This window comes from Zalophus californianus, chromosome 7 (assembly GCF_009762305.2).
Source record: "Zalophus californianus isolate mZalCal1 chromosome 7, mZalCal1.pri.v2, whole genome shotgun sequence".
Classification (NCBI taxonomy): domain Eukaryota; kingdom Metazoa; phylum Chordata; class Mammalia; order Carnivora; family Otariidae; genus Zalophus; species Zalophus californianus.
Window position 1 is genome coordinate 63,337,161 of NC_045601.1, and position 144,179 is coordinate 63,481,339.

Here is a 144,179-nt window from a genome sequence, read left to right on the forward strand (position 1 = left end):
CATGCCGGTTGACCCAGCTCTTCCATACACAGAAAGCTGCCAATTAGCTTTTTAAACCTATTATCTTTAATAATAGAGATTTTTGGCCAGCAAAAATCTCTAGGCATAAGAGTAAAATCCCCCCGGGGAACCTGGGTGGCTCAGTTGGTTAGGCGACTGCCTTCGGCTCGGGTCATGATCCTGGAGTCCCGGGATCGAGTCCTGCATCGGGCTCCCTGCTCGGCAGGGAGTCTGCTTCTCCCTCTGACCCTCTTCCCTCTCGTGCTCTCTATCTCTCATTCTCTCTCTCTCAAATAAATAAATAAAAATCTTTAAAAAAAAGAGTAAAATCCCCCAAATGAAAGCGAGGCAAAATAAACATTCGGAAAAAATACCCAGAGGAAATGGAAACAATGTAGAAGTCAGAATTAACCTCTCCCGATAAAATTTCATGACTCTGATATTTTAAGATGAGCAAGAATATGTTACAACTATCCAAAAGAAAGAGAAAGAAAGAAAAAGAAAGAACTACTTTTAAAAGTACTTAAAAAAAAATCAATTCAATCCAATAGATTTTTTTAAAAACCAGGTGCATGTATTGGTCTAATAAAAACATTTGTAAGCACAGTAACAGAAAGATGATTCTGGAGAAGTAGACAGGAGTCTACTCTTGCCTATCATAGCAGTTTTCAGGTTACTGTGATCAGAATGGTGTTTTGGAGATGACTCCTACAGTAAAACGGAGAATTAGAGCCAAAGGGGCAAGAAACGGTAGCTCTACTAAACAACGAAGAAAGAGGCTTGTATATAATTGGGTGAGAAATGAAGATTAAGCCAAGGCTCTTGCAGAGAGGCTCAGGTCAAGTCATATCAGAGAGAGCTAGAACTGACAGAGCTGTGTTATCAACCACGAGAAGAGAGTGGGGCCAGGGAAGAGCTGGTACAACAGGTGGTGGGTCCCTGTCTCTGGAGTCCTTCTGTCTCAGCCTGTCACTCCACGTTTGATCGGGCAAGCTTCTGTAATGGCGCTGCGCTTCACCTTCCTCCTCTGTACAATGGGTATAATAATAGCATCCTTCTCACAGCTGCGGTGAACATGACATGCAAGAGCACATATGAGGAACTCAGCAGACTGCTCAGTGCAGACTAAGCGCTGAATCAATGGTAACTGCTGTCATTCCTGGAGTTGATACATCCGTGGAGAGAAGCACAGAGGGGAGGCTCAGAGCACGGAGTGGGAGGACCTTAAACTCTCTTCTGGAATGTGGGGTTTGAGCTATCCAAGTGACTTGTCCAGTTAAGAGGATTTGTGGGAGAGGAATTAGGATCACATAGGAGTTACTGGGATCCAGGTGGAATCTGAAGCTCTGGGAGAAATTAGTTCTACATCTAAGAGCGAGGAGCAGGGAAGATAACAGGAACCCCAAGATTGAAGGGAAAGGGAGGCTTCAAAGACATTAAGAATGAGAAAGTGGAGATTTGCTCAGAGGACTAGGGGAACAACGGGAAATAATTTCAGGGAGTGCTTCAGCATTCTACAACATGACGAGGCTGTTAGACATGTCCGCTGGCTTAACACCTACTGTACTGGTGCCAGCCTCCCTCGGTGGTCCAAGGAGCAAGGAGCCCCAGGGAAGAGAGCACAGGTGCTGCAAACACGAGAAAAGCAACTGAAGCCCCCAGTCGGGGGCTCTTCTCTCTAGAAGGCTGTCTGGGAATGAGGGAACCGGGAGAGATTTGAGAATGCTTACACACAAAAGTAAGATTTCAGAAAGAGAGAGAGAGAAAAGAGGAGAAAGACTGCACATGAGTGAACGGGTCCCTGAGGATCTGTTCTCTTCTGATTTTTCTATTTTGCCTTCTTAGATAAGTGAGATTTGTAAATCCCAAAAAGATGAATTATTGTTCTTGGCACTTACTTACATAAGAGCTGTTTTAAAGCCCTCACGGGAGAGTGTGTTTTTCCTATTATACATCCTTTCTCTGTATGTTTTCTTAAAATAAATAACAACATATGCAAAGGAACACTGGGAAAAGACTCAATCCGAAATGACATCACATGTCTAGGGATTATTCTCTGTGCCCAAACAGAAATAGCTCTTTTTGACAGCTTTTCCTATGAACATGCCACCTCTAGGAAGAATAGGCAAGTGCTGTGCCCCACAGTCAGAAAACTGTTTTCTATTTCACCTTCTCCAGAAAAGTAATTGAGTGATTTCACCTGATTATAAAGGAAGGTAGTAGGTGTCTGTCTGTGTGTGTGTGTGTGTGTGTATGTGTGTGTGTGTTTCAAAGAGACTTGGGAGTTGAAATAGAACTCTTAATGTAATTAAAGAAATATTTTTTAAAACTTTCAACAAGAAAAATGACGAATAGAATGAAATGTGTATGATCTGAGGGTGTGACAAAGGCATTTCTGCTAACAGGCAGTAAATGGGTGCAGCCTCTGGAAGGCAACTTCTGCCGCTCTTTTTTGGGGCCACCGTACACAGGAATAGTGCACATAGGAGAACAGATAAGCTTTTCTGCATCAGCATCTGATTGACCCCGGAAATGCACTGCTGTTAAAATTGAGGACAAGTACTGGATGGTTATTTTTAAACTATTTTGAATAGGTTTTCAATGCATATGCTGCTTGACTTGTAAGGAAGAGGTTATTTACATTTATCATTTTGAGAGAGCTGATGAAAGCTCGATGAGAAATGGCCTCGTGATTACCAAGCACATGTCCTTCTAGGCAAAAATACTGTGATTTATATTCCTCTTGTGAGTTCTGATTTTTTGCCAGGCAACTGTGCTACACATTTTAAAAGCATTTAAAAATTTTAATAATTACAATTCTATGCCATAAATACTAGTAGCACCCAATTTAGCAGAGGATGAATTTGAGACTCAAAAGACTTTCTTATATTTTGAGATTTGGTATGTGAGATTTAAAGCTATTAGGAGGGAGGCCAGTCTTCCTAGCAGTGATATTCTGAGGCACAACAGCTAAGATACGAAGAAAATATCCTCATTTAGGGGCACGAGCCATTTGTCAAAAGGGGGTCCTTATGTCTAGGAAATTTTTGTCTTACCTGAAAAACTCAGCAAAGTTCTGCTATTCTGACTGGTTATTTTCAGTCCTATGTTCATATATGTTAGATGACTAAGATCTATTGTTATTTTCAGGGTTCCTCATTTTGTGGAATTGATATTCTCCTCAAAAATTGTGGTCCAGTAATTGTTTTCCTCCCGCCCTCCCTTCCTCTCTCCCTCCCTCCCTCCTCGTCCTCTCTCTCTCTCTCTCTCTAAATGTCTACAGCTCAATTTGAAAGGGGTCCTGCTGCGAACACTGGGTAAAGAACAGTTTTATATTATTAAAAAGTATAAATGATGATTTTCCAAATAAGCACACTTGTCTTTAACTAACTGCACAAATGGGGATCTGAATGCTTCAAAACATGTAGCTAAGATATGGACTCCTTGTAAACTGGGTGCCATAGCACATGGTGGCCACTTAGAGATGGAGCCACTCTCTGCCAAGGGGACTGAGACACCTTGGGCCTAGGATTCCTTATAGTAATCTCATGTCCCTTCTTGCTAGGGTTATCTATTCCGTCTGTTACCGTGGTTCCAAATCTGTTACATTTTTGTAAGTTTCCTATAGGCTCCTAAGAAAGTGTTACTGTGTGCTCCTTTATTTCTTGCTTGTTATTTTTATGTTATAAAATATAAAATAAAACAGCATATTGCTCTAGACTTCTAGCAATGTGAGACGAAAAATACCAAGAACTATGCACACACCCTTACCCAGCCACACCACTTGCTTACACTTTGCCCTACTTGCTCTGTCATTTTCTTTCACTTGTTCTAAGTGTTTATTTTATTTTATTTTTTCTGAAACACTTGAGAATAAGTCTTAGACATCATGCCCCATTGTCCTATGACTTCATTGTGTATTTACCAGGAACAAAAGCTATTTTCTTATATAACTTGCATAAATACAATTGTAAAATCACAAAACCTAATACTGATACATCACTATTATGCAATCCATGGTCCATATTCAAATTTTATCAACTGTCCCAATAATGTTCTTTATAGTTATTTTTTTCCCCCAGTCTAAGGCCCAACCCAGGATCATGCATTGATTTTGTTGTCATGCCTCTTTATTCTGGAACTTTCTTTCTTTCTTCTTTCTTTCTTTCTTTTTCTTTTTCTTTCTTTCTTTCTTTCTTTCTTTCTTTCTTTCTTTCTTTCTAAGAATGCAAATGATTATTATTTTTTTAAAGATTTTATTTATTTATTTGAGAGGGAGAAAGAGAGCATGAGAGACAGAGAGATAGAGAGAGAGAGAGAGAGCACAAGCAGTGGGGAGGGGTAGAGGGAGAAGCAGGCTCCCTGTCGAGCAGGGAGCCCTATGTGGGGTTTGATCCCAGGACCCTGACATCATGACCTGAGCCGAAATCAAGAGTCAGATGCTCAACTGACTGAGCCACCCAGATGCCCCATATTTCTTCTGTCTTTCTTTGTCATTCATGATCTTGACATTTTAAAAAGGTAGATGCTAGTTATTTGATGGAATGTCCCTCAGTTTGGGTGTGTTTGATATTAACTCATAATTAGACAGTAGATCATGTGTCATTAGTGCGGATACAAAGAAATGATATGGTATCCTTCTTGGTGCTTCCTAGCAGAGTAGCACAAGACTCACTTACTTCCATTACTAGTGATCCTAACTTTCACCACCTAGTTTAGGTGCTGTCTACCAAGTATTTTCTCTATAAAGTAACAGTTTTTCTCTTTGTAATTCACAAACACCTTAAGGGGCACTCACTGATGATTCTTACCTGAATCAGTTATTACCATGATGTTGCAAGATTGTCCTTTTCTAACACCTTCTATAGCAAGGAACGTTTTCCTCCACTATTATGTGTTTATTCACATATTTATTTATATCAATTTGGACTTGTGGATTTTTATTTGATTCAAAGGGCACAATATTTTATTATCATTTTGTGAGGTGATGGATGTGTTAATTAAGTTGACAGGGGAAACGCCTTCACAATTTATGCATATGTCAAATCATCATATACACTTTAGATATCTTACAATTTTATTTGTCAGTGACACATCAATAAAGCCGGAAAAATACATTCTCAGAGCATGGAATTTGACTCTACTTAATATATACAAAATCAACAATTAATGATTTTAAAGACTGGTAGTTTTTGTTTTAATTGGTATGCAACTTCTTAAACAATCTACTAATACTACTAATATTTCTTTTTTAAAAAAAACTAGTATGGTATGAAGTTCACCACCATCAGTTGCATGATTTTCTCTTTCAGATTTTAGGTGCTGGTACATTCACATTAGTCAAACCTTCTGTAAGATTTTCCTGCTTTCTCTACTTGGGCATCCTCTTAACCTCAAAGAACAGAGGTCAGGAATGGATCAAAATATATGTTAATAATAAAGAGTTGCTCCTAATTATTATGGATTCATTTCTTCTGTGTAGCTTAATCCAGTAAGCATTATTCATTTGGGCTTTTAGTAGGTCTGTTTTATTTGGGATATCTTCGGGTCAGTCTCTCTTTCAAGATCTTACATTGTAGTATTTTCAAAATTGGACCTTATTTGCCTGTTTAGAAATCTACAGACTTACACCCCAAAGTAGAACTGTGGGCATAAACTTAAGTGTGAACGTATTGCTTCTCCTATTGTCATTGAACAAGGGAAACATGGAAAGATTTCATTGGTTTTGTACCCACAAAACTCTGTATACTTGTTTCAAAGGCTAAAGAACAAGGAATCTATTAATTGTGAAACTTCCTGGAGGAAAATTTGTTTGGAAAGACTTCAAATCTAGATCAGAAGTGTGGAAAACATACGCATAGTGCCTTTTTGACCCAGCCTCTTCTTGGACTTAGGAAAACAGGTGGGGCTATTTGGAGTGAAGGAAGGGCTTTACCGGGACAGAGGCATTGAAATAAGGCTAACACATACGTTCAGCCCATTATTTAGGGCTTGAGCTAGTTTTGTGCCTAACCCAAATAAGGCATTCTGTTGGTGGGGAAGTATTTTCTGTAAGATACTCTAAGTCCTTATTATGTTCTATGGTATTTTTAGAAAACAGCCTTGACTCTCTGTTAGAGAGAGGTTTACTTGAGTATTCAAGTTGTTATTTTACAAGGTGAAAGCCACACTGATGTAGCACTTCACTCTAAATATGGTCTTAAGTAGTACCTACTCTTAATCATATTTAGATTCTTCTCTTGGGAAAAGAGTTTCTGTTTGCACTTAATTTTAGGGGAGTGCTATTTGTTTAACCATGGCTTCACTCCAGCCTATCATCTGAAATGTTGTCGGTGCAGAAAACACAGCACGCTATAGTAGATTCACATTTATTTGCCAGAATCACTGATAAAAAAGTTAAATATCTCTATGCTGCCTATAGTAGTATAGAGAAAATGAGGTCAGACGACCTCTATCTATGTCCAGATGTTACGGCTTCTATTCTTCCCACACTGATTCAAACAGCCTATAAAAAATAAGTCCAATTGCAGAAACGGAATGCAGCCACTCTAGTCATTTCCCTTTCAGCCCCGAAAAGCTGGCTACAGCTCCGTGATTGCTCATCAGCTCCGCAGCAGAGAGCTTCAGTATGATGACAATGAATCCGCCCGAATTCAACAGCATATTGCTCGCACTCATTTTAATGAGAGGGCCTTTGCCTCTATAGTACTGCCGTAATCCGTCTTTCTTACAAGACTAGAACTATTTATTCACAATCATGTAGTCAGTTAGGTCGGGGACTGTTTTTATATTTTAGACTAATTTTTATGACCAGTTGATGACTAGTTTCCAGTTAGAAGCCAATGTTGATTGATGATAATACTTATTAAATGCTTGCAAGTACTAGCGGCAGCATAAAACGTTTGCAAGCCATGTTTCCTGTCATCTAACGGCTCATTATCTAAGACGGTAAGATAGTCATATATTCACCCTTCTGCCTTACTTATCCATTAGATCCAAAGGAGAGTGGCAATTAGTCTGTGAGTGAAACAATACCTTCTCTAGACATTCTTAATGAAGTCAGCTGTTTGTTCAATAGAAGATGTTTGAGAATGTTTTGGGGAGGGGTAATTGATTACAAGTGGGCCCAAAGGAAGTTTTTGGATGATGGAAATGTCCCACGTTGATTGTGTTTGTGGCTACATGTATGAATACATTTGTCAAAACACATCAAACTACATATTCAAAGTGGATGGATTTTAATGTATTTAAATCATACCTTGCTTCTAGTTTATAAAGCAATCCTAGATGTTAATGTAAAACCTACCTAACTGATAGAATGTTCTTTAAAGTATATGAGAACTCAGTTCACAGAAAAGGAAATACAATGGAAAGATATATACTAATGCTACACTCCTCTCAAAGTAATGGAAAAACACATTAAAACAATGTCAAATACTCTTTCACCTGTAACTTTGGGGGAAATGACTGATAGCAAACACGTTGTGTAGAAAAATAGATACTCTCATACTTAACTGGTTGAAGTGTAAATTGGTACATTCCTTTGGAGGGTAGTTTGACAATAACTAACAAAATTACAGCTGCATATATCTTTTGAACTAGTAATTCCATTTTGGGGGAGCGTGTCCAACAGATATAATTGCATGCATGCAAAATAACGTATGGATCATGTATTACTTGTAGAATTGTTAATAATTGCAGATAATTGTTCAAATGTTCCAAAATAGGGGACTGGTTAAGTGAGTTATGGTTCATCCATGCAGTGAAATACGGTGTAGCTGTAACAATGAGACAGTCTTTATAAGTTCTGGTACAGTTAGCTCTTGATAATTAAGTGAAATGACAAGGTACACTTTCTAGGAAGATAGAGTGGATCTAATTTTCCCTATTCCTTACTCTAAGTACAAATAAAAATTGTGGACATTATATGTGTAAACAAAGAAACAAAACCACAAGAAGACTCTGAAAGATGGAGAGAAGGCACAATTGGTCAGGTGGGCATCTCAGGCCCAAGAGCCCATGGTGGTGAGTGCCTTGGCTTTTCCTGCTGCCCCATGTATCCACACTTACTGCTGAAAAAGCTGGCAACTTGGAAATGCCAATGGGAGAAGACAAAAATGCCTCAATCAAAGCTTGCTCTCTCTAGCCAAAAGACCGGGAAATGGAAAGGCTAGTAGAACAGAAAACTTGCAGAGAGTAACTACACCAGCCAAGTACCACAGAAGAACTCGGGCCTGGTCCCCAGGCCTACAAGCAGTGTCTGAGTAGGGGGATGAGATTTCCATCCCCTTTGGTCAGGGTGGTGTCAGACAATGTGTACTAGGTGGGGAGCCCGAACTTGCATCTATGCTGGGGATACATTAGACTTCAGACATCAATTAAATTGGTTTGTGAATGACACTGTTAGAGGATGAAAAGATAAACCTCGATTGGGAGAAAATATTTGCAAACTACATAACAAAGGACTCCTAAGTAAAATATATGAAGAACTCTTAACTCTAACAGTAAAGAAAATCCAACTATAAAACAGGCAAAACATGAAACATTTTACTGAAGAGGATTATACAGATGGCAAATAAACACATCAAAAATATGTTCAATGTCATTAGCCCCCAGGAAGATGCAAATTAAAGCCATGATGAGATGTTATTGCACACCTTTCAAAATGGCCAAAATAAAAACTGGTGACAACACCAAATGCTGGTGAGGATGTGGAGAAACTGGATCAGTTATTTATTGCTGGAGGGAATGTTAAATAGTACAACCACTCTGGAAAATAGCTTGATAGTCTCTCATTAAACTAAACATGCAATTACCTTCTGACCCCCAAGTTTTACTCCTGGGAATTTATCCCAGAGAAATACAAACTTATATTCACACAACAATCTGTACATGAATGCTTATATTGGTTTAATTTGTAATGGGCAAAAGTTAGAAATTTCTCAGTGAGTGAACACTTGAAGAAACTGTGGTATATCTCTACCATGAGATAGTACTGAGCAAAAAAAAAAAAAAAAAGAAAGAAAGAAAAAAGAGAAGGAATGAACTACTGACATATGCAACAACCTGAAAGAATCTTTAGAGAATTGTGTTGTGTGAAGAAAGCAAGTCCCTAGAGGTTACATACCACATGATATCATTTATATAATCTTCTTGAAATGACACAATCATAGACATGAGGAACTGATTTGTGGTTGCCAGGATGAAAGAGGGAGTGGGAGTTGGTAAGGAAGTGGGTGTGGCTACCCAAAGGGCAGCATACAGGATCTTTGTGGTGACAAAACTGTTCTGTATCCAGACTGTATCAATCTCGGTATCCCAATTGTGATATTGTACTATAGTTTTGCAAGATGTTACCATTTGGGGAAACTGGGTAAAGGATACATAGGCTCACTGGGCATTATTTCTTCTATGAGAATCTACAGTTATCTCGAAAAGTGTAATTTAAAAAAGTCAGTGTGCAGAATAATATGTATGATATGCTACTTTCTCTGTAAAAATTGTGAGACATAATCTGTAATTTTTTGTTGTAAATGAATAATGGAATGCTAGAAAGACCCACTAAGAAACTTAAAAATCTTGTCACCAGTTGAGGGAGGGGTGGAGGGGAAATGGGGACAAGAATAGAAAGGAGACTTTTCATTTATACTCTAAACTTTCTCTTTGTGTATGTTTCTATTTTAGATGATAAACTCTGATAGGTATATATACATATATATATATTCTTTTGAAACACACCTGCAGTTCTCCATGCAATTAGTTTTCTTTTTTTAAATTATCTTTTTTTTAAATTCAGTTAATTAGCATGTAGTATATTTGTTTCTGAGGTAGAGTTCAGTGATTCATCAGTTGCATATAACACCCAGTGCTCATTATATCACGTGCCCTCCTTAATGCCCATCACCCAGTAGCCCCCATCCCTCAACCTCCTTTCCCTCCAGCAGCCCTCAGTTTGTTTCCTATAGTTAAAAGCTCTTAACGGGGCGCCTGGGTGGCTCAGTTGGTTAAGTGGCTGCCTTTGGCTCAGGTCATGATCCCAGGGTCCTGGGATCAAGCACCACATCGGGGCTCCTTGCTCAGCGGGGAGCCTGCTTCTCCCTCTCCCTCTGCCTGCCACTCCCCCTGCTTGTGCTTGCTCTCTGCCTCTCTCTCTGTGTGTGTCAAATAAATAAATAAAATCTTTAAAAAAAGTACCTTATGGTTTGTCTCTTCTCTGATTTCGTCTTATTTTGTTTTTCCTTCCCTTCCCCTACGGTCCTCTGTTTTATGTCTTAAATTCACATGTGAGTGAAATCAGATGATAATTATCTTTCTCTGACTGACTTATTTCGCTTAGCATAATACCCTCTAGTTCTGTCCACGTCGTTGCAAATGGTAAGATTTCATTTTTTTTGATGGCTGAGTAGTATTCCATTGTATGTATATACCACATCTTCTTTATCCATTCATCTGTTGATGGACATCTGGGCTCTTTCCATAGTTTGGCTATTGTGGACATTGCTGCTATAAACATTGGGGTGCAGGTGCCCCTTCAGATCACTACATTTGTATCTTTGGGGTAAATACCTAGTAGTTCAATTGCTAAGTCGTAGGGTAGCTCTATTTTCAACTTTTTTTTTTATTTTCAACTTTTTGAGGAAGCTCCATACTGTTTTCCAGAGTGCCTGTATCAGCTTGCATTCCCACCAATAGTGTAGGAGGGTTCCCCTTTTTCTGCATCCTTGCCAACATTTATTGTTTCCTGACCTGTTAATTTTAGCCGTTCTGACTGGTGTGAGGTGGTATCTCATTGTGGTTTTGATTTGTATTTCCCTGATGCCGAGTGATATGTAGCATTTTTTCATGTCTGTTGGCCATTTGGATGTCTTCTTTGGAGAAATGTCTGTTCATGTCTTCTGCCCATTTTTTGACTGGATTATTTGTTCTTTGGGTGTTAAGTTTGCTAAGTTCCTTATAGATTTTGGATACTTGCCCTTTATCTGATAAGATATTTGCAAATATCTTCTCCCATTCTGTAGGTTGTCTTTTGGTTTTGTCGACTGTTTGCTTTGCAAACATTTTTTTTTATTTGTTTGCTAACTGGTTTATAAATGTGAGTTAGAAGATTTGTTTTGCCAAGAGGATGAATCTAGTTGAACAAAAACTCTGAACATGGAGAATGGATTAAATAAAGCTGGAAGTTGAGTGGTAATATAGAATGTAGTAAGAAATATGAGAAATAAACATACATGTGACCTCTTTTCAAATTTATCTTTTCCATCCTCTTTTTCTTCATTTGATATTAACTCATCATTCTGGAAACTCTTTTGTTGACTCTGTCTGTTGGGTAACTAAACTTCCTAACTCTTGGATCAGTGTCCATTTCATCTACCTGCTTCATTGACTCATTTTTTTTTTAAAAGATTTTATTTATTTTCTATTTATTTATTTATTTATTTCTGAGAAAGAGCACCCACATAAGCAGGTGGAAGAGCAGACATGGGGGAGAGGGACAAGCAGACTCTGCACTGAGCATGGAGCCTGATGTGGGGCTCAATCTTATGACCCTGAGATCCTGAGCCGAAATCAAGAGTAGGCTGCTCAACAGAGAGAGCCTCCCAGGCGCCCCTCATTGACTCAACTTTATCTCTTGTTACTGTGTGTGTGTGTGTGTGTGTGTGTGTGTGTGTGTGTGTTAGGTGGAAGGGGAGTAAGGAAGAAGGAGAAATGGCATATCCTACAGTTTAGTCTTTGGGTTTCTAGTCATTTCTCAATTCACTTTCTATCCCCAAAGCCCACACATGTTAAACAATTACATGCCAGGCACCTTGTAAGTACTTTATATATTAGTTAACTTAATCCTTGGAACAATGCTATGAAGAAAGTGTTATTATTATCCTACCCATTTTATAGATAAAGAAAATAAAGCTAGGTGAGGTAAACAACTTTCCCAATGTCACCTAACTAGTAAGGGATGGAACAAAGATTTAAATGTAGGTGTTTCTGACACCAAAGTATATGCTCTTTGCTGCTTCGCTTATCCAGCTAAGGAATTATTGCATGAGCTTTAGGAGAACAGAGGTGATGTCTCCATGAACTACACGTAACACATCTCCAGATTTCATGGGGAGAGAGGTAAGAAATGGGTAATACATTGACCAGGTTACAGTAATCTGTATATGAAGTGCCTGAGTTATCATCAATGCTTAGGTCATCGTGAAGGAAATGCATTCTTTATAGAAAGAAGGAAAACCAATTTGTAAAACAATTGAATGTGGGAGAAAAGAACAAAGGTTTGGGGTTTGGTATTGGGGAGAAAGACATGGTTTTGACTCTTACCAGGGATAACTGGTAGTGGAGTTACGTTGGTTAATAGAGAGAGAGAGAGAGAGAGAGAGAGAGACTGCTTCTATTGCCTGATTCTGCTAGATGTGTCAGGGTATTGTCCAGACAGAGAATGAGGAAGAGAACTGGCTACTTGACAGAAGGGGAAAGTTGGTGATGTGCAGTATATCTGGCAGTGGTGACTTAGGACGATTAGAATGGCTAAACTTGTTTAGATAGTATACTTGGAAAGAAAAGGACAGTGCCAGAACAAAAATTAAGAAAACCAGACTCCTACAGAAAAAAGAGGAGGGAAGAGAGAGTTGACCACGAATCAGTTCAATGATAGATGGATAAATTTGGAATAGGTCTCTGAAAGAAACTATCAGATACATTTTGTGCAACTGTTTAAGATTCCCTGTGCTGAATTACATTAGTGCATGATTTTCAGTTAATTTTAGGCTGATAGAAATATCACTTTCATGTAGCCTGCTATATCTCACGTCTCCTCACGTTTGGCTTTCTGCCACTGAAAGTGCACTCAGACACCACAGCCATAGCAAAGTGCCAGGCCCAATTCCAACTCTAAATTGGCCCTTATGGCCCTTTGGGAAGCGCAAAGATAGTCTTCAGTTGTAAATTGTCACCTTTCCTTTCTGTACCTCTTCACTTTTGTGAAGCCAGAATTGATGCCTGGCTCTCCCAGATAAATGTTGGGTGACTGCCAGTCCTGCCTGGGACAATGGTTTAGGAAAAGCCTTTCATTGATCTCAGGAAATTTGCACACAGCATGGGAGAAATACTGCTTTTGCTGTGGCCCACATCTCAGAGACTTCATGGACTAAGGAACTAACTGCACACAGGAAAGCCCTGCCTGGGGAGACAGCCTCCTTGTTAGTCCTGTGTCTTCAAGAGAGAAAGTCTAAGCCCAAAGAGCTGTTGTCAAGGTCATTTCCTTGTTGAGAGTCCTTCCTCCAAAGTCAGCTCCCCTCCATTGCACTGTCCAGTTGCAATGAAGGTCTCTCAGCTTCAAAATTATCACCGAATCCACAGTTTGGGGGACGTACTGTAGACTTCTGTGATTTATTAAATCACTGTGTTCCAGGATCTAATGCACCATTTGCTACTGACGTTTAACCCAGAAGAAACATTTTTTTCTTTTCTCAAAGGAAATGGTTACTAAGGAGATTACAACTATTTAACAAGAATCAAACATAGTCTAAAGTTTAAACGAAGTAGTAGGGGAAAATAAGGTAAACTTTGGTGCTGTAGTGAGGACTTTTATGGTCTTCCTGGTTAAAATTTATCTGACAAAACATTTTCTGAAAATAAAAGTTTGATTCCTTGATGCTAACATACACTCCTCAGGGCCAGGGCACCCAATAATGAATGGGATCTAGATAAAATGGGTTCTAAAAATGTAATTATTAATTAGTACCATATAATGATTATGTTCTCTTAGAAAGAGTCCTTTTCTTTTAGAGAGTCATCCTAAAATTCTTACAGATAAAATAATATATTATGTCTGGGATTTGCAAGGGAGGAGGTAGAGGTACAGATAAGAGATTGACAGGGAGTTAATAATTATTGAATTTGGGTGATTGGTACAGGAGTGTTCATTGCCTCACTCATTCTACTTTTGCATATTTTTTTCCATCGTAAAAAGAAAAAGAAAATACCACATGATGGTCACCCTTAGGGGCATTTAGTTCTTGTAAACATCATTATTCTCCTGAAAGACAGATCATCCAAAAGTTCATAGCGACTGTACATCATACTTACTACTTACCTCTGTCCCCCAGGTCTTCATTTAGTGAGCAATGTTGACAAAAAGTATTAATGACTTTTCGAAGAGAAGCTCCAGGGAATTCAGCTTGATAAGCCAAGTGGGGAAGAATCTATTCCACACCCACCTGTACTTCTAAGGAAAGTCTCCCCCTGGGTCAAGGGACCTACATGTTCAATGCCAGACAAAAAGTGAGGTTTTAAAAAAAGAGGATAGAATGTGGACAGAACTCAATTTTTATTAGTCATTATGAGCTCTGGAGTCAAACCCCTGTCAACAAGTGTTTATACGATTTACATAATTAGAATTTTCTTGAAAATTCCAGTAAGTCCATTTCAAATGCTCTTATTTTGCAAAATACCAGAGATTACTGAGTTCAGTTACAATCTCATCTAGAAAAAGAGCACTCCCAAATATACTGATTTTTTTTTTTTTAGTTGGCCTTTGCCATAGCACAGTTCCCAGAAATAGTATGCTAATTTTCCAAACAGGTCAGCAATTATGGCTTAAATAACAATGTAAGGAGCCATAATTGTTAGTGCAGGTATAATTTTAGATATGGGTAGAAAAATAGAGATGGTTATAATTTATTCACTAATCAACTATTTATGAGGGAATTATGACATGTTATATGCTCAGATTCTAGAACCAGACTGCGAGGTCACATCTCATCTTTCCCTCTGCCTGTGTGGCCTTGGGCAAGTTGTGAAACTTTTCTGTGTTTCACGTCCCCCCAGCTCTGTCATAGTTTTGTGGATTGACTAAGTTAATATTCATGAAGGATCTAGAACAGAATTAGCTCTTGCACTCATGGAGTATGTTGTTAGACACCAATTCTAGAATTTGATGCTGGAAAAAAGCAATGTTTAGTCCTATCCTCTTATTTTATATGAGGAGGCTTTGAAAAATACCGATGGCCAGTCTCCACCATCAGAGACTTGGGGTCTGGGCTAGGGTCCTCGGGTGACTCTACCATGCAACAGGAATGAGGGCTGTAGCCTGAAAGTTAGAGAAAACCATCCTACTGGAGGCTTTTCTGCTTAACTTTAGTATCTGACACGCGGATGGAACATTCTATGTGGGATCCCAGACCTTCTCCCAAATGTCTGTGCATCTGTTCGTACTATGTTAAAGCAGAGCAACACAAACATATAATTAGCATGCTCATACCTAATATTTATTACTGTGAAAGCCTCTGATTTTTCCCGGCTTAAAAATAGTTGTTTTCTTTAAAATGCCATGTGAAAAGGCCAGCATGGCTAGGAGTAGAGGGGAAAGCATTTGTGTAAATCTGAAACTAAAAGAGCTGGGATTAAGCTAGTAAAGTTGCTTTGGACAGTAACAATTTTCTGCCATCTAGTGGATAATTCAAAGAATAAACCATGTCTTTATTTTAAGACTCAACATTATCACAGAACTATGATTTCCAGGCCTGCTGCCGGAAGGGAATGTTTTTGTGTTAACAAAACAAATAGTTTTCCACAAATTGTGCCTCAAATCTATTCTCACATTTTTATTGATCTGTTGGTTAATTTTTTTAATGTAAAAAAAATTCATTACGTCTTATGACTTCTCTTAATGTTGCTAAAAAAAAATTGTGGACACTCAATAAGATAGAAATCCAAATACAATAGTCCCCCTTATCCACAGTTTTGCTTGCTGCGGTTTCAGTGGCCCGGGAGTCAACTGCAATCTGGAGGCAGATGATCCTCCTTTTGACCCTATCAGAAGAAAACAGTAGCCTAATGCTATGTCATTCACCTCGCTTCATCTCAATCTGTGATGAGATTGAATCTCACATCATCGCAAAAAGAAGGGTGCTTGCAGTACAGTAAGATATTTTGAGAGAGGGATCACATCCACATAAGTTTTATTACAGTATATTGTCACAATTGTTCTATTGTATTATTAGTTATTGTTGTTAACCTCTTACTGGGCCTAATTTATAGATTAAACTTTATCATCAGTATGTATGTATAGGAAAAAACATAGTATATATATATATATATATATATATATAGGGCTCGGTATTATCTATGATCTTAGGCATCTACTGGGAGTCTTGGATGTATCCTCCGAGGGTGGGGGGGCTACGATATGCTCAATTTCTAACTGGTTGAATACTTATAGGCCTGTGGCATAGACAAATGTGTCTATATTTGGCTCTTTTAAAAAATTCTCCTTTCTCCAATGTTGGAAGAGGCAGTGGTATCCAAGTTTAAAAGCATGGGCTCTAAAGTCAGATTTAAAGTTGGGGATCTCCCTTGTGCTAACTTTGGGAATTTGAAGAATTTAATCTGTTTGTTCTCCAGTTTCCATTGGTAATGATAGTACCTGCCTCATAAGGCTACTGGAGGGATTAAATCCATGCAAAGCACTTCGTGTTCAATGTCATTACTATTTTTACCATTATTATTTGTTTACGTGTGTACCGGTATTTACTAATTATGAGGAAGAAGTTCAGAATTGGCTTGTACCCAGACTCAGTTCAATTTAAATAATCAAAAAACCTTTATTTAAGCTGATTTTATATTCAATATTATGGGGGATACAAAGCTGAATAAGACATTGCCCCATTCTTGAGTCAATGTTCCCATAAAGTACTAGGGGAGAATTAACTATAATTCAAAGCAAATATAATGAGTGTGAGCCCAGAGTTATCATAAACAAATTATGGAGGAGGAGAAGGATGTTTCCAGTGGGAGAAGTTGACTTACGACTTATAACTTAAACAATAGGTAAATTTTAATGGAAATTCAATCATGTAAGTGGAGATGGTAGAGAAGACTCCCAAGGTAGGAGACTATCTTAAGCAAAGGAATCAAGTTGGAAAAAAATTAAGATTTATTTATTTCGGGAGCAATGAGTAATAAGATCTGGCTGAGCCACAAGCTTTCTTCATTCTTATTTGAGCACTTACTCTGTCAGACTCTGTTCTAGATGGTATGTATACGTTGGTGAACGGAATATACAAAGACTCCATCCTCAAAGATTTGTATTCCAGTGTGGAAGAAATACTGGGAGAGAAACCTAAGGAGAGAGGATGGGGCTAGATTTTGGAGAGGATCTAATGGAGAGCCAACAAAGGCTGCTAAGCAAGATGGAGCCATGATCAGGCATTACTTACGACATAAGTATCTGGTGGAGGAAGTATAAGGGATAGACAAAAGAATGAGGCCCTGGAGCCATGGAAACATATTTCAATAGGAGGCAATTTAAAGAGTCCAGGTGAGATGTAATGACGCCTTGCACCACTGGAAGTGAAAAGGACAAAGGAGATAGATAGCCAACACGTGGAAGATTGGCACTCGCAGGGAGTGAGCATGAGGAGAAGGATGTGAAATGAGGGTTCTAGGTTCACTGCAGAGAGAGGAGGCATAGTGTATCCAGAGTATCATTTGCATAGCTGACAGCATAGATTCCGGAGTCAGGCCCGCCTATATTGTAATGAGTCAGGGCAGTCATTTTATCTCTCTAAACCTCAGTGTCCTCATCTGTCCAAGGGGAATTATTGGATGTGCCATTTTATCAGACTTTTATGGAAAATGAGGACAACTTCTTCCACATTACTGGGGATATGGTGACACTCCACCCTGGAGTCTGTAATGAGGGGAGTAAAGAGGTAACACAGAGTCGCCTACACCTGCCTGCATTTGGCATCAGAGATATTTGAAGGGGAATTTGCTCTCATCTTGAGATTACAATTATTCACACAAAAAAGATAATTAGCTGAGAATTTTTCAACAATGATCCCACATTAGAAAATTAACCACAAATCAAAGGATCTTATTTTGCATTTGGGAATCAAAATCATTGTGAATTTTGATATTATTCTGCTCACCAACTGGGCTCATTTCAGTATCTGGAGACATACTTCTGATGAGGGCTAAAGAGTGATTTCATGAGAAACCCACGAATGAGAATTAGACTGCAGTTTCAATCCCCTGAGTGTTTTATTTCCCCAAATCTCAGGACCCATCTCTGAACAGTTGCTGGCTGCAGACCTCTATTCTCCTATCCTTAGAAGCTACACACAAAGCTTCATATATAGAAGCATCAGACAGCAGGAATGTGCGTGCTGGTTAAGGACCAGGCAATACAGATCCAAAAAGGGCCTAGATGTTTATTTTCCAGAATTCTACCCAAAGTAATTCTGTGAATAGTTGGAATCTAAGTCTGGAGGGAATTAATGCACATTAAGAGAAAGAAAACACGGAAACAGGAGACTTGAAACTGTCAAGAAAAGGGGAAGCTCAATAAGGAGGAACGAGAGCAATGCTGTACCCTGGGAGGACTGCGATAAGGGACTTGAAGATGCCCAGAGCTGCACATACTCAGCAATAGCTTAAAGTAAAATCCTCTGCACTTTTGAGAGACACAAAGAATGCATTTTGCCATTTAAGCAAAGTAAGTGAAATTACATTTCTACCTGTCTGTGAGTACATGATACAAAACTTGGTGGACAGATTGACTCCAAAGCTGGCAGGCATGGGATGGTCTGGCTTCACATAAAGCTATGCGGTGTAGGCAGAATCTGCTTTCGAGGACTTTGAGGAAAACCTCAGAAACAGCCAGTTCTTCTCCCGAACACCTGAAAAGTAAGTGTCTCAGGACACTGCTGGCTGAGAGGCACACTCTACAGATCAGTATAGACAGAGGAAACACTGACATCAGCTTGAAAAATCAAAGCAGATGCCTGAAATTGCAGTTGCTGATTTTGCAATCCGGCTGCTTCTTACATGGGCCATTCCCCATAACATGATCAAGGTGAGTAGCAAAAAGGATTTACATATTCAATCATGGTAATGGACAATCAACATAGGGAGAATACTATTATAGAAATAATAATATTTTCACAACTAGAATTTAGTTCATTTAGTATTTATTGGTTGTTTGTCAAGTGCCAGACATTTTGCTAAGCACTGGGTTTATGAAAGATGAATAAACGCACAATCTAGGGGTGGACTGGGGGTCGGAAGGAAGGTGAAGATAATTGATATTTAATAAAAAAATAATTACTGAGTTAAATATATGCCAGGTAGACGTGAAGCAGTTTGCATGTATTTATTTCACTTAATATGAACCGCAACTTTTTGAAGTTCATATTATAGATCCCCAATTAAAAATTGGAAAACCAAGGTCCAGACAGTTCAGTAACTTTCCAGAATGTCACACACCGAGGAAGTGGCAGAGCTGAGATCTGATCACAGTTTTTCTGGCTCCAAAGACCGTCTTCTTTTAATTAGATTGCCTCCCGTTCCTAACTTGTAATTTAAATCAAGTTGTTCCAAGTTCTCACAGAATTGTAAAAGTTGAAGAATGATGATTACATTTTTCTAAGGGATGTTTGTAAAGATTTTAAATAAGAGGTAACTTTGATCTGGGCTTTAGAGGCTGATTAAAATTTTGACAGGCAGGTTAGAGGAGGAGGAGCCTCCTCGGCACAGAAAAATTAAAGGGAAGAGTATTTTGGTGAAACAAAAGCTTGCAAGGAAAAATTAAAACGTTGTAGCTTTTCTTGCAGGATTCAGAAGTAAGGCACTGGGAAGAAAAAGAGTCAAGAGAGATTTAAAAAAAAAACAGCTTTGTTGAGCTATTTTACACGGTATCATTCAATTCACTCATTCCAAATATATAATACAATGATTTTTTAGTAATTTTACCAAGTGGTGCAGCCACCACCATAAATGAGTTTTAGAATATTTTCAACCCCCTTAATAAAGGTCCCTCATTCCCACTTAGAATTAATTCCCATTCTCATTCCCATCTATTCTCTGTCTAGAGATGTGCCTTTTCTGGATATTATATATAGACAGAATCAAAGAATCTGTGGCCTTTTTTGTCTGGCTTCTTTAACTTAGCATCATGTTTTCAAATGTAATGGCATGTACCTGAACTTCATTCCTTTATTCCTTTATTTGTTTATTTTTAAAGATTTTATCTATTTATTTGACAGAGACCCAGCGAGAGAGGGAACACGAGTAGGGGGAGTGGGAGAGGGAGAAGCAGACTCCCTGCTGAGCAGGGAGCCCGATGCGGGGCTCGATCCCAGGACCCTGGGATCATGACCTGAGCTGAAGTCAGACGCTTAACCAACTGAGCCACCCAGGCGCCCCCTGAACTTCATTCCTTTTGATAATGGAATAATATTCCAGTCTATGCCTATACTATATTTTGCTGATCTACTCATCATTTGAGTACTTGAGTTGTTCTACTTTTTGGCTATTATGAATAATGATGCTGTGAACATTTGTGTGAACGTTATGTTTTCACATCTCTTGGGTAGATACCTAGAAGTAGAATTGCTGGGTTTGATGGTAGGCTTTATATTTAACTTTTTGAGAAGCTGCCAAAATATTTTCCAAAGTGGCTGTACCATTTTACATACTTGCCAACTGTTTGAGGATTCCTGTTTCTTTACATCTCAACAGCGCTTGTTACTGTCGTATATATCATAATCATTCTAGTCTGTGTGAAGTGGTATCTCGTGGTTTTCATTTGTATTTTTCTTAATGACTAATGCTGTTGAGCATCTTTTCATATGCCCAAATCATAAATTATAAAGGCTGTCTTTGGATAATGCATTAATTGAGATGCAGGCCATAGGAAGACAAGTGGAATTTGCAGGAAGGGTAATAGAGCTGCAGTGAACTGTTCGCACAACACTGAGTTGCATTTGTCCAGAAGGCAGCGAAAAACCTGAGACTGTACCTCAGAATTTTTTTTTAAAGATTTTATTTATTTATTTGAGAGAGAGAGAATGAGAGAGAGAGAAAGCACATGAGATGGGGGGAGGGTCAGAGGGAGAAGCAGATTCTCTGCTCAGCAGGGAGCCCGATGTGGGACTCGATCCGGGAACTCCAGGATCATGACCTGAGCCAAAGGCAGTTGCTTAACCAACTGAAACACCCAGGCGCCCCTGTACCTCAGAATTTAAGGCAGAGGATGTAAGCTTGGGACACAGCTACACAGAAAAGGCAGTTAAAATCATGAAACTAGAGGAGCTCATTAACATAGAAAGTATAGAGCAAGAACCTTGAGGAGAGGATATTTAGAAATACCTGTTTGTAAGAAATAGATGATTGCTTTATTTTTATTTTATAGAATTCTTAAAAAAATCTAGTGAAACATTACATTAAAAACCTAAAATAAAACAAAATAAATCATAAAAGAAATAGATGAATTGTGTACAAAGTTTTAGGAGACTTAGGAGAGACTGATATCATGGATGCCATTGGAAGAAACTTTTGTTGTTGTTGTTGTTAATGTTAAAATTCTATTGTACTTCTTTGTAGACTTTTCCTTCACACATAAATAGCAACATTGAATCATATCATACATGTTATTTTATAACATTCTATTTCGACTTAACCTTGCATCATGAACATATTTCCATGTCATTAAGTAGTCTCAAAGTTATGTTTTTTTAAAGATTTTATTTATTTATTTATTTATTTATTTATTTATTTATTTATTTATAGTGTGATGAAGGGAGAGGGAGAAAGAATCTCCAGCGGACTCCCTGCTGCACATGGAGGCTGGTGCGGGGCTTGATCTTATGACCCAGAGATCATGACCATGACCTGAGCCAAAATCAAGAGTCAGAGGCGTAACCAACTGAGCCACACAGATGCCCTTTAAAGTTATGTTTTAATGGCTATTTTAAAAGTATTTCATTGCAGTTAGGTACCATAATTAATTTTTCCCTTTTGTTTTATATATATATACACACACACACATATACATATACATATATATGTAAGTATATCCACATAATGTATATAATTATATATATAATTACACATAAATATACATATATATATAGAAGTTCCCTTTTATTTGGAGGTTTAGGTTGATTTTTTTGTTGGGGGCTGTTTTAACAACACTGCAATAAACATTCTAGTGTAAAAATATTTGTGTGGCTCTTCAGTGACTTCCCCAGTATAAGTTCTTAGGTATTGGAATATCTTGGCCAGAGATTATGAAAACAATTTAAAGACTCTTTTTATATGTATTGCCAAATTGTCATGAGAAATGTTTTTCTCTCCCCAGCAATGATTTAAAGTAATATGACAAATGTATTGAACATGAAAAATGTCTCATAAATGTAAGGAAAATATTTAATATCATTACTATTTTAGAGGATCTGTTTCCAAGACTGCTATAAGCATCTACTAATGGGACTGCCTCTGAGCATTTGTGGGGTTTTTTTTAAGCTTTTGAAATTATTTTAAATTTTTATTTTATTTATTTATTTTTAAAGATTTTATGTATTTATTTGACACAGAGAGAGATCATAAGTAGGCAGACAGGCAGACAGAGGAAGATGGAGAAGCAGACTCCCTGCTGAGCAGGGAGGCCAATGTGGGGCTCCATCCTAGGACCGTGGGATCATGACCTGAGCCGAAGGCAGACACCTAACTGACTGAGCCACTCAGGCGCCCCAATTATTTTAATTTTTTAAAAATAAATTGTGTATATTTAAGATGTACATCATGATCATTTGTCATACAGATACATAGTGATTATTATGATCAGATTTTAAAAAACAAGGAGAGGCCAACAATACCTCACAACAGCAGAGAACACTGAAGATTACTGACATTGGCAACTACCTAACCATTGGTGGCATCTGAGAGAGGACTTTCCTTTGCTGGGAGGAGGCAGATAACCATATTGTAGTTCTCAAGTACAAAATTTTATTGCAAATTTTTTAGTCCATTTAGTTTGTTTCCTGCTAATGCCTTGTAGTTTTGGAAATTTTTTATTATATAGGGAAAAAGTTTAAAAATTCAATTTAATTTTCTATTTTTTTTCAGGAATATCCATTTTTATCACCACTCTTTTTTCTCCATTTGTCCTTTATCCATACATACTTCCTCATTCATTTTCTGTTTGAGGGCTTGGATTGGGGTTTTCTGATAAACAGCTTCAGATGCGATGCTGTAGAGACAAACCAGGGGTAGGCTGTCATTTGTATAAAGAAAGAACAGGCCTTTGGGATTCAGTGTGTGGACTTCCATAAATATCAAACTTGATTTTTGTTTTTGCGTGTGATGAGAATAGCATTTAATGTCACTGTTTGAGTCATTGAATGGATGTCTGTTGAGCTCATTACTGTTTCTCGTTCAGAGAACCCTTTATGGGCATCCACTCCATAAATTTATTACCATTCATGGGAAAATATTTGACCCAAATACTCTCTGCTCCTCTGTGACATGGATCATAATTCTATCACAGTGAGCTGTTTCCTTTTCAACCACAGAGATATACAATCCAGTCATTCCAGATACACACAAATCCTGTTATTTCTTTTATATAGACTCAAACTTGAGCATGAATCTCTTGTTTCTTTTCCTTCCTTTCTGGTTCCCAGTTTGTGAAATCTCTTTCTCACCTTCACATTCAATGAGGTAGTTGGTCCTAAAGCTGGTCATTTAGGAAAATTCAGAATAGCCAGAATTCTGAAAAAGAATTTCTCTAATTCACTCTGGATGATGCATATTTAGTGCCATCTAGGAAGCCATACAGATGTCCCAGTGGATGGACTCATTTCTGATTTCTCTCTACCTGTCCCTAAAAAGAGGTCCACTTTGTAGGACCTTTACAGTTCTTTACAGTTACCCCCAGCTAACTCTTAAAATGTTTCTGGTTGAATAAAAGAGATCTAAAAGTCTGACACTTCCTGGGGGAGAGGTTTAGGATAAAAGTAATATCCTAGCAATTATAATTTCTAGTGACATTCTGACTCTTTTGTTGAAGAAACACTATTCCAAGGCATAAAGTTTTTGGTTACCCATTCAAATTTCATTATATTTCAAAGGAATGTGATTTTAAAAAATGAACTAGAAATGTTTGGTAAGAGATGTTTTTCCAAATGTTTCTTTGTGGGACACATCTGGACATTAAATGAACTCATAATCTATAACATTACTCTGAAGAGAACCTAACTAATGCTTATAGTGTGAGTTAGCTAGTTTCTTAAAGGCTTGTGTTGCAGACACAAAATTCTCTTTAGATAAAATAAATAAGAGTTAAAAATCACTGTGATTTCTTTTGAGGTATAATTGACATATAACCTTATATTAGCTTCAGGTGTATAACCTAATGATTCAGTATTTGTATATATTGCAAAATGATCACCCACAAGTCACCATACTAGTTACAATTTTTCTTCTTGTGATGAGACTTTTAAGATCTACTCTTAGCAACGTTCAGATATGCAATACAGTATTATTTACTATAGTCACCACGCTCTACATGCCATGACTTCTTTTATAACTGGAAGTTTGTACCTTTGGACTCCATTCACCAATTTTACCCTCCCCCACTCCCTGTTTTTGGCAACCACCAATCTGTTTTTTGTACTCAAGAGCTTTATTTTTTTCTTTTCAAAATTTTTATTTAAATTCCAGTTAGTTAACATACAGTGTAATATTTGTTTCACGTGTAGGATTTAGTGATTCGTCACTTACATACAACACCCAGTGCTCATCACAAATGCCCTCCCTAATCCCCATCACTGATTTAACCCATCCGCCTGCCCAGCCCCCGTCCAGTAACCCTTAGTTTGTTCTTTATAGTTAAGAGTCTGTTTCTTGGCTTGCCTCTCTTTTTCCCGCCATGTTCATTTGTTTTGTTTCTTAAATTCCATATGTATGAGTGAAATCATATGGTGTTTGTCTTTATCTGACTTATTACACTTAGCATAATACTCTCTAACTCCATCCATGTCTTTGCAAATGGTAAGAGTACATTCTTTTTTATAGTCAAGTAATATTCCATTATATATATACACACACATACCACACCTCTTTATGCATTCATCAGTTCACGGACATTTGGGCTCTTTCCATAATTTGGCTACTGTAGATAATGCTGCTATAAACATCAGGTGCCTGTGTTTATATCCCTTCGAATCAGTATTTTTGTATCCTTTGTGTACCCACAAGCTTTAAAATCACTAAGAATTCCAGCAATTCCTCCAATACAGAAATAGTAAGAAATTAGCTAAAGACTATCTCAGTCAAAATAGGATAATCAAATTAAAATGGGCCTTTTCTGATAGGATATTTTTAGAATCACAGAAATGACAGAAATAAAATAACTCCTAGTTTAGAATATTTAAAAATTTGATCACTGTAAGAAAGATCGCAGATGTGTTTCTCTTAGTTTAACCAGAGAGCCATTACTATTGGGGTCAGACAGGATTCAGTTATGCTGTTTTTTATATTAATACTCTGAAATGGCATCTGAACATACAGTTAATTACTGTAAAAATGGATGGGACAAGAAGGAAAAAGTCATCATGCTGCCTTATGTAATAGAAGTAGAAACACCACAAAGCTATTCCATACTGGCACAGTTAATGTAAAAAATAAATCTCCAAAAACAATTTGAGGAATTTGTACTATGCAAATTTATTCGGCATAAGAAACTTCTGAAAATAACAATTTGTAAAACAAGTAAAAACTATGTTATTATAATAGTAAATATCTATCTAAATGTGTTTGAGAATAATTTATGTGCTCACTTAAATATATCTAAAACATACCGTCACAATCATTTTATTTAAAATATGAATTACTATCAATATGCAAGTAGATTAAAAAATACCTTTTTTCTTAAATTAAAAAATGTTGTTAGTAACATCAGATATATGTTTTTAGGTTGAATTTTTATTTGTGGCTCTATATTTCACAACAATTTTTAACCAACACCATTTGTGACAACGTTACGCATTTTCAAAATGGTTGACCAACCTTTCATTCCGGTGTATAACTTAATGTTTCTTTTTTTTAAGTTATAGTGACTGTGTAAGTTTTGAATCCATGATGGTACCCTATCGTACTTCACTTAACCCATGAACCTAGATTGTTCCAGTATAACATGTTTTGATCTTGTTAAGTGAAAATTGAAACCTTGCGTACCCTACCTATTATTATGGAAATAGAAATTCTTTTCTGCATTTTTCTTTGTCGTATTTGATCCTAACATGATAACATAAAATATTTTGATTTGTTGACTTGTATTCTCATCGATAGCTCTTGGCCTGCATTACCCATTGCTCCTTCTTTCTTTTCTGTAGCCACTCACCAAACGTGATACTGCATTAAGAGACTTAGCCTTTGAAATCCTGCCCTCTTCAGTTCTAGGCCATACAGACTCATTAGCATAATGCTCCTCAAACACAGGCGTAATGCTTTTCTCCTCTGTTTAAGAGCAGTTAGTAATTTTCTAGTGCCTGTTATATCAAATATAAAGCTTTTATCCTGAGTTAATATTCTGTCTTCATCTGACCTTTTCTCTTTTAGCTATGTCATTTCTTTTTGCTCTTTGGCACAGTCTCTTGGCTACTTCCAAACCATCTGGTTGTTATTAGCACACAGGATCGGCTTCTAACTGCTTTCCTGCTTGTGCAGATGTCACTCCTTGAATCACCGGGTGCCACTGCTTCCTGAGACAGTCTATTCCATCTTTCATCTTTGGATAGGTCAGTTTGAGAGCTTTTCTCTTTACTGACCCGAAGTCAATTATAGGATACAGTATAGGATTTTTTACTTGTATCTTTGTGTGTATGGCAGTCTAATGAGGGCTTCTTTCTTCATTGTTTTGCATATGTGTATTACATCCACAGTGGCACTGTTTATCAGCTACTGGGAAGATCTCTGTACGTGGCAATCTCGCATTTCCGTACCCTGATCTCCCACCACCCCAGAACCACAACAGTTTGAACTCTAACTCTGTGCACGGTACATACATATCTGATAATGAAGCTATATTCTAAATATGGAATTATTTATATGTGAAAATATATATACTTAAGCATATGTATCAAAGGATAAAAGAATCTCTATTTCAGAAATTATTGTGAATTTTGATTGTACAGATAGAATGCAAGCCTGATCATGTGCATACTCACCCCATACACAAGGAAAAATGCTTGAACATTACTAATTGTTTAACTCAGAAAACATTACATTTTGCCTGTTTTTCTATAATTGGTTAACTGTGGCAATATTACATATTGTATATTTATCCAGACCTAGAAGGGCTTGGTTTTCTAAATATATAATGCACTATTATGTTCTGGATCATAGAACAATTGGCATATTTAGTTCTATACATGCAATTTCAAACAATGCAGGAAAAATATTGATAGTTTTACCTACATTTTATACTGTGAATGTGAAAAATTATCTTGGTGGTGTTAGTACCAAAAAAAAAAAGATAGTTATATCTTTCAAATAGCCTTTGTAGCCTGACCTTTTATTAGCAGTTCTAAATTGTTAGCATCTCCAAACGTCCTTGCATTTTGAACTATCTCAAAAATTGTGTTTCCATAACAATTTACATTGCATCTCCTGTGATACTATTTTAATCATTGTAATCAGCTACATCATATAATTAGATTTCAATCAGAACCTTTACTGGTATGCGGTAATCTGAGAGTAGACACTTTAAAAATGTTATGTCTGCATGTGTTTCTTCTCCTGACCTCCCTCTACTCCAGCTAAGTGACACTATAACAAGGACAATAATTAACCATGGAGAAAAGAGGTTGCCTTTCATTTGTCCCTCATAATATGGAAAATATTGCCCAGGAGCAGCTAGGTAGAGCCATCGTCAGTTGATGTCTGATAGAAAGATACACATATGGTAACAAACTTTTCACTAAAGGCTGTTACTTCTCTGGTGACCAATAAACACTGACTTATTTGTAAAATGGCTGCTCAGGGTTGGGAGTGCACCTCTGGGCCATGCAGGAGATTGGAATTCTTGGGACATGGTTGGCATGGGGTGAGGTGGGTGGCACAGGTATGGAGCAACAGTGGGGGGGGGTGGCTCATCCACAGCCCACATTGCTGTATTGTACTGCTTTGCAGGCCCTGAATTATCAGCAGTGAATTATTCTTTCTCACTTCTTATTATTACTAGATTTCGTTAAAGCCCAATTTTATGTCTTCCCATTAATCATCTATGTAATTTTAGAAGGCAAAATGCATGAAGCTCAGAGTTAATTATGCATTCTATTATGCCTTTAGATATCTGGATGAAAGTCATGTTCCATCACTCAATCCCTTCCCTAAAACTCATTTCCACAAGTGATGACTTAATGATCTATTTACTTTAAAGGTTTGCCTTTGGGGACAATGATTACCCTGGTTAGCTGATTTGAAGCAAGAGACTTCTCTTTCATGGAATCTGTTAAGTATTTAGAAAAATCACTGTGGGCTTTGAAAATGCATTTGATATAACATGTGTTGAAACCTAGCCTGGGACTATCCCTAGGTAGAGAGGACCCCTTTATACCCATGCAGAGTATGAGAGCCATAGTGTCCAAATTCTTGTTTCCATTTGTTAAACATGGAATCAACCAGCTGTGAAAGCAGTGTAGATGAGGGTAAATTGCAGCTTTGTTTTGCAACTCCAAAGTCAGTATGTGTGAATAAAAGAATGATAAAGTGACAGAATTCTCAAATAGGATGATTACTAATCAGTTTTCCCTGATAGGTTTTGTTCTTCTACCATGAATAGCCAATCTATCACATTATATATCACTAGCTAGCTAGGAATGCAAACATTAGCTTCACGTGTGCCTGTTAATTTAATCTCTTAATTTCCTTTTTTACTCTGCAGTTTTGAAAAACATCACTCTTCGATAATATCATCCATGACTTCTAGGTATAGGTCATGTGTTTGATTACCATAAGGAGATATTTTCCTTTGTTTTTAACAGCAGAGTGCAGTGTTTTGCAAGGAGAGATGCCTTTGTGAGGCTATATTCATTCCTGTTCCACTGTGCTTTTTCTGAGCTCTTATGATATAGTTCAATCAGAATGTGTGCAAAATTCCTTCTGCTATAAACTCTACATTAATATTTGCTAAAATGTAAGTCAGAAATACTACTTCAAGCACATTCTGGATTTAGTGAGAACACAAGCAAGGTGGACTTCAGGTGAAGAAAGATTGCCGCCGTCTAGATGTCAGTGTCCAATCCAGAGCCACATTTGTGGCAGAAGATTTCCTTGTTCTGGGTCAGGAAGCCTTCCCCCACCAAGGAGACCGAGCACTTCCCACAGTTAAAGCATTCACTGTGCCACTGGCGGTCTTGAAAACAGATGAACTTGGCACCTCTGAGACCTGGAAAGGAATTGGGGGAAAAGAATGAATAGATTAAGCATTCCATCAGGTACTCTCCTAGGAACTGCAGAGAACAGCAATGACCAAGAAGACTGCAGAGAGGCAAATAAAGCGGCCTTCCATGCCCCTGTGTCCACCTGGAAATGTCACCCGAGGCAATTTCCTCTGATGAGATCCAGGCTGATTCCCAGTCAACCTTTTTCATAATCTTCAAAAGTAGGTAGAATCTGAATATACAAAACGGGTATTTTTGGAAACAGAGAAAGATCGCCTAAGAAAGATAAGGAAGTACAGTAAAATGCTGTGGGAAGGGGAGATAGATTTCAAAGTCAGAGATATCTAGGTATGAATATGTTCTTTCTCTCTACATGATCCTCTTTTCTTAGAAGCAAAATTAAGGTACAGTAAAGTAAATGTATACCTCCTAGCCTCGTGTCTGATGTTTTAATGACTTTGAGTTCTCTTTCCTCTATTTCTATGTTTAGTTTTACTTAAGATATAAGTTCCATGGTGATAACTGTGGTTTGGGACACAATCTCCAAAAGCCCCCAATAGAAGATTTCATCCTGACCATCGTGTAGCTAGCCTAACATGACAACCTGATTACCTTGCTCAGAGACAACTTCAGCCCAGGCTTGCAACAAAGATCTGTGAGTCTGATCACTCTGGCCACTAAGGCCATCCTATCCAGTAATTAGCCTCTAAGAAGTGCCTTGTCAGCCCCCACCACCTCCACCTGGGCTTCACGTGAGTCATAATGTTTCTAAGAAAGGTAATAGAATTTGAGTCTTCAGTGAGAATCTCTTTCTATATCCCTAATATGGATCCAGACTACAGTTTAAGGAATTGATTTTGAGGAGTTGAAAGGGAGAAAAGGTATAGCGGTTGGGAAGGGTTTGGGATGCTTTGGGTGTTTATTTGCCAAGTTTTTTTCCAAGTGATCATAGTGGTACAAACTTCCCATGATTTGCTCATTACTCACAGAGTGTGGCTAACATAGTCATGTGTTGATTCACATATAATTTCCAAATATTCCATTTGGGGAAGAAAAAAAGGTGAATAAGCATTCTACTTCAGATAAACTCTCCTTAAATATGATAATGAACTTTTATTTCCATACTAGAAATGTTATTTGATGTCTTTACATGAAATTTACTAGATTATAAATAAATGCACATCAAATTCTTTACCTTCTTTGATTAATTGTATAGCTTGCTTATTTATGATGCTATCATCATTACTTGCTAATAAGAGTAAATCAGTAATGAACCAATTAATTCCCTGAATGTTATTCAAAACAGTAATAAGCTGACTGCAAGAATCATATGCTATATATGCATGAATCATCTCTGTTCATAAAACTAATTATTACACATCTTGCATTTTGATGCTCATGAGCTTTTCTTGATTTTATTAGTAAGCCTGTACAAGTGGTAAATATAAAAATAATTCTTCCAGAATTTTACAAAGAAAAGAGAAATAGAAGCATCTGGTAGTAGGAATTTAAGAAAGGCGGACTCAACATGTGAGATGTTTATAAATTATTTCAATTTTGAATACATTTACTCCCTCAGGTCAGAGGGTCATTTGTATTAATAAAGTCCCCCAGGAAACTGGTCTCTGGCACCTGTTTTATTTGACTTCATTTATTACTGAAAATTCAGTAGAATGAGAGCTAGCGTTTGTTGAGCCCTTGAAAATGAGTCAGTCACTATTCTAAGCCCTTCACATGTACTGCTTCACATAGCTCTCACTTTACCATCAACTCTGCTTTGCAGACAAAATGGATGAACAGAGAGGTTCAACCACTTGCCCAAATCAGCCAGCTGGTATGTGACACATCTGGGATTCAATCCTAGGCCATCTGGCTTCAGAACCTGTGCTCTTAACTTCCCCAAATTCAGTCTGTATTTATCTTTTGTAAAGACCATAACCAGGAACATTAGCATTCCTTTCAGAAGAAATAACATTTGAAACTCCTTTTACTCAAAATAAACAGAAATGGCAGAAAGCAAAGATGTGATCCTATTCAACTCCTCATTTGCAAGCAAGGCAAATGAGGACCTCTGTGGTGGTGAGTTCTTTACCCATGGTCCCACAGTCCTCAGGGGCAGAGCCAAGGCCAAGGTCTTTTACTCGCTAGTCCAGAGCGCGTCCCTACATCAAGCTTCTTCATTTATCCCAGAAAATTTGAAAGGTTAATCCTATCTTAGAGGAGAAAAAAAGTATAGTTCTACCTTGAGTTTGTTCAAATGAATCAAATTTATTCTGATGGGATTGAAAAAAATCACACCTGAGACTCATAGATAGATTTAGTTAATATAAAAAAGTATTTTGAAAACACCCTAACATAGTTTCTTAGATTGACACATTGTTTGCATGAGTGTGCAACTTTCAGAAGATAAATATATGGCAGCATAAGAATTCCCTGTGGTACATTAATTCAAAGAGTTCAATTTTAAAGAAACACTACTGCAAAGCATATATATATATATTCAGATAAAAAATATATATCAGATAAAAAAATAGTGAAGCACGTTGGAAGTTTCTGCAGGCATTTTAGTCTCAAGTGTCTCTCATCAGAGCCAAAATAAGATTATGATAATTATCAAAAAGCTGATTATTCTAAGTTAAATACATAATCCTGTATTTGGATTACTTTTGGGTCAAATCTGTGGTTCTTGATCATCCTTATATTACCTGCAGGACAATGTGTTTTTTCTCTCTCAACCTGAAAGACCTGGGCTCAGTGATTAACAAGAAACAACCCAACAGAAAAAAGTCACTTAGCTACATGAATCTGTGATGGATGAGAATTGAAACTCCTCAAGTTCAGGGCTCACATAGGCTCTTTGCAGGTCAGTATTAGCTATTTGGGTACCCAGGAAGTGTTTAAACCCATTTTGACTTGTTTAATTTTCTCATCTCCTCATGGAAGCCCCCCTTTCTTTTTCTGGCTAGTTCAAGAAAAGTGTTCTAGAATAAATCAACTGCATGCATTGGGCTGTAATTGCAGATTTTACCAAGGAGACTTATGAGCTCCCAGAACTGATGCATTTCTGGAAGTCCCATTTTCTAACTAAAACTGGTAGCGACAGTGGCTCATTACCCTGACTGTAGGAGCTGTGAGATGTGTAGAGGCAGGGGAGTGGAGTGGTGAAGAGCCTAAGCTTTGGAGCCCCGTAGTCTGGGATTGCCAACGGAATCCAGTGCAAGGGTTGGGAAGGTAACAGAGCTGAGGGATGGAGACGAGTTGTGGGGAACAGAGCACTGGGGCAGCTGCTGAGCCTGGGACAGAGACCCAGCTGGGGAACGCGAGGGCGGTCTGCTCACCCCGGCAGGTTCTTCATGTACTTTTGGCTGCAGAGATGGGTTTTGCGCTAGTTGTTTCCAAACACGTGCAGGCCAAACAAAACACACCTGCCAGCCAGCTGTAGCCCTGGACTGGGGTGAGATGCTGAAAAATATGGTGCCCTGTGCAGAAAACTGGGACCTTGTCTGTTTGTCTGGGTAAATCTCTCCCTCCCCTTGCAAGTCAGTGAAAACCTGCCAAGCTGGGTTTGCCGTGAAACTCTTTTCTTTCTTTGAAGATTTAATAAGATTCAACTTTTATTTTGTGATGTATTTGAAGATGGAGGAGGAGGAAGAGGATAAAATAATCTTTTAATTCCGTTTACATAAACTAAACTAAAAGAAATGAAATATGATCTAAGAATCCTAGGAATGGGAACTAGAAGTACAGTTCTACCTAGAAGAATAGCTGCTGGGATTCTCATGTCATGCCAGCTTCATTTTTTTTTTTTAACTATAGCATTAGCATTTTGGAAATACTTCTGGGGAAAATATAATGCATCATTTTACCTTGAAAATCTTTTTAACATGGATCAATTTACCATTTGTGATATTTTCAAATCACGTCACATGTATTTTGTTCGTTCAACAAAATGCCGTCTTGTTTTATTTTATCTATTCATAATTAAAATGTATTGCAAGTGGATTGAGAGAAATGAGAATGATACACTTGTTAGAAGCATCTTAAAATGAAGTTTAATTAATTCCTGACCTATGCCACCCTAATTATTACAGCTTCAGATTTTTGTACAATACTTGCATTTAATTAAAACCTTTTCTATTTTAGGGCCCTTTGCCCTTGTTTGGAATCAAGAAGGATTTTTATTTATACGTATCCCTTTCTCCCACTCAAATCATTAAATGGCAGGCCTCCTCATGAGGTTCTCTGACCTCTCAGCTCATCCTGTTCTCCTCTTTCCCTGAATGATTACTTAAGTCATTACCATTAGGTTTAGTATTAATTCCCCTCTACAGAACATGGCAACCCTAATTATGCTCTCCACTTGCCTTGAGGGGGTCTGTGTAATATTTGTATTTATGCGTGGGTACCCCTGTGTGTGTATCTCAGAAGATTATCATTTTTTACTCGTGTTTCCCAAATTAACTATATAGCAAATCTACGCCATCGTAGGACCATAGTAAACTGAAGAACTCACCAGTAATGGGTTTGGTGCAGGCTGCACACTTTTTAGCATAAAGATGGTTGTAGCAGTCCAAACAGAATGGATAATCATCTCTGGACATAAACTCTTCTTCACAGAGCTCTTTCCTACAGCCACTGCACAGAAAACACTCTCTATGCCACGGTTGGTCACGAAACGTTATCCCACCTGAAGTTATCACCTGCCAAAGGATCACAAAAAGGCAGTGACCATGGAAGCTAGTACAATTCGGACCTGTCACGGTCTTCTTCTGTGTCCACAAGTGGTAGTTTCGGCTACTCTATCACCTTGTGTCAGGATGTCCTTTCCCTGTGATTTTTTTGAATCAATGAGAAGCAAAAGGCTATAGGGATTAAATAGAACTGGCCAGACATATCCTAATTTTTCTCTTACAGTGGAATAGAGAAGAAGCAGGGCCATCATGGACTCAGGAAAATGAAAAAGAATAGATCCTTGATTCCTTTTCTCATCTTTCTCTTTCTTGTTGGGCTTCAAAGATCTGCCATCAGAACTAAGGTATTTTCTACACCAGGTTCTTATTTCCATGTCTAACTTTTAAGGATGCTGAAAAAAGCTACTTTTCCCTGAAAGCTTTATTCCAGCAGTAGCAATGCTGAATGGCATTGTTAAGGACCATCGTCCACTAATCATGACTAATATTTCTGAAGTGAGCTTTCAGTCCTCAGCCCTGTGCTAAGGGATGACCTCTTCTTGGTTGTTCTTAACGTCTGACACAGCCAAGACTATGATCTTTCCCCCTTTAAGAGATGAGAAACTACTGAGTATTAGAGTGGTCAGGTCCCTCGCCAGGTCACACAGAACTAGTATGCAAACCTACACAGTCTGACTCCTGAGCCTGTGTGCTTAGCCAGTAAAACAACACTGAGGCAAGGTTACTTTTCGCTCACGAACAGTTGATAAGTCCTTGTCGAATGAAGGAACAAACACCGAGGGGAAAAACATTTGGACAGCAATTCTCGTATTGTATCTGGCACAAATGGGGTGCTGTGCCAACTGCATGGGTTTTCAGCTTTAGAACTTCTAAGTGATGATGAGCACAGCTTGTATGTTGAACCTTAATGTGTGATGTGCGAGGGTTTTGTCAGAGATGATGATTATTCCTCCATAACATATATTTTTTTTTCTGAACAAGTTTAATCCATGGATTGTACTTTTTAAAAGGCTGAGACATCTTTATTTAGAATCAGATGGGTAAATATTGGACAACTGTTCTTGGGTAGCAATTTTTAAGTCATAGCGTCTTTCGAACCCATGACTGTTGAGCTCTTGGAGTAGCTGTGGAATCTGGAATATGTTCATGTGCTCTCTGAGGCGAGTCCTGTAATCTTTGTATTCAAATTAACTGGATATAGAAAATGTAGAGCCTCTTCTAAGCCATCTCATTGATGAAAAATTTAAAAAAATGTTGTCTATGATACATGCTTTTGAAAAGATGATTCTAAAGATATTTTTGAATCTGACAACAAATATCTTAAAAATTAAAGATATTTGATAAAACAGTTATTTTTCCTAAAGGGAAAAATGTATACCAGTCTAAATAAGTAAATGGGAAACATAATGGTGTGTGTGAACTAAAGCAATTTAAAATACCTCCTACTGATTTCAAATGCCTCACCACGGGGACAGCAGAATTCAAGATTCCTTTGATTTGTTTGGTCAAATTATTAGCAGGCAATGCTTAAAAGATTCCAAACTTGAAAAATGTATTCACAGCAAAAGAAAACTTGATAAATATTCCCAAGACTGTTTAATTAGGGAGAAGAAACTCTGGAACATTAAAAATAGTTTGCTTATGATTATGTTCCTTTTGAGGAGGCAGGCAGGCTGAGATGAAGCCGAATATCTAGGCGTGGTTTTTGCCATTGATTGATCCCAGGATTTAGAACAAGTTTCTTCTCTGGAAAAATGGAGGCTGTATTGGTTTTGTGCTTCATAGACCATAGCCGATGAATCAGAGAATACTCTATTTGAACCTCGAGGAGTTTGGATTCAAAGCACTTGGAGTTTAAGGTTCCTTGTTTTTGGTAGAAAATAGGTTTTATTTATTTATTATTTTTATTTTATTTTATTTTATTTTATTTTTTTTAGAGAGAGGGAGGGAGAAAGAGAGTGGGGGCAGTGGGGGAGAGGGAGGAAGAGAGAATCCCAAGCAGGTGCCACGCCCAGCAAGGAGCCCGATGTGGGGCTTGATCCCAGACCCTGAGATCATGACCTGAGCCAAAATCAAGAGCCAGACCCTTAACCAACTGAGCCACCCAGGCATCCCAGAAAATAAGTTTTAGTTTCACAAAATAAAATCTATGAAAAAAGTTCTAAGGGCCTGGTTGTCCAGTATTTTTTGCCCATTTTGTTTGTTTTATTTGGTCTTTGGTTTGAGTTGAAACATTGTTTTTCTTCAGCTTGGATCATCTTGATCAGAAACATTTATATCCAGCTTTCCTTAAATGACTGGTGGTTTTAAAAGTTAAATAGAAAATAATCTGGCATGTTGTGATCTGTCTACTACCCAACATAAATATTTCACAAAGTTTTGGTGACTTCAAATCATGTCCTAAATATAGGACAGGCTCCTATAACTTGGGAAATGCCAGTGCTTTGGCCTCAAATAGTGCGTAGCACGGATATACTAGAGAAATTCCCCCTCTTGAATCTTTATAACATTGAAAGATACTTTATATTATATGCCCAATAAATGATTTTAAGATAATTCCCGTAAGTCTCATTAATATTTTAGCTTAAGTCTTTAAGAAACATAACATGAACATGGCCAACTTAGTTGTCCCATAAAACAGTGAGATAAATCTACCATTTGATTTCCAGCATCTGTTTCTAAAATGCATGTCTTCAGGGCGCCTAGGTGGCTCAGTCGGTTGAGCATCCAACTCTTGATTTCAGCTCAGGTCATGATCTCAGGGTCATGGGATAGAGCCTGCTTAAGATTCTCTCTCTCCCTCTCCCTCTGCCTCTACCTACCCCCCCTTGTGCATGCTCTCTCTCTCTCTCTCTCAAAAAAGAATATAGTAAAATAAAAAAAAATAAAATGCAGGTCATCAATTCTGGTAAATCTTCTGAGCTTCATATATTGCAGGGTCATAGGATCTGAGAGTTGCTTATAAAGTCATTGTCTAAGTCAGTGTTACTACTGGTAGAGTAATGAAAGTCTCTGGGTGTAAGATGGTTTTATATCATGTTACTGTCAATTGTAATTTCAGCCATCATTATAGTGTAATCTAATGATTATGACTTAGGAGTTTATTGTTTCCTCTGCAAATGCAGTCCTCGTATTTTAAATACATGTAGAAAATTACCGTGTTCATGTGCTCCCATAGAAAGTGGTGGTGAGACTTCTAGCTGTCCAGATGCAATTATACAAATGGTCCTGAGATCTGCCAGAGCATCTCATAGATCAAAAATGTTTAGACACCACTGCTTTCCCATCACAATTTATAGTGTTATTTTAAACTTTATGATGCCTCATGGGTCAAGGATTTCTCCAAGTACATCAATATATATTTTATGAAACACAGACAGGTTTTACCAAGGTGATAGAGATGAGTGATCTGTCTACTCCCCAACATACATATTTTTCTTTCATATAAAAGCTTATATGAAATTTATTCTTTCATATAAAAGCTTAAAGGCTAAAAAAGAGATGGACAAAGTTTACTTGAAGGCAGGACTTTGTTCTTATTGGAAGATATGTTTTGAAGGGGTATCCAAGTCAGAAGGCCTTATGTGATGCTCTGGAACTGGAAGCGAAGCACATGCTGCCCTTTGTCCTCTCTCTGTCTTTCTGTCTAGTGAATTTCCCCAGTGATCTTGTCACTCTCTTGAGTCTACTTACCTACTCTTTAGAAATATTAAAGCTTTAAGCCAAGAAGACATTTGTGTTGCTGGGAAGTTAAACATCCTGTTTAAATTGTGAGAAGTTAAACATCCTGTTTAAATTGGTTCTGTCAGCGACTCTGTGAGAAAAATCATATTTCTCTGAAACGAAATGGATCCCAAACTATTTTCTGGGAAATATCTTGTATTCCACAAACAATGTGTGCCCTCTGCCAGAATACAGGAACTCCTGTGTGGTAGCAATGAATGGAACTGGACTATCTTGAGCTTTTGGAATCTTACATTCATGTCCTGGGTGGAAATTTATGACAGTAAAAATAGGTGGCCATCTTCATTGTGACCGGTAGTGTGCTTCTGGACATGCCGGAATTCAAAACTAACATGCACATGCAAAGACAGACAGAACGTGATAGGATCAGTGCATTCCAAATATCTAGGAATGTTAAAAAGCAGTTGTCTGGAAGGTTCCACAAACTTCATCCTCTTCAGATAATTACCTTCTTACAAAAGCTGCAGTAGTGAGCAAACTCCTTCTCAAAACATGGCACACAGTAATTGCCACTCTCTTTGGAAATCAAAGGCTTAGTTCCTATTGGCTGTCGGCAATGCTCACACACAAAACAGGTTTCATGCCAGTAGTTTCCCTTAAATTCCATTTTGCGGGAACCTGTCCCCCCAACCCCAAATAAGAACCTGTTAGTACAAATGAAACATCATTTTATTTATTTTAAGTAAAGATATGTCAAATTACTCAAAATATATATATTTTAACATTAAGATGATAAACTTAACTGTCCTTATAGAAAAAGTGTTTTGTTGCCTTCTAAAACATTTATCTGAAAAAAAAGAAGGTAGAGTTCAGCCATGATGAAGGTGAGTTGCTCTTTTACTGAAAACTCTTGTGCTGTGTAAGCTACAATTTTGAGATTTGAAAGTACAACTAGTGGAGACTCTGAAGGGCTGCATGTGGTTTAGATAGATTGGGCCATAATTATCAGTACTGGGATATTAGGAATGCCTGAGGCACAAACTCTTGAGATTGATGTTGTGCAGTTATGGTCTCCTAGAAACTCTTTGAATTCATAATAAGGAAATGAGAGAGAATCATGTTTTATGCTGCTGTCCATAGGGATTTAGAAGAGAATCAAAACAGAGAAAGTGCTTGCCTGAAAGTATAATGATGTACATGAATCCTTGACTTGGCCTAAAAGGAACAAAGATGAGGGACCCTCAAACCATTTTTTGTCCTGCTACAAAATGATGGTTGGCCCCATTCTCCTATGATGGATTATGCTTCCCGATGCCATTATTATGCCTAGGACAGCGTGTTTAATGCAGCGTTAGTGTTATTGGTTTAGATTTTATCTTTAGTCTATGGCTCAGATTGTGGTTGAAAATGTCTCTATGAATTAACTTCATGAAAATAGATTGAACACTGTAATTTACCCATACAGAATAATTACCCAGAAAGAATAATCCTTTTATTTCTAAAAAGACACAAAATGAAATCAAGAGGTAGCAAGGTAGATGTTTTTCTCCAGAGGAGGGCTTTCTTAGCTACTATACTCTTCCTATGCTTGGGTGTAATTCAGAGTGTTGCAGCTTCAGTGAGAGACTGGAGCTCCCTTGGGATCTTACCAGGCATGATGGTCTTCTTGCAGTGGAAGCACTTGGAGGAGCACTCGTTAGAATAGCACTCCGAGCACAGCAGACGTTCATCCTTGGCAGCAAAAGGCTTTTCCACCAGAGAGTGATTGCATTTGGCGCAATTGAAGCATGCTTCATGCCAGTTTCGGCCTTTGTAACAAAGATCCTTCGAGACAGTAAATATGAGTTAATTAAATGTGCTAGTGACTAAACAGGTCATTTGATAAGACAAAACTGAACACTCTCGGGACTCTGGTGTCAGTAGTTTGTGCTGGTAGCTTGAGGGAAAGTTGTCATTGATACTATTACCCATGGAGGGAGCCTCTCTGGGGCAATTAAGAGCTAGAGCCTGGGGCTTTCTTAGTTGGTCACTAAAGACAGATGGAAAATAAACTCTTTCCTATTTCTTCAGATTTCCTCTTCCTTTTATCAACTATAAGAGGGGTTTTTCATGGAATGATTTTTATTTTTAGGTTGTAATATCCTATTATTGTTTGAGATTAAACAAAATCTCAACACCACAAAACAAAGACAAAAAAGAAAAAGAAAAAAACAATAATGTGCATTGTGGGAGGAATGGGCTGTATGAGGGCCCAGTGGACTTAGGGGGGATGAGCCTGATTTGAAGTCAGAAAATACAGATTTTTGAAATCTCTACACTTCCGATGATTTATGTATTTATTCATTTATACTCTTGTCATTCCAGAAATAAACCAGCATTTTAGTTGTGTAACTCTGGGCAAATAACGTAACCTCTTTAATCTTTAGCATCTTAAACTATCTGCTAAGATCATTGTGAGGATTAAAGTATATATGTTATATTTCATAGTGCTAAGCACAGTACCTGGTCACTGATGGTAACTTTGAAGATGCTTATATCCAGGAATAGAGCCATACAGTATTAACGGTCAATACCGAAGGAAATGAGGCATTCTAAAGCATTTCTCTGCTTGTTTGCATGCAATTATTCTATGAATTGAAAACCTACCTTGGAATCTGATTTGATTGGTTCTTTGCACTCTTTACAATAGTTAGAAAAGATACGATCGTAACATGAGACACAATATGGATTGTCATTCTTTAGTACATACTTCTTCCCAAGAAGTGATGCTGTGCAGTATTGACAATCAAATTGAGCAGTTGTCATTTTGGTTCAGTCCTGTGAATAAGAAAATGATTCATGTGCATGAAAGCAAATTTTTTATAAGATAAATTATAAAGCCTTAATAGGAGCCAAACACTTGAATGAATTTATATCTTAAGCAAAAAAAACCAAAACAGCAATTTAGGAAAATATGCTGTAGTCATGGTGACATTTGGAGTGATTTAGGAAAGGCTACTCTCCCATTTTGGCAGTTCCTGTGTGTTTTGCTAACAAAATGCAGTAAGCCCACAGCCAGATTGTGAAAAACATCTTGTATTCATCGTTCACTAATGTGAACTTCAATGAAAACGTGATATGTGTTGAAAGAGGACAGTTTCACCTCAAGGATATAAATATGAACTGTTGATAGGTCTTTCACTAACTGTCATCACTTCCTAACTTGCTGGAGAGTTCTGGAGGCAGAGTTCCTTGGAAATCACAACAGTCTGACATGGAAGTTAATAATCAAGTACACTGTCATTTTCTAGGCCATTCTTTTATTTCTCAAATCTTTATTGGGCACCTCAGGAGGGTTCTGCACATTAGTCCTCACATCTTCCTGTACTACATACTCTCCGTTGGGACATCCTCCTTCCTTGGGTCTTGAACCTCCCCAAATATGCTGTTGACTCCCAAATCTGTAGCTAAAGCTACACTTGCCTCCTGGGCATCTCCTTTTGGATGGCCCACACTAACCTGGCCAAATACAACTCCTTAGCAGGTAGGACTTAGTCCAAGTGCTAGGTCTTTCTGGCTGCTGTTGAACAGTTGCCCAGATGTAGAATGCAGGGGAAACCATCAGTGGTAGAAAAGAGCTCTAGGCTTCTTCAGGTTTTAGGACTAAACTAAGATGTATATAGAATGGTGACTAGCAGCACTTGCTGAATAAAAAACTGATACGAAACATAGAGCCAAGGCAAGAATAAGGAAACCAGTAAAGAACAGAACATACGGATTTCAAAAGGTCTAATTAGGCATTGAACATGAGTTTTTCATTGTCACCAAAAGCACTATCACTGCTTTTCTTGGAAAATGAGATTTGTTATCTTTGGATTTACTTTGAATATATTAGGAGCTATGAATATTTTCTAATTCTCCACCTTGGAAATTTGTTTTTTTTTTTTTAATTGTAGCAAAATCAGAAAATCAGTTATTGTGATGCTTTTCACAGCATTTTTAATGCTAGTTTTTATTTAGTACATTCAAATTGTATTCTCATACATTTTTGCCTTCTTTTATTTTAATGATGAGGTGTCAAGCAGACTGTCTTGCTGAATATATATTGTCATTAATTCTGTACGTAACAGCTTCGCTATATTGTTCTTCACTAACAGAGAAAAGACTGAGGATTTAGAACATGTGGGTTTTTTTCCCAGGAAAGATGAAAATTCATACTAGAAAGTTCCCAATGGAACATGCCAAAATTTTCTGCAAAGAACATTGAATTCCCTATTTGATTGATTCCACAGAAATGTCCCTTCCAAGTGAATACAAACACACTCAAAGAGTTCCCGAGGGCTTAGAAACAGGAGGAAAATAGATCTGATTCCCTTGAAAGACTTTAAAATGTGAGTTTTATTCACATTTACAGTGATCATGTGTTTATCTCTTAATAGTGAAATAAGGTTTATATACCTTTAACTTTCATCACTTAGTATGGAAAATGCCATCTTCATTATTAGTACTGACTTGGCGTTAGATGTACATAATAGCATCATGGAGCAAGGGAACTCCCAGTCTACTTCCATTTGGTGAGGCTTTTAGTATCTTATAAAATGAAGAAGCAACTGAGGGGATTACAAAACTGGTAGTGTTTCAGCACTTTAAACACAACATTGCAATACCTATATCTTATTTATTTTATAAATATATACATATTGATATCAAAATATATAATCAATAAATATAAATACTTGTCTAAATAAGTATCCCCATCCTAGCCACATAATAGGCCTTGCTCCATAGAAAATTCTTAACAAAATGGACCATATTTTTTTTTTTTTTGAAGAAAGTTACTTCTTATTTTGTTTTTCTTTTTTTTTTTTTTTCTTAAAGCAGCATCGGACAGTTGGGTTGGGTGGGAACAGTCATTTCAACATCTCAAAACCTTGTGATTTTGCATTTTATAGAACTATACAGTGAGACAAGGCCTTTAGTCTAGGTCAATGTGTATTGTATATCTACTCTGTAATATTTGAACTCCCTGCCCTCCAGAAGTCTGGATTCTCTTAGTTTAACTCTTACCTTAGTAATGGTGAACATAATTTGAGCTAAGAGAACAAACTAAATGTTCACCTTCTTATTCTTGGTTGGGGAAAATACACTGAGAAATTCAGCCCTCATTTACATGAAGTCTCTCATTTACCTGTGGATATGTGAACCCATCCAAATAGAGGAGTGTATAACCAAAAACGTGATACATATTCTACTGGAACCATGGAGTTCTTAAGGGAACTAATAGAAAAGAGGGTGAGGAGCTACAGTATCAGAAGACCTTCCTGGGAAGACTTTAAGGAAGTTAAGTTGTGGGAACTCAGGAAGGAAGGAAGGAAGTGAGGGAGGGAGGTTCGATCCTGATTTGGCAGGAAAGGAAGGGGAAAAGACAAATGGGAGAATGGCACGAGATCCCTTCTGAAGTTGGGAAATGGTGAGTCTTGGGAAACAAATTTTCACCTGGGTACATTCAGGATTAAAGAAGACCTGAAACTAAAGCTTCTTAAAGCTATTTGAACTCTTAACACAAGCAGTTCTAAATGCGGTGGGGGCAGGCAAACAAATTTTCACCTGGGTACATTCAGGATTAAAGAAGACCTGAAACTAAAGCTTCTTAAAGCTATTTGAACTCTTAACACAAGCAGTTCTAAATGCGGTGGGGGCAGGCAAGAGAAGCGAAAGAATTTCTCTAATCAAATCACTTTTTACCTAACCTTATTCTTTTCTAAACATCATTGTGTCCTTTTTCCTCTTCTTTATCCCTAACGTTAATACTTTTAAATACTCAGGGAGTAACTCTGTGTTCAGGAGAGCAGATCCAATGGCTTGCTCTTAATCATTTCTTAACAGGCAAAGCTGTAAAAAAAGAGATGAGGACCCTGTGATTCTTATCTCAGGAACCCCCATCTGAGGGCTAATTTGGCAAAGGTACTGGGAAAAATTTCTCTTTCAAAGATTTTAAATCCTTTTCTTTCAAAGATCTAAAAAGGAGACCTATAATTATGAACCATAAGAAATCTTAATATTAACAATGTAACCCAATTGGATAGCATTTAATTTTTTTAGGTATGAACTCAGAAATGCTAGTATCAATATCAAGTTCTTGGCAAACTTCTTTCAAAGGGATTATATGTATCAATTAGATATATTCTAGTCAAACTTCTTTCGAAGTCATTCTGCAATTATACAATAGTTTGAGTACAGAATTTTTATCATTGCCTACTGGGGTTTTAGAAGATTGATTTAGAGATACACTGATATATCAAAGAACTGACGTATCTAAAAATAAAAATAATATCTCAGAAATCCAGTGTCATGACCGCACTTGACTTTTATTGTCCAGTTCCTCCTTTATTTTAGGTTTCTACTTAGAAAGGGTGAGTTCATTTGCAAGTGTCTATAGCTGAGAATGCTGTTTCTTAGATGTTATTTTTTAAACTAGGAATAATTTTGTGTCAAGTTATATTTTATGGTGAATTACTGATTAGAAGGCTAATGCTGTGAGCAATATATCCACTTATATTTTTACTCTGCTGAGCAGAATTAATAGATTCACAAGAAATGTATTTGAGACTACGTCAAGCAAGAGAGAGACAGGGATTTGATGCCTGGTATCTTTAATATGCTTTTGTTTGCAAGGCATCATCCATCATTCATTTATTCATGCAGTCAATCAATATTTAAGTTTTTTTTTTTTTTTTTTTTTTTTTTTGCAAAGTAATCTGCCAGAAGTTGTGAAGGACATAAAAGAGAGTAGATTCCAATCCTACCCTCAGAGAACTTATAATTGAGTAGGAAGAGTAAGGACATTTTATAAATAACTAAACAAAAGTTAGGAAGTGATGAGGGGAAATGAAAGATTGTAAGAATTTAGAGCAGCAGTTCTAAACACAGAGGGTACATTAGGGTTTTAAAAAATTTCCAAAGTGCACCCCTACCCCAAATCAATTAAATCAGAATTTCTGGAGGCAAAGAACGAGAATAAGTATTTTTCAGGTCCGAGGTGGCTTTAATGTCCAGTGACATTTGTCCAATGGTGGTGAAAACCACCAATGTAGAGAAGGTAGAAGAATGATGACTTTTAGTTAGGAAAAATCCAGGAACAAGTTGGAGAAGGTGGAGTTGGAATGAATCATGCAGTAGATATTATAATAGGTTGGCTCTCCCAACCTTGGCTTTACCCTCCTCGCTGGAGAGGTCAGGAAGCTAAAAATATTTCCTGGCCCCTCTTCAGCTGGTGTTTGGGAGGCAAATTTGGCTCTGCTAACTCAAACCATGTGTGTAAACTGGAAGATGGGAGGAATATAGAGGTTACGTTCCTGCTGCTGTTGATGCTGGCCGACTGTGTCTGAGATACGTGAGTAGTTTCTACTATTTTGAAATGCCCGGACTCAGGTTGTCCAGGGTTCAGTGACTAGATTTGTGGCTGTGAGAAACAGTTGTAATGGTATCGGTGGCAGCAGCAGCAGGTCTCTGACCTCTGGATTACAGAGCAGAATGGATGTAGAGGTGGGCAAAGAGCAGTCGCTCCTACCATTGGTATTTTATAGTAAAAATACTACCAATGATATCGAATACTCCTGTTCCTTGTATTAACCACTTGGTCTAGATTATCTCCTTTAGTCATCACTTGACCCTCTAGGAGGGGTCTATTATTATTATCCCCATGAATAACATTATCCCATTAATGAAGAAACCAAAGCTTAGTGAGGTCAAGAGCACCTGGCTGGTAAAAATGCTGGATCTAGAATACAAATCTACGCTTGTCAGAAACTGAAGCCTAGGATCTTAGCCTGTGCACACCTCTATTCCCTGGAGATGTGGGGAAGGGCATTTAAGATAGGACAACAGAATTAGGGTAGACATTCATACTCGGATATGTGAGGCAGGCATGGGAAGAGGCAAGGAGTTTATTCAAAGTGGCTTGCAGGGCACAAGAAGGCAAATATTGGAGGAGAAATTGGAAACATAGATTGGGCAAGATCATCAGTGGGTTAAGTTTCAAGCTAGAGTTGAACATATTTTCTTTCTATAGAAAAGAAAATAACCACTGATGACTGAAAATAGATGAATGAAATGTTTTGAGCTGAGACTTATGAAAATTAACTTAAAAATAGTGATAGAAGGGGTTGGAAGATGGACATACCACAAACAGGCAAATCAATTGGGATTCCATTTGATCAACAAATGTTATTGTTCTTCCTATGTAAAAAAGTGTGTTTTACATGTTTCATGGGGAATATGAAGGAGAATTTTTTTTTGAGAGAGACAGAGAGAGAGAGAGAGAGAGAGAGAGAGAGAGAGAGGGGTGGGGGGGAGGGGCAGAGGGAGAGAGAGAATCCCAAGCAGGCTCCATGCCCAGGGTGACCTGAGTTAAAAATCAAGAGTTGAACACTTAACCGACTGAGCCACCCAGCCGCCCCAGAAGAATTCTTATTGAAGAAATGATGGCCAGTCTTCCAAAACTGACAGATTACATCATGCTACAAATTTATAAAACAAAATAAAGCAAAAACTATGAAACTTGACCAGGCTAAAAACACACACACTGAGGCATCGCAGGGTAAAACCTCTAAAAACTAAAGGCAAATAACATCTAAAATATAGGGTAAAAATATTACTTTCATTGTAACAACAAATTAAGAAGTTACTACTTCTCAATAGAAAAACATGGAAACTAGACAATGGGAAGATAAGGTAAAAATTCTGAAAGAAATTAGGAGCCAACCTAGAAGTCTATACTCAGATAAAACAGCTTTTGATAATGAAGATAAAAAAAGACATTTTTCAGACAATCAGAAACTGAATACATCCAGAGCACACCCATATTAAAATAGATGCCAAAGACCGTTTTTCAGGCAAAAATGATCTCAGATTGAAGCTCAGAGATGAAGAAAGCAGTTAAAAAACAACAAAAATTGTAAATATGGAGGTATATCTAAATAAATATTGGCCTTGTGGAAGAACTTTAGCTAAAGAATTAGAAAATTTTGATAAAATGGGAAACTTCTAAGATAAATAAAACATTACAACTGATACAAGAATATAAAATTTCAAACATTAAAACTGATACAAGAATATAAAATTTCTCTGATAGTTAGTAACTATCAGAGAAACTGAATTTGTTATTAAAAACCTAGGTACACGGTAAAATGCAAGCCCAAATGGCTTCACCAGTGAATTTTACCAAGCCTTAAGAAATAGCGGCACGCCTAATAAACTATGCCAAATATTATAAACAGGAAACATGTTAATTTTGAACCCATTAAAACTCTGATACCAAAACTGAAAACATTAGTGAAAAAAATTTATAGGCCAATTATGCTTATAATAAATAATAAATTTTGCAGTACACACAACTTTCCACAAATAATAACTAACTGACCCTAGTGATACGTGAAAATGTTAACCATATCATGATAGATTGCATTTATCCCAGGAATGCAATTTTGGTTTAAAATTAAAAAGAGAATCACTGTATTTCACCAGATTTATCAAATAAAAGATAAAGTCATATAATTACCTTAGCAGATGCAGAAAAGGCCTTTGACGAAATTTGACTTCAATTCATAATCAAAAACTTAGTAAACTAAGAATAAAAGGAATTTCCTCAATGTAATTAAAAAAAAACTAGCAAACATATTTAATGGTGAATGCTGATAGCTTTTACTCTGGGATCAGAAACAGAAAAAGAATGCCAACGATCACCACTTCTATTCAGTTTTATGTGAGAAGTCCTGGCCGGTACACTAAGATGAGAAAAAGGAAAATATCAGAATTGAAAGGGAACAAATAAAGTGTCATTATTTGCTGCTGACTGATTTTTGTGTGAAGAGAATCCAAATGATTCTATAATAAACAATTAGAATTTGTAAGTGGGTTAATAGAGTTGCTGGATAAAACGTCTATATACAAAAATCTAATTCTTATAACAACAAACAGAAAATGAAGTTTAAAACATATATCATTTTTGGTACCATTAAAAAACCCTCATATACCTTGTAATAAATCTAATAAGCATGAGTGAGAACCCTACACTGAACACTTTGAAGGAATATAAAGAAAACCTGAGTAAGTGAGTGGAAAGATAAGCTATGTTCATAGACTTGGAAACTCAGTATTGTGAAGGTGCTATTTCTTTTCTAACCCTTTTAGAACATAAGAAGATTTCTTTATTAACTTGTAATAGGGAAAAATTTCTTAAGGCAGTCACATAGGAAAAATTTAATAAATTGGACTGCATTAAAATTAAGACCACTATTTTAAAACGATTCAAGATAAGAGTGAAAATAAGAACCACAGAATCAGAGAAGGTATTGTAACTCATGAACCAACAAAGGAGTCATATCCAGAACATAAAGAAATTCCACAAATCAATAAGGAAAACATAGATAATCCAATAAAGGCGCAAAAGACTTGACTAGATACTACACAAAAGAGGATATCTAAATACTAAGAAACATGAGACTGTGTTCAATCTCATTATCATTGAAAGCAAGCAAGTTCCTTGATACAAAATCAATACACAAAAATCAACAGAATCCCTATACACCAGAAATACAATGTTAAAAAATACCATGTTTGAAAACAATAAAAATAATACTGGTATTAAATATAGCACCATATATCTACACTTTATGATAGTGGGAACACTTATCATATGAAATCTCAAAACTTAAAGTCATTAAGGAAATGTAGTTTAGAACTGGATAAACCTGATATGAGGAATTCTTCTTCTTTTTAATTTTTTATTGTTATGTTAATCACCATACATTACATCATTAGTTCTTGATGTAGTGTTCCATGATTCATTGTTTGTGCATAACACCCAGTGCTCCACGCAGAACGTGCCCTCTTTAATACCCATCACCAGGCTAACCCATCCCCCCACCCCCCCACCCCTCTAGAACCCTCAGTTTGTTTTTCAGAGTCCATCGTCTCTCATGGTTCATCTCCCCCTCCGACTTACTCCCCTTCATTCTTCCCCTCCTGCTATCTTCTTCTTTTTCTTTTTTCTTAACATATGTTGCATTATTTGTTTCAGAAGTACAGGTCTGTGATTCAACAGTCTTACGCAATTCACAGCGCTCACCATAGCGCATACCCTCCCCAATGTCTATCACCCAGCCACCCCATCCCTCCCACCCCCACCACTCCAGCAACCCTCAGTCTGTTTCCTGAGATTAAGAATTCTCTGAGGAATTCTTAAAAATTAAACCTAATTCTTAAAAAAACAAACTAAAAAAATTAGGTTGGAGCCCTACCTTATACTATACTCTTAATCTCAGGAAACAAACTGAGGGTTGCTGGAGTGGTAGGGGGTGGGAGGGATGGGGTGGCTGGGTGATAGACATTGGGGAGGGTATGTGCTATGGTGAGCGCTGTGAATTGCGTAAGACTGTTGAATCACAGACCTGTACCTCTGAAACAAATAATACATTATATGTTTAAAAGAAGAAGAAGAAGAAGAAGAAGAAGAAGAAGATAGCAGGAAGGGAAAAATGGAGCGGGAGAATTGGGAGGGGGAGACGAACCATGAGAGACTATGGACTCAGAAACAAACTGAGGGTTCTAGAGGGGAGGGCGTTGGGGGGATGGGTGAGCCTGGTGATGGGTATTAAAGAGGGCACGTTCTGCATGGAGCACTGGGTGTTAAACGCAAACAATGAATCATGGAACACTACATCAAGAACTAATGATGTATGGTGATTAACATAACATAAAAAAAAAAGAACTGGATAAACCAAGAAACCAGAGGAATAGAATGGAGAACCAAATCAGATATGAAACAAATCATAACCAAATCATATCAGATAAATATGATGTATTTATTTTTGATATATTTATATTTATAAATATTGATATATTTGACATATAAAGAATGATATTTCAGTTTAATGGGAGTAAAAAAATTATTCAACAAATGGTCCTGGAATAATTGGTTACTTACATGGCAAAAAATTAGGTCGGAGCCCTACCTTATACTATACTCAAACAATTCCATCATCAATATGAAAAGCAAAACTTTAAAATATAGGAGTAAATTTCTATGACCTCAAGCTAGTGCAAGTTTTTGAAAAGATGCAAACACACAAACCATGAATGAGCAGATTGACATTTGGAAAAAGTAATTGGTCATTGAAAGACACTATTAAAAGAAAAGAGAACCACAAAATGACAGGTTAAGAGATGATATTTGCTACACATATAACTGACAAAGGATTAGAATACAGAATATATAAAACACTCCATGAATCAATAAGAATTAAAGATAAGCTAATGGAAAAATGGGCAAAAGATATATGCAAATATTTTTCTTCTTTAAATGACAGATATTTTAAAGAAGGCTCAATCTATTCCGTGGAATTAGATTTGATCTGTTTAGCAAACCATAATGAAATACATTTACACTTATAAGGTCAGAAAAAATGAACAAGTCTGACAATGTGAAATACTGGTGAGGATAAGGAGCAACAGAAGCAGACACTGAAAATAAAAGTGAAAAATGGACAGATAAAATCACTCTGAAAAACAGTATTTCATAATATCGTAAAGTTGAACATGTACCTTTTGTATGACTCAGCAATTTCACCCATTAAGTGTGTAAATCATAAAATCTTGCAGAGATCATGTGCAAGAATGCTCATAGCAGCATAGTTTATAGTAGCCATGACAGGAAACTCTGAATAGCTATCAAAGGGAAAATAGATACAGAAGTAGATGTATGCTCATACAGATGAATTGCAGGTAATTCATCCTCAATGAATTTACTTTACCTCAACTTTACAATATTGAGTGAAGCAAGTAGTTTGCAAAAAAGTAAATACACTTTTATAAAGTTCAAGAACAGCTCAAGCTGATTATTAGAAATTATAATAAATAGGTTAATATATTAAAAATACATGTTAGTATGTTAGTTAACATGTTATTAAACATAATAAATATATATTATTCAAGCTATTTTAAAAAACATGATGGTAAACACAAAAATCAGGGTGCAATTTAAGATTATCTAACTTCTGGAATTAGATGGGTATTGAGAAGTTGCAAAGAGGTTTTCAAAGATGAAGGATCTAGGTATTTACCCAAAAGATAAAAAAAAAAAATGATTCAAAGGGATACGTGCACATATAGCAAAATTATCAACAATAGCCAAAATATGGAAAGAGCCCAAATGTCCATTGACTGATGAATGGATAAGGAGGTTATGGTATATATAAACAATAGAATATTACTCAGCCATCAGAAAGAATGAAATCATGCCTTTTGAATGACATGGATGGAGTTAGAGTGTATGATGCTAAGCAAAATAAATCATTCGGAGAAAGACAAACACCATATGATTTCACTCACATGTGGAATTTAAGAAATGAAACAGATGAACATAGGGGAACAAAAAAAGAGAGAGGCGAACCATAAAACAGACTCTTAACCTGTAGAGAACAAGCTGAGGGTTGCTCAGGGGAGGTGGGTGGGGAATGGGTTAAACGGGTGACAGGGATTAAGGATGGCCCTTGCGATTGAGCACTGGGTGTTATGTGTAAGTGATGAATCACTAAATTCTACTCCCGAAACTAATATTACTATATGTTAACTAACTGCAATTTAAATAAAAACTTGAAACTACAAAAAAAAAAAATCCACACAAATTGATAGGAAATGTTTGATTTCTTAGACTAAATTGCTATTGTACTTTGCATATATATTAGAAATATTCTTTCCTATATGTGAAATGCTTTATTTTTTTTAGAGATTTCAAAAAATGAGTTGAGGATAAATAAGTAGAGTAGTATGTATCAAACAATCCTTTCTTATGTTTGTCAGAAGAGAAATAATCCACAAGGGTGTAGCAATATCTAAAGAAAGGTTTTGCATGCTGATGGTGGTCATGGAAGTTGTCTAAACAAGGAAGATCTGGGATGCGTGTGGACTGAATCAAAAGGGACCCGAGGGAGACCATTTTATTTTATTTTTTATTTTTTAAAGATTTTATGTATCTATTTGGGAAAGAGAGAGATTGTGCACCAGTGGGGGAAGGGGCAGAGGGAGAGGGAGAAACAGACTCCCTGTTGAGCAGGGAGCCCAATGTGGGGCTTGATCCCAGGACCCTGAGATCATGACCTAAGCCAAAGGCAGATGCTTAACTGACTGAGCCATGCACGCACCCAGAGGGGGACCATTTTAGATGCAAGTGAGGGGAGAAGTTCTCTCTCTCTCACACACTTTCTCAGTACCATGAAATGTGCAAAGCAAGGACATGGTTACAATACGCATGAGCTTTGTGCATGAACATTGTGCAAATCAAGGACAACCTGTATGTATCTTATTACTCTCCAGTCATGGATTACAAGTTTCAAATGTGAGAGGACTTTTCCTTCTTATGGTGGAGTTGAAGTGTACAAGGATATAATTTGAGCCTTCTGGCTTCCAGTAACATCTCTATTGTTGGTGTATTTTTGAGGAATTTTATTTATTGGGGTAGTTGAATTACCATATATTTTTTATTCTAAATATCAATTATAACTTACATTGTTTTGATAACAGCTTTTTGTTCCCTATGGAGGCAGGGGATAATGTATAAAATCCTCACATTGATTATAATTCTTAAAATAGAGGATATACAATAAATGGTATTTAAGATTACTGCTGGCTCTAATACATGATCTGTAAATTTTGCTAAATAGATGCAAATCATGCCATATGTAAAAGTGCACAGTTCTTTAGTTCAAAGTTTACTGGGATTTCTGGCTTAATTTCCATCCGGCTATTCAAAACAGCTTCGCTCCGTCTATATAAATACATCTCTGCTCCTAGGAGAGTGCTGAGGACTGTTTCAATTGCCCAGGCAGGCTTTCATTGATTCAGTAAAGTAGACGTGTTTCTGCTTTTCTTTAGGGAAGAACTTGGGGAGAAACTAAATCTAAATGGTGAAAGGAGTATTAAAATCCTCTTGGGAAGTGTTAGTACAAAATGTTTAAGTCTTTGAAGTTTGTGATTGATATACCAAACTTCAGTGGAACCAGAAACGGGATGAAGAATCTTAATTCAAACTCTACTTAACTGAATTTACCTGTGATTTTACCATTTTGGATTTAAATTTGAATTGTTGCTCTGATGGCCAGTCAGGAGCATTTTGGAAACCTCACTGAACGAAGTATATTCCTCTGTGCTCCGTGGTTATAGAGACCATCTACAGTGCATAGTTAGATCACCACCTAGTTTCCTGAGGCAACTGTTGCCATCATTCTCCTCTCCTCCCTCCCTGCCCGCACCCCCTATCTGTGTTTATCGGGTACCGCATCCTCTCTATCCCACTTCAGAAGCATGCCTAAATCTTAGTTTAGGCCCTCCTCCTATCTCCGATGGGTCATAATAGTTTACATTGACCTGAAGACGTTATTAAAGATTTCTTCCTCTACTGAGCAGAACCAAGCACATTTCTACTACATGACTTTTGTTCTCTAATGATAAGCTCAATTTCCTCTAGGGAGTTCTAGAACATCCTCCAATGCTCAAGAAGAATCTTTCTCAACCTCCTCTGATCATCTCCCCTCACTGGAAAAAACCTCCAGCAGCTCATTTTTGGTCACACAATGAAGTCTAAACTCCATTAGTTAGCGTAAAGACCCTTTACTACCTTGCTACTGTTCCAGTTTGCTCCAGCCCTTTCCAGCCCCAGCACTGCCCAACACACCCTCATCCCACCTAGGCTTTAGCCACACCAGCGACTCCCTGTTCTTCAAATACACTACACCCATTTGTGCGGTTGAGTGTCCACCTGTGGCTTTTCTTCCGTATCTAGTACCCTCCCCTTGTCACACTGATCTTGTCTGCCTGATGCTTCTCCTCACCCATCAGGGTCCAGTTAAAAATCCTCCTCTCTGCAGCTTCCACATACCCTCAGGAAAGAGTTGTTGCTCTCATTAGTTCATACATATGTCTGTTTCCCTTTTGCCACATTTTGTGACAGTATTTTTGTCCCATGTGTGTCTCTCTCACTTGTGAGCTCCTCAAAGAGTAACGATGTTGCTTACTTCATTTCTGTATCTCAGGTCTGAGCAGAGCAGCACCTCAGAACGTGGTTTATGACTGAAAAAACAAAGGCCTGGAAAACGTCCTGGTCTATGAGGGTTTGGAGTCCAAGACAAGTACTGAAACATATATGCAAAGAGGATTCTGTCAACAGAATAAAGGATAAAGGCTCAAGTAGAAAAGAGTTAAGAATTTGTATGCTATACGTCCACTTAAGTAGTGAATTCATTTATATCTGTTACATCTGTGGCAAATATGTCAAAGGACTGAAAATGAAGGTTAGGGAACAGAAGGTAAAGCCCTAAGGGCCTGTCTGTGGCAAGGAACATTCTTTCACTTTCTCTGTGATGGCAGCTGAAGAAGACAGCTGGAGGGCTCCTCCATTACCTGCTGAGGAAGATATCAAACAAACAGCAGAAGTAGGTGGTTTATCTATTGATATTATTAAAGGATTTTTCTCTAAACTAGGGGCAATAATATGCTTCTATTAATAGTTTTTTTAAAAGATTTATTTATTTATTTGAGAGAGAGCGAGCACACAGGGGGAGGGGCAGAGGGAGAGGAAGAGATAGAATCCTGAAGCAGACTCCCTGCTGAATGTGGAGCCCGATGTGTGGCTCCATCCCAGGACCCTGCGATCATAACCTGAGCTGAAATCAAGAGTCGATTGCTTAATTGACTGAGCCACCCAGGTGCCCCTATTAGTTTTTGAGCTGTTGGATCAGATACTTCAATTGTCTGTTGGAAGTTAAACCAGGCTTTTCGGGTCTGCGTGCAACATTTTGAGACAAACCGTATCTTTACCAGGATCACAAGATCTTTGTCTTCTGAGATCTCTGATGTTAGCCGAAATGCCGTTTGAGTGAGTGACTGAATTTGACAAAGTTTAAGGGAGTTAAATGAGATATATGAAAAAGTAAATCTTCCAAAATCTGTGTAAACTAGGCCAAATGGGGTAAGTATATGTTTTACAGCAGAAGAAATTAAAATGCACATATCTGAAAAATATGAAGGCGTTTGGATAACTCGTAAAGAAGTTCTACTTTTAGGCTTTTTTTTTTCTTTTCCTGGTTCTGAGGGTTGAGTTGAGCAGACCTGCATGTACATCCTTAGCTGTTTTTGCCTATAACCCAAGACAGAACATACTGAGAAGAACTAGGTTAGAAACCAGAAGCTGTAGAATGTTGCCCTGGTTGCTTGAGCACTAGCATATAACTTAGCCACTGTTGTAGAAACCATTTAACCTTTCTGGCCTTTATGTTCCTTAACTATAAATGAGAACAATAATAGCTGCTCACGATCCCACCCAAGTATCAACTGAGATGTAAGAATGGAAAAGTCATGGGTAGATCGGCTGTAGGTATACTTGACTTGATGGAAAATGCACAATTATAACTGTAGTTCCCATTTTGAAGAAGGAGTCTATTTTCTTCCCCCCTCAAACACTACTTTTTTAAAAATCAACAATTTTAAAAATAACTGAAGCCATAACTTCAGGCCATCAATCAAAAATAACCTAAAACAAGCATCATAGAATTGTGGTGGAATGTTTGATATTAGTCTCTAGGGACATATTTGCAAACCCAGTTTGTAGGGAGTTGAATATCTTGTGTGGAGAGGTCAAATATAAAATCTCCTGAGAGCTGATGAACTACTCTCCCATGAAACCAAAACAGCTGACTAAAGCTTTCCATCTGGTTAATTTGTTCTATGGATACTAACAAAGAAAAAAAAAAAACGCTTTGATGGCTTTGTTGGAGGGATTACATTCTGAATCATTTACTTATAGGAGCTATTACTGAAATAGTGGTAAATATACCGTGGTAATATATAACTATATTTTATTAAACATTATATTCTTTAAAAATAAAAGAAGTAGAAGTCTTATAAAATATATAGTTTTGATTTGATACCATTCTTGATTTCTTTTTTTCCTCACTGGGGTATAAGAAAATTGTCAAGACCAAAAAAATATTCCTTTTAAGATGAAACTGGAATATCTAAATCTCTGTCTATTCAGATCCCAATTTTCTGTTTTTAAATTCATCATTAAGTTGGCTTCTACAATTTTGATCACAAAGGAACCACAAGCCTTTCAGTAGAGGTATAGGTTGAATTTTCTACTTCTTGCAAAATTGCTGTTATTTCTGGAAAAGGTGCGTTGGAAGAGCAGATCCAGTTCCTAGGTTGACTTAGGTTCTCCTCAAAGTCTTGTTTGAAGTTCTGATTAAGTGCAGGGTTTGGTACACATAGGGACAGCACTAAAAGAGACAATTTATCTAAAAGTATTTAGCATAGGGTCAGCACATGGTAGGGGCAGGGTGAATGTTTCTTGTATATGAACCCCCCAGGTCAACCCCTTTTCCTACAGATGGAGTCTATGAGGACACTGCACATCTAATATAAATATTAGAAAGTATTCCCCTGGCCTCCTCTCTATGCTTTTTTGGGAAATTCAACAAATACTCTATGGAACTCCTCAAGGGTAGTAAATATATCAGTTTGTTTTGTTGATCTTCCTTTCATCTGAAGATCACCTTCATCATACTCATTAACTACCATCAGTATGTAAACACTAGTAGCTGTATTCTGAGGGAAGGGAATCAACCCTTGATTCATCTATTTAACACGGTTTCTATCTGCTTCCCCTTGCATCTAATGACAAATACAAGCTTATTTAGCAAGAAGCGTGATCTGCCATTGTAAAAACCGTCTACTGAGGAAGGACGGAATCTGGAACGTCGGCCATGCCTCTAACACACACTAATCAGCTGAGTCACCCCCACAGGGGCAGCTGTTTGAGCGCACGAGATCACATGAAAAATATGCTACGGTCTGGGGAATAGGCTTCATCAGAGAGAAAATACAGTGTCTTTTGTACCTTTTTTTCTTTCCATTTTTGAGTTCAATATCATGTGTTACAAAGAGATTGTGAATTGTTCACTGTAAAGCCTAGATGGCTATTTTATTGTCCCAAATGTTTTAAAATAAACTCTAATTTCCCTCCATAGTTAGTGATGAGAAAGCTGAATTAATTCATCTTAAGAGGATGACAAACATGTTCAATTTAAGCAGGTTAGGTTAATACCATGGATTCAGGCACTTTGCCGAGTACTCCAATCATCACAGGATAGTCAATTCATTTGAACCCCATAAAATCTTGAAAAACTAATACTCATAATATAGGAGAATCAACCAAAAAATACTTTCTATGATTTTCTTTTAAACAAATGTTTTTAAATGTAAGAAATAAACCATCTGTATTCTGATAAAACAGTATTAGAAACTATCCAAAAAAATGAAGAGTGTTCTTTATTTGGAAGGTGGCCAATATAAAATGATAGATGTATTCTTTATCTAATAGAGCCTATAAAGTAGTTTTTTAAATCCATGACTTACCTAAATGACAACTCCAGTTAAACAAATTAGTTAGGAAGAACTTTTAGCCATTCAACTAAGAGCAATAAATAAGATTTCACAACCAATCACATAATTCTTTCCTGAGAATAAGCCAAGTCTAACCATACAATATATTGGCTTTCATATATCCTGGCATTAATGTGCATTATAGCTTCTGTTGGTTTATGATCTTCAAATTCATAAAACACAATGCTGAAAGAAGAGTTCCTTTTTGAACTTTCTGAAATGATGACAGCCTGTCAACAAGTTCTATTTCACCTTGGACTTAAAGCTGCAGACATTTCTGAATTTTAAGGTATATAAAAGCACATTTATAAATTGTATTATGAATGTTTAATGAATGCCCTTTGTTTCTCTTAGATATTGTTTATAGTCTACCTTATATTATAAATGTTCTGGAGGTTTGTTGTATTTCTTATAACCATAATATAAGTTCACTGAGAGCATCCACTGTGTCTTACTCATTTCTGCACTCTCTTTGAAGCCTGGCGGTGCCCTGTACTTACTGGCTGACCTTTAAAAATGTCTTGGACAAAACTGATGGTAATAATTAAAGGATTTCTACATTATTGAAAGTGATAATGGCTCAAGATCAGGAAAATAAGCTGTAGCACCTCCAGTCTTAGAATCTTCTGCTGTGGGGGTACGGGTGGGGGTGGGGCATCACATGATTCCCCAGTGACTGGAAGCGCTCTTCAAGTATCTTTTCCTTGATTTCTGGAGTGGAGGCTCCAGATACTCTTTCTTTTCCTCGGAACTAATAGGCCAAATCAAAGGATAACAAGGGTCCTATCTCTTTGCAGGTCTACCAGCAGTTTTGCAGATGATTGTAGACGTGAAGTAGGTATTTGCTGTCTCTTTGGATCTTTTTATTCTGTGTTCAAAATTAGTGGTTCCTGCAGCTTTTTGACTCCTACTGGCCTATTGAGGGCTGGGGAAGGGCGGACTGGACCTTGGATGGGAGGAGCTCTGCCTGGCCCTTCACAGATGTGGGGAGGACTCAGTCCCAAGCACTTCTGTGAAGCCCAGCAGCCTGTTACTAAGGGCTGGTGCTAAGGCATATGCACCCCTTGTCATACGCATGACATTTCTAAACTATCACCAAATTCTTTAATTAATTAACTAATTAATTTTTAAAAAAGAATATTTGAGAGAGAGTGAGAGTGAGAACAAGAGAGAAAGAGAGAGAGTGACAGCAAGAGAGAGAGAGAGAGAGAAGCAGACTCCCTTCTGACCAGAGGGCCTGACACAAAGCTTGATCCCAGGACCCTGGGATCATGACCTGAGCCAAAGGCAGACGCTTAACCGACTGAGCCACCTAGGCACTCCTATTACCACATTCTTAACTTTCAGTTGATTTTTTGGGACAGATAACAGTACACTTTATAAAACCACTCGGTTATTAGCATCCTAATTTTGGGCATTTTGGCAACACCAAAATACATATATGGTAAAAAAAAATGGCATTTATATTCTGCCTTGCAAAATAGAATATTGTAAATGATGTCCATAAATGGTGCTTTAGAGCAAATGAGATAATACATATCAAAATATCTTAAAAACAATGATGAGTTATGCAAGTATAAACATTGCTGAGGAGGAAAATATATAGGAAATGGAGTAATTATAAGTGGAAAATGACAAATTTTAAGAATATTTACAATTTGTTATCCTAATAGTGTTATAATATTTGGTATTGGTCAAAACCAATCTTGGTTTCTTAGCAAGTGACATTTCACTTAAATAATACTTGGAGTCAGGGCGTCAGGGTGACTCAGTCATTTAAGCATCCGACTCTTGATTTTGGCTCAGGTCATGATCCTAGGGTCATGAGATTGAGTTCTGTATGGCCAGGATCAGTTCTGGGCGTGCAGCCTGCTTAGGATTCTCTCTCTCCCCCTGCCTCTCTTCCCCCTTCCATGACGGCCCCCCATCCACTCACGCTATCTCTCAAAAAAAAAAAAAAAAAAAAAAAAGAAAAAGAAACCAAAAAAAACTCCCAAAAGAACAAACTTGGAGTCATTCTTGGAGAAACCACAAGACACAATGTAATGAATAGACAGGGAAGATTTACTTTTCACTATTTAGTGAGATTTATTTTCACTGTCTGTATAGCCCTTTGTATCTTTTGAATTTTGTTCCAAATGCATGTGTGGTCTATTTTGAAAATTAAATAAAATCTTAACACAAATCAAAAGACTAAATTTATTTCACCTGACTCTCTTGTTCCTAATCATAGAATATAAGAACTAGAAGAGATAGATGAGTTACTACTCATTTATTTTACAGATATGGAAACTACATTCTGAAGATAGTATCCATTGTTATTTTCCAGAAAGAGTAGGAAAAATGGAATATATCTTCCAAATAAAATTTTGTAAGCACTTAATGGTAAATACCCACACTGCTAATCAAAATTAATTTTTTATATATCACACACTACTTTATTACCACATCTGTCATTTGCATGAATTTTAACAAGCTTCTTTTAGATTAGATTACTGCTTTGTAATGAGTGACCTATACAGGACCAGGTTGTTAAAGAAACATGAAAGATTTTCTTTAAGATTGGCCAAAATTGGATGCTAGTTTAGTGACCCACTTAAAGGAATCTTACACTTACCACCATTTGGTAATTTTTTACAATTTGTTTCTCAGCTCTGCTCTGTGTGACCTTGTTTTCTCAAGGAGAAAGAATTAACTTCCACCCTCCAATAAGTTAGTTGCACAACCAGTCTTTCCTATAATAGTTTACTAAAAAAAAAAGTCGACCATTAGAACTAGGCAGGAAAGGAGGGAGGAGGGGGACCCCAGAAGAGAATTTTGGGAAACTCAGGAAAATGAATCCCCTCTGGGTACAGTCAGATATTTAGAGATAAAGTCTCTTAGTGCCACAGTCATTTTGATATTTTTCCTTCCCTGTAAAAGCATGCTTCTGATCCAATCCCATTTTGACAGAACCACTAAATCTAGGAGCTGGGAGGGATTTTTGAAATTCCTTAGTTTGTTCCTCTCATTTAACAAGTGAGAAAAACTGAAGTTCGGACAGGCACATTGACTGTTTTTTTAAAGCTGACAAAGTGGTTTGTGGTTCCACCAGAGTTCAGATTTCCGGCTGCTAATGGAGCCATTTCATACATAGATGGGCAAAAAGCTTGTATGGAGTGACGGCTTTGGTTACTGCTGTGATTTTGTCCAAAGGCGAAAAAAAATGAAAGCTCTCCTTATTTGTATCTGGCACTCCAGGTTTGAATTACTGACCAGGTAACCACCGCACATGCGTAAGCAGAGAGGTTCATTCCCTAGCTCAAGCCGAGCTGCCATTAGCTGTGGAAAACAAACCGGTTATACTCAAAAGCAAGTACATGTCCCCTCCAACATTCAAGGCCATTCAATTTCTATTGGGTTTTTATTATAGTTATTATTGGTTTACTCTGGAGTTGGGGAGAAAAATCCAAACCACATTTGGTTTTATTTTCTGGATCCCCACCTAAAAAAAAATGAGGTAGTGACGTGTGTGTATTTGTGGTTTGTATATTTGTGTATATGCGAATACATGTGGGTATGTGTGCAGTGTGGCTTGTGTTTGGGTTGGGGAATGAAGGGCGGGTGGTGGAAGTTGATGTTAACTAGTTTTTCTAGTATTTCTGCCTGAAGCTAAATAATCTTCTTCCTACAAGAATGTGATTTAAAAAGACACAAGGCAGAACTATATCCTGTACTTTGGTGATAACAATAATCAATAATTTCAAATTACTCTCTTGACAGTTCAGAATTTGTTGGTGATGGAGGGGGTGACCATTTGAGCGGTTGTATGGTGATATTTAAAACCAGCTTTAATTTAATTTTTATCTGTTCTCAGTCTTAAAGATTTAGATAAAGTTGGTTCTCGGCATCTGTCAAAGGAAAACGACCACAGTCAAAATGCTTACGGCCTCACTGGGCAACTGTGGTTTATACCTACACGATGTGTTGATCCCAGGTTGCTAGTGCTAATTTTGGAGGTAAAGTAAATGGGAAAATCTGTTATCATTCCCTTGGAAACCAAATGTTCACAGTATTAGCTGACAAATATTGGTTATGATTCAGTGTTATTTTCATTTTCACCCGAAGCCTCACTCGGTGTGTGAATTTTTAAGGCACGCCAATGTGTCACACACACAGGGGCAGAGACCTCTCCTGCCTGGTTCAGGGCTGTGTCCCCGGCACCTAAAACAGCGCTTGGCTCAAATATGTGTTGAATGAATGCAGGAAGAAAGAAGTCAGATGTTTGGCCACAGAATCTTAAAGATTTAGGCCAAAGAGCCACTTTCCTCTTGTTTTATAAATAGAGGCCAATCCAGAGTCTTTGGATGACTTGTGTTTGATTCATGCTACTTTCTGTGACCTTCATAATCCAAGCTCGTTAGCATAGCATTCCAGACATTTCATAATCTGGCTTTTTCAATTTTAAACCCAACAATATCCAACAGTTCTCTGAACACAGAGTACTTTAATTCCGTGGGTTTCACAAAGAGCCTCAGAGTGCCAACTTGGGCCATCCACCGTGCTTGGCAGTGAAGGTCAAACAGGTCTCCCCTGTGAAAAGCTTCCATCCTGGCGTGGGAGAGACTCACAGAAAATTTCTTTACCCATGACCCTTCCACCGGATGAGGAACCTGACTCTTAAGTTCTCACGGCTCTCGGTACTCCTCACATACAGTTGGCCTTAGCTCTAGTTCGTCCTCTTTCCTGCTCAACAGTAAACTTCAGGCAGGACAGATGCTCTGTTCCCACCAGACTCCTGCTGTCTAGCATCATACCAGCATATGCTGAGTACTCAGTAAATATTGCGGTTGGAAGGAATGAGGGCAGAAAGGAGAGATGACATGCAGAGATACTTGGACAAATGTATGGGGCGCTCTGGAAATTTCAGGAAATTTCCAGAAAACTTTAAGTAATGCTTCTTCTAGAGCTGTGTTGTGGAAGGTTGAGTAAGGCTAGTCTCCAGGAAAAGGTGGGGGAAGTTTCCTAGGCGGTGGGGAGTCCACACAGCTGGGGAGGTGGTGAGTAGCATACTGAGGGCTGTGGGCAACAAGCCATGGAGCACTTGAAAGACCACACCTGGAGGGCAGCATTTCGACCATAGTTGGACAAGAGAAAAGTCACTTAGAAACAAAATATTTTTACATGTCAGAGCTTTAAAAACTCAACTATACATTGCTATGAATATAGCCTACTGTTTTGCTTTTGGTCAACCGAAGACCATGCTTTGTAAAAGCAGGTCTGTGACATACACCGTTAACTAAAAATCTCTGACTTGGCATTTCCGCAAATCACCTTGATGACTTAAATTTATAAGAAGCCAGGAATGCTTTTTTGAATTAAAAACCATGAGAGAAAAAAAATCATATGAGAGCTCACATTTCCTCAGGTTTCTATACTTGTCATTTAAAGGACTTTTTCTTTTGAAATTATGTGGATAAAACGTTCCCCCCGCCCCAAGGCTCTCTGATCCTGTTACACTTGAGGAGTGACTTAACTGAGAAGTAACTGGGCAAAGGGGTCCTCTCCAGGGTAACCCACCTTCTCCCTACCACTCTAGTGGAACTTGCCGGTGCACAGGCCTCAACTCTGCTCCTCTCGCTGGAGACAGCCCACTGTAGCCGCTCAGCCCCACGAAGGAGCGAAGGAGCGTTGGCATTGGGGAGCCCACGTGCTCTTCCCGCCCTGGGCTGGGAGGGGCAGTCTTTGGAAAAAAACCTTTTCCAATTCAGCTTTAATAATAATAAGTCAATTCACATATGACACCTGTGTCTACTTCGCAATTGTCTTAGAACTCAAAAAGTCGAGATACACGATTAAGTGGAGCTTTCAAATCCACACATATATTACAATAAGGGTGGTTTTATTCTTCAGTCTGTTTGTTGTGTGAATGTGTATGTGGGGAAAGGGGAGGAGAGAGAGACACAGTAATACATATACCAGCTTTTATTAACCAGGATGTTGAAAATTAGGATTTTCTGATTATGTTAGCTTTGTAGTTTAAAACTTAAAAACAAAATGAAGGAATGATTAGCATTATTTCTAAGCTCTTGGCTCAGTCGAAAAACAAACAAAACAATAAATATTCTAATTACTTTGATCAGAATAACTGTTAATTCTTATTTTTAGCGTGTTTGGAAATGTGACTTAATTATTTTCTCTTTAGGTTATAGTTTATAAGGTTTTTGGATTTCAAAAATCAGTGTCCCAGGTGCAGTTCTGGTAATGGCATACCTTTATTTCTATTAATCAATTTTCTCAGATCATTTGGAGTTTAATTGAATAATGTCATAAGTGAAATATCAGTATGTTGTTTTAATAATGATTTATGGTTGGGGCTCCTGGGTGGCTCAGTTGGTTGTGTCTGCCTTAGGCTCAGGTCATGATCTCAGGGTCCTGGGATGGAGCCCCTGTGGGTTGTGGTGGGGCTCCCTGCTCAGCGGGGAGATGGGGGCGAGCCTGCTTCTCCCTCTCCCCTCTGTGCCTCCCACCCCCCCACTTCTGTGCATGCTCACTCTCTCTCATATAAATGAATAAAATCTTTTAAAAAAAGATTTATGGTTTACAAAGTTCTTTCATGTATATTATCTGAAACAGTGATTTTTAAACATTTTAGTTTAAGAATTTATTTAGCATCTCATGAAAGCTATTTACCGCTTTCTTAAGAATATATGCATATACATGTGTTCGCAGAAGCTTCTCAAACCTGGTGAAGCCAGGGTTCTTGGACCCAGGCTTCAGATTAGAGGTTGCCTTCTTGAGCCCAAGGACCAAAATCTAGCCACTGCCTGTGTTTGTATGGCCTGAGACCTAAACATAGCTTTTACATTTTTAAATGATGAAAAAAACCCCACATAAACCCAAAAGAAGAATACCATGTTTTGACATGTGAAATAATAGGAAATTTAAATTTCAGTGTCCATAAGTAAAGTTTTATTGGAACATGGCCACACTCTTCCATTTATATATAGTCTGTGGCTGCTTTATTTTATTTAAGATTTTATTTTTATTTTAAGTAATCTCTGTATTTACTGTCTGGCCCTTTACAAAGAATGTTTCCTGATCCCTGATGTAAAGTTTCAAAGTATATTTTGTGTTTTTTAGTTCTATTTTGTTGACTGTTAAATTACGCTTAAGTTTGGGATTTGGAAAAGGACTTCTACATGGCTGTTTAAAAGAATATGAAATTATTTACTAAGTGACTTTTAAAATAGTAGTAGAAATCATTAATATGGTGTTTGGAAAAGGAATGACATGGCAAATGGTTCTGATATTGCTTTAATTGTAAAAAAAGAGTATGAAGTGAATAATCAGTGTGATCTCAACCACATAAATACTATTAAAGAATAGAAAACAAGTTGAGGAGAAAATACACTCAAATGTTAGGCCTCTTGATTGAAGTTATGGATTTTTTTAGAACATTTTTACTGTTCAGTACTTTATAGAAATTGTACAATGTATCACTTTGATAAGAGAAATAAAATATTGAATAAAATTAAGAGTACAGTTGTGTAATTAAAAAAAAAACTCTCAAAGATTAGAATATTCTGTGATAGTATAACTATAAAAATGTTCAAGAGAACAGATTAATAGAGTGAATGTAATTATAAGATCAGAAATAATTTTTAAAAATTAAATCTTACTTCATTTAGATAGCACGACAGCTCGGCGTCAGATGATTTTTTTTTTTCCTCCATGCAAATTATACCCACAATCTGCTAAAGAAGTGTTGATCTTTATGTTAAGACACAATTTTCCACGAATTTGAAGCATTGTTAGTTCTATACTGAGAGGCATTTGGTCAGAATTTGATAGACCATGCCTTGTTCAAAGGAGACTCAGGAAATGGTCATCAACATAATGCAGATATTCATGCTCTAAAGAAAACTGAGCAATTTGACCAGTTTTTCTAGGTGCTATACTGGTTTGGTCTACTTGATGAATGATTGAGTGGATATATGAATAAATGAATTACCTTTATGTATGACTTTTTGGCTCTGTAGGACAACTATTAATACTCTTTTAAAACATACTAGGAGTTACATGACCATGTTAATTAAATTGTCTTAGGAACAGCTGTAAGGAAAAGGAATCATTAAAGAGAAGAGGATCAAGCTGGGAGACGGGAACCCCAGAAGCCTATTCCCCACCATCTTCGGGGCTATAATTGTGATTAAATCACAAATAAGCCCGGAAAGTGTATTCTTAAATAACGTGAGGGGAGAGTCTGATACATCAAAGTGATCTACTGAAAAATAAAACTCGGGATCCATTTGGTGAATATTGCTCTGGCAAAATGAACAAGCAAAGGAATATCTCAAATCTTTGCTAGTAGCAACAGAATTGTAACAGAAGAATTTGAGAAGAAATAAAAATAAAATATGACTACTGATACTATTACTCTAATACAAAATTCTACAAAATAGGTGTTTTTATTCCATCTTTAAGGCAGGGAGGCAAACTCATCTGCCTGAGTTCACAGGGGACTCAACATGGACCAGATTTCAAAGCCTTGACTCTCTTCTTTGTATCACACTATCGCCATTTCACTGACTTATTAGCCTTGTTTTCTTTTATTTTATTTTGTGCGTTTTAAACTTTTTTTCTCCTTTCCAGTGTGTTAACAGTCCAACCCAGAAGCAGCATTTGGAGGGTTACATCCAAAATTTCCCTTTTCTCAAACCAGATCTTAAAGCTTTCTGTTCCCTGTCTCCACTTCTCATTTTACAGTTCTTTGGAAATGTGTCTATAAAATGTATTCATTCTTTACTGATCCCTGCAACCTGCAAAAGAGTGTGTGAGACACTACAAAGTCAGCAATAATTGCCACAGTCCTTTACTCTAATGGGACAGATAGTCTTATAGGAGATACAGATAAACAAATAAAATTATAATGTGAGGCCAGAAGGCACATCGGTAATGTGAGAATATTCAAAAGTGGTATGAAATGTGGGCTTGGGTGGAGGGTGGTCTGTAAGTACTTCCTGGAAGATGCAGCACCTGAGTCGAGATCTAAAAGGGTGACTGAGTTGAGTTAGGTCTGTGTGCAGAGGGCTCTGCCAAAAAGTGCCTATGGGAGCTTGAAGGAAAAGAGGCATTTGCTCTATTCTTAATTTGCTGAAGGTCATTCGGTATGAGTGAGCAGTAGTTTGTGTGTGTGTGTGTGTGTGTGTGTGTGTGTGCGCGCGTGCACATCAGTGCCATAGTAAAAATTGGTTTGGAGAAGAATGGAGAGGCTAAGTTATTATCATTGACTAACGATAATAATAAGTAGCACTTAACACTCTGTGCCAGGCAGTGTAGCAAGTAATTTTAATATAACACGTTTATTCCTCATAACAACCCTAAGATAAAGGTATACCATTATGATCCCCATTTTCTATACAAGGAGAAGGAGACACACAGAGGCTAAGTGACTTCTTCAAGTTCCCAGACCAAGTGAGTGACACACCTGGGACTTGAGCTCCAGCCAATCTAGCGCGAGAAGCGTGGTCCTTGGACGAGTATTAATCAGCTTTGCCTGGAAAGCTTGTTAGACATGTAAAAACTCAGGCATCAACCCAAACCTACAGAACCAGAATCTGCATTTTAACAAAGACCAGGTCCTACCCGAGCACCTTAACATTTGAAGAGATCTGTTGGTAATCCCCTAGACTCTATTGTCTCTCTTTAACCTTAAAAAGGAGTCTGGACCTGATCTTAAGGCCAATGGAGAGTCAGAGAAAAGTGTGAAGAAAGAGGTTGGCAAAAGTAAATGTGGTTTTGGACCAGTTGTTTTAGGTCAGTTGTTCTGGCTTCAGAGAAAAGCAGTGGTAGAAGAGGACAATTCTGGAGGCAGGGAGACCAGTGAAAGGGCTGCTGTTCACCGAGTAAAAGAAGATGGCAGCCTGAGATCGGGCGGTGGCAGTGTCAGGGGAGAGGCGTAGGCAAATGCATAAGGCAGCCTTGCCAGAACCTGGAGATTCTTTGGGTCTCCAGAGATCTATGAATGGAGGGAGGAGAGGAGTTAGTTCCCCCAAATTTCTGACTTGAGCAACTGGTTTCATCATGGTGTCATTTACTACATAAGAGTATCCTTGAGGGAAGTAGAGTGGGGAGCAGGAGAGGGAAATGATGAATTTACTTGGAGAATAAATGATGACATTTGAGACTTTGGGGCAGCCAAGTAGAGCTGCTTAGCCAGGGCCAAAGAGGGCACTGGAAGCCATTTAAATGGCAGGGAAATCATCTAAGTTACTTGGCCATGGCAGAAGGGGTCTTAGGGCAAGTCCTGGCTGTCCTTGATGTTCCGTCCCGCCTCCCCCATCCTGTTCACCAGGGCCCAAGCCTGCCCTGTGCAGTTCTGTTTTCAGCAGACACTTGGACACAGTGGTCGACAAGCTCAGAAAAGATATCTCAGATCTCGATTTTTGGATTCATTAGCCTACAGAACAGATGATTGCAGGAAGTGATGGAATAGCCCAGGAAGAGAACAGGGGTCCAGGATACAGGGGAGAAGAACCAGACCGAGAAGCGTGGTTTTAGTGGGGAAGAACCACGAGTTTGGTGTCATGGGAGCCCTGGATAAAGAGTGTCTCAGGGTGGGGAAAGCGGAGAAGAAGGTTAAATTGATTTGAGACACTGAATAGATGAGAAATGTCTGCTGGGTTCAACAAGACGCTAGTGATTGACAACCTCCCTGAGAGCTGGGGAAACCGGTGAGGACGAAAGCCAGACTGCAATAGACTGAGAAGCCGGACTCAGGAAGTAGGGATTAACAGAGTGTAGACAAACTTCGGGAGATTGATCTGTGAGGCTGAGGGAGAAGGGAACTGTAGGAGCTCAGTAACGAAGGAGAGGCGTCTTAAGAGGGGAAATCTGAGCATGTGTAAGTGCTGATAGAAGGAGCCAATAAAGAAGGGAAGGTTAAAGATGGTGAGCCCTGAAGGGCAGGGTATGAGGTAATGGACACTGGTTTAGATCTTCCCTTTTAGGTTCCAGTCTACCGATAGGTAGGTAGAGAAGTTCGGGAGGCTGGTCGGAGAAGCAGGAAGGCCCCTCGGTAGTCATCTGCTCCACATTCTGGGGTCTTCGGTGGATTCGTCCTATCGCCCTTCCATCCTAAGCCTCACTCTCCACAAAAGGGGCTGTGCTGCTACTTGATTACTCTGCTTTTATTTCCACGACTCGCTGTCCCGGACAAACATGGCCATGAATTAACTAAGCACCTGCTTTAAAAATTAAGCCTTAAACTAAAATCCTTTCCTTAGCCTTACCTGTCTTCAGGTGAGAGCAGTTTAGAGAGACAGTTTAAGGCGTCCGCCCACCCAAAGCCTTTTAAAGATTTGGGGAACGCACTGGCACCAAGGTATGCTTAAAGTTGAGGTTTCTGGCTTCACAGAAAACAGTGGTTCATCATCAGGATCCCAGAGAATACTCAAGGACACATTTCAGGAATCCATCAACCTCAGAAATGTCATTGAAAATCTATTTGCAACAGGCTTTTTTTTTTTTTTTTTTTTTTTTTAGAAGAGGGTCCATGGATTCTGTTAGATCCTTAAGGGTATCTGTAGTCTATGGAGACAGATAAATGCCCAAGCTGATCATTTCCAGGGTATCAAAATGTAACCAAGAAAAATTATGGCAATCAGAGAAAAAAAAGACAATTACAAGAACACGGAAATACATGTTTGTTTAACTGATATCTGACTCAGACCTCCCCATGTGAACCCAAGGATTTGGTTTTAATTCTGAAGAAATCATGTTGCCTAGATTGAAAACATAAAAAACAAATCAAAGCTTTTCCAACATGTTCTAGAGGAACATTTATTTTCAATATTACAGTAGAAAGTTACTAGGTTTGCCTAAGGAACCCAAATTAATCCACCTTTATTCAAAATGTTGGCAAGTATGATAAAAATAAGAGGTAAACTTGTCAGTGAGGTGATGTGACATTAAAACCCAAAATGTTGCTCTCGGTTGGGTAGAGCAGGCTCAGAATTGGCAACTAATGATAACATGTGGAAATAAATAGAGCAAGTGTGGAAAACAGACATCGGAGTTTACCTTCCCCATCAAACAGCTTGGATTATGGCTTCAGGCATATATCATAACAAATATGTTAAGAAATACCTTGTATGATACATGTTTGCAGTATTTGTGTTAAATATTAATCTATAGCTTTTGCTAATGAAAACATTAGAATTTATACATGACGATGCTGTGGATGTGAAACGACAGCCAAAATCTCTTGAGGATTTTCTTACATTTTATTTGTAAGGATTACACATTTTATTAATGATTCTTTTTAGTTTCCACACTTTTGAAACCCAAAGGGACAGCTGAGGATTTGCATTTGGTTTTCAAAGGGCTGACAGACACCAAAGGGAGTCTGACTGAACGGGTGAGACAGCGTAAACACGTGGGATGTATACTGTTGCTGCAGTAATGCTGTTCGCATCAGGGAGCAATGCTTTCGATTTCTGTAATAGATTATATATTTGTGTGGGCCAGACACACAGGCATTTCAGCTCAGTCTTCGAAAACCTCACATTAGGAATGGTCGTTAAGGCTGCGTCTGGAAAGTAGGCAGATTTTTTCTCAAAAATAGCAGGAATCTTACTAACTCACTTAAAATCTGTAAATGACTTTGAATTGTGCTCTAGACATATAAACCCAGCCATAAAATAACCTCAGTAATAAAGTTAGTCATTCAAATAAATTAAGCCAAATAAATCCCCAGAATCCTGCCACCCCCTTTTTATGGCAACGAAGCTATACCCCCACGTATAAAGACCATTTTCACAACAGAGCCGACAACTCTGAAGAGTTATCTGACCGCTATGTAGCCTCCACACGCATATTATTGAAATGAGAAATCTGAAAAGCTCAGCTTATAAAATATGACAACTGTTGGCTCAACTGGCTTTTGAACTGTTTCTAGGAAACTTCAAGACCAAGTAAAAATTTTCTCATAAGCAGTCACTAGAAAGTTTATAAGAATCTCTCATCCTTAAAAAAAAAAAAAATTAAAGCCGAAATACCACATTAAAAAAAAAAACAACAACACAAAGGAAACATTACGGAAAAGAAAACAAAACTTACTTTTTCTTAAAGCTGCTTTTTCCTGTGATTTAAAGAGTATGAAAGGAGAATATATGATGATTATTTTTCTCCTCCAACACATTCAAATGTCAACTCCAAAAGGAACAGAAAGGACCACCAGAGCTATCTGAGAGTCCCTCCCAATTGCAGCTTTTTCAGCTTTGTAGAAGGAAATAGGAGGGTGAGTGGGTTTCCTGCAAGTCTTGTGATGTGCGCGTAGCTGACTCCTACTGGCCTGAAAAACCACTCCCTGTCAATTTTTACTTCAAATTGTAACAAATTCTCTGCAGCATATCCTTAAAGGGAAATCCTGCCAAAATTAGTATTTGGAATACCTGGATAAGCTCCAAAAAGTTTAAAATACAAAGTGTATATAGAGACAACTCACATACATACTCAAGAAATTTCCACTGCTTAGGCGAAATGAAGGGCATATTTAAATTTTTAAAAATTCCCAAAAGGATGATGTATTTTCTTTTTCCTTGTTTTTTTTTTAAATTTTTTGTTGTTGTTGTTTTCTTGTTTTCTGACGACTCTCTGAACCCATCTTTTAGGATTAGAAATGGTTGTCCTACAGAGCTTTCCTGCTGAACTATCTAGAAAGAGATGAGGCCCCATGTTCTTACCTGCAGAATTTTTGGTTGCTTGAGAGATAAATCCTGGGTTGTGGCCTCTATCACTGCCTTCTTGGGAAGTTTGAGAACTTTGAGCCATGGATTTGACTGGAATAACTCCAGGTATTTACCTGCTTCCTGAACCTCACTGTGGACTCACCATTCCCTGCCTTTGCCTATTGCCCTATGAGCTGGTAACGATTGTTATGTCACGCATGGCTGTGTGACTTCATTTAAACAGAGACTTGTCTGGTCTTTCGAAATCTGTGGTTAAAAAAATGAAAAGTGGAGTGGGGCACCTGGGTGGCTCCGTCGGTTAAGCGTCTGCCTTGGGCTCAGGTCCTGATCCCGCGGGATCGAGTCCCGCATCAGGAGCCTGCTTCTCCCTCTGCCTGCCGCTCCACCCGCCCCCCCACCCCGCTCTCTCTCTGACAAATAAATCCTTAAAAAAAAAATGAAAAGTGGATAGAGATTTTGAGAGTTGCATTTAAAGAAATGTTTGAATACTGAACTAATCCGCAATAGGAATTCTCCGTGGGTCAATTTGATCCATAAAGCAAATGACGTTTGCTCCTAGAATCTTCTATTTGAGGCTGTTTCTTCATTTTATAAGGTGAGGATGAGAGAAGAAATGTTCTGTCTTCACCCCATTTATTCCCAGACAAAAACTGTTCTTGTTCTAAGTGCTAAAGGAATTATATACGAATATTTTCTGAGATCCAACTCAGGCAGATACAATAAAAAAACGTGAGTTAGGGAAATGCAAATCCAGTCAACTGTGTGCATTGCTACTTGCCTGGATTTGATGATTAAGATATGAAAATGAAAACATGGTGAGCAGCAACAACAAATCCATTCAGTGAAAGGACACAAGCACATTCAACTAGTAATAGATGTTAACCCTCATGATACTACTGTTAGCCAGGCATTATTTTTATCCTTTTCTAGGTGAGGAAGTGGAGTCTTGGAGATACAAAATTGCGTATGTTCCCATCTAAGTGTGGGGCCAGCACCTTCTTTGTTTACTTGTCTGCTTCCGGAGAGGGTAATCTACATTCACTGGTAAAACTTCTGATCCTTCCGCTTCCTCCTCAGACAGTTGCAATGTCTTCTTCCCTTTGAACTACTCCACCAAAAAAAGCTTCAAGTTCATAAAAGGTCTTAATTAGTACTTTAAAGGGCACTGTCTTTAACCTTACCTGAGATTTCTCATTTCTGGCCATGTTTATTTCTTTTTGAAATTTGCCCTCGGTTTCACTAAGTATACGCTCCTGATTTCCTCCTCGTCTTACCAGCCTCAGCCTCCTCTCCCTTTGTTCATCTCACCCTTCCCTAGAGCTTCCTCCTCAGTCCAGCAGGCTTCTCTGTACACTCTCCATGGCGCTCCTTATGGAAACCACTAGCGATTCTATGACTCCCAACAGTGTCATAGAAGTTCCAGACCTGTCTCCCGTTCCAGACCTGTCTCCTGTTGTCTGTTGGCCATCTTTTTCCACAGGTCCCCAGGCACCTCAAACTGAAAAGTCCCTACGAAACCACCTCATCTTCTCCCCACGCCAAACCTGCTTAGTCGGCTGGAGTTCCTCTCTCAGGGGATGACACAATCATCCAAGCCATCATCTTAGACTGTCCTCCCTTATTCTCCACCAGCCCCAATCATTCCTCCCCTTCCCCAACTTCTAATGGTTCTACTTTGTTAAATCTCTCTCAAATTTGTCATCGTCCCTGCATCGTCCCTGTGCATCCTCACATTTCTCACTTGGATTACTGTAGCAGTCTTCAAACAATAGGTATCTTGGCCTCAGTCTGGTCCCCTCCTGTCATTTCTCTACATCACTGTAAAACAGTATTTTAAAATATCAGTTTATCAAATCATAAAATACATGCTTCTTGCAGAAAACCTGGAGTAAGAACTGAAAAAATAAAATTTAAAATGACTGGCAATCTAAGAGACAGTCACAACCCAAATCTTAACCCAAATCTCTTCAGAATATTTTGTATGCATGCATAGAACTATACGAGGAAATGTTTATGTAAATGTACTTATGCAAATGTTTGCACAGTATATTTAATTAGAAAACCAAGACCACATTATATATAGTTCTGCATCCTTTTCTACTTAATATACACTGTGAATGATCTTCCAAATCAAACATTTTTAAAGTGGTTGTGAATAAAGCCTGCAATATAATGAAACACACGAAATATATTATGGAATAGTGCTCTTCTCTCTCTGATTTTTCAACACCAGAACTTAGAAACCCTGAGTGTTTATATTGTATGAATCACAAGGACTTAGATTTCAGTAAGAAAGCAGGAAGGAGAAAAAGTCTACGTAATAGAGTTAAGTTAAAGGTACATTTTAGGCGAGTAGACAAGCTCAGTAGGAAATCAATTTAATGGAGTGCTTTTTCTTCTTCACATTGGATGACAAGAAACATAAGAGAAAACCCTTGGGACCTTTGTCTTAGCTTGACTAGTCAGAGAAAGGTGGGTTTTTGTTCGTTTGTTTGTTGGACTATCATCTGAATAAGCAAGAGTATTTCAGAGCCAAGAAGACCCGTCTCCTTTCTGTGTAAGACAGGTTGTCCATGCTCCTCTTTGCCTATGGGCTGGGAAAAAGACTTCTACACATTACGTCCACATTTTACTTTTCAGATAGGAGAGACATTGATTTCACAAATAATTCATTTTAAAGGATTTTGGTAAGTTGTCAAACTGTCTTTCAGAATGGGTAGCCTTTCTAAAAGACAAATCTAATTACCTTATTTTCCTGGTTAATCATGAAAGGCTTCCCTTGTTTTCAGGAAAATGGCTAAACTTTTTCACTTAGCGTACATATAAGGAATTTCAGGATCTCCCCCTGGTCTCTCCAGCTTCATCTTACCCTACTTCCCCAGACCATTTCTCCTATTTCTCATACTTAGGGTTTCCCGAATGTCTCATTATTTTGTATTAGTTCGTGTCTTAGTACTTCCAGATCTCCTCTCCTCTCCCAGAAACGCCTGCCTGCTCTCCCTTCCCCCGTTTCCCTGAGGTTAGTCCTACTTTTCTTTCAGGACTCGGCTCAGGGGGTCATCTCTAGCCCGGTTAGTTCCCTCCCGCTGTGCCAAGACAGCTTTCATTTCTTCCCCCACCGCATCCTCTGCTAACTTCTCTCAAAATGCTATTCTGAACCATAGTTGTTGATTCTTGCCATCTCCTTGAAAACAAGGGGTATTTTAAAGATTTACATTTGTACTTCTAGTGCGTAGCAGTCATACAGGATCCAGGTTGTTGAGCCAAGGATTTAAATTCACGTCTCCCCTTTTCTTCATCACACAACATAATCCCTTCCTTCCTGCTCTTTAAACACACATCAAGGCTAAGTCTTACTACTAATCACTGAAGGGAAATAGAGGCAAGGCTGGTAAAACAAATAATAAAACAACACTGGGAACTTATAAAAACTTAATACATGTTCAAAGTAATTCCTTCTTGTTTGGTGATGTAAATGGAATAAACACTGTGTTTCTGAAAGCCTGAAAGTCAAGGTTTCTTTTTTTGATGGTTTGGAATAAGTCTCTCTTGGGTTCTATTTATTTTTTTGTTTAGTACGGTCTTCAGGGTGAAATGACTTGTGTGAATCCTTAGGCCATTTTAATGGCCACTTCAATAGTGGTCCCAGATTTCTGTGGAAAATGTACATCCCAGAGGAGTTTATCTATGTGTGTTTCTTTCGTCTCCCATATACACTGGGGGAAAGGTATTAATCAAAGAAAGCAGACCTTCCACCGACCCCACCCTCTACCCATCTCACGTGTTAGTCCTTGATAGAAAAAAAGTCCCATTTGGCCCTGGGTTGAGTAGCATTTCTGGGAAGGAATGAACTGTTCCTTCTCAACCTATAGGCTGCACTATCACTGTTGTACTTTGACCTCATCCTTGGTGCTTTATGGTCTGACTAAAATATATTTTCTAAAATGTTGAAGATGGTTCTATATTCAGGTTAAGCAACTTCTACACTTATTATTCTGATTCAGCATTAATGTCTTCTCTGAAAATTCACTGTGATTTTGATAAGATATGCCATGGTTCACTGAATCCTTCTGATGGCCAGAAGTGGGTTTCCCTTGACTCTTCAGAAACACATGGTCTGAAGGTGGAACACACGAACACATTATTCAAACATCTCCATTATATCTGCAACAGCAGGAAGTAGCAGATATGATGTGCAACTGAAAATGATTTACTCAGGTGAAATGGTTCACGAATGGCAAACATTCAAGGAATGAGATACTGAGTACTATGGAACTATTTTTGTGTGAGAAAAATTTAAGAAAACCTTTGAAAAATGTTTAGAATAAGAATTTTAAAATGTAAATACATTACATATAACACCTGCCCGATGCATTCTAGTAACTGAAATAATGAAAGCTTCAAAGTACCACAAAATTTAATAGAAACAAGCAAATTTATTTTTAATAACATTCTTAAATCTGCCCATCGAGATCATAGTAGATAACCATTTAAGAATTTTTAGTTTATTGAAATTAGAATTTTACATACAAAATCAGCTAGATAACTTTATTTTCAAAAACAATAAAAACTGTTCTTATTTACTGTGGAAAAATAAGAACCATTTTGATAAATGAAAAAAATTAATGTGAACAAGATAGAATGGTTTTCTTTTTATTTGCTTGGTGGTCTCTCCTATTTTTATTCCTACAAATTAAGAAAGTCAGAACGATTTTATTTCTTTCATTGTCTATGGTCTAGTTTGACACAAATGTGGATTACTTTGGTATCTGCTGAAACATAAATGAGAAGGTTCTTAAAGACTGAATAAAACATTAGGCTGGGTGTTCAATATTTTGGAAACTGAATAAACAAAACTAACTGGAGTTTGTGGTCACAGAGGATTTTTCATTTTTCTTCCTTTGCCCATATGAAAATACATTAATAGAAAATTACCAATGGAAAAACACTTTTAAATTTATGTTACATTCCTATCAACTTTAATAAGCATTAGCTCAGTTAGCAATTATATCAATTTCTTTGACTCAGTATGAATACTTTGTCTGGAATTAGAGGTAGACTGATATTTGTATTCAAACATTTTGAACCACAGAGTTTTAAGTGCCATATAAGGAATTATATAAAATAGTACTTTTTTGATACTTGAGATTTAACTATTATATTCAAAATAAATTTTTTTGATATATAATAAATTGTTGCTTAAAACTCATTTGCTTGAAATTATTACCCTAAGGAACTATTTGTTACTTTTAACTACCAATAGTCTTTAGAAAACAAGTATACCTATTTTCTTATAAGGATGTTCATTTTTGGAAAAAAATAAAGTTCCAATGACTTCAATGCACTTAAGGATCCTCCCATAACAAAGAATTAGGTGCGAGAGTGACTACCGATATAAAAAATATAACACTGAGAAATGCAAACTGGTTAAAGAAAAATACTTGTATTACATTTTTAGTTATTCTAATGTTAAAATGTGACTTATACCTCTTAAGAAGTAACTTTTATTTTTTCTCTTACTTGTTAGCATCCTGTGTTAGAATAGACTACAGCGGTGTATGGGCCCCTCCGGTATTCTTCTGTACCTGTAAAGGCATTCCCTGAAAGACCCAACCACATAAAAGTTCACTCTTGTGGGGGATATGGGAGGCCCTCTATCTGCCAGAAATAAGAGCAAGGGCTTAGTAATAATAATAAAAAAAAAAATTGCAAATTTCTGTATTTTAGGTTTGAAGCATTCTCTATTAATTTTAAAATCCACGATTTTTATTTCTGACACCAAAGGGTTTTTTTTTTCCTTTTTAAAAACACATGACATTTTAAAGTTCTGCCTAATATGTATATAACTGTAAGAATGTCACTTGAAATCTAACAACACAACAAATGAGTCCTTTTCTAGAGATGAAAGATTCATAAAATTTATTCTTCATTCAGCATCTGAAAATAAACCTGAAATGGTAATTTTTAGAATTATAATGTGAAAAAGAAGTCTTCCATGGTTGAACCCACTTTACAAAAATTTCACATTTTTCTAAGATTTACACTGAATACAACACTACTGTTTAAACTGAATTGTGTGTGTGTGTGGGGAGGGGGTATGTGTGTGTGTAATTGGGGGAAACCGAGGATTGTGAAGTGAATATTTTTTGCTAACCACTCACTTTAAACTTTGGGAAAAATATTTCTATATGACAAAAGTAAATAAGATCATTACTCTTCTGTCACAGATGATTTCCTGGACTTGAGAACAAGGTCTTTAATGGATGAAGAAAGTTCTTGAAGCTCTTTACGAGTAGTATTGGTGATATCTTCTTGTTCTTTGTCTAATTCATCACTCAAGGGATCATCTCCCTGTCCAGTCTTCTTATTTTGACTAACTAAATGCTTTACAACTAAACCTTGATACTTTATCAAAAGAGTATGCTGATCCTGTGAAAAGAGAACAGAGAAGAAAAGTTAACAAACAGGATTTAATTTTCTGTAGAACAAGCCGAATTTGTTCAACCAATACACAGTGAAGGTCTTCATCTTTACAAGTCACTGGCCATGTAAGTAGAAAGCTGAATTCAGCAAGGTCCTTGCTGGCAAGGAGTTTACAGATGAGGGGTGATAAAACACAAATACAGATCATTTTAATGTAAACTGACTTAGCTAAGTTCTATCACCAGAGATTAAATCAAAGTGATATGGGAGTTCAAAGAAGCCAGATTCCTTTTAGCTGAGAAATTTCTCAGAAGAATTTGTGCAGGGTAAGACTTTTGGAACTGGTCCTTGAAGGACAGGTTAAATTTGCCTAAACTGAAACAGAAGACTTCTTTTTACCAATAGATCTTCTAGAATCCCAAAAGATTCTTGAGCTATGCTGAGTTTTTAAAAATCAATCTTCAGATTCACTGTTCACATTCTCGGAACAGGAAGTCATATTAATATGTTTTGTGTCTTATTGTTCATGATGATTCACATCTATCCATTCAAAATATGCAGAATCTAAAAGCTTTAAAAGTTTCAAGTGCATGGAAAATGTAATACCTCTGGAATTCTACTATTAAGAAAAGCAATGATCTGTGGGACACATCTTCCAGGTGCATGGAGCATACTGTGGGTTGAGAACTGAAACAGAAGGACTGCTGTGAGGTGCAGAATAAGAGCAGGGTCTTCTGTGACTTTTAGCTGTTCAGCCAGTGCTTGTCGATGCTGGAACAGTATCTGCCTACACAAAAATAAAATCACAAAAACACATTCTCCTATTTTAACAAGCTCTCACCAATTTTAGTTCTTCCCATCGGTATTCATTTTTAGCTTCTCTAGTTTAATTATCTAGCTCCATAAACATCTTAAGGGACATTTTAAATACAAAATATAGACACACTTAACCCTAAATACTGTGGATAAACTAATATGCTAGAAAATGATAGAGAAGACTACATAGCACGGATCCTCAAAGTGTACTTTTTATTTTGAATTGTTGGGAATCAAACAGAAGTGTGCTGATACAGGTCAGATTTCCCGTAAAGCAGGCCTCAGAGCCAGTATGAAGTTCCCAGGCTTGCTCAACTATGGGCTGAGGGAACCTCGCTACCTTATCGATACCAGTCGGAGAGGGCCACCTATATACTGAATATGCTCAAAGGTAGGCAGCCATGTGGATACAAGTGTTCTCTCTGCAAGATTCAGGTAGTCAAATTCCAACCTCGGATATGAAATATCACACACCTATGAATTTATTAATAATACAGATTAATTCAATGTTACCTTTCCCTTTTTTTGTCTCCCCTTTTCACCATAATATCGCAAGCTTCTGCTGCAGAATCCAGACAAGAAAGAAAGTCTTCTATGCTCTGAAATGGTATTTAATGCCACTATTTACTTTTATTAACAGGTTGCCTAAAGAAATAGAGTCACTCAATAGTTTTATAATTTTACAACCGAAATATAATTTTTAAAAAGGTCATTTTGTTATTAAACTTGAAATTGTGATTTAGGATAAAATGTTCCCAGTCTGTTCCCCCGCTTCACCTCCCAAAGAGATTTAATTTACACTTATGCTGATAAAAATCTACTCAAAGATCACAAATTCTAGCCCCATTTATCTAAACAGAATCAAACTTTACTTACCTTTTCATTCAGAGAGCTATGGAGTTTTGTGAGAGATACTTTGGTTTCTTCTGATAATTTACTTAAAATTTTTTTTCTTACCTGGAAGGGGGAAAAACTCTTTTGGGATTGTGACTTTGACATGTGGTAGATATAAGATCAAACAAAAGAAAACAAAGTATATTTACTACTATAATAGAGTACTGAATGGAATTGATCTTTGTTTTTGAATTTTAGCTTTCAAACTAGGGACAAAAATACGCTAAAAACATTCTAAAATCGGAGAGCTAGCCAACAGCATCAGCCAATCAGGCTAGATATAGCCCTGCGCCTCCCTTCTGGCCCAGCAGCAAAGAGGAAGATGGGGGGTGGGGGGTGGAGAGAAAACCATTCATCTTGTGGGGAAAAGAGAATTTGGGGTAAGAGGCTACTCCCTCTCTCTTCCATTGGGGTAGGAAGAGTGTTCTTCCCTAATGCCAGATGAGAGGGTTCCCACTCATAAGTTCCAGAATGCCTATAAACTAGGGAACTTGCTCCATGGATGGCTGCTTGTTACACTATACGGTGGGTGGAATCTTTTCGGCACCCCTCTCCACACAGAGGTGTCTCGTGAAATATGATGGTATTCTTGACCAGAGCCTGATGGCCTTACCGAGTGTGAAATTTCTGGTGGACGCCTAGTGGAATGGTTTGGCTGGCAGGTCCTGCAAGTTACAGTGAGTCTTGGAAGACCACGGAAACCTACCGACTCCCTGTCACATGCCACACCAGTTCTTCTGTAGCCCCTGAAGGGCACGGGACGGGACCCCATGTGTTTCCCACAGCAGAGGTTAGCACAGAGGCAGGATCCATGGAACTGTCCAGGCAGCTGGAGATTCACTGCTCGAGCTGAAGAAGGGAAGGGGGGTAGTACTTTGCCAGGGTAGGAGGGAGAAATAAATGTATCTCTGTTTGGAGGTACAGGAGGAGGTCCTTGCTACGGGGGTTGTCACTTGCTAAAAAATAGGCCCCCAAACAACCTACACCACCGATGGGGCAAAAGACACATCAGGAGGTCACAGCACGGGACCTAGATCATAACCAGTGATATGTAGTCACTCCTACGAAACCCTTTTGCCTCCTTCATTTTTCCTAAATCTCCAACGTTAAGCGGATGTACAGGGATAGAGAAGAAGAGGAGGAGGAGTGTCAGGGACACATCACACCTTTCCTTCTTGAAGCGACTGGGAGCCGCAGCTCTACCTTCCATTTTTGAGACAGGAAGAAATTACCTTTGACTTTAGCTTGAGATTAGCATTTTAACAAATAAACTGCAATTCATCTAAACATTGAAATGAGACGGTGTCACTAACATGAAAATGACTGCGAAGTTATGGAATCTGGCCAGAAAACAGTCGAGGGATTGGCAACGCAGCAGGAAAAGGGGATGTGACATTAACAATAGTTAGGAAAAAATAAAGTGTTGATTCCAAGGTAATTAAGCATTATTACTTTTAACAGACTGGTTATATCACCAATTTTAAACTAAAAATCTGATGGATTTTTTCGCTTAAAAACCCTTTTATTTTACTTTCCTTCAGACTACTTCTGATGTGAGAAAATAAAATATGCTTTTATTTCAAAACATAATACATCAAGAAGGCAAGAAAATCACTATCATACTTCACTTGTAATGACTGCAGGATCGTCTACTGCCATCATCAAATCCGAAGCTAAGAAGTTGAAAATGAGGTTAGTGATATCAGTACATATTGTCTTCAGCAAGTGCTTTGTAAGAGCAGCCTGTGTATCATCTGGAAAATAAAGGTGCTTTATTAAAATGAATGTCCAGGAACAATTATGAAAATCAATGAAAAAACAGTCTTAAGTATACCTGTAAAGAACTTCACCCCCTTTTCAAACAGCCGGATATTATTGTATAGGTTTGAAACCTCTTCTTGCAAGTCCTTGATTGTGCGCTTTCTATCAGTTCCAGAGGCAGAAGAAGTTGAAGACATGAACACTGATCGTACCACCTCGAGGTAAGTTTTATTAAGAGGTCTGTGCACAAGATAAATATATTTAGTTTATTAACACGCACTGGATTTATGCATATAAGAAATTTTGCTTCTATGGAAGTAAGCCTTAAGAAAATACCTCTATATTTTTTAAAGATTAATTTGGGGAATAGTTCACAAGAATCTGTCCTCTAATCCTAGGACTTATAACTTAAATGCATTATTTTTCTCAGTTTTAAAGTACTCAAAATTATTGCACTAATGACAGTAAGGATAGCAGTAACAAAAGCTTTAATTCAAATTCGGTCCAAAGTAATTTTTAAAAGTTAATTTGGAGAATAGGACATAAATCTGTTCCCTATTCATAGGAATAATAAATTCTCAATTTCTAAAGTTCTATAAACGATTTTAAAACTTTTTATGCTCAACAACTTCAGAACAGATTATTTTAAGTAATGGCAAATGGTTAGTAGTAACTACCTTCTTACATATGAAAAATGTGATTATGTACTGTATTCATGCACAAAAAATATTCAGTGAAATGAAAAAAAATCTCACTACAAAAACTATACTTCTAAATTCAAAGCTAGATGCACTGGGCTCCTGAACTGCATTTATAGACGCTTACACAATGGAACTAACTTGAGGGAAAATCATATCAGTAATGGTCAAGTTATACACAATTTCTTTTACTTCTGTATAAAAATAAATTTAGCTTGGCTCAATTACAAGCTAGTGCTGTCTAAATTTGTTCTCTGAACACAGTTTGTTACTTTATTTCTCCCTAAAAGTGCACTGTTTATCCTCTGTCAAATCTAGATAGAAAATGGTCTTTTCTTTCTTTTAGATATTACCTTTTATGCTATGTCAGAGAACAGCCAGTGACTGGTGTTGGTGTTTTTCTCCCAACTAGGACTGAAACATCAATGACCTCCGACGATGCCTCCACACTCTCACCTTTTATTTCCCACACTGCCTCGCCCAAAGCACTTACACGTCTGTTGAATGGAACAGCATACAGCAAACAAAATCTGGAATTTGGTGGCTAGCTTAAATTCTAAGCTTTGAAAAGAAAAGACTTAAAAGCTATGCTTTCCATGATGTTGGTGAAAATCTTATTTAATAACTCATTGAATTTCTATCATAAAACAGAAAAAATATGTTTTTATACTTACTTTATTAAGTGCTCAGCAAGTTCAGAAATAAATTCCTCAGGGGCATCTTGTACGTGTTTTCTTAAAACATCTTCAATCTCATCCTGGAACATAAAAGTGATCTCTGGCTTCTTCTTTCCTATAGCAGAAACGCACAATAGGAAAAACAACAAAAACATACAGCAACCTAAAAGCAAACAAGGTTCATTAACATATTGAATGGTAATTAAATTACCATTAAGATGGTAATTCATTCACGGACATTGCCAGTGTCAGACAGCAATAACCAGTGAAAACAATTTTAAAAATAGGATACAGAGTGGCATTTCTTTTGAGTAATAATTTTCTAACTTTATTTAATGACTGTTCTAATGTCAATCAGAAAATAATAAAGATGATTTTCCCCCTGATCTAACTTGGATGAGGCAAATAGTGGCAAATCAAAATAATCAACTGGATGGAAAAAAAAATCTTTTAAGAAAAAGATAACTTCTCTTTTTTGAACAATGTATACTCAGCAGAATTTCCTTCTTTATAAAAATGAATAGTTACTAAAAATCAAATCATCCCTATAATTTACAGAAGATCTTCAGGAAAAGCCTTTATAATCATGTGAACTACAACTCCAGTAGAATTAAGCTAAAAATTATCTTTTGGGAAAGGCAAAGATGAAAAAAAACCTCATAATTTTACACTGATCATTTTTCTTCTTACAAAAATAATTCTATGCCAGGAAAAATTTGTACGCAGCTACTGTAATGGAAATAATTGTTAAGTGTGGAAATGTCATGCTTTCTCACCGACTTGGATAAGCACGGGTTGCAGACAAAAAAAACTAACAATATTTCCATTATTAATATTGTAAAAATATAAAAGTGATTATTTGCAGCTAGATTTGATCATTGTAAAACCTTAGACATAAAAATAAAAAAATAGTAAAATAAAGAAATTAAAAAATAGCTCAAAAATCAGTAAGTAAGTTGACATCACGGCTTTAGAACAGATGGACACGTTAGAACAGATCCAATATCCTTTCTTTTTGAGATCTGCTATCTATTCCTGAACTTTCACATCACATAGTGTCTGCTTTCTCTGTTTGCTTCCTGCATGCATTTTATAAGTTATTAAATTATATTTCCATCTAGTAATCTTTCACACTGAGTTGATGCTGTATTTTAGCTGAGAACCTAATTACATCCCCCATTTCAGAGATTATAACACAACCCCCTTTCAAAGGCACTGAAATTATATCTTTTTAGGTAGAATGGTTTTACTACCTTTATAGCCCTTCTCCATAATCTATGCACAAAAGGAGTATCACATGCCTCATTTAACAATTACTTAAAGCTACAGATATTAGAGAAATATTTTGTGAAATGCCCCTTCTCTCCCACCCCTAGTACATCTGGGGAATAGAGAAATTCATTTATCAATGAAAATTAAAAAGCCACATAGGACAGTCTTAATACTATTTAAAATAAGAACAGGGCTAGTAGTTTCTATGAAGATCATTTTAATTAATATTGTTTTATGCATGTTGAGAACAGTAGCTATTTTTACCTGTCTTTATTTTTATTCTTTACGTAAAGTAAAGAATACTTTAAACATAGATCTTAAGCAATGATGCTATCACTAGTACTAGCACATTAATGGCTAAAGCCGTGTCACTTGATACCTACACCTCCCAGCTCTAGCCCATACACAATGAGCTCTGTGGAAGAGGTAAAATAAAAATTTCAAATTATCATCATTTCAAGTTTTCTTCTCTTTTTACCGGGGAAAAAGAAAACGGAGGTATCATAGATTCATTAAGTAAATTTATTTAAAACACAATATAAAAGAATCATAATTTTACCTAGAAAAACTAACATGTCTCTTGCTGACTTAACAGTACCAAATACGAACAAGTCTCCAAAAAGGAAGATGTGTATGCTTAATTCTCCCCCTTAGATAGAAGCAACCAACCAGTTAGATGTTACCATAAAACTTAAATATGCATAAACTCAATGTTTCCTACTTGAATATGCAGAAATCCACTTTTAATAAAATATTATAATTTGTTTTGTAGGGCAGTGGGAAACCATAAAAATGACTATGCAAGTTGAAACTGTGCAAGGTGTTCTTAACAAACAATGGGAGAACTTACGATTGTTCTGTGATTTTTTTAAAAATGTCTGAAAACATTAAGAGCTCTTACTGTTGGTTATAAATGTAAAGAGAAATGAAAAAGAAAACTAATACTCATAATTTAGTATACCATAATTTAGCTCATCAGAAATAGTGGGCAACAAAGTATTTTCTTTGTAAAAAACCTACCAAAAATAGTCTGAACAGTGCTTGCCTTCTCAGGCTGTAACTTACAATACAGAGCAAGCATCTTTTCTATGCCTTGGCAAGTTGTCATTCTCCTTTTTTAACTCTGGATCAGCTCACAGCATTTTATCCTTTGCCCTTTCAATGTTGTGAAACATCTCTGGGAATTCCTTTAACATGAAGTTTTCTGCCAACTACACATCCTCTAGGACATTTTCATCCTCTCTGTCACAACCACTTTCCCCATTTGGTCAGTAAGTGTGCCTCTGCCAAGCTCCTGTGGCCGCATACCTAGTCTCCTGAACAGTGGCAATGCCAACATTCCCACAGTCAGCTAGTTCTTCCCGAATACCATTTATTCTTGATTCATATTTTACTTCCAGTGTTATCACTTTTCATTTCTTGGCTGCATTTTCATCTTTGTTAGCCAGTTCCCTTTTGATTATCCATTTCGCAAAATGTCATAGGGATTCATCACTGGGAGACAAGGAGGCAACATAACTACATGGTTTGTTGTCTGGGCATAAGTGAAGAAGAGACGCACAGGGATCAATCGCTGACAGACTCTGAAACAAGTGATGTGATTGTCATAGCTCATGATGCACATGTATTATTTCATGTGCTGATCAATGGCCCGAGGAGCCAGCAGCAATGCCTGTACTTTATACAAGTACTCACTGTTAATACACCCTGGTAACTAGAATATGAACCGTGTTGATGGGGGGCTGGTGTCATCAACTAAGCCGTGGTAACTGAAATTCGTGCGCAAAACTGTGCAAGGCAAGGACTTCTTGCAGAAGTATACACGTCTAATGGTCTACATCTTAAGAAAATGTTTGCAAATGACACACTTTCAAAGGAAAAGTAAAATAAAGCTACACACCAGTATGAGATGACTCATCATCACTATCCTCTTCTTTTCTTCCTTTCTTCTTGATTTTTTTAACTTTGTACTCCCTGGCATTGCCGCCGCCGCCTCCTCTCACACTTCCACTGCCCTCTGGTGGGAAATGACATAGTTAGTATTAGCTAACTGGAGATTTTCAGGAAATGATGACACTATATTGTCATATTTAACTTTACAGCAGAACAATAGAAGCCAAATAATTAACCTTTTAGTGGCTATTTAAGGTGGGAGTTTTTTTTTTTTTTATTACAACACAAGTTTTGTAATTCAGTCAATAAAAACTTAATAAAATGTGAAATCTCTTGAATTTGAGCAACTCACGTAGATAGCTTACCTGCTCTAAAGGCAGGCTCTTCCACAGTCTCTTTTTCCTTCACTAAGGATACCTCTTTTCTATAGCTTTGTCTGGCTTTGTCTGGGCCAAACCCATTCCTTTACTGCTTCTTCCACCTTCCCCAGAAGAAATGTGCCCTCATTTGCTCATCTCTGTTACTACAGCCTTATTAATATCCCCTATTACAGGACTTCACAAGTTTAATTACCCCTGGTTTTGTCTTTTTGGTTGAAAGATTATTATTCATGTTTAGAGGAGACATCCTGAGTCTCCCACCAACCAAAGAGACAATCAACTTCTTGAGAACAGGGAGCATGGCTCACTAATGTTTGTATCCTTGGGGTTAAAGCGATGCTTGACACATCAAAAGGAGCTCGATAAATGCTGACCATGAATATTAAGTTGGATGAGTAGAAAAATATAGTTATCAATCACCTATTGGCTAAAGAAAGACTAAAAAAATACAAATTATGAGACAAACTAAGACACTGTAAATAAAAGTAATGTTGAGATGTTTCTCTGCTTTACATATTTACATTTAAAGTATCAATTCAACAAAATAGAATACTGATCTAATAATGGGATTGACACACCGAAAAATATTGAAACTATATTTCTTCATAAAAGATTAATTTTCCATAAAGTAAAATGACATACAAACTACAGATTTTTTCTAAGTTCTAAGTACAATTCCTTTAAATTTCATCATGTCCTATAATTGTAAGTTCTATTAATTTATTTTCCCTTGCTTTTATGATAGAAAAATACAATTCTCTGGGTGACAGACACTGGGGAGGGTATGTGCTATGGTGAGCGCTGTGAATTGTGTAAGACTGTTGAATCACAGACCTGTACCTCTGAAACAAATAATACATTATATGTTTAAAAAAAAAAAAAAGAAGATAGCGGGAAGGGAAGAATGAAGGAAAAAAAATCGGAGGGGGAGACGAACCATGAGAGACTATGGACTCTGAGAAACAAACTGAGGGTTCTAGAGGGGAGGGGGTGGGGGGATGGGTCAGCCTGGTGATGGGTACTAAAGAGGGCACATACTGCGTGGAGCACTGGGTGTTACACGCAAACAATGAATCATGGAACACTACATCAAAAACTAATGATGTAATATATGGTGATTAACATAATAAAAAAAGATAACCTTGGAAATTAAAAAAAAACACAATTCTCTCAAAATCATAATTTGGCAATAAATTTCTTAGAGGGAAGACATTTAAATTTGACATTATTCCATGCACTATATCTAAACTATTATGATATGATAGTACTATCCTTGAGATGATGACCAGATGACTCTGAATTTTTAGAAGGAAATAAAACAAACTAGCTATTCTGACATAAGTGAAACCAACTGATTAAGGTGAATTTATAAGCACATCTTCAAATAATATGATAAAATATGCATGGCTGTGAATACTACCATGATTTATTAGAGTATGGTTTTCCCAGAAAAATACAGAGAAATTTCAAAGTATCAACATTGAAAGATTTTTTAGAAAAAGGTTTTTGAAGAGGAAAGAAACAATCTCAAAGAGAGTGAATTCCCACAACAAAAATTAAGTTTTTATAACACGTCTTCAATATAGCTGTATTAATGAAACATGTTGAGTATCTAGTTTCTTAAACTCTGATATAGGACTAATAAAATCATTCCTACTATAAAAAGTATGGAAAACACATGTTAATTTCCAAATGCAAGTTACTAGTATACCAGTGCTACCTAGAATAATTTCCAGTGATTCTTAATTAAAAAAAAAAAAAAAGAAAGAAAGAAATGATGAGATCTCCTTGGGAAATTCATTCATTCAATAAATAATTTATAGAACATCTAAAATACACCAACAAGTGCTCTAAGGACTAGGGAAACAATAAACAAGATGGACAAGGTTTCCAAACAATAAAACGCAAGACAGTGCTAAAAGCAATACAAAAAAGACTGGAAGATAATATGATGGAGAGTGACCATGTCTACCATTCCAGGTGGTGAGGGAGGCCTCTCTGAGGAACTGACACTTAAACTTGAGCTCTGAATGAGAAGAAGAAATCTGTTACCTGAAGTTCGAGAGAGAACATTCAGGGGGAGGGAATAGTTAATGCAAAGGCTTTCACGTAAACACAAACTTGCCAAATCTGAGAATAAAAAAAAAAGGCTACTGGGCTGGAACACAGATGGTGAGGGGGCAAACAATGGGACATGGGCCAGGTCATGAAATTAACTTAGTTCTCACAAAATAAAAAAAGAGAAAGCAATCACTAATATTTCCATTTTCATAATCGAAATTTAATTCATTAAGAAAAGATTTGGCTAATATTAACAGTTAAAGATAAATCCCCTTCAAAGGGCCTAATAAATATAGAGTTCACTGCAACAAATAAAACTCATCTTTGAATCTTCTTGGTTAATAATAATTACCTGTTGCTTTTCTCCTTCGTTCATCTTTTTTATCCTTTTTACTTGTATTAATGCTTTCTAAAATGGAGACCTGTTTCAGATCATCTTCAGTGATTAAATGAACAGGATTATTTTTCATTTCCTGAAATAAAACACGTTTTTGGTAAGCAAAAATATATGGCATTATAGAAAACATAGAAGTTATTTACATACTCAATTATTATTACTCATCCTAATTATTCTTGTTCGATCTCATTGCTAAGAAGAACTATAGAGCCTGGTCCAACAGTTGCCACTCTGAAACTATTTCTCCTTGCCAAAGATCAGTCTCTTCCCTTGCTGTTCTTAACTTTTTGATTCTGTGATCAAATAATGAAAAATCCTATCTGGTCCCTGAAAAACTGATCACACATCAGATGCAACCTCTTCAGCTGATCTGGCTTCTTTTAACCACTGCTTACTAGGTGACCTTGCTCTTCTTTTTGAGGCTCCCAAGTCCAGCGCCACTTGGCTACCTGAGATTAACAAAATCTCCATCCCTCACCCTAACAGAATGACCATGTAGGATGAGTTGGCACACTTAAATCATGTAAACTGTTTTATGTATATATGTATATTTATATATATAAATATATAGTGTAGTGATTGATTGATATACTGTATATTTATGCATATAATCCAAAGATAACATTTTTGTGGACTTTAATGTTGGACTAAGACCTTTAGGTGACTTAACTGTGAAGTGTATAATTTCATTTATATAATTTCAATTTATAAAATCAGCTCCCTACGTTCTAACTTATATGTCCTGATGGGAGTGAAGAAGGGGAAAAACAAATCAAGAAGAAAAAGAAAGGAATGATGCATTAAAGGAAAATGATGCATGAAACACAGTGTTCACTTTTGGGTATATGCTGCATACTCCATTTTTCAAAAAGATGTCTGATGATTCTAATGTGAAAATCCTGTTAAGATTAGTAAGGGAAAGGAAATCTGGCATACCTTTTCAGCTTTCTGGTGCATCAGTTCACTGAAGAGTTCTGTGCAGTTATTTATGAATTTTTCGCTGACGACAACAGTGTCGCTAAAGACTACAGCTGAAGCTTGCTTGCTGAATGCTCTCATCACCTGTTGAAGCAACATGGCAGCATCTTCAACTGATAAAGAACTGGGTAACAGAGGCTAGAATCAGAAACAAAATGATAACAAGTATAAATACAGAATCAGAGAGACAAACCATTTGTTACACATATATGCCCTCCCTAGGTGATCTCATTAAGTCCAGTGGCCTTCAGAACCATCTCTATGCTGATAACCTCCCAAATTATATTTCTGCTTTCATCATCACTCTGAGCTCTGGAGTTATATGCCCACTGCCTCCCTAACATCTCTGCTCTTATGCCTAATAGGCATCTCAAATTCCACATGTCCAGAACAACACTGATTGCAGCCGCCTACCCCCAACACCTAGGTCCCACCCACCCTTCTCCATTGTTCCCCCATCTCAATTAATGGTACTGTTCTCCATGCAGTTGATCAGGCCCCAAACCTACATGTCACACTCAATTCCTCTCATAAACCCACAAACAATCCACCATCAAGTCCTGACAACTTTACCTCCAAAATAGATTTCTTAGCTCTTTGGACTATCTGAAATTACCATTTTCATTAACTATCTCCACCTAGGAAACTTGTGTGGGCACCACATTCCCAGCAAGTAAAATGGTTCCTGGCACACAGATGGTACTTAAAATTTGTTGAATGAATAAATGAACACCGAAATCTGGAACCTCTGGAAACTTGTGTATCCAAAACAAGTAATTTTCTACTTTGCCCTGACTAGTAAATAATGGAATGGCCTCTTGTTTCTTTCTCTTCACCTACACTTATCTCTTTGGCATAATAAAGGCAGGTCAATACTGAACACTGAAGTAAACACTACCAGGGCTAAAGCAGCTCATGTTAATACATGAGCAGAGGTTAACGAATGGATAAGGGATACACAAATACTATATAATGCCTGATGCCAGTAAAGTTGTGAATGCTTGGATAAGATTGTGAGAAATCTCATCAATTTCAATGGCAGGCCTGAAAAAAGTGTTACATTGTTTGCTTATTTGTCTGGAGACTAATGGAATTCTGGATGTTGACTATCCATATATAAAAGGTCATTCTACCTCAAAAGCTATAAAGTCTCTAAGCATAATTAAAACTGTTTTTGCTGTAACAGTGACTGCTAGAATTTGGCTACAAAGCCAAGACTACTTTTCTGTATCCCAATACTTAAAATGACCACATACTAGCGAATATCAGTGGTCACTGGTTTAAAGAAAAATTAACAAGAAGAAGATAAAACATACTGCGATATCAACCCATGTCCCAGAGCTGATGGCTTCCTCTACTGATGCTTCCACCTGATCCACAAGTCCCTGACCAACACAAGCGGCTTTCAAAAACAAGAGCTGTGTAGTCTTGTATCTTTTCTTTATGTAGCTCACAGCATCTGGGATTCCAAGTCTGGATAAAGCATCAAATTCTAGAAATATATCACAAATAGAAACGGAATAGAATACATTGGAACAGAATTGTCAATCATTCATATCTTTTAGAAGTCTTAGAAAAATTAAGTTCTACCAACACCTATTCTTTGTGAACGCACTTTTTCTGTTTTGTTTGTTTTAAAGAATAAAGCATAGAAATGTACCACAGCCTATTTCCTGTTAGGCGGCTGGCTACCTTCCCAAATTTTTATTACTAAACATAGCTGTAGAAAAATTAGTTCAAATGCTTCCTCAATCCCAGCTATGTCACACCCTCCTTAATTGAGGGGTCAAAGGGAAACATGAGAACTATAGATCAAAAAAGTAGAAACGGGAGTTAAGGAGAATGTAATAATTTATTAGTAAAGAAGCAAAAACTGGAATTTATTTTGCTTATTATAGTTAACTAAAGGTATCAGACAACTTAGGACAAAGTAATTCCCTAGTCTAATTTAAACTAGATTTGGCATATAAACTAGATTTAGCACATAAACAAAAGTAAAAAAAAAAAAAGACTTAAATTTATAGCCATTAAAGTTATTGGAGAGATCTATTGTACGCTCTGCCCCCAAATAATCATATTTAAGAAAATTAATTATAACGAAGTTCTGATCCAAGTCCATGGCTGAAGAAACTGAAAAGTACGTTACAGAAAGCCAAGAAAACATTAAGCAAAACCCAGTATTCTAGCATAGATTTAAACTGTTTGAACATTAGTATCTTAGGGGTTTATTACTGAGAAAACAACTGATCTCTTACATGATCTGACCTGGGTTATGAAACTGATCAAACTAAGTAAGCTCATGTACACACATAATATATATGTTACATATGTGCATATATATTTGCTAATTGTTTTAATGATTAAATTCAGTCAATCTACTTTATCCAAATGACAGAACCTCAGAAACAGAAGTTAGAATAGCTTCAGGTTTTCTGAAGTGGATGACTAATAAAAATGCACATTGTAAAGCTGAAAGCCAAAATAAAGTATTTCCAAGATTATGTATCTGAATAACTGGGCAACTTCATAAAATATAAGATATAATAAATAAAATTACTTTTCATGACTTCAAATATACCTGAAGTTGTAATAGTATCATATCACTGGAAGACTGGTAACAATCAATACCAGATTTTGGCCCTTCCACATTACAGCTGTTCAATTACTATGAAATTAAACTCATTTGCAAAACCAACAAAAATCTGTAATTTGGCTACTTTTACACTCAAAGAGAACCATTATAAGCTGCTGTCAATAGCAGAGCATGTGTGTACTCCTAGCACTAATACAATACTTTATAAGAATGTGTGCAGTATTAGAAAAGTTTTAGTTTCAAAGACAAAAAGAAATAGTTACCTAGATAGCCATTCTGTCTGAAAAAGGAATCCACCCAAGTACTCTGTGTTCTGGAGTAAATGTCAGGGACAAACACCGCCTTATCCTGTCTCCCACCAACCACAGTGCCTCGTAAACGTCCACTATTAACGAGTTCCTCAAGCACAGCTTAAAACAAAACCAAACAAATACAAATAAATCAGAGCCGGTATAAATGTCCAAAAGTAAAATACTATTTCACAATTTAGTTATTCTTACCCTTTAAAAAAGCAATTTAAAGTTTAAATTGCATAAATGAAGATGTTGTATTTTATTTTTTAAAGATTTTGCTTATTTGACAGAGAGGGCACAAGCAGAGGGAGAGAGAGGGAGGAGCAGGTTCCCTGCTGAGCAAGGAGCCGGATGTGGGACTCGATCCCAGGACGCTGGGATCATGACCCAGGCCGAAGGCAGCCACTTAACCCACTGAGCCACGTCCCAAGACGTTGTATTTTAGACAAAACTTTCCTGCCATTTATGAGAATATTCAGGTCACAAATTTAGGAAATTCTGGCAACTAGCTAAAAGTGCTGAACTTATAACTGGATAACATTAACATTTAATATTTTAGTTAATTTTGGGGAAAAAAACCATGCCATTTATTTATTTTATGATACGTTTTTTGAAAGTGGATGACTAAACACTTGGAGAATAGATAATATGCAATCCCTAAGTGTTTCCAAGTTCAATTTTCTCATATTTAGAAAACTTAAGACCCCTGGATCACATTAGAATCAATTGTGTGAAATAAAGCCATGAAAATTTTTAAAAGTTATTATACTTCTACTGTTTTTTTATGTTATTACATTTCTACTGTTTAAATTGCAGCACCTGAAAGAGAAGTATAATGCTGTGGTTAAGAGGATGGATCTGGATCTAGCTAGACACCCTTTACATCCAAATCTCAACTCTGTCACCTACTCGCTGACAAAAACCGGGCAAGTCATTTTACTTATGCTTCCACTTTCTCAGCTACGAAATAGGGCTAATGGTAAGTGTCCTCAAGAATTGAGGTATTCAAGTAAACTGCTCAGAACAGTAGCTGGCATATAATAAGCACTCAGCAAATGTTAACTAAATACCACCACCACCAGCAGCAGCATTAATCACTATCATCATCATCAAAAGACTGATGCCAGTCTGAGAACTGGATGGTACTGCCATTAACATAAAATATATGCTTTTTATTTAAATCATAACATTTAACTAAACATTTTATTGTTTAAATATCAAAATCCCCTGAAAAAGACAAAGCAGATAGGAAGGAGTTATTTCTAAGCAAATCAGAAAGGACAGTCAAAAGATGACTGGCAAAGAAACGTTTATGAAAATTAGTCTTTATCAGAAATAAAAATTAGCTTGCAAGATTTCGGTGCTGAGTAAATTAGGATACATTAGAAAAGTCTAGATTTTTCAACAGACTGCAACACATAATTTTAAATTTTGTGACTGTACAAATAAATCTATGCTAAGTATCAAGTTATCAATTATTACTTGAAGAACTTTACATGAAATCCCACCAATCTCCAATTAGTAGATTCCAATATATGTTACATCTTTAATTTTAAATTTATTAAACAAAAAACCCAAATTTAACTGCATATTTTGAAAAATACAGTGAATTAAAACTAACTTTTGGTTTTATACATGAATTTCTTTTCCAGCCTTCATTTTAATTCTTCTATTTGCACAGATATCTGAGCCAAGAGACTGTCATTGTTTTTATTTACTTATTTTTTAATTTTTTTATTTATTTATTTGAGAGAGAGAGAGAGAGAGAGCACAAGAGGGGGTAGGGTCACAGGGAGAAGCAGATTCCCTGCTGAGCAGAGAGCCCGATGCGCGACTCAATCCCAGGACTCCGGGATCATGACCTGAGCTGAAGGCAGTCGCTTAACCAACTGAGCCACCAAGGTGCCCTAAGTCATTGTTTTTAAGAATTATTCCAGCAAGACTTTAAAAAACCCCTCAAAACCTGATAAGAACTTCACAAACATACACATAACATAGGTTATGAACCAAGATTATTTTGGAGATATTACAATGCGGTTTGAATGCTAAAAACATATTTTTCCTGGTATTATCCTCTTTGTAAAATTTTTTTACTTTTTATTTCTTAAAATATTTTATTTATTTATTTATTAAGTAAGTAAGCTCTATGCTTAATGTGGGGCTTGAACTCATGACCCTGAAATCAAGAGTTGCATGCTCCACTGACTGAGCCAGGCTGGTACCTCTAAAAATTTTTTAGACAAACACTGTTTACTTTCATGTTAGAAAATGTAGCAAGAATCTGTAAGAAACAAAGTGAAAATTATTCTTTAATCCTACAATTTTAAATCTCTCTCTATAAATATATATAAATATGGCAGTATATATATATAAATATAGCAGTATTTTACACACACACACACACACACACACACACACACACAATTTGTTTTTCATTCTACTCCTTTGGGGGTAGCCAACACTAAATGTCTGGTGGATATAACAGATAGATATATACATGAAAATTGGTATAGCAAAACCTTTCAACTAGAAATATTTTAGTTATGTAAGTTTTAAGGTTAAAAGAAGTCAAAACATGAAAAATTAGTAAGTTTCACATTAATAGTCTATTCAGCAGCTAATTAAGTGACACATAATTTAAAGCAAACTCACAGTAAAGCAGCTGCTCTTGAAATCCATATTTTGAAATGAGAGAATTTACTGCTGTAGGCCTTTATGGAAAGAAATAAAAAGACCTTATTCATTCTAGAGTTACACATATTTATGAATTATAAAAATCACTAGGATAACTAGTTTATGAAAAACCCATTTAAAAGAAAAAAAAATGAAGGCAAAAATAATACCAGATTTTACATCCTTAATCAGAATTACACTACTGAAATCCCAGGGGAATTGATTTTTATCGACAATCCAGGAACAATTCACTTTCTCACCAATTACCACCTCAGATTTAATGATACCCGATCTGCTTTTATTTTATGTTCGTTTTTCTTCATTCTATTCTTTCCCTCTGGGAGGCTCTTTCTCCACCTAGGAAGAGCCAAGTGAATGTTCTCTGAATCTGTTTTTGAAGAAAAGTGAAATCATACATGTAGTGAAAGGAATCTGGAATGATATACTCCCAGATTAGGTAGATGACTGGGAGGGATCCACTTAAAATGCTCCTTTTTGTTTAGCACTATTTTCTGTAATGAAAGTGTTTCTTAAAAAAACAAAAAAAAGTTCTAATGAGGTATAATTTACATACAATTCAAGCATCTTAATAAATTTATAAAATTGAGGAACCATCACTATAGCTCTCAAGTCTAGAATGTTTCCATCACCCAAAAAATTCCTTCAGAGATGTTCGTAGTTAATTCCTGCTTCCACCCCTTGTCCTAGAGAACCACTGATCTGCTTTCTGCCTCTATAAATTTGCCCTTCTAGAAATTTCATAAAAATAGAATCAATATATGTCTCTTATGTCTGGGTTTTTTCACTTAGCATCATTTTGAGGTTCGTGCATGATGAAGCATGAATCGGTATTTACTCTTTTCTATTGCTGAATAGCATTTCACTGTATGGAGATACCACATTTTGTTTATTCATTTATCAGTTGACCATTTGGACTGTTTCCAGTTTGGGGCTATTATGAATAATGCTGCATGAACATTTGTGTACATGTCTTTGTGTGGACATATCTCTTTATTTCTTTTGGGTAGATCCCTGTGAATGCTTTTCTTTTATAATTATCTTTTATTTTTAAGTAAGGGAAATTATAAAGAAAACAACACAGACTTTCTTTTTATGACTATATATTTTTCCCTATTCATCTTAAGGCAACTATGCCTGTTTTCTGGTTGGGGTTTAGTCTATGTTTTTATTTTTATGCATATACCTAAGAGACTTTTAAGTTATTCCAAGTACTCAATTCTCTGGTGATTATTTAAGATGTTATGAATTTTCTCTATGACAAACTTGGGAGAGCAGAAACATTTGTCTGAATATGAATTGATATTTAAAACCCCTGTGTTTGGGAATTTTGGCTAAATTATTATTTTCAATTAGCAATAATCGCACCTTGGGTAAACCTCATTGGCTACGATACTGCCACTGCGCAAATTATTATTTTTATCAAATTCTAATGTAGATTTTTTGTTTTTTTTTTATTAAATTAATTTATCCTAGTGTTTCAGCTAAATTATCTAGAACCCCCAAATCAATCAGGTCCATTTAAGTGCTTGGTGAAGTTTGCTCTCTGTTTATCTTATTATTACAATCTTCTCAAGTTCTATTTTTTGTTTTCTGTTCCCTTCTACCTGAACACATTTTTGAAGGACTTTATCTTAAAATTTCTGCGTGCATAACTTAATTTAGGTTTTCAGTAAATATTTAATTGAACTGCACAAAACTTCTAGCTTTTTTTGTACAATAAAACTTAGCTGTTGAATTTTTATTTCAATTTGGAATACAATGTAGTTTAGTATACCTATATATCTCACTGTTTTATTTCCTGATCTTCTTTCTGGCTACCTATAACAACAATATAAACCCTTTTAAAATCAGAGATGCAGGTGTTTTCTCTGAAGTTAGACCAGAAAAGTGGGGGCCGGGGGGGTCCCTTATATTTAAGAGACAAATATGATGATATGGTACATTAAATGAAACTATCTGGAAGTCACACAGCCTAGCAACATCTTTTGAGGCTCAGAATTTGTTTTGCCCTCATGCTTTTTTTTTTTTTTACAGTATTGTTATTTTACGCTAAATTAGGTGCTGAGCATATGCATAATACCTCTACACAGAGAAACTCAGGGCTACTGTGAGTCAGAAAAAATATTATTTGCCGAACCTGATGGTAACCACACTCACCGCAATAGTCAAAGAAAAAAAACTGTCAATAGAAAAACATATTTTGTTTTTATTTTTTGACCAAGTAATAAAAATACACAGCACCAGAAAGGTACAAAACTGAATCCCCCTTCATTCTTATCACTCAGCTACCCAGTTCTCCCAGAAATAACTACTGCTAAGCAGTTTCTTGTGTTAGGAGGGCGCAGGCTGTCAGAGCCGATGTGGAGAAAGGAGGGCATCCACATGGGAAAGAGAGCTGCAGCAGCAATGGGAAATCAGGTACATAAAGGGGAATCACTCAAACAAGTAAATTTAGCTGACCCTCGAACAACGTGGATTTGAACTGCATGGGTCCACTTTACATGTAGTTTTTTTTAAAGATTTATTTATTCATTTGAGAAAAAGAGTGAGAGAGCACATGAGCAGAGGCTAGAGGGGCAGAGGGAGAGGGAGAGAAAGTCCAAGCTGACTCGTGCTGAGCGTGGAGCCTGACATGGGGCTCGATCTCACGACCCTGAGGTCACGACCTGAGCTGAAACCAAGAGTCGGGACGCTTAACCAACTGCGCCACTTGGGCCCCCCTGTATGTAGATTTTTAAAAAATATATATAGTACAGCACTGTAAATGTATTTTCTCTTTCTTATGATAATCTTGGGTTTTTTTTTTAAAGATTTACTTATTTGAGAGACAGAGAGAGAGTGAGCACAAGTGGGGGGGGGTGGGTGCAGAGGGAGAGGGAGAAGCAGACTGACTCCCTGCTGGGAGGGAGCCCAGTGCGGGGCTGGATCCCAGGACCCCAGGATCATGACCTGAACAGACGCTTAGTTGACTGAGCCACCCAGGCGGCCCATCTTTCTTATGATAGTCTTAATATTTTCTTTTCTCTAGCTTCCTTTATTTTAAGGATATGGTATATAATTCATATAACATGCGCAAGATGCATGTTACTCGACTATTTGACACTGGTAAGGCCTCTGGTAAACAGCAGGCTGTGAGTGGTTAAGTTTTGCAGGAGTCAAAAGTTATTCTCAGATTTTCAACTGCGGTGTGGGGGTTGGTGCCCCTAACCTCTGTGTTGTTCAAGGGTCAACAGTATATTAAGGAAAATGGGAACTAGGTTTCTCAGGGTCAGAGAAGGAAGCTGCAAATACAGAAAAGGAGAGAACTAGGGCAAAACTACCTGGGCGCTTGGACGGGAACTGCGGAGTATCAGTGTGAACTCATGGTTTTTGATAAACATAAAAATACAAAAATATAGATACAAAGAGGGGTGGATACACATGTGTCTGTGTATCCCCTAACTTGTCTGCTGAGAGGCTTGGGAGCAGTGATAAGCAATAAGCAATTCAGTGTCCAGATCTTGGTTTCTAAATAGTATACTCTACTAAAAAAGAACCAAGCAGGGTTCCTTGGGGAAACGGCCGATTCCAGGTTTGGGAGAAGAGAAGTATGAACTGAGCTTACAACTTCTTGTTGTACCAGAAAGAAGTGCTCCAAGAGTGATGGGGTCATATTAAAAGGACACAGAAACCAGCCTGAAGGGTGGGCCAATGGCTAAATGAGAGCCAATTTAAAAATATCTAAATAACGATAATAGATTTTAATCCAATGGATAAAACAGGGAGCCATGAGTCCATACTGATTTAAATAAATGAATAAACTGAAAGTTTGATAAAAAACAGGGTAACTTACAAGATCTCAACTTGCCTTCCCCACAGATACTTAATTATAAAGGAAAAAAAAGTAGCTTTATGACAAGCCTAACAGATACCTCCTCATTAAGAAGTTATAGTGCACACCATCAGTAACTAGAAAATCTAAACTGTACCCCTGCTAGGATTCAATGACAGGAACACAGAATCACTTCGGTTACATTCCTGTCAAAGATGCATAACCTGAACATCAGCATGAAAAAACAGCAGATGAGCAAAATTGAACATTTTACAAAATAACTGGCCTGTGGTATTCAAAAGTGTCAAGGTCATGAAAGTAAAAAAAGACCAAGTGAGTGTTCCAGATTGAAGGTGACTAAGGAGACATGACAATTAAATGCAATATGTGATTCTGAACTGGGTCCTCTTACAGTAAAGGACATTACTGGAAAACTCGTAAAACGTGAATGAGATCTGAGGACTAGGTGGCAGGAATATATCAATGTCAGTATTTTGACGTCTGTATTATAGTTATGTGATTATACAGGACAATGCCCTTGTTTGTAGGACACAGACTAATGTATCTGTGGTGACGGGATACTATGTTAGGAACTTCCTCTCAAATGGACAGAAGAAAAAGGTTCTCTTGCAATTTTTCTGTAATTGTGAGATGATTTAAAAAAAAGAAAGGAAAAAAGAAAATGGTTGCACTAACTTGGCAAGCTCTCTCCTCTAACCTAGTCTTTTGTACCCGAGCCTTGCATGTATTAGGTGCTCAATAAATGCTTTTGATTTGCTGAATGACAAAAAGAAACTGCTGTGGCTACCGTGTAAAACCATGTTCCAGAAGGTAATAAGAGTAAAAGAAGGGAGACTGGTTAGAAAGCTACTAAAATAGTCTAGTTAAAAAATGGACTGAAGTGGGGTGAACGGTCACGCCACACAAATAAAGATTACATAAATATTTAGAATACAGAATTCAAAAGCCTTTGGGTTCTGAAAAAGGGGGTAGTGAAAGAAAGGATGGTGTGAAGGATGACTCCAAGGACTCTGGCAAAACCTACCGGATTTATAACATTGACTAGTAAAGTGGAAACACAAGTGGAAGAATAAATTCAGGTGGGGTAGGGTGGGGTAGCTTAGGGACAGTGAGTTATTTTAAATATGTTGAATTAGAGGGACTTGTAAAACATTTCAGTAGAGATGCTGTGTGGGCAATAGGATTCTGAAATTAAAAAGAAAGGTAAAGTCACCTAGGAAGACAGTGCCAGACTAAGAAGAAAAGATGGCCTGAAAGGAAACCGTAAAGGCTAGGGAAAGGAGGAAGAGCCGGAAAAGGTGACTGAGAAGGTACAGCCAAAGGAGGGAAGAAGAAAGCAGTAAAATGTGATGTTTCAAAAAAAAAAAAAAGGAACGAGAACATTTCAAGAAGGAAGACGGAACTGGAGTTAAATACTGCTGCTGCCAAGTCAAATAAAACAAGGTCAGAAAGGATCCATGAGAGTTCACGATACTGACATCATTACTTTGTAAGCTGGTAGAAGCCAGATGGGAGAGTTGAGAAATGACAGAAGGTAGGAAAACTAAGACAGTAAACGCAGACATCAACTCTTGAGATGGTTTACTTTAAGCAAAGGGACGAACAAGGTGGTAGATAGAGTGGAATATGGGGTTGAGACAGGTTTGATGTTTTAAAATGGGAGAAATCTGGACCCAAAAACCACTGAGATAAAGTTAATGACACAGGAGAGAGGAGATAATTAAGAATGTAGGTTTTCTTAATTCCATATTGGAGTGTCACTCAGGCTCCAAACACTTCAGAAATTCTTACTTTAGAAAAAGTTCAAGTGATTTTGAAATGAATATTGTTAGTCATTAGAATTGTAGAATGTCATTTGGTAAAAAGGGTTCTAAAATTACCTAGTCCCATCTGAGGCTCAAAGGAGTTAGGTGACTGACTTATCTGCTGCAGCTCACGTGGTTATTGTGTGACAGAGCTAGGGCCTGAGAACTTCTGACTTTAAATTGCACGCTCCTTCCATGATCCCAGGATGACTTTCTATACTGACTCAGTGTTCTGTAGACCCGCATCTGGAGTCATGAGGGTGATTAACATGGGGAGTGGGAGGAGATGTGGGTCGGAGAGAGTCTAGCTACATTCTAGGGCTCTGGCATGCCCATTCCCGTTTCACAGAAGCTACCAACCCTCTATATGTCTAAAAAATTAGGGCCCTGCATGAGATTTTAATTAAAAAAAAAGAAAGAAAAGAAAAAAAGCTGATAGAAAAACAAAAAGCAAACCATGATCAAAGATATGTAAAAATATACATATTTTAAAACAGGCTTTAAAAAAAATGAAACAGGCTTACCGGGTAATAGCACTGAACAGTCCACGGATGCGTGCTTTATGTCGAGCTACAAAAGCTTTAGTAAATATGACTCCTCTGTTATCAAGATCAATGTGTCCATTAATAATTCTACCTAGTCGCTGAGTTAGTGCCTGGGGGTAAAGATGCAAATTTTTATTAATTTGAAAGAACAAAATCATACGTATATAATTGTATAGTCTTAATAAAATCATGCTGCTCGCTGACGCTGTATTATCCATATGATTGAGAAATTTCAACAAGCACAAATTCATGGGATATATAAACTAAAATGAAGATTTAGGATCTAGGAAACTTCATAATCTCAGAGCAGAATCAAGAATTGAGTGAGTATATAGCTGATATGTTAAAAGGCTTTGCTACTTGCTAAGAAGGGCTACTTCTAATATAAAATAAAAGTGACTGATTAACCAATTTTCTAGATAGAGGCAGCCTGAAACAGACAGGCAGCCGAGACATATACGCGTCTTGAAGAAGACCCTATCTGGAGCTTCGAACACTGAGTAAAATAAATGTTATTCCAAGATTCTGAAACCTAGGGAAACATATGACCTAAAAAGTTCTCTTCTCTGATGCAAATATTAATAAGTTTATTGGTGTCCAGAGATCTCTACTGGCAGACAGCATGATTTCCTGGAAATCCCAAGAGTATTTCTCCATAGCTATATTATGACTGGGTTAGGTACATCTGAAATGAGTCTGGACATATTTCACATCCCAAGATGAGTTAAAACTCAAGGCAGCCTGGCTGATACTTTCCTGATATAGAAAAACGTATTTCCAAAAACTTCTTAATGAGCTTTTAGAATACTGCCTATGATATTCAGAAAAACTAGAACTGAAAAATGTTAAGAAAACACACATATTTACAAAGTGTATCAACAGCACAATTTTATAAGAAATCATTTGGGTCTGTTCTGATACCTTTAAAAATGTTTAAAAGTACGTTTTTTGATCTTCTGTGATTAAAATACATTTGCTCACTTAAAATAGAACTAAGGCTCCTGAAATGCTACATAAAATAGGTCTATATTCAAATGGTATTTTAGATGTAATAATAGGAAATCACTCTCTCAAAATGGGTGAGTAAATCTGTTTGTATTATAAATTAATCTCACGCAATTATGGTTTGGTAAATTTTTGTAAGCTGAATTTTCTTAAGGTGATATACACCTAAAAAGAGATTTGGCTTTTCTCTTATTTATTCCAATAAATACAAAACAAAATCATCATTTACTGAGTACCTCCGCTGTGCCAGACATCTCACTAGATACACCATATATATAACCTCATTAAAGTCTATGAAAAAGATAATTATTCCCATTTCAAAGATACGTAAATTGAAGCACAAAAGAGTTGAAATAATTTTCCTAACACTGAATAACTAAACAGTGGCATAAATGAATTCAAATCAAAGTCTGTTTAACTCCAAAGCCTGTGCACCTTCCATTGTACAAAAGAAATATCTATAATTTTAAAATGTCAAACTATTTTAAGAACAAAGAAATAATCTTCTAAATGATCTAATCAGAGCCATCAATGTACAGGAAGTATCCCCAAAATATACTGCTACAACATCAATAGTCAAACACTTACAAAAAATTAATGGTAAGAAAATCTAGTTTTTTTCTTCCAATTAAAATTCTTTATTTATCTGAAAAGATGTTACACTATTAAGAAAAAATACCTGTGTCAGAAAGTTTCCAGGAAGATCATAGGTTTTACACAGCTCTGATATGGTGACCTGACCACTTTCTTGCAATTTATCATTTACCTCTTCTGCTAACCGATCCAAATAGTTCCTAAGAGTTTAAAAAAAAAAAAATTAGGAGTAATGATTTTCCTCTTTTATGTTTAATTTCTGTGCAATAATAAATGCCAACAAAATAATGAATAGGGTATGTTTAGGTAAACACAATTCATGACTCATATTCTGAAAATTTTTTTTCCTATCAATGCAACTAAATATAAGGTCAACCAAATGATAAATGCTCAGATTTTTTTTTAACAATGTAAATTCCCGCAGTCGTTTTTCATTAACAGTTTTGGAAGCGATTTGCTCTCAGAGTTAAGATCATATAGGAAAGATTGTAAAAATTATGTTTTGTGCTGCTTTAAAATAATAGGCAAAAAAAAAAAAATCAAAGTTTTTATTATTTCCAAGTACTCCATCTAATTAAGCACTTACTTTTTAAGTACAATGATCTCAATGATGAAAATCAGCATATGAGAGTTCTAAACAGAATGCCAAACTGGTCACAACTGTTCTAAATTTAAACACTATTAAAAAAAAAAGAAACACAAAAAATGTTCTTCAATACTGTACTTACTCATCTATCAGTTGTCCCAACACTAGCTGAACATGTTTTTCTGATTTTACAATGTCACCAATTCTACTTTCAATATGAGTCAGATCCACATTAATTACCTGGAAAATAAATGAATTTCTATTAGTGATAAATTCATACTGTTTCTTGAGTTTGAAGTTACATATTAGAACTACCTTTTTAAAAACTTACTTTCTCTTAGATGAATTTCAAATTAATTTGAAATATTGTGAAAAGTCTCAGTCAAATAAAAAATTAGAAGCTTATTGCTTATTAACTTTCATTTCTGAACAACGACATTTTCACTTGCTAGGAAAGTTTGCATTAAGAAGCTACATTTTCATACAATAGGCACAATTTACACAAGATTTTCCAACTTCTTGTAATATAGTGTACCTTGCTAATGACATACACACTTATATGTTCTAAAAATATCTTCTACTTTAAAAAATTTCCCTATTCCTTCCATATACTAAAAGCATATAGTTACTTTTCTCTCCAAATTACATAAACCCTGTAATTACATAAAATGACAACTATGAGTTTATTTGGTAAAGAATAAGTAAATAACTGAGAAAGAAGAGCTTATTAAATCAATTCAATATATCAGAACTTATTAAATTGATTAAATGTATTAGTGAGGACTACAAAACTATTTCTTCACAAACATTATACAAAATAAGATACCAGTATTAGTGAATACTTAAGTCATAATACTAAAAAAATGAGAAAGGAAAAGTTTTATAAATTTAAAATTTACCTGTTGCAGATCAACAATGTTTACCCGACCTTTAAAAAAAAGACATTTATTGATTTCATATTTACATGTAAGTACACACAAGCCAAAAACTGTAAATATCGACAGATTTACATTTTGGGCAGTCGAAGTCCTCCTTCTAACAAAGGACATAAAGCCACAATAATTAATGTTTTCAAATACAAACCATTAGCAGAATAATTCTTTATGGCTGAAGGCGCAGGCAATAATTTACTTTTGAAGTTTCATTAGGTCACATCAGGCCAATAATGAACATCAGCTGATTCACAAGTTGGCCAGACCTATTGACTTAAGATTTACCTCCCTTCACAATTTACCTACTGTGACCAAAGAGATACAACTAAATTCAGATGAACTTTTTAAATTTTTGGAATGAGAAGATTTCCACCTATTGGCAAAAGAAAATCTGCCAAGTATTCCAAATTGTACCTAATATTTTATTAGCATTATGCAGGAAGATGAACCAACACCAAGGGTATATCTGATAACATCTAATGAAGAGTTATTTTCATAGTTGCTTCTATGTTAATCAAACAGTGTTCAAATTTGCTCAGTAGTTTGTTCAAATTTTAAAAAGACAAAAACAAAAACTTCATGTGCTTGTAATAGCATTTCCTACACTATAATAGGTGTAGCACCATATTGTTTCCTAATTTGCAAATACTTAAAGTTTTTAGAGTGTGGTAGTATAGCCCTGTGTTTCAACAATCTATAATCCTTTAAAATCTCTGTTCTCCTTTCATAATTACCACCTGATGATAGTTAGGTACCCTCCCCTGAGTCATGCAATAAATTCATGGACTGTGAATAGAAACAGTTGATTACATTGCAGCCATCAAAAGGAATGAAATCTCGCCGTTTGCAACGACATAGATGGAACTGGAGGGTATTATGCTGAGCGAAATAAGTCAGAGAAAGACATGTATCATATGACCTCACTGATATGAGGAATTCTCAATCTCAGGAAACAAACTGAAGGTTGCTGGAGTGGGGGGGGGGTGGGAGGGATGGGGTGGCTGGGTGGATAGACATTGGGGAGGGTATGTGCTATGGTGAGCGCTGTGAATTGTGTAAGACTGATGAATCACAGACCTGTACCTCTGAAACAAATAATACATGTTAAAAAAAGAAGATAGTACAAAGGGAAAAATGAAGGGGGGGAATCGGAGGGGGAGACGAACCATGAAGAGACTGAACTCTGAGAAACAAACTGAGGGTTCTCGAAGGGAGGGGGTGGGGGGATGCGTTAGCCTGGTGATGGGTATTAAAGAGGGCATGTATTGAATGGAGCACTGGGTGTTATACGCAAACAATGAATCATGGAACACTACATCAAGAACTAATGATGTAATGTATGGTGATTAACATAACATAATAAAACTAAAAAAAAGAGAGTTCTATACATTTAATTCTGCTTATGAATTAAATCTTTTGAATTTAAGAAAAGAAACAGTTGATTAATTCACATATAGAACACATAACTCATAATAATAAAAGATGCTGTTTTGTAAGGTGACAATATTCGACTTCTTTTAAATTATATGATCACCTTTACCTGAAGCTATTAAAAATATTAAGGGGGCGCCTGGGTGGCTCAGTTGGTTAAGCGACTGCCTTCGGCTCAGGTCATGATCCGGAGTCCTGGGATCGAGTCCCACATCGGGCTCCCTGCTCGGCGGGGAGTCTGCTTCTCCCTCTGACCCTCTGACCCTCTTCCCTCTCGTGCTATCTCTCATTCTCTCTCTCTCAAATAAATAAATAAAATCTTTAAAAAAAAATATTAAGGCTGATTTTTATATTAACAGTTGAGAAGGGTGTCCTATACCCTCCAAATAATTTACTATTTATGTTTTAAGCTGTTTTTTCCCTTCCAAATAACCAGAGGAAAAAAATAAGGAATTACTTACCACCTCGGACATGTAGCTCATCTCTCATTTCTTTACTAATTTGAGCGGGTGTAATATATTCCTTCCCATCAAGTGTGTGAACTACTTCTAGCTGTTTTTGAGCAATCAATTTATTCACAATCTCAATGCAGTTCCGCTCTGACAACCTGAGAGACACAAGAAGTTTTAAAAATGAACTTGATACATTTGTGCTTAACAAAATTAACAACGTATGAAAATGGGCTTTTTAAAAAGTTTGGGCGAAGAGTCACTAGGTTCTATATTACAAAATCTGTATCTCTTATTAGTATAACCATACTGATTCAGTAAGTTAAAAAAAAAACAACTCTTGGGAGCAAGCAGGTTTACATAAGCTTAAATCATGTACCTAATTCGTACAAATCATTCTATTACAGAATTTCAAGTCTGCTCTCTCCTCTGGGCCTATTTCTACTCTTCAAATCTGAATAGAAAAGTGGGGACATATAATTTAGGTAGGAAAAAACCCTGCCCTTTTACTTCAATTTCTAGTTTAAGTTCACTAAAAAACCAAACAAACCAGAATTTTCTTTTAAATTAAGTGTGTGATTGCTTCACTACTATTGGTCGGTAGGCTGGAGATATGGCCTAGGAAAACCATGACTGCAACTGTCATCCAAGCACTTAAGCATTTGCCCTAGTTTGCTCTCTCTATGCTACAAAATACAGTATTAAGGAATTAAGGTCTTCAAGCCCCAGAAGGCACAAAAACATTGAAAGTAATAGTCAACGAATAAAAAAGGATTCGATTAACATTGTATATGTGTTCTGTAACATTTAAAAGCAGAACTAGGATGCCCAGGGAACATCCCCCTGAGGTTTCTGGGTTTGCAAGAAATGCTAGTGTCCAGGAGTCCTTAAAAATGACAGATGGGACCATGGGTCTGGCCTAGCACAACTCTTCCGGTGCACAAAAAGGCAAAATGTTTTAAGAGTCAACATAGCATTTTCTAAGTACTGTATTTTGGCGTTAGCCTCTCCTTTCCAGCTTATTCTAGGTCAGGAAATGTATAATAGTTAACGATGCCATAGGGACTTGGGTAAATAAGGATCAGAGGGACCCTCTCAACACCGCTAGAAGTCAACAGCCTCGGCCATCAAAGAGGGCGGGGCGCGCCAGCTCTTGGAGGGGCATGGCTGGCGGGGTTCCGGGCCACAGTAGCTTTCGGGCTTCACCGCCGAGAACTGTACTTGGAACTGCAATCCAGGCTATGGGAGGAAGGAAAAGGCAGAAACGGTGACACAGAGTGGGAAGGTGCGGGGTCCAGAGCCAGGAATCTCCGGCCTCAGATCACTGCGTGGCTGCCCTGGGGCTATTTTGGACTCCGCAATGGAGAGGAAGGGTCGGCACCTCTGTGTGGCCTCGGCGAACTGCGCCCGCTGGAAGTCAGCCGCCAACCGCCTGATCTCCTCCCAGGCATCCGCCATCACGGCCCTACTCGCCAAGCCGCTGAAGAACTGCAGACACGTCAGCCTAAATGCAGCGGGAGCCGAGGCGGAACGGGCCGCGCGGAGGGACAAGAAACTCCTCCCCCGACGCAGACACCGAACGCACGCGCCCCGCGCCGGCAGGGGCGTGCCGGAAGAGCCGTAGCCCCGCCCACCTCGCAGGGGCAGGGCGTCCTTCCTGTTGTGAAAGTTAGAAAGTGCCACTTTCGGTCTTTGTTTGTATTGTAACTAATGTTTCAGGGCACTGATAATCTGATTAACGAATTTTCTTTTTCTTCTGCCCTTCATTTGTTTTTTGGGGAGAGAGCGGGGAGGAGATGTGCCTGTGCCTGTAATTAGTAGTATCTCTTCTTGCCTAGTTATTTACAAGGAGCAGTCCATTGGGTATCATGCTAATTTTTACGTGGGCAAAAGGCACAGAGTACCTTTTGGGGGACAAGTGGGAGACAGTACTGAAGGTAGGTACTCTATTTTTTTGCACAAAGATGACTAATTGGGGTACCAAAAAGGCTGGGCATTGCTTTCATGTCGTTCTAGATTTAGACTGTTCTTTCCTATTTCTCCTCTGGGGAAGATTGGCTCCATCAAGCAACAAAGAAATAGAAACATACGATAATACATATAAATGGCTACGTATGAAATGGAGGAGGAAAAAGACACGTTTATTTTGCTTTCCCCTGCATTGATATCAGTAAAAGTTAGGTATTTACTCTGGAGTAAGTTTCTTGTCCCCTTTTACTTTTTTTTTTTTAATTTATTTTTTAATTTTTTATTGTTATGTTAATCACTATATTACATCATTAGTTTTTGGTGCAGTGTTCCATGATTCATTGTTTGTTCATAACACCCAGTGCTCCATGCAGAACGTGCCCTCCTCAATACCCATCACCAGGCTAACCCATCCCCCTACCCCCCTCCCCTCTAGAACCCTCAGTTTGTTTTTCAGAGTCCATCATCTCTCATGGTTCGTCTCCCCCTCTGACATACTCCCCTTTTCTTCCTCTCCTGTTATCTTCTTTTTCTTTTTTCTTAAAATATGTTGCATTATTTGTTTCAGAAGTACAGATCTGTGATTCAACAGTCTTGCACAATTCACAGCGCTCACCGTAGCACATACCCTCCCCAATATCTATCACCCAGCCACCCCATCCCTCCCACCCCCAACCACTCCAGTAACACTCAGTTTCTTTCCTGAGATTAAGAATTCCTCATATCAGTGAGGTCATGTGATACATGTCTTTCTCTGATTGACTTATTTCACTCAGCATAACACCCTCCAGTTCCATCCACGTCGTTGCAAATGGCAAGATCTCATTCCTTTTGATGGCTGCATAATATTCCATTGTGTATATATACCACATCTTCTTTATCCATTCATCTGTTGATGGGCATCTTGGCTCTTTCCACAGTTTGGCTATGGTGGACATTGCTGCTATAAACATTGGGGTACACGTACCCCTTCAGGTCCCTACATTTGTATCTTTGTGGTAAATACCCCGTAGTGCAATTGCTGGATCGAACGGTAGCTCTAATTTCAACTGTTTGAGGAACCTCCATACTGTTTTCCAGAGGGGTTGCACCAGCTTGCATTCCCACCAACAGTGTAGGAGGGTTCCCCTTTCTCCACATCCCCGCCAACATCTGTCGTTCCCTGACTTGTTAATTTTAGCCATTCTGACGGGTGTGAGGTGGTATCTCATTGAGGTTTTGATTTGGATTTCCCTGATGCCAAGCGATGTTGAGCACTTTTTCATGTGCCTGTTGGCCATTTGGATGTCTTCTTTGGAGAAATGTCTGTTCATGTCTTCTGCCCATTTCTTGATTGGATTATTTGTTCTTTGGGTGTTGAGTTTGATAAGTTCTTTATAGATTTTGGATACTAGCCCTTTATCTGATATGTCATTTGCAAATATTTTCTCCCATTCTGTCGGTTGTCTTTTGGTTTTGTGGACTGTTTCTTTTGCTGTGCAGAAGCTTTTTATCTTGATGAAATCCCAATAGTTCATTTTTGCCCTGGCTTCCCGTGCCTTTGGCGATGTTTCTAGGAAGAAGTTGCTGCGGCTAAGGTCGAAAAGGTTGCTACCTGTGTTCTCCTTTAGGATTTGGATGGACTCCTGTCTCACGTTTAGGTCTTTCAACCATTTGGAGTCTATTTTTGTGTGTGGTGTAAGGAAATGGTCCAGTTTCATTCTTCTGCATGTGGCTGTCCAATTTTCCCAACACCATTTGTTGAAGAGACTGTCTTTTTGCCATTGGACATTCTTTCCTGCTTTGTCAAAAATAAGTTGACCATAGAGTTGAGGGTCCATTTCTGGGCTCTCAATTCTGTTCCATTGATCTATGTGTCTGTTTTTGTGCCAGTACCATACTGTCTTGATGATGACCGCTTTGTAATAGAGCTGGAAGTCCGGAATTGTGATGCCGCCAGCTTTGCTTTTCTTTTTCAGTATTCCTCTGGCTATTCTGGGTCTCTTCTGGTTCCATACAAATTTTAGGATTATTTGTTCCATTTCTTTGAAAAAAGTGGATGGTATTTTGATGGGGATTGCATTGAATGTGTAGATTGCTCTAGGTAGCATTGACATCTTCACAATGTTGATTCTCCCAATCCATGAGCATGGAACGTTTTTCCATTTCTTTGTGTCTTCTTCAATTTCTTTCCTGAGTATTTTATAGTTTTCTGAGTACAGATCCTTTGCCTCTTTGGTTAGATTTATTCCTAGGTATCTAATGGTTTTGGGTGCAATTGTAAATGGGATAGACTCCTTGATTTGTCTCTCTTCTGTCTTGTTGTTGGTGTATAGGAATGCCACTGATTTCTGTGCATTGATTTTATATCCTGCTACTTTACTGAATTCCTGTATGAGTTCTAGCAGTTTTGGGGTGGAGTCTTTTGGGTTTTCCACATACAGTATCATATCATCTGCAAAGAGTGAGAGTTTGACTTCCTCTTTGCCGATTTGGATGCCTTTGATTTCTTTTTGTTGTCTGATTGCTGTGGCTAGGACTTCTAATACTATGTTGAATAGCAGTGGTGAGAGTGGACATCCCTGCCGCGTTCCTGACCTTAGGGGAAAAGCTCTCAGCCTTTCCCCATTGAGAATGATATTCGCTGTAGGTTTTTCATAGATGGCTTTTATGATATTGAGGTATGTACCCTCTATCCCTATACTCTGAAGAGTTTTGATCAAGAAAGGATGTTGTACTTTGTCAAATGCTTTTTCTGCATCTATTGAGAGGATCATATGATTCTTGTTCTTTCTTTTGTTAATGTATTGTATCACGTTGATTGATTTGCGGATGTTGAACCAGCCTTGCAGCCCAGGAATAAATCCCACTTGGTCGTGGTGAATAATCCTTTTAATATACTGTTGGATCCTATTGGCTAGTATTTTGGTGAGAATTTTTGCATCCATGTTCATCAAGGATATTGGTCTGTAATTCTCTTTTTTGATGGGGTCTTTGTCTGGTTTTGGGATCAAGGTAATGCTGGCCTCGTAAAATGAGTTTGGAAGTTTCCCTTCCATTTCTATTTTTTGGAACAGTTTCAGGAGAATAGGTATTAATTCTTCTTGAAATGTCTGATAGAATTCCCCTGGGAAGCCATCTGGCCCTGGGCTTTTGTTTCTTGGGAGATTTTTGATGACTGTTTCAATTTCCTTAGTGGTTATAGGTCTGTTCAGGTTTTCTATTTCTTCCTGGTTCAATTTTGGTAGTTGATACATCTCTAGGAATGCACCCATTTCTTCCAGGTTATCTAATTTGCTGGCATAGAGTTGCTCATAATATGTTCTTATAATTGTTTGTATTTCTTTGGTGTTGCTTGTGATCTCTCCTCTTTCATTCATGATTTTGTTGATTTGGGTCATTTCTCTTTTCTTTTTGATCAGTCTGGCCAGGGGTTTATCAATCTTGTTAATTCTTTCAAAGAACCAGCTCCTAGTTTCGTTGATCTGTTCTACTGTTCTTTTGGTTTCTAGTTCATTGATTTCTGCTCTGATCTTTATGATTTCTCTTCTCCTGCTGGGTTTAGGCTTTCTTTGCTGTTCTTTCTCCAGCTCCTTTAGGTGTAGGGTTAGGTTGTGTATTTGAGACCTTTCTTGTTTCTTGAGAAAGGCTTGTATTGCTATATACTTTCCTCTCAGGACTGCCTTTGCTGTATCCCAAAGATTTTGAACAGTTGTGTTTTCATTTTCATTGGTTTCCATGAATTTTTTTAATTCTTCTTTAATTTCTTGGTTGACCCATTCATTCTTTAGTAGGATGCTCTTTAGCCTCCATGTATTTGAGTTCTTTCCGACTTTCCTCTTGTGGATGAGTTCTAGTTTCAAAGCATTGTGGTCTGAAAATATGCAGGGAATGATCCCAATCTTTTGGTACCGATTGAGACCTGATTTGTGACCTAGGATGTGATCAATTTTGGAGAATGTTCCATGGGCACTAGAGAAGAATGTGTATTCCGTTGCTTTGGGATGGAATGTTCTGAATATGTCTGTGAAGTCCATTTGGTCCAGTGTGTCATTTAAAGTCTTTATTTCCTTGTTGATCTTTTGCTTAGATGATCTGTCCATTTCAGTCAGGGGGGTGTTAAAGTCCCCCACTATTATTGTATTGTTGTCAATGTGTTTCTTTGCTTTTGTTATTAATTGCCTTATATAATTGGCTGCTCCCATGTTCGGGGCATAGATATTTACAACTGTTAGATCTTCTTGTTGGATAGACCCTTTAAGTAGGATATAGTGTCCTTCTTCATCTCTTATTACAGTCTTTGTTTTAAAATCTAGTTTGTCTGATATAAGGATTGCCACCCCAGCTTTCTTTTGGTGTCCATTAGCATGGTAAATGGTTTTCCACCCCCTCACTTTCAATCTGGGGGTGTCTTTGGGTGTAAAATGAGTCTCTTGCAGACAGCATATTGATGGGTCTTGTTTTTTAATCCAATCTGATAGCCTGTGTCTTTTGATTGGGGCATTTAGCCCATTTACATTCAGGGTAACTATTGAAAGGTATGAATTTAGTGCCATTGTATTACCTGTAAGGTGACTGTTAACTGTCTGTTGTCTGTGTTCGTTTCTGCTCTTTGCTGCTTTTAGGTTCTCTCTTTGCTTAGAGGACCCCTCTCAATATTTCTTGGAGGGCTGGTTTTGTGTTTGCAAATTCCTTTAGTTTTTGTTTGTTCTGGAAGCTTTTTATCTCTCCTTCTATTTTCAATGAGAGCCTAGCTGGATATAGTATTCTTGGCTGCATATTTTTCTCGTTTAGTGCTCTGAAGATATCTTGCCAGTCCTTTCTGGCCTGCCAGGTCTCTGTGGATAGGTCTGTTGCCAATCTAATATTTCTACCATTGTAGGTTACATATCTCTTCTCCCGAGCTGCTTTCAGGATTTTCTCTTTGTCTCTGAGACTCGTAAGTTTTACTATTAGATGTCGGGGTGTTGACCTATTTTTATTGATTTTGAGAGGGGTTCTCTGTGCCTCCTGGATTTTAATGCCTGTTTCCTTCCTCACATTAGGGAAGTTCTCTGCTATAATTTGCTCCAATATACCTTCTGCCCCTCTCTCTCTCTCTTCTTCTTCTGGGATCCCAATTATTCTAATGTTGTTTCATCTTATCGTATCACTTATCTCTCGAATTCTGCCCTCGTGATCCTGTAGTTGTTTCTCTCTCTTTTTCTCAGCCTCTTTATTTTCCATCATTTGGTCTTCTATATCGCTGATTCTCTCTTCTGCCTCATTTATCCTAGCATTTAGTGCCCCCATTTTTGATTGCACCTCATCAATAGCCTTTTTGATTTCGATTTGGTTAGATTTTAGTTCTTTTATTTCTCCAGAAAGGGTTTCTCTAATAACTTCCACGCTTTTTTCAAGCCCAGCTAGTATCTTTAAAGTCATGATTCTGAACTCTAGGTCCGACATCGTACTAATGTCCGTATTGAGTAGGTCCCTGGCTGACAGTACTACCTCTTGTTCTTTTTGCTGAGGTGATTTCTTTCGTCTTGTCATTTTGTCCAGAGGAGAATAGATGAATGAGAGAACAAAAGGCTAACAGGTTTACAACGTCCCCAGCAAATATACTGTATACAAATCAGAAAAGACCTGAAACCAGGGGAAAAGAAAGGGAAAGAAAGAAAAAAGAAAGAGAAAAAGAAAAAAAAAAAAGATAAAAACAAAAACAAAACAATTCAAAAAAGGCAGAATATGATCAGATATGATCAGGCTAGTGCATAGATCAGTGCCACACACTAGATTTTGGGCGTATTTTGGTCTGTTAGAAAAAAGTGCCTCCTAAAATTTTAAAGGAAGAAAGACATATATGTACAAAATAAGGGTTGCTACAATGAAGGGATGGAAGATGACTGTAAAGATGAAAATTATAAAAGATTTTATAAAATGACTTGGTAAGATAAGTTGTTTGAAAAAAGAAAGAAGATTTAAGGAAAAAAAAAAAAAAGGAAAAAGGGAGAGAATGTGATCAGGCAGGAGACTAGAACCAAGCCATACACTAGTGGTTTAGGGTATATTTTGATCTGTTAGAAGAAACTGTACCTCACAATTTTAAAGAGAGAACAACTTATATATATATGCCAAAAACAAGGATAACTACTATGAAGGGATAAAATATGACTCTAAAAATGAAAAAAAAATAAAAAATGTTTTTTTTTTTTAAAAAAAGGGATTTATGAGATGTTGGTTGAAAAAGGGAAAAAGAAAAATATAAAAAAGTCAACAAAAATTAACTTTGATGAAATAATGAATCATGGTAAAAAAAAAAAAAAAAAAAAGCCATGAATCTATGTGCAGTATTCCCCTAGCGCTGGAGTTCTCCTATTCTCCTTGATCGATCAACTTGGTCTTGGCTTGCTGGCTGTTTGTGTTGATCTTCTGGGGGAGGGGCCTGTTGCTGTGGTTTCCAAATGTCTTTGCCGGAGGCGGAATTGCCCCGCCCTTGTCGGTCCGGGCTAAGGAAGCTGCTCCAGTTTGCTCTCAGGAGCTTTTGTTCCCTGCAAGCTCTCGGTACAGCCTTGGAGGACCAGGGCGAAAATGGCGGCCTCCCAGTCTCCGCCCGGAGTAGCCGAGAACTCGGGGCCCCGCTCCTCAGTGCGCCCCCAGAGAAAAGCAGTCACTCCCGTGTCCCCGGTCTCTGGCCGCACTCCGTGCTCACCCGGCCTGTGATCGAGCGTTGCTATCTCTGGCACCCGACCCCGCTCGGAGTCCCCAAACCCAGCAGATCCCTGCAGTGCGTTCCCGCACCGCTCCTCCCCGGGAAGGAAGGGGAGTCTCCCCGGATCTGCTGCTTGTTGGGTCCTTGCTGGGGGAGCCGTGCCCCGACTGGGCCGCAGATCACAGTTTATGGCCACCCCGAGCTGAGAGCCCGCGCCTCGGCTCCGTCTCTGCAGCCGGCTTCCCCGCCCCGACACCTGGGAGCTCTGCCGCACTCAGGCACCCCCGGTCTCTCTGTGACCCCAAGGGTCCTGAGACCACACTGTCCCAGGAGGATTCCACCCCCCACTTAGCCACTGCAGCGATGTCCCTCCGCCGAGCCAACTTTTAAAAGGTCCGATTTTGTGCTCCGCGGCTCTAGCACTTGCCAGAAGCGGCCGGCGGAGGCCCCTCCCCCGCCGTCTATCCTCCCGAATATCGCCTCGGATTCACTTCTCTGCACGTCCTACCTTCCAGTAAGTGGTCACTTCTCTGTTTAGAGAGTTGTTGCTACTCTCCTGTTCGATCTCCTGTTGAGTTCGTAGGTGTTCAGAATGGTTTGATCCCTATTCAGCTGAATTCCTGAGACCAGACAAAATCTAGGTCTCCTACTCCTCCGCCATCTTGCTCCGCCCCCCCTCCCCTTTTACTTTTATACCTAACTTTTCACTTTAAAAGAAAAAATTTCATTCCTTTTAACTGCCTGCGCTATAGAGTTGGTGAAGGGGAATTGTTCCAGTTCTTTTCCAATCTCAGTCTCTTATTTGGGGTGACTCAAATCCAATGCCACAAAGGTACTTGTCCAGTAAAGTTCCCAACTTTATTTAAAATGCAGAGAACACAGTCCCAAAACCTGTTACTAAGTACTGCCACCAAACAGCCACACTGTTTGGCAAAGTGATTGCCAACCAAGAGGTGGACCAGCAGAAGTCAAGAAGGTAGCTTGGAAGAGGGTAGGTGGTGTGGTTCCAAAGGGTATCAAGCTTCAGAACAACCCGAAACATTCATTCATATAACAAAGACTTATTGATTCTCTATCCGATACCATGGAGTACATTGGTTGGTAAGGCAGGCATGATCTTGCCATAAACAACTTATAAATCTAATAAAGCAGATTTTTTTAAAAAGGTACTTAGTATAAACTATAAATGCAGTAGGGAAAGTATAGTGTACCATGTGACCACTTGGCATTCAAACTTCTTCCTTACCAAATAAGCCTCTATGAGCCCGGATTCTACTTTTTGGCAGCATCAACTACTGCACACCACCTGTGAAGTAGTGGCCTAGACACACCAAGCCTTTGCAGGACTCCATATCTTTCTGGAATGCCTGTCCTATTCCTCACAGCACCACACTCTTATTTATTTTGTAACTTATTCTTCCATGATGTCCCAGATTAAATAAAACTCTTCAACCTTTTTAAATTCCTACCGTTAGGGGTGCCTGGGTGGCTCAGTAGTTAAGTGTCTGCCTTCCACTCAGGTCATGATCCCAGGATCCTGGGATCAAGCCCCACATCGAGCTCCCTGCTCAGCGGGAAGCCTGCTTCTCCCTCTCCCACTCCCCCTGCTTGTGATCCCTCTCTTGCTATGTCTGTCTCTGTCAAATAAATAAATAAAATCTTAAAAAAAAAAAATAAGTTCCTACCATTATTCTGTATGGAGTGTCCCCCACAATTCTTTATTCAGGTGTCTATAATAGCAAGCAAAACTGTATTGCAGTTTTTATTTACTACATCTCTAAATAGTCTGAGCTCCTCAATGCTCCATAGCATGAGTATGACAACTGGTATATAGTGCCTGATATATTTCGTATATATTAAATAAGTAAGTCAGTGTATATGTTTTGGTGCAGCATTTTACTTTGGTATAATAATAATGTTACATTTATTCTTTTTTTTTCAGATTTTATTTATCTGAGAGAGAGAGAGAGAGAGAGTGGGCAAGAGAGAGCAGGAGCAAGGGGAGGGGCAGAGGAAGAGGGAGAAGCAGACTCTGCTGAGCAGGGAGCTTGATGTGGGGCTCCATCCCAGGATTCCAGGATCATGACCTAAGCCGAAAGCAGACACTTAACTGACTGAGTCACCTAGGCATCCCCATTTACATTTATTCTTAAAAGGCAATAATTCCTAAAAAAGGAATAATTCATGACTGTATTTTCTAGAGACTAGACTAAAATGGTAGCCACAAGCAAGATGAAGCTATTTAAATTTTAATTAAAATTAAATAAAATGATACCAACAATGAACAAGTAGAATTTGAAATTGAAAACACAATGTAGTTTACATTAGCACCCCCCAAAATGAAATACTTAGGCATAAATTTAGCAAAATATCTACAAGATCATATGAGGAAAACTACAAACTTAGATGGATGAAATCAAAGAAGAACTAAATAAATGGGGAGGTATTCCATGTTCATGGATAGGAAAACCAAGGGAAAAAAATCTCATATTGTCAAGATGTGAGTGCTCAACTTGATCTATGATTCAATGCAATCCCAAAAAATTATTTGGTGCATATCAACAGACTTATTGTAAAGTTTATATAAAGAGGCAAAATAACCAGAATAGCCAATACAGTATTGAAGGAGAGCAAAGTTGGAGGACTGACACTACCTGACTTTAAGACTTACTATGAAGCTACCCTAATCAAGACAATGTGGTATTGATGAGAGAATAGACAAATACATCAATGGAACAGAATAGAGGGACCAGAAATAGACCCACATAAATATAGTTGACTAATATTTGACAAAGGAACAAAGGCGATACAATGGAGAAAATATAATTTTTCAACAAATATTGCTAGAATAATTGGACATTCACACACACACAAATGAATCTAGATACACAACTTACAGCCTTTATAACAATTACATTTGGATCACAGATCTAAATGTAAAATGCAACTATAAAGCCCCTAGAAGATAACTAGAGAAAATTTAGATGACTTTCAGTATATCAATGACTTTTTAGATACAATACCAAAGGTATAACACATGAAAGCAAGAATTGATAAGCTGGACTTGATTAAAATTAAAAACTGCTCTTCAAAAGTCAAAGTCAAGAGAACAGAAGACAAGACAAAAACTGGGAGAAAATATTTGCAAAAGATATATCTGATAAAGGACTGTTATCAAAATATATGACGTCTTAAAACTCAACAGTAAGAAGGCAAGGAACCCAATTAAAAAATGGGCCAAAGACCTTAACAGACACCTCACCAAAAGTATACAGATGGCAAAACAACATATAAAAAGATGCTCTGCATCATGTCATCAAAGAAATGCAAACTGAAATGAGATACCAGTACACAACTACCAGAATGACCAAAATCCAGAATACTGAAAATGCCAAATGCTGACGAGGAATGTGAAGCAACAGGAACTCTCATTTGTTGCTGGTGGGAATGCAAAAAGGTATAGCCACTTTGAGAGGCAGTTTGGTGCTTTCTTACAAAACTAAAAATAGTCTTACTCTGTAATCCAGCAATTGCACTCTTTAGTATTTACCCAAAGGAGTTGAAAACTTATGTCCACACCAAAACCTACACACAGATATTTAAGGCATTTTTATTCATAATTGCCAAAACTTGGAAGCAGCTAAGATTTCCTTCAGTAGGTGAATGGGTAACTGAACTGTGATACATCCAGACAATGGAATATTATTTGGCACTAAAATGAAAAACAACCATGTATCTTAACTGCAGTATTGGTTATTTTGAAGGGGGAATAAGAATTTGAATGGGGACCATTTCAAAGTTGGCTAACATTGTGATACAGAGTAGGGGAGCTTTAATTAATCTAATGTATGAATAGGATAATGGTAAACAGTACAAGTGGCCACTGAATAAGAGATGAGAGATTCCTTTTAATAACAAGCTTTATGTAGACTTGGAAAACAGAGCTTCAGTTCTCTAAAAAAAACCTTTCTAACAGCTTGTGTCTACAAATGTAAGTCAAATTTTGACATGGGAAGGGCTCATGGTCTTTTCAGCTATGCTAGGTACATGATTGTGACACCATTCTCGGATTAATTTTAAATCCAAAGGCTAATAAAATATTTTAACATTGGTAATGTGGATTGACGGTTTCTTTGATGATATAAGATGTGATACTGTAAAGTCCTTCCAAGATAAGCTTTTCTTTTATTAAATTTGAAGCATTTCCACCTGTTCATTAGAAAATAATAAAATTTGAAGTAATTTCTCCAACTCACCTAGAAAAATAAACCTAAACAACTGCAAAATGTGTATTGTCAAACAAGTCATTGCAGAGAAATTACAAAGACATTGTGTTAATTACATCACTGATATTATCTTATTGTAGTTAGGGACTTAACAATTACCTTAATACCACCACGAAAAATGGCAATAAAATCCTATACATAAAAAGCATCAATGCCTTAGGAAACCACAATGATTTATGGGTGGAAGAAAAGCAAAACGGTCAGAAAAAAGATGAAATTGAAGAACTAGGAATAAAGGAAGCAAGAAGGTATAGGGGATGGAATAGTTAATACCTCTACAGAGTCAAAAATAATGAAAATAAATGCAAGCCCATTAGCTAGTAGAGCAAAGAGGTTATCACTTTTAAGAGAAGAATTTTTTTCCTGCTATGATAGCAATGGAAGTCAGATTGTAGGATACCTCATGAGCAAATGTGAATAATTGGAGCAAGAACAAAGAGAGAGCTGATCAGATGTTGAATGAAAAGAAGATAAGTCAGTGAAAAGAGAGATTATGATGATGTTGAAGAGGTAGGCAGCAATCACTCAGGAATCACAGAATCACAGCATTTTAGGGCAGGACAGACTCTTCAGATCATTCATGCTAATATCCACCCACAGTAATAATTTCTCTGCAAGGCCCTGGCAGATTATATACTTTTTGCTTGGCTGCTTAAAGTGATGAAGTATTCCCTTTTTTGCAAAGTACGTTAATCCATTTTGGGACAGATCTAACAGTTAGAAATTCCTTCCTTATCCTAAAGCAAGATCTGTTTCTTTGCAGCTTCCATATTCTTTCCTTGGGTCCACAGAATGACTCTAATGTATCTTTCCCATGACAACCCTCCAGATATTCAACATGTCCCTCCTGTTTTCATTCTCCAAGTTAAGCATCTCAGATCCTTCGATTATATCTCCTGACAGAATTTTCAGACCTCTAGATATCCTGGCCCCCCTCTCTTATTGAACTCTAGTTTGCCAATATCCGCTTTAGAAAGTGATGCCCAGAGGAATTTAGTATTTTGCACATAGTCTGACTAGAGCAGATAACAGTTAGATTAATTTCCCTAGATGTTAGAATTCTATTAATTGGACTCGGCTTAGAGCTGGTAAGGCACTGTATCTGACTAAATTGCTATCGAACTAGGTTTAGTCAACTCTGTACCTGAAAAAATTAATTTCACCTTGTTAGCATTGATTCATTGATTGATTGATTCATTCATTATTTCAACAAATAGTATTTGAGGTGCCTTGAGGATGCCAAGAAGAATAAACTGTTCTAACCTATCAAGATTATTTCAGAAATTAAATATCATTCAACATTGTTCTTCCACCATCACTTGTCATCTATAAATTTTTAAAATATAATTAAATTTTTATTTAAGTTAATAATGAAACTGATTTAGAGAGAAACCAGGATATATACTGTGATAACCTGATGACACTGGTATGTTCGGATCCTAGATTCAAAAAATTTGAGAGCTAGAGGGGACTTCAGGGACATCTAAAAGTCTGATTCATTTATTTTATAGAGTTAACATGTACCTTTGCGTGTGATTGTCTTAAATACCATATTTCTCCTTTTGTTTAAGGGGAAAGTCATGGAATGACAGCTTTTATGGAATAAAAAATAAAAATTTTATGGAATTCCAGAATTCAGATTTATCAGTCTTAGAGGGAGTAAATTTTTCAAGACTTACTCTTAAAGAACTCATGCTGTTTCATAATAATCACTGTTTTCTTTATCAAAATCCTACAAAAAGCCATCTATTCACAAACTTATTTTAGAATATTTTTTGCTTTACTATATTTTTCTTTTTCTTCTCATTCCAAGATGAGGTTTAAAATTCTTTTTTGATATTTGTAGGTTTCGTTGGGGGATGAGAGAGCAAATTGCTGCTCATTGTGACTTTTCATCTTTATCAGTAAAGCAATAACAAGAGTCCCTTCTGGTTCACATCACTTTATCGTTGGTACATAATTTTTGCAGCTTGACCTGTGGAATCAAATGCATGTAAATACTTTATAAGCTATAAGATTATCTATATATTTATGGCCCCCATTACTCCTCACTACTGTTGTGACTATATTGTCAGGATTTCATTTTAGAGCCATATTTTTTGTGAAAATTGTTCTGCAAATATATATATTTTTTCCCAAAACACGAAGTATTCTTTTGTTTCCAAGGGAACAAATTCTATATTAGTTTTGTAACCCCCCCCCCAACCAATTTCTTCACAGTGTTGTATTTAGAGCCAGACTTATTAGCTCCAGGCATCACTTGCTTTCCTGTGTACACTTTTCCAGAGTATAACTGCCAGGCAAAATGACAAAAAGGCAAACTTGCAAAGAAACAAGTTAGTGTTCTTGTCAGTGCTCGGGCATTATTCTCAAAGGAGCTGAAATTCTTCTATTTTATCAACAAAATATGATGTTAAGGAATTATTGGCAGTTTGTGTCACTGCTAAGGCAGTGGTGTGTAGAATGGAACATAGAGTTAATCGTCACAGGGACACTTTCTAAAGAAATATATAGTATCCATGTTTCCTGCCAAACAAGGAAAAATCACACTGGTTCAAATCTTCATGAATGACTTGTGTCTTTCTTCTTCTTCTTCTTGGTACGTTGACCACTTTTGCCCACTTTGCCCACCTCTAACACCTCACCTCTGGCAACTGACTAATTTGTTCTCTGTATCTGAGTTTGTTTTATTTTAGATTCCACATTTAAGTGAAATCATAGAGGATTTGTCTTTCTCTGTCTGGTGTCTTTCTTCTTTGTCTCTTGCTCCTTCTCCTCTCTTGATTTTCTCCTCTTCCTCTTCTTCCTCCATGTGTTAGTCATTAATTGCACCAATAAGATGATACGCTATTAAGAAATTGAGGACTTGTAGCAGATGCCACATTATAGCAGTTGCATAGACCCCCTGAAAGATGTGTAACATCTGGAAGTTGTTAAGAGACAAAGCTGGCATCCCTCATCTCCACCTTTCAAAATTCCATTCTGAGGAGATTGTTTCTGAAAGTAAGTTCTGGTCAAGCTCCAGAAAGTGCCAAGATCAAGGGTAGTTGGTATCTATCCTAGTTCATGTGCAAGGTAAAAATGTCTTCAGATGCACAGATGCGCACGGTCTATGTTATTACAAATCTTTAAGGCAATTCTTATGTTCTCTTAGATTAATTTATTTCTTTGAATCTTAAAATCTGTGTTCATATTTTAAGCAGATTGCATTTGTTTATGAGAGAGATATTATTGCTGATACCTGTTATTCATCATAGTAATTACATTCCCGTGTAATTTTTACATGGATTAAACACTTAATGTCTTGCTTACATCTGTCTGACCATAGCAATTCCAACTGATTTCATTTGGTCACAAATACATGGCACATAAGCTCGCAGTCTTCCTTTTAGTACCCATGGTAGGCCACTAGTCAATTATGGCATTTGTCTTGCTAAGCCTGGAAATGCCTGAGAATCCTTCTCAAACAGTGTTCCAGCCAACTGCTAACATATATCAGAGTTGGCACGTGCTATGAAATATATTCCCCATTCTAGAGCAAGGCCATGCCTCTGAGAAATATCCCAGTGTAAAAAGACCTCTGGGCAGTGGCATCAGAAATATAAAGATCACCCGTGGAGTATGTCAATACCTCTCTGAATGGGGAATCGCACCAGGAGAAACAGATACAGATACCAGTTTCTCAGGAGCCAGAAGAAAAGATAATTCTGGTTTGGACTTAGAGTAAATGTAGGATATAAACAAAAAGAGAAAACGTACTTTGGGGCTGTATCTATAAATCTATAAATAGTCTGTGTGGTCCTCACTCAGATTCCTGAGCAGTTTTTTTTTGTATTTCACAGTGGTGCTTAATTGTGATATCATAGATGTTTCTGGGACTATTGATCCAACGTAGTGAAAGGGGACACATTTGTTTTTAGTTTTGTTTTACCACAGCATAGAGGAAGGAGCTTCTACAAAGAGGGAGTTCATTCTTTTCCTAATGGTTCTCAATGTTTGGTCTCAGGAAATTTTGTGGCCTTCAACATTCTGAGGATCTCTCAAACAGCTTTTGTATATGGGTTCTATCTATTAACATTTACTGTGTTAAAATTAAAACTGAAATAAACTAAAATAGTTGTTGAAAATGACTACAGTAAAATGACTGTTAACAGAAATAATACTTTTTTTTTGTAAAATTAATCTGTAGAACAAAAAATTTAGTGAGGGAGTGGCATTGTTTTACGTTTTTCCAAGTCTTTTTAACATTTGGCTTGTCAAAGAACTTTATTTGATATGAATATTTTATTGAGCAAGAAACAAACGATTCATAAGCAGGGAGACTTCAAAACTAAATGTGGTGGAAGGGTGGCTTTCAGTGGATACAGCTCAGTTTATAAAGCATGAATGAGGAAGTGCATTGTTTTCTGTTGTGATTTGTTACTAGAAATTCACATTCTTTTTAGGGTAGTAGCGCTCTGTATATGCTGATTTGTTTGCCTATCTGCTTACTTGATTGGCTAGGAAGCTATTAAGTCATGCTGATAGGAGAAAGCATAGTTTTATTTAAGGTCAGAATCAGCATTTCTGGAAATCAGGACAATTTTAAACTTTGGTTACATGACTATAAATGTTTGGTGTTTGGGCATATTCAGACTATGTCCTTCATTTTGAGGCTTAATAGAAACTTCTTAATTCAATTTGTTATGATTTCCCATATCATGTAGTCTCTGGAAAACTTCACTGTATACTCATGAAAAAATATGTGTGAAAAAGACAAATAATATTTGACTTAATACCATTTTGAAAATAGTTTTGACCTCACAGACCCCCTGAAAGATTTTAGGGACACCAGAGATTCCTGACTGATCCTTTCAGGACTGATGCTTCAACCCTTTCTGTGATGACTGCTGACCTGATGTAGAATGAATGTATAAAGTCTCTTGCTAGGGCTGTTCCTTAGCATTTCATCATTTAAAAGTAGCAGACCTGTGGAAACAACATAATCAACTGAGATAATCCATTCAACTAAATGTTTATTAAAGAGATTTTCATGACTTTTACAATACTTACATTCATAATTTAGAGAAAATATACCCCCCAATATAAGTAAACATAGCAAATCAAGATCTGGGGAAAAACAATGCAAGCATTCAGGCCATATAGCTCTAAAGTTGGCTCATTCATTTATTTAATACATATTTATTGAACACCTATATTGGGCATAGGGGATGCATGAATGACCTTCATTTGTTGTTAGCTTCATTTGAGCTTACATTCTAGTTGTTTGACTTGCACCCCAAATATGGCTTTTAAGCCATAGAGAAAGGGAGGAGGAAGCAGAAGGGTGGGAATCAGGGGGAGAAAATCCCGTGTGGCAGAAAAGTATGAGATAAAATCACAGATAGATGGTGTGTGGTCATTTGAAAAATAGCACCAAAGATATCCATGTCAATTTCCTGGAATTAATGAATATTACTTTACTTTATTTTTTAAAAAGGTTTATTCATTTATTTGACAGAGAGAGAGAGAGAGAAAGCCCACCTGTGTGGGGAGGGGTAGAGGTAAAGAATCTCAAGCAGACTCCCCACTGAGCTCGGAGATCAGACCATGACCCTGAGATCATGACCTGAGTGGAAACCAAGAGTCAGAGTCTCAACCAATTGAGCCACCCAGGCGCCTGTAGGAATATTACTTTATATGACAAAAGATGTGATAAAGTTAGGTCTCTTGAGAGGAAAAGTTTATCTTGGATTACTTGAGTGGGCCCTAACCATAAACATGTGTGTCCTTATAAGAGAGAGGCACACAAAAAGGGAGAAGGTAATGTGATGTAACCTCAAGCTGAAGAACACCTGTAGCCACCGGAAGCGGGATGAGGAAAGGAGAGAATATATTTCTGGGGTTTAAGCCACCAAATTTGTGGTAATTTCTTACAGCAATCACAGAAAACTAATAAAAGATGGACTAAGCTTGGATATCACAAAGGAAATTTCTTCCTTTTAGACATGAAATACAAAAGTAGAGTTGTTTATACACTAATTATCTTGGAGGTGATGAAGTAGTTGACGTAATTAAGACTATTCATTTTGCAAGTACTAATGTCTCACAAACTTATCTAATTTTTTTACTTGGTAGAAACCCCAGAGTTTAGTCTGAACCCCAAATATAATAGAAAGCATTGAGATTTTAAAAAATCTTTTGCCAACAACCTTTTATCAACAAATAGTAAAGTTTCTTATTTTACTTCATGAAGTATTTAGTTATAATTTAAAAAAATCAGACAGTAAACAAAGGGTCAGTAATGAAAACCCAACTCCCCAAGATAGGCATGTTTTATAAGTAAAGTTAGAAATTTCCAATTGCTTTTCCTGAGGTCAAAACAACATTCATAACAAATTTGCTTCTTTGAAATTCTGTTAACAGTACAATGTTCTAGATTGTGATATACTGCAACATAACAAAGTCTAATGGATTTTCCTTATGAAAATCTATAAAATTGCTTTGATTGAACACTGCTTCAGAACCTGGTAAATACATTGTTTATCTAAAATCTTGTATGTGTTATCATACTTATTCTGGCAGGTGGGTGGGGGAAATTTGGGTGAATGTTTGTTAGCAGAGAGATGAATTAGTTTGCAGTATGAATTGGCATCCCATAAAATGCATTCACAAAATAGTTGCTTACTGGAGTTTTTCATCATTATGGCTGAGAAAGAGGCACATCTGTGCTCCTTGCAATATGAGACATTCATCTTTTGAGCAAATGATACACACTAGAATCGATTGGGATATAAGAGAAAAAAGATTCAGTACATAGTTCTACTTGAGACCTTGATTCCAACACTAGAGACAGAATTGAGATTCAACCCTATAGCTACACCATGAAAAGCCACATAACCATATGGAGGCTTCACACATTTCGCTTCCATCTACGATGGCTTTCTTTTGAGTAATTTCGTAGAGAAAACAACATGAAAAAGAAACATATTGGGGCGCCTGGGTGGCTCAGTCATTAAGCATCTGCCTTCGGCTCCGGTCATGACCCCGGGGTCCTGGGATCATGCCCGCTTCTCCCCTTCCATCTGCTCCTCCCCTGCTCGTGCTCAATCTCTCTCTCTCTCTCTCTCAAATAAATAAATAAAATCTTTTTTAAAAAAGAAACATGCTTAGAAGTCCTTAAAGTATTACTAATTATTTGTTTAGCTTGGTTTCAGAAATTTGATATGTTGCTATCTTAAACAAATATGAAATTCTCAAACACCAGCAACCTGTCTTATAAGTTACCTTGGTATAAGGACATTGTCTTTCATTTTTCTACTCACATATTTATATAGCACAGTGCCTCGAAGTGAAATATTAAATTGTCACATTATACATTGATTATTGCAGTAGTTACTTACCTGTTTTGTCAGTTTCAGTTTACATTTCTACAACATATTTATATTAAAAACATGGCTCATGCCACACATGCTTTTAAAAATACTTAATGGCTTTACATTGGACAAAGCAAGGAAGTACAGACTCCTAAAAACCTCCTGAAATAACCCTATACATTCTGTCCCTAATTTACTGCCCCAGCTGTATCCTAATCTTCCTCAGCACCCTTAATGAAGGCTGGATCTAGCCACATGCCACATTGTTGTCCTTCTCAAAATCCACAAGATTCCTTCAGAGCTCTGAATATTTGCCCAATAGTTGGTCTTTCTGAAAGGCCCTTTCCTCTCTTATTTATCCCTGGCCATGTAATTTTCTCCCTCATGTGCTCTAATAGCCTTTATCTGCTCTCCTCTTGAACAATAGAAGGACCTTAGAAAACTTTAATTTTTTCCAATTAGAAAATTTTCAAACTTTATTCCATTATTTTATTCTCCAAATTAGTCAAAGGCATAACATTTTTTTCCCTCTGAGTTTCATCTTCCAACTACCCCTTCTTTCTTGGTTCAAATTCCTTCATTATGAGATAGATCATTAATAATACTCTGGGCAAATAGCCATCAGTAGTAAAACTATCACAGTCTTTATTTGTTCATCAGCAAATCCCATTTATCTTCAAAATGGCTGCAGAATCTGACCACTTTTACAACGTTTCCCACCATCATCCTAGCCCTCTTCAAATGGGTGTTGGGAACATCTAGCTACCTGATCATCCTGCTTCTACTCTTGTCCTCTCAATAAATATTGCTAATTACCTCCCAAAGATCCATTCTCTCCTCTTTTGTTAAAAATCGTATCCTATTATATTGGAGTGATGTAGTAGTGAGCTAAAAAAATGACAATTCCTTACCTCTCTTGCAAATAAGTGGTTGAGGAGATGTTAGAGTTGTCTCTGGGTGAAGCTTTCGGGAAAGCTCTCCTTTGAAGGAGTTGCTAAATCTGGGAAGAACACTCTTTTTGTATTGCTTCTTCCTACATTTTACTGCCTATCATGTGACAGTGGTAGCAAGAATTTCAGCAAAGTCTAAAAAGTAAATCCAGGAGAATTACTGAGACTTTGGTACTGATATCTTTGAGCAATAGAGTCTATATTAGCAATCTCCTAATTGATACAATTTAAGACTACTGCCCACATAGCAGCCAGGGAAATATATTGGAAAATGTTGGTTTGTAAGAGAAAACATAAAGAAACTCTTTTTTATCTTTGGAGTAGATAAAAATTCTTTATACATTACCCTCAAAAATACTAACCAAAAAGGAACAACATGACAAATTGAAGTACATTAAAGTTAAAAACTTTCATCAAAGGATAACAATAGATATTGAAGACGCAGGGTGGTAGAAAATAGTTTCAACATATATATCTGACACAGAGTTTATATGCAAGAAATATAAAGGACTTCTACAAATCAGCAAGAAAAATACTACAACCCAATAAGAAAATGAGCAAAAGACTTAATAGGTACTTCATAAAAGAGAGTATCTAAATTACAATTAAACATATGAAATGTACTAATGTGCTCAAACTCATTAATTATTAGGAGATTGCTAATGACATGAAATGTAAACTAAAGTAATGATAAAACAATATACATCCACCAGAATAGCTAAAACTAAGACTGATGGTACCAAGTGTTGATGTGTATGTGAAACACAGCTGGTGGAAATATAAGTAGACACAACAATTTAGAAACACTGACTCGCTTATCTACTCGCTTATCTGAACATAATGAATATCTTGTACAGTAATAGTTTTACTCCAAGGTAAAATCCAATAGAAATGGCATATGTATTGTAGTAGGCTGAGTAATGCCCCCTTAAGAATGTCCACATCTTAATCCTCAGAACCTGTGTTACCTTAGATGACAAAGAGACTTGGCAGCTGTGATTAAGTTAAAGCTATTGAGATGGGGAGATTATCCTTGATTATCTGGGTGGGCCTGATGTAATTGCAGGGGTCCTTATAAAAGGGCTGCAAGAGGAGTCAGAGAGAAGGCAAAGAGTGGAGTGATGCACTTATAAGCCAGTGAATGCCAGCAGTCTCTGAAAGACCAAGGGGCAAGGCATAGAATTCCCCTGGAGACTCCAGAAGGAAGCAGACCTGCTGACATCCTTATTTTTATCTCATGCACTTCATTTCAAACTTCTGAACTCAGAACTGTGAGAGCAGAAACTTTATTTTCATTAATACCATGATGCTATGTTTAGATAATGTAACTGCCCAATAACAATCCTTGGGAAAAAAAATGTGTGAATGAATGAATGCAAATGTCTTTATTTCACTTTAGTGCACACCTTGTAAGGATAAATCTCAGTGAATCATTACAAAATAAACATACCAAACATACTCTGTAACCACCACCTAGGTCAATAAGCAGAATTTTGTCGGTACCCAGAAGTCCCCATCCCAATCACTATGACCCTCTTCCTACCTAGAAGCGACTGTTATTCCTTTAATATTTCTGTTAGTGGAATTTACTGAGAACATCAGGGGGTCTACTGACAACTGATTCTCTTGTTTTAGTCTGTGAATATCCTAATTCCGCAAAGACATTTTTATTGATTATAGAATTTTAGGTTGTCAGTTATTTTCTTTTGGCACTTTGAAAATAGAATTTATTGTCTTCTGTCTTCTATTATTTTTATCAAAAAGTCAATAATAAGTCATATTATGGATCCCATAAATCTAGTCTCTTTGCCTTTCTTAGAACCAATTTTATGATTTTGTTATTTTTTCTTCATTTTTCATTGATTTCACTATGACGTGCTTACGTGTAGCTTTCTTTGTATTTATCATTTTTGGGTTTTCTTTATTTTTTTCATTTTTTAAAAAAAGATTTTATTTACAGGGTGCCTGGGTGGCTCAGTCAGTTAAGTGTCTGCCTTTGGCTCAGGTCATGATCCCAGAGTCCTGGGATCAAGTCCTGCATAGGCTTCCCTGCTCAGTGGGGAGCCTGCTTCTCCCTCTGCCTGCCGCTCCCCCTGCTTGTGCTCTCTCTTGTTCTCTCTCTCTGACAAACAAAATCTTTTTTAAAAAAAGGTTTTATTTATTTATTTTAGAGAAAGAGAGAACAAGAGCAAGCAGGGGGAGCGGCAGAGGGAGAGGGAAAGAGAATCTCAAGCAGATTCTGCATTGAGTGCGGAGCCGGATGTGGAGCTCAATCCCAGGACCCTGAGATCATGATCTGAGCCGAAATCAAGAGTCTCCACTTTAGAGACTGAGCCACTTAAGTACTCCTCGTTTTTGCGTTTTCTAATGCTACCTGAATCTATGGCTTGATCTCTTTTGCAAGTTTTGAAAGATCCACAGCCATACTCTCTTCAACTATTTTCTGCCCCATTTTTCTCTCCTCTTCTTCCGAGACTTGAATTACACATCTGTTCAAACTTTCACTGTATCCCCTACGACTCTCCTATGTAATTTCGTCTATTTTTCCTTTCTTTTATTTCTCTACCTAATTCTGTACATTTTCTTCCAACCTATTTTCCAGGTGACTTATTCTTTTTTTATCTGCGACTAATTTACTATAAGCCCATATATTGAGTTATTAATATTCAGTCATTACATTTTCTTCATATTTAGAATTTTCATTTGATTCCTTTTTATAATTTATACTTGTCTGCCAGTATTAACAATTTTATCTTTTAATTTCTTAAAAATATTAAAATCTGTTTCCAATAATTCTATTATTTGGATTTCCTGTTTGTCTGTTTCTGTTATCTGTTTCTCCCTTGGTTGTGATCATGTTGTCTTGTCTCCCTATATCTTGTTTATTTTTAAATGTGAATGGCCTATTTAACGCAAAGTAATATAACTAATTTAGGGATATGATGATGTTGTTTCCCATCAGAGAGGATTTATATTTTCTTCTGGTAGATGTCTACAAATTTCAGATCATCTTAATTCAATCAGAGTTTCAGATGATTCTTATCTGGGCTTCAGTTCTTATAAAAATCTGTCTTGTAATGATAAACCCTCATTCCTAGGGTGTATTTCTTAATGATTTCAAACCCAAGTCCAAGATGTTTATCATAACCCTTGTCTTGGGCAGGCAGTGGACTCCAGTTTTTGTTCCCTTGGCACCATGAATCTGTTCAAAATCCTACCAAGTTCCTGATTCTCTGATGCCTCTGATATAAGCATGTATATGTAATTCTTTCAGATGCTTCTGGTATAGGCATGTACATTAAGAAAAAGTGGCCCCAGATGCAGACCTCTTCTGTCTTCTTTCTTTCTTCCCCTAGGTCTTTGTCTTTTTATTTATCCCTGCTTCTTTAACCCTCAAATGGATTCACGCAGATTTAAAAAAATATCTTGCCAGCTTTAATAGTTTTTCTTGGCATTAGGGTTGATCTGATTTACTCTGCTACAATTACTGAAAATGAAAATCAGGAGCAATTACTAGGTTTTTCATTTATATAAGTTCTATTTTATTCTTTTAAAATTTGCCTGTCCCTTTCTATAGTCTTCTCTTAGTATGTCTCACATTCCTCTCATATATCCTTTATTTTATTTTAAATATAGTTGTTTTATAGTAACTACATTGTTAGAAGTTTTGGAGGATATAATCTGTTGTTTATTGTGGGTTTTTAAAAAAGAGAGCTCTGTGTTTGCACACTAGATTTCTTTTTTTTTTAAAGATTTATTTATTTATTTTAAAGAGGAAGGGAGAGAGAACACACATGTGAGTGGGGGAGGAACAGAGGGAGAGAATCTTCAAGCAGACTCCCTACTGAGTGTGGAGCCTGACCCAGGACTCCATCCCACAACCCATGAGATAATGACCTGAGCCGAAACCAAGAGTCAGATGCCTGACTGAGCCACCCAGACACCCCTAGATTTATTTCTTAATGGTTGTGTGACCTTAGGCATTTTGCCTAAATTTTTAAGGCTAAATTTCCTTCATCTCTTTGAAATGGAAATCGTGTTAAATATAATTCCCATAGTTGGTTGTGCAGGTCTATTTTTGTTTTTATCTGTTTAGTTAATATAAAGGTGAGGAAATTTGGACTAATTTTTTTTTCTCTAACAAAATAAGTAATAAATGTTTTGTTTTGTAGGTCTAGAAGACTTTGTATTTTGGAGCTCCCTGTAATCACAATGATTCAGCCTGACATTACCTTGATAGATAGGACTTCAATCTTACTGCTAGAGAAACCTGAGAATTTTTGCTTCTAGCACTATGGAAGGCTAGATCTCCTACTACAAAATGTGCTGGACATAATGCAAAAACTTTTTAAAATTTATAAGGGAATTCCTCATTGTCCAAAAATAAAGAAAAAGCAGAAATCTGATGTGGTAACCCAACACCCAATTTGTTGCTGCATGAAGGTATTTTCTGATACAAAGAGGCTTGTGTTTTCATGGCTCATTAATACCTTGTACCTGTGCAAAGTGATTCCAATAGTCAGTTACTTCAAAAGGATATTTTTTCAGTAAAAAGTTAAGTTAGAAAAGAAAATCTTCCTATCAACAAAGATACATGACAAGGTCACTTGTTTATCCTTGGTTCTGATTCTGGGTAGGGCAAAAAGAAAGAATTTCTTAAGAATTCCTAAATATAATATTGACCTCCTGTGGAATTGTTATTCAGATTTATATAATCCCAATCCTAGAAATTAGAATAATGTGGCCATGGGTATCTGGCAGAAGCACATAAAATTGCTCTCCAGAAAAGTCCACATTTAACTCCAATCCCATCATTATTTCCATAGATTTAGATTACCTAAACTCAAAATTCAGAATTATAAAACACCTAAGTAACAAGCCATCATGAGTGAGAATCAGTATGAAAAACAATATAATTTGAAATTTGGTACAGCATCAATGGGAGTTTTTGTTTTGCTTTATTTCATTCTTCGTTAAGATGGGATAGACTTAAGTATATTTCTAAGTCAATATCAAAAAACAGATTTAAATGGAAGAGTCAGTGGAAATAGTTAACAGAAATCCTGAGCACACCAGACAGAGAACAGAGGTTGAAGGAAGAGGGCCCATTCATGCCCATTCATGCCCTGAGAAGGGAAGCTGAAGTTGAAATATGAAGTAAACAGGGTCAAGACCTTGCCTGATGTGTGGTTCAATTTTCTCAACGTAATAGGAAGACTAAAGGAGGTGAGAGTGAGTGGTGGAATTGGAAGCTTGAGGTCATGGGTAAAAGTTTAGATTTTGCATGGAGGACAGGAAGATGAACAAGAGAAGAGCTGATGATCAGTGTTGAGTGCCTGAATGTGGACATGAAAATTTGAGCCATATTCATTTTGTGAGGTTGTGGCATTTTCTGCCAGGTGTGGAAAGATGGAGAAGTTGTAAAAACCAGTTACAACCGAGGGCATACTTAGAGCAAGAGCAAATGAGTAACTGCAATTCTTGCATCAAGAAAAATATGAAATTCTGTTGAATATTCAAATTTCAAGAAGGAAGGAATTGTGTATAGGAATTTTGAAAGCTTTTGTTGAAGTTGAAGTGATTATAAATTTTAAAGTTTTGATGCTAGAAAGAGTAAACATTAGCTCTCCAGAACATTTATTTACATGAACAGATACTGGACAAATGAACGCTTGCTGAATTTCTTTATTTTTACCTGATTATATTGATTGCCACAAATTCTAAATTGTTTTTTCTCTTTGCAAAGCATGGAACAAAAACAACAACAAAAAAACCTTAAAACCCTTTTAAACAATATTCAGAAACTGGTTAGCTACTATGCATGTTAAGCTTGAAACCTTGACAGCCGAAGAACAAGTACATGTATGAATTTTAAGTGATTTCCTCCATCATCATTTTAATGCTACTGGAATCATCCACTCTGTTAGGTGTTCTAATCATTTATTGATTTTCTGGTATCTAGCATGGCAGCAGCAACAAAAGCCTTACCACATTTCTGTCTAGAATTTTTGCTGTATCACAGCACCTGCTGTGAGGAAAATTAAGTATAGATGAGAGATCCTTGTTGATTTTACTCCCAGCAGGTTCCACTTGAAAAAAAAAAAAAAAAAAAAAAAAAAACTTTGGTCAGGACATCCTGAAACAAGAGAAAAATAAGAAGAAATGAAGGGGATCTGAAACAATAAAAGGTAAAATAAGGTAAAAAAGTGAAAAGGTAAGACATAATTTTTAAGAATTGTGAAATTCAGAGGCTGAGAAGAAAGGGCATCCCCAGTATTTGTTTGGGGACAGAGTGAGGCCTGGGAAGTCCCCATCATCAGAGGAAGTCAGGAGTTGGTCTGATTCCAGGGCTTGTGGCCTCTTATACAGTTCTTTGGCAAGTGAGTCTCCTCTGGAGGCTGCTAACGGCTGAGTACCCCTCCCTCAGGGGAAGTTTATGAAGAGCATTAGGTAACATAGAGCCTTGTTTAACTTAGTTGCTACATTCCATTTTGCTACTAAAGATTTCATAAGTTGCCAATATTTTCTCTTTGTTATTTTAACATTGTACTGTTTGTTTGGGAAGACAGAATTAGAATGAGGTATATTTTAGGCCTGACTAAAATAAGATCAGGGCCAAGAAACTTCTCGCCAAGGGCCTCATAGACTCATTATTTTGACTTAGCCTAGGAAGCTCAAGGAAGCTGCTGTTTCCAAACCACCCAGCTGTTACATGCTTACTCTCTTGATAGCACGCTGCTTCAGCCCATCTACGCCCTGTTTCTGTTTCTGCCTTGGAAAACGAAGCGCCCAAAGTGGGGGAATTGAAAATCAACAGAAACATGCTCATTGAAAATATGGTTAAGGGAAGTAAGTTTTTTATTTATGAATGTGATAAAGGTAATGGCTTCTTACAAAAAAAATAGTGCTATAAAGTAAACAGAGTCCAAAGAGAAAATAAAACAAGAATCTCAGTGTTTAACTTCACACCGTAAAGTCCTAATGCTTTATTTTATAGGAAATCCTCTTAGGTCCTCATCCAGAGGCCACCTAATTATCTACTTTTTTAAAAATTTACAAATGGTACATGGGCTAGGTAGATCTAGATAATCCTGAGAAATCCACTCCACTGCAGACTCCATGAGGACAGAGACCATATTTATCTTATTCAATTTTGGATTTCTACTGTGTATCATATGCCTACCATACAGTAGCAGCACAATAAATATTTGTTGAATAAATGAATAAATGAAAATTAGTTAGGGTGATCAGGAAATCTAGATCTTTCCCATTACACAGATGTGTGCTATATCCTGAGATACCTGAAAAATCTCAGTTGTGATGCTAACAGTCTTGCCTTTTAGAAATAATTGGAATGGAAAACGTTTCATTTTTTTCCTGAGGTCTGTTAGTTTTGTGTTGAATGATCTAAAATGTGAAATTTATAACTGAGAATATTGGCAACTGCTTAGATTGAAATGAACTATCGTCAAAATAGTGACCTCCAGGTAGAAAATTGATATACTTTTATTAGCTTCTTAAGCCAGGCTTATTTTTAATGTGCCTTGCATGTCTAAAACATACACTTTCTCAAACTTAACTCTAAGTTATGGTGCATATAACCTAAATATTGCCTCAACTAAGAAATTTTTGATCAAAGTAACAAGCAACTTATTACCTTAATTCAGTGTAAGGGAGCTGGTGCCTCAGTTAAAATTTCCTGTTTTGTCCCTTTATAGAAGTAAAGCTTAGTTCTGTGAGGGCATTAATGATAGATTTTTTTAAAAGTTTTTTTTTTAATCTAAAATTTCTGTTTCCTTAAAGTTCCTTTTTGCAGGATGTGTTGTTGTTTTCTGTCCTTCATCCTAGGCCCTTCCCTCAACAGTCTGGTGGTCCCTGACTGCTCACATTTCAGAGTAAGACCCAAGTAGGTGACAGGAAGCCCTCTCTGCATGTATGTGGACTGGACTATGAACTGGTGGGCTTCTCTGTAGCCTAATCCAGCCAGGTAGTTTCACTGCAGAGCACTAGTCATAAGGGATCCATTAGGGCTTTCCTCTAGGGATGTCACCTCAAGAAAGAAATCCCCCAGTCTTCTGCTTTTGAGTTTTGGATTATTGAAACTGGATTGCCAGTTTTCTCCAAGCCCAGAAGTAGAGGCGTATTAGGGTTTCATCATTTATAATGTAGTACTTGATATGCAAAAGCTTTTTATCTTGATGATGTCCCAATAGTTCGCTTTTGCCCTTGCTTCCCTTGCTTTTGGCGATATGTCTAGGTAGAAGTTGCTGCAGCTGAGGTTGAAGAGGTTGCTGCCTGTGTTCTCCTCAAGGATTTTGATGGATTCCTGTCTCACATTTAGGTCTTTCATCCATTTTGTGTCCATCTTTGTGTGTGGTGTAAGGAAATGGTCCAGTTTCATTCTTCTGCATGTAGCTGTCCAATTTTCCTAACACCAGAGAAAGAGAATTATCGTATGACCTCACTCATATGTGGAATTTGAGAAACAAGGCAGAGGATCATAGGGGAAGGGAAGGAAAAATGAAACAAGACAAAACCAGAGAGAGACAAACCATAAGAGACTCTTAATCTCAGGAAACAAACTGAGGGTTGCTGGAGTGCTGGGGGGTGGGAGGGATGGGGTGGCTGGGTGATGGACATTGGGGAGGGTATGTACTATGGTGAGCACTGTGAATTGTGTAAGACTGATGAGTCACAGGCCTGTACCCCTGAAACAAATAATATATTATATGTTAATAAAAAACCAAGCAAAAAACAAACAAAAAATGTAGTACTTGACTAGCACAATCTGTGGAATCAGCCCTACCATCTTTGTGGAAGTGACATTTAGACGAGAACCCGAAGGTTAAGTCGGGTCCTTGAACAGGTATATTGTTTGATAAGTTTAAAGACTTGAGGTGTTACCAAAACCCAACGGGCAAATAGAGGTAGGTTGGAGCAGAAGTGATTGACAGGGGGCAGATTGTGTAAGTTGTTAGAGGCCATATTTAGAATATTTAGAATTCTGGATTGATTCTAGGTGTAATGAGATGCCATATGAAGATGTTAAGGAGAGTGGCATGGTTAATACTGGGTTTCTAATAAAATAACTCTGGCTGCTGCAGGGAGAATATATTTTAACAGAGCAAAATTGTGAGTCAAAGAAGAGTTAAAGGCCCTTGGGAACTATAGGCTGTTGCTGTAGTTCAGAGTGATGACTTGAAAATCAAGACCAAGGTTGGAATTCTAATCCCAGTAACTGCAGAGAACTGGACTGACCCTTCCACAGATAACAATTATAATACATACACATGCGTGTATGCATACATGTTTGTGTATATATAACTTGAAGGCATTGAAAAATGGCCAGAAGCAGGCAGAAGTTAGAGAGAATTTAACTCTTAAAAGAAAACACTCATACACGCTGGGAGAAAGTCACATTTATATAAGTTTTTTAAACACAAGTCACATGCCATCTGCATGATATGGAATATATACACTTAAACTGAAAGCCAGAATTCTACTGGTTTGAGAAATGAGAGGATGGAGTTTGAGAATGCCAGAGTGACTGAAAATTTAGAAGAACCTCCTGCAAAGGAGGAATTTATAGAGAGGAAGACTAAAAATATGAAGATGAACTCTCTTCAAGTCCTTGGCTGACTTCTGAACCACACGTATGCATGGGGGAGATGCCAAGAAGTCCATCAGAAAGTAAGAGCTGAAAGGATGGTAAATGGATAGAAATTTTAGATACTTCTCAAAGCAGAGAAGACAGAGTTCAGAGTTTGAGTCCTTTCAAATTAGGGAACTTGGTAAACCTCATGAATTTTCCACCCACCCACCCCTGCAAAGCATAACACTAAGCCTCCACAGATTCTAAATAATCATCCAGTAATTTAACTTCCTTCCAGAACAAAAACCAACACTTTCTGGGGAAAATGATAGATTCCAGCGTTTCTATAATGAAACACAGTATCTAAAATACAACCCAGATTTTTAGACATGCAAAAAAAAAAAAAAAAGAACATGGCCCATAATCAAGACAAAAAAGCAAATGATTCAGATGTGAAAATTAGCATACAAAGACTTTAAGCTTGATTTTGTAAATATGTTAAATGACCTAAGGGGAACAACAGATATAAAGAGTGAACAGATGAGAAATCTCAGTAAATGTTGGTTCACAACCCAGGGAGTTCTCAGAGTGAAATTCAAAACTGGCCCCCATACACATAAGGCAAGCAGAGACCAAATAAACCACTCCAGGTTGGTAGATGGTAGTTTTAATAAGCAAAGGAACTTACATATGAGGCTTGTCTTGGGCATCTGCAAGACGAGTAGATCTCCATACCCACCCACCAGAATCTAAAGTTTATATAGAAGCCTCAGTGGGGTTCAATCATATTCAGTCCAGATAGTTTCAACAACACATTCCTCTTGCAAGTCTGTGTCCTTGCAATGGCTCCTAGAATGGGAACAGTGGTTGGAATGTACCTTTCAAGGACAGGGAAGGGAATGAGGAGCCTCTGACTGCTTGGGTCCAGCTCATGAGTCAATTAGCGGTTATTTTTTTTTGAGGAACTCCTGTAATACTAAAGAATGAAAATCTATAAATACACTAGAAATTTTAGAACTGAAAAGTACAGTTTCTGAAATGATAAAGATTCACAGAATGGGCTTAACAGAAGATTGAAGGAAGCAGAAGAGAGGCAGTAACTAAAAGATAGGTCAATAAAGATGATCTCATCTGAAGAAGAGAAGGAAAACCAAGATTGGAGAAAGAATTAACATAGCTCCAGTGGCCTACGGGATATCGAGTGATGTAACATATGACTAGTTTGAATTTCAGAAAAAAAAGGAAACGCAGAATGGGGAAGAAAAATATTTGAAGAAACAATGGCTCAAATTAAGTGAAAAACATCATCTGACAGATCCAGGAAGCTCAGCATTTTCCAAAAAGGGTAAATATAAAAAGAGGAGCTGCACTTTGGGCACATCATAGTCAAAGTGTTGGGAAGCTAACACGGATTTCTGTCACGTTGTACACAGGAATGGTGATATGAATGTTAGCTGCCTTCTCATTAGAAACATGGGAAGACTGAAGACAATAGAATGGCATCTCCAAAATACTGAAAGAAAAATAAAATAATTGTTGAGCTAGAGTTTATATCCAAAGAAGATACTCAAAACATGAGGGCAAAAATAGAAATATTTTCAGATAAACGAAAGTTCAGAGAATTAGTTCTCATTAGGCCTGTACTTTTAAGAAATAGTCAAGGCTCGTCTTCATGCCAGACAGAAATAACATCTGATGAAAACTGGATCTACTGGGAAGAAGAAAAGATCAAGAAATGGCAAATATGTAGGTAAATATAAAATATTACTCTTTTTTTCTACTCCTATTCTCTCCATAAGATAACTGATTGAGGTTCATGACATTTATAACACAAGTAAAATATATAAAAACAATAGCAAAATAATAGGAACTAGTTAAGTGGAATTTTACTCTTACAAGATTGTTAATTTTACATGAATTAATATACCATTAAGTCTAAATAGACTGTGGTGTTAATCTGTAGGATAACCACCCAAAATGATACAAACAGATATAGCTAAAAAGTCAATATATGCATTAAAATGAAATACTGAAAACTATTCGGTAACTCCTCCTATCCCCCAAGAAAGTCAGGAAAGGAGGAACTGAGAATCAAAAAACGGGACAAATAGAAACCAAGTAACAATATATTCATAATTGCATTAAATGTAAGTGGTCTAGCAGACCAATCCAAAGGCAGAGTTGATGACAGGAGAGATGAAATTGAAGGATGAAATGGAGACATGGGTTGGTAGTAGATTCTGGCTAATGTAGAAAGTATGTATTGTCAAAACTACTTGATATGAAGTGATATTGCTATATTTTATATGTTAGAACTTTCACAGATTTATGAGGCCTAACTTTAGAGCCACAAATAGGGCTCGCTATCACTAATGGTTTACTTCCTTCCCTGCATCCACTGGAGACTAAAGCACCCACCCAGGTACTAAATTATCTCTTTCTTTTGGATGTTTACCGTCTGGAAGGCATTGAAATACCTAAAGAATAATAAAACAGGAGAACTGGGGCCAATACACCCTTGGTTATTCCTTTCCAGAGTTATTACTTTCCTTTATACCATCCAGCACAATGTAGTGTTAGTGTGTACCTATTTTTAATGACACCCAGGGGATAAGATTCCTCTTGGCAACTTAGAGCAATTCTTAGCAGTTTTCTCTGAAAATGAATGTTTTATATGTAGCATGAATCCCTTATGTTGCTCTTTGAGTTTATTTGAGTAAATTAAGAATTTGTTGAACACCTGCTCTGTGCAGTACACTGAGGGATGGCAATTACAGGCAAAAACAATAATAAAAAAATGTCTCTATTTCTTACTAAATTTAAATATATGTGTGGGGAGAGCTATATAAATATTCAAGTAGTTAATTAAAAATATAAGAAATATGACAAATATTAACTGACTGGCAAAGACAATAAATGCAATATGATTCCCTGAGAATTATAGATGACTGTGAGACTGGCTGGTTAGGGACAGCTTCAGAGAGAACATGAGACTGTCCCTGACCCTGAAGTCAAGAGTAGGGTTCCGACTGAGGGAGAAAAAGATGAAAGCTCGTTCCAAGTGAAGAAAATTGAGGACCAATGTTGTGTGCTAGTGGGTGGTTGTGCTTGAACTGGCCCAACTACAGCAGAGGATTTGAGTGGCCATGCACCAGGGCCTAAGACAGGAAAGGCAGTCTAGGCAAAACTCCTCAGGGAAGCAGTGGATGCTGGTTATTTTGACTATCACCAGGAAGCCATGGGCTATGGTTGAGAAGAAATATAATATGGTGGAGTGAGTATGAAAATTAACCTAGGGTTAGAGGCAAGAAGATTCCTCTTATTTTGACTTGAGTATAGTCAGAGGAAGATTTGAGTAAAGCAGGGTTACATGTGAGAAAAGAGTAAGTACATTTACTCTAGTCCACCTTTATAAAGCAGATAAGAAAATGTTAATATTGTTAATTGTGGAACCATTCCAATGACAACATTACACATTGTTGAATATCTGTGAATTTTAGCTCAAGGAAATTTATGTGACTTTAGTTATGATCTTTTAGTAATCATACAGTTATGTCTTCTAATAGCCTAGAACTCAATTTAGATGAACTGCCCTCGGTCCCAAGGAGAAGGGCTCAGAATTTAAAAGTCTGTCACTGCTGTGACTGTATTATCTCTTCTTTGTTTGCAGGGCATAGAAGCTTTCTATAGAAATGCAATTTTTTTATTAATAAAAATGAATTAATAATGCCTCCATAGAGGTTTTCATTTTGTATTTCATTTTGGTTTCAGGCTTATTTCAACCTTCTTTGTGATAAAGTGGAGGCACATTTTTATCTTTACTTATTTGCTGTGGAAGATTTTTGTAACTCAAGTACCAAAATATCTAGAGCACCTGAATGAATATGGAGACTTTAGAGTGCTAATTGGCAATATGGTACATTACCAGATAAGTACATCAGATGGAACTCTTAGAAAGAAATATCAAAAGCTCTTTTCTTCTACTTTTCTTGATAACAGCTTTATTTATTATGAAATGCTGGAGATTGGGTCATAGGCTGAATTGGGAAGGAATTGGAGAAGATATTTTAATGTGAAAAAAACTTTAGAGAAAAACTTATTCTTTTGGGCTTTTCTTGTGGTATTGTATCATCTGCACCCATGATGCTACTGGGTGTCAGTTGATGACATTCCCTATGAATTATTCTCTGCTTTGCTTATGTCACCCCGGTATATCAAGAAAGCTGTCTATGTCAAAGGGGGCCCTGGCAAGAGTATGGCAGAAGACTCTGCAATTTGATGATGCAATGACACTACCTGTTAGATCATTTCAGGGAAAATTTGGTAATAATTGGCCTGGATATGATTTATATAGTACTATTATGGATGATGTATGGAAGATGTTAGGAAACCATTTAATTCTGATTTCTTTTCATTTTGGCATATATATATATATATATATATATATATATAGCTTTGAATCATACCTGTTATTAAGATTTGGTGAATGCAGAGATCATTTAATGTTATCCAGAATTCTACAAGCTTGATGCAATTTGGGTACATTATAGATGGTCAGAATTACTGACTTTTTTAAATGAATGAATTATTGTATGCTTCAAAGTAATTTTATATGTAGAACAAAGTATAGTAATTATTAAGATGTAGCTTTTGAATTATTTTCCTGGTCTCACATAACACCTAACTTTAGACGAACTACTAAAAGAAATCAGGGAAAATTTTCTTGCAAAAAAGTATCCTGCTCATTAGAATCTGGACAAAACCTTGGCCAGGCCATTTCCACCTTGGGAAAATTCCAGGATAATTATTCTCCATTAACCTTTAAGGAGTGTGGAGAGGGTAGCCATGCAGAGATGGAAAAGGGTTATTTTGTCCTCCATCCTCCTGTTCTGAGATTTCACACGAATAAATTTTTAGTTTGCATGAAATGGAAGAACCCCACATATAAATACGAGGGATGGATATGCAATTATTCACATGTTGACTTTTATCTGCATCTCACAGTGGCTTTGTTTGATGAGATGTCTTAGTTTGTAGAGATGTCTTAGTTTGGCATGGCTCTATTTCTGGCTATTTTCACTTGCATTTGTGTTAGTGTATGTCTGGGTTTCTGATCTCAGGAATGCTTTGCTGTGCTTCTTTGTTTTTTCTCTTTTTGCAATTTCATGTGACTTATAAATCCTTTTCTCATATATTTTGTCTATTTATTTGAAGTAGCATATTAACAAAAGGCATTTAAAAGCCTTACTTATAACAGATAGTATAAAATAGCCTCAAATACTCAATTTAGTAAGGAGCTGGCAGAGGAATCAGAACCTGTTTTGTATTCTCTTCAAAAGAGTGGAATAGTCCTGAGTTTGACTGTAGCAGAGCAAAATCATGATAAGATAGGGAGAAAAAAATTAGAGGAACTTCTTTTTCTTACATTTTTCTTGTTCTTGGTCTAGCCTTCCAGAACAAATGTGATACAGTATTAGTACCATGCCCGTCCCTAATTGAAATCTATAATTTTATTGTGGTTGCATTTAGATACATGCAATCAAATTCTATCCTGTAACTGATAAGGTTATCAGAGGGGAGGTGGGTGGGGGGATGGGTTAAATAGGTGATGGGGATTAAAGAATGCCCTTGTCGTGATGAGCACCAAGTGATGTATGAAATTATTGAATCACTATTATCGTATGCCTGAAACTAATATAACACTGTATGTTAGCCAACTGGAATGAAAATAAAAACTTGAAAAAATCCTATCCTGTTGTGAACATGGAGACCCGAGTTTATGTCTCATCTCTGAACACGTTATATGTAAATAGGGGGTTGTAGTGATCATGCCTCTTCTCGAGGATAATTGGGAAATTGGATTGCCACTTGACCCAATGTCTAAGGAAAGGAATGCCAGCTTTTATTCATTTTAGACTTCTAAGTATCTGTTGGATTGTAGCTAGGACACTGTTTGGGAGTTAAAATTCTTTATATTTTTTCCTAAATGTGACAACTTTCTACCAAATGACCTAAAATATATATCTGATATCACCATGACTTTGCCTCATTCCATTCTCATTGTAGGCTGGACAGTTGCAGGTGATTGTGGAATGATTCTACTCCTGACGTGTGTAGATGAATGCAAAGTAGACCAGAGTGTAGGGAGGGGTTATTGATGAAAACAGTATAAAAAAATAATAATAAAGTTTGCCTAATAAGAATCAAAGAGCAACAAATTATGAAAATGTCATGTCAGCAAAAGAGATTTGAAGGCTGAAAAGGAAGCCTTGGTCATTGGTCATGGAAAACTTCAATATATTTATGGTTGGATTTCTTTCCCCCTGTGCATAATGTTTATTATGTTTAACAAAGAGAATGTTTAACAAAACATTCTTTCTTGTGGGATGAAAATACTTTTCCTCGATTTTCTTCTGAGCCTCATGGAATTTCTAATTATAACCACAAAACCTAACTAGCTGCTTATATCCTGTCCTCTGCTGTGTAATTTCAATCCTTGAACACTAAAAATGGTTTACCCAAAGGTGTGTGCACAGAGAGACCTGCAGAGAGATACACAAAGCCTGTAGATGAGGCTTTAGGAAATGGCCGAGGTATACACCATCTGCTCTCTGTTCCCCCGAAGTGTGTGGTTTATCAGGGCACAGCAGGTAGGACTTTGACCCCCACGCATGGGTGGTGGGCCAGAAGGCAAGAAGTTCGAACTCCTAGACATTCCCATTCTGTTCTAAATGATTATTCCAGTCATAAAAACAAAAGTAGTACATTGCCTGTGAGTGACAACTGGTTTAAAAATATTAGTTATAGAGGATGCTGTTTATTTCTACGTTAAATTACTTTCCCCTTTTACTTGATCCTGTTTGTCTTATATAAATTAGGTAAGTAAACAATTTACATTATAGAATTTTATTTTTTAATTTAATTTAATTTAATTTTTTTATTATGTTCAGTTAGCCAACATATAATATAGAATTTTAAAATGGCATTGTAAATGCATGGCCAAGTTCAATTTTAGTGGCCTTTCAAGATCACTGCCTTGGTTAGCTTTAGGAAATAACTGTCTCTAGGTGGCAGCATTTCAAACCTTTATAGCGCATATTTTAAAATGTACAAAATGAGGTGGTTAGTGATGATTTGGGGGAACTGCCTAGTTTGCTAAGAAAACTCAAGGACTTGTTCATATTTTGGTACATGTTTGACGTTAATTGAAACCAAACTGGCAGGAAAATAACTGCCCATGAAATAAAATAAGACTGGGGACACCTAGGGGGGCACAGTCGCTTAAGGAGGTTAAGCACTGCTTTCGGCTCAGGTCATGATCCCAGGGTTCTGGGATTGAGCCCCTCATCTGCTCCCTGCCTCATGGGGAGTCTGCTTCTCCCTCCGCCTCTCACCCTGCTCGTGTATCTGGCTCTCTCTCTGTCAAATAAAGAAGGAAAATCAGAGAGAAAGAAAAAAAAGAAAGAAAGAAAGAAAGAAAGAAAGAAAGAAAGAAAGAAAGAAAGAAAGAAAGAAAGAAAGAAAGAAAGAAAGAAAG

At 37.2% G+C, this 144,179-nt stretch overlaps 2 protein-coding genes and 1 pseudogene across 7 annotated transcripts; all 3 read right to left on the reverse strand.

The window, feature by feature from the left end:
• Nucleotides 1-25,498: 25,498 nt before the first annotated feature.
• Nucleotides 25,499-70,970, reverse strand: FHL5 (four and a half LIM domains 5). 5 transcript variants are annotated; one of them, XM_027601709.2, is made up of 8 exons: nucleotides 70,178-70,389; nucleotides 47,142-47,367; nucleotides 42,041-42,172; nucleotides 40,250-40,420; nucleotides 39,253-39,427; nucleotides 38,112-38,281; nucleotides 33,742-33,928; nucleotides 25,499-29,233 (listed from the first exon to the last, which is right to left on the reverse strand). In XM_027601709.2, exons 4-8 carry the CDS (start codon nucleotides 40,406-40,408, stop codon nucleotides 29,070-29,072), a joined length of 855 nt encoding a protein of 284 aa, XP_027457510.2. In that variant the 5' UTR covers nucleotides 40,409-40,420; nucleotides 42,041-42,172; nucleotides 47,142-47,367; nucleotides 70,178-70,389; the 3' UTR covers nucleotides 25,499-29,069. The 5 variants fall into 5 exon arrangements, with proteins under 5 accessions (XP_027457510.2, XP_027457511.2, XP_027457509.2 ...); XM_027601710.2 differs by lacking the exons at nucleotides 42,041-42,172; nucleotides 70,178-70,389 and adding an exon at nucleotides 70,804-70,970; XM_027601708.2 differs by lacking the exon at nucleotides 42,041-42,172.
• A 5,735-nt stretch (nucleotides 70,971-76,705) lies between these two features.
• On the reverse strand, nucleotides 76,706-107,375 carry UFL1 (UFM1 specific ligase 1). Of its 2 annotated transcripts, XM_027601704.2 has the most exons (19): nucleotides 107,200-107,375; nucleotides 105,831-105,976; nucleotides 103,906-103,934; nucleotides 103,149-103,246; nucleotides 102,506-102,620; nucleotides 100,801-100,931; nucleotides 94,598-94,656; nucleotides 91,916-92,062; nucleotides 90,376-90,551; nucleotides 89,018-89,197; nucleotides 88,037-88,157; nucleotides 85,251-85,367; nucleotides 82,076-82,193; nucleotides 80,777-80,943; nucleotides 80,566-80,696; nucleotides 78,925-79,005; nucleotides 78,562-78,647; nucleotides 77,839-78,019; nucleotides 76,706-77,238 (listed from the first exon to the last, which is right to left on the reverse strand). In XM_027601704.2, exons 1-19 carry the CDS (start codon nucleotides 107,274-107,276, stop codon nucleotides 77,020-77,022), a joined length of 2,379 nt encoding a protein of 792 aa, XP_027457505.2. In that variant the 5' UTR covers nucleotides 107,277-107,375; the 3' UTR covers nucleotides 76,706-77,019. The 2 variants fall into 2 exon arrangements, with proteins under 2 accessions (XP_027457505.2, XP_027457506.2); XM_027601705.2 differs by lacking the exon at nucleotides 78,925-79,005.
• LOC113928222 lies at nucleotides 95,927-96,049 on the reverse strand (annotated as a pseudogene).
• Nucleotides 107,376-144,179: the final 36,804 nt, after the last annotated feature.

Bases quoted from the DNA above. Each gene is read 5' to 3' on its own strand.
- UFL1 (XM_027601704.2), bottom strand. From the start codon at position 107,276: ATGGCGGATGCCTGGGAGGAGATCAGGCGGTTGGCGGCTGACTTCCAG. The intron at 103,247-103,905 runs GTAAATTTTAAA...TTTATTTTCCAG, and splicing joins ACATTGTTGATCTGCAACAG to GTAATTAATGTGGATCTGAC. The intron at 77,239-77,838 runs GTATTACATTTT...CTCTTTTCACAG, and splicing joins TTAATAGTAGAATTCCAGAG to GATCAGCATACTCTTTTGAT.
- FHL5 (XM_027601706.2), bottom strand. From the start codon at position 40,408: ATGACAACTGCTCAATTTGATTGTCAATACTGCACAGCATCACTTCTT. The intron at 33,929-38,111 runs GTAATTATCTGA...ATCCTTTGGCAG, and splicing joins ACTGCAGCTTTTGTAAGAAG to GTGATAACTTCAGGTGGGAT. The intron at 29,234-33,741 runs GTGAGTTCTTCA...ATTCCTTTCCAG, and splicing joins CTGCACCAAACCCATTACTG to GTCTCAGAGGTGCCAAGTTC.